We start from the raw sequence: 144,179 nt of genomic DNA on the forward strand, positions 1-144,179 counted from the left end.
AGACTAAATGAAATGTCTTCTTAGACAACATAAAAATTAGCAAAATTGGCAATATTTGTAAATATCTCAACCTGACTTAACATTAATGATTTCGCCATACTCTAATCATTTTGCTAATGTTATTAACAACAACAAAAAAATCAATGATGAAACAGAAAGATTGATCAGCTGCCTCGTACATGCCCTCTACTGGGGATCAAGCCTGCAACCCGGGCATGTGCCCTGACCAGGAATCTAACCTAGACTTCCTGGTTCATACATAAATACTTTTTCCTTTGCTTCTTTGGCTTCCTATAGGTTTGGCTTCCAGAGAAGTTTGCCAATAAATTCGTTTATGTGTATAGATCTGCATAGGTCTAAACATTGCTTTCTGAGGAACCCAGTCTGTGACAGTGCCTAACACCTGGTATTAAATACCATGGCTACATGTCTTTGCTATTATGTTGTAATTATGTGAAGGCATGCAGTATGTTTTTAACTTTTTACAACATATTCTTGTCATATGCCAAAATTACATGCAACAACTCAATACCTTGAAATGGATCTTATCTACTAGTCTTTCTGGTTTTTCCACTCATTGTCTCCATTTTACACTTTACTCACTTGAAAGACCATCTTATTCTCCTCTTTATCATCTTTTATATGATGTTCTTACTTCCACATTTATCTCCCGATTCCAGTTAAGCTTATTTCCAACTATCCCAAATACATTTTATTCTTCTGAGAATAAGTATAACATCTATACAAATTTGATACTTCCATTTAAATGATGTTTTAAAACAATGAATAATAAGCATAGTTTGAATATTGGGTCTCACAACAAAATTATTCCAAGATCAGCCTGTAAAAGCTTCTGTTTTTATTGTTGTTGTTGATTTCTAACTTTTGAAGGCTGTGAAGTGAGAACGGTAGATTGGAGACAAAGGATAAAACGTAATAAAAAAGGAAAAAATTATTTTGTATTTTTCTATTTTGATTAAGTATTGATAATAGCACTCATGTTGATAATACATCTCCAATATTTATATTAGAGGTATTCGGGGCTGAAAAGCTACTTACTCAGTAGTCTTGCTTTTGTTCATCCTTCACTGTTCAGACTTCATCTTTTGTTTTTATCCAATCTCCTACATTCTTAAGTTTTTCCCAATAATTTCCCCATGTACCCTGCAAAGAGCAGAAATAAGAAGGAATAAAGAGAAACAAATATGAGGAATAAGGAGAATAAGTCCCTTGGCTAATCTTTTGTCATTATATTCATTAGGGATTCCTATGACATGTCTGTAGGACATTTAAACCAAATTTTTTTTCAAACTTTGACATCCTTTCAGACTGCTTTGGACACTCATTTTTAGGTCACTATTGCCTTTCATGGAAATTTTAAGAAAGGTACGGCATTCCCAAGTTGCTACAATTAACAAAATAGTTTCCACTAAAAAGCCTTGGCAAGGAAAAATCATATAGTAAATTTCAAGTATTTGAATGTTGACAAGTATAGAACAAAGCAAAAAACAGAACAAAGTAAAAACAAATGAAAAAAAATTTAGTTTTGATTCCATTGTCATTTATCTCTTAACTTGCTTGCTCTTTATTATTCTGGAAAATCAGAAATTATGTTTTCTTTATGCAATTGTAAAGTATGTACGCATGTGTATTTTCTTACAAAAGTATAAATAGAAACTGTTTTCAAGTAAAATATATATTGTTTGTGGAGTTTCCCTTACAAAGTATATTTACCTCTGGCCTTAGTAGAAGACACTAATGACCTGGCATACTGACTTGTGCACATTGAAAGAAAATTAATTAGAAGGTGGCCTTTGTGGCAAGATGGGCCAGACACGCCCTAGAACCAACCTCCCACAGTCCGCCCTGGTGTCTGAGGAGTGAGTGTGGTCTCTCTTGCAGGTGGGGTCCTTCAGCCTGGCCCGAGGGGATTGGGCCAAAACTGGCTCTGTGGCATCCCGAGGGATCCTGGAGTATGACAGGGCACTCTGCAAAGTTGCTGTTGCACAGGGTGTGGGATGCAAATGTGCAGTAAACCAGATTCAGGGCCGACAGTGCCCCAACAACATAACCCATGGCCGAAGGTGGGATCACTCGGCCCCACAAGGAATCGGGCTCCCTCCTCTCTGGGTTCATGGTGCGCCACCCGAGAACCATGGTTGCCATGTCACTGCGGCTCAGCAGCTACTGAACTGAGCAATCAGTCTCCTGGTGGTCAGTGCCTGTCACAGTGACCAGTCAGACGGGAGAAGGGACACTTAGCATATTAGCCCTTTATATATATATATATATGAATAAGATACCATTGGAAACATCGAGTTTCCAAAAAAACGATTCTTCCTATTGTCTCCACTAACAATTTCAAGCTCAAAGAATGCATTCTATTCAAATTGTTTCAAATCTGAAGCACCCTGAATCAAATAGCATGCAAGGGAGATGAACAATAAATGATCAAAGTCTTTGCAAAGTTATTGCTATTGTAGTATCTAACTTAGATGGTCTTATTGGTTACATCTAAGCAATGAAACATAACCACAAGCAATCAGATGTATTTGAGTTGATAATTTACTTTGTAAGCTTCTGTTGCCTTTATAAAGTATTCGACTTTCTGAATTTTCTCCCTTATTTTAAGAGTCTAATATATTAAGACTTTATTTAAAACACTTTGATCAGTAAAGTGATATTTTAAGCAGTGGCTTATAATAAATATTATCCTGTACCTTTGCATATATACGAACAGTTTAAAATATATTCTAATAAAAAGCATATAGACATTAAATAATGTTGTACAGAGCATAGAGCATAGCATAACTGCAACATAACCCTTCAGATACTTATAATCACTTAAAAAATGAGGTTGAACTATTATGTATTATCTCCCAGCATATTTTTACAACCTCTTAATTATTTTTATTTTATTTTTTAGTTCTCTCTGCTCACATTCTTTTATCATAAGTAAAAATTCACATATCATACTCTTTTTTTTGCATTCAAGATATTTTTGCCTGCTCACTTTGTCAATTTTTTTTCTTAATCTATAAGATCAGTATGCAAGGCTATGCCATTTTTCTATTGCACATTAATAATCAAAGAGTAGTTTTTCATGCAGGAGGTGTGTCAGGGCAATTTGACAAACACTGCTCTGACGGATCATGACCTTGGAGGTCTCTAGCAAGCCAATCTTGAATTTAAAGATGCTGTCAAATTGAATTTCAATGAACAGTATATTAATGTCTATGATTAAGACTAGAGATGGCTGATGTAACAGTTTTTATATTTAAAAATGAGATTATAATTAGATAACAAGGTCCATACACAAGCAATTAGAATCAAATTGTCTAATGAAAGGCACATGGTGTGCAGAAGAGTATAATTTGTTCCTTTGTTCACATACGTGTTTTTATGTGAGTGTTGGAAAAGCTATAGATATGGTTCAGTTTTCACCCAGTTCAGTTTTACAAAATGACTAGAATACTTAATGAATATGTTATTCAAATCACAAACCTTGCCAAAGTAGAAGGTAAAGCTGTGTAACAGGAAAAGTTAAAGCTGAGAGTATTAGCTTAATTTATTGGGATCAGATCTAAGCAATCATAATTTCTTGGAGCAGAAGTGATAGTAAGATCAGTGTACAGTGAAGACATTGTGTTATAACTTATCCCCAGTTCACATGAACAATATTATTATAATTTATCAGTTTAAAGTAACTGCTAGAAAATCTCTTGGATTCCTTTAAAAATTATTAATTTTATTTGCAGAAAGATAGAAGAACTCTTTAGGCAAGCATGTCAAGACTTCCAAATATCAAAGCTTCAAAAAAAGTATGCTTATAGAGCATTTAAAATTATTTTGATGACAGACTGATAAAATAAATTTAATATTTATTATAAAGGCCATATTCCTACTGAAACATATCTACACACACACTTAAATGCACATATATAGTTTAAAGTCATAAGACCAATAATTGCTCCTATGTAGCTGATACCATAAATATTAATATTTGGAGAGCTAACTATCATTGCACAAGTTTGCATTTCACAAAAATATTTTTATTAAGAGTGAATAATTTATGGAAGCTATGTTTTAGAAAGTATTTCTCCTTGTATATGGAGTCATAACATTCATACATAACCAAACTGTTATTCAGGTAATTCAAACTGTTGTTCAGGTCCATAAAATCATGAAACAGAGGTTACATTAGCCCAGTTCCTAGTTCAATATTAATACATAAAACATTGAAGTTATATTAGTAAACTTAACAATCACAATGAGAACTAGGTTACCCTTCAACTGGTCATGAGAGCAGAGAAATACCATTTGGCAAGGACAGTAAAATAATTTGGTGTTCTATGACAGTCTTAAAAAGAAAGTACTATTCATGCATCTTAAAATGTCACTATTCCTTTTTACTCTAAATCTCTATTATCAATGGCATTTTTGGTTAAATCTCTAAGTGATGTCTTTATTTATATATGAACTCATTTAATTTCTCACTATACAGGAATACCCACTCAATAGACAGCCTTAGAGTGGAGTTTATTCATATATACATCATCTAAAGTATTTATTAGGTTTGTAGTATGGCAGGATCTTTGCAATGCAGTGAGGACAGAGCCCCAAATAGTTGAATCAATATCCATGGCTTCTTGGAGCTTTCAACACACTGGAGAAAACAAGTGCTACGTAACTGTAATTTCAGTATGATGCATTGCACAAGAGGAAAAAAAGGAAGTGTTTGATGAAAATAGAGAGATGGAGTGTGCAGGTAGAGATTATTTCTCTAAGGAATAGCCATTGTCACTGAGATATGAAGCAATGGATATAAAAGAGGAAAATGATTGTAGGCACAAGAAATGTCATATACTCCATCAGAAGTTTGGGAAATTGGCTAAGTCAAGGATGCTACTTTGGTTGGAATGTTCTACATGAGAATAAAAAAAGTCAAAGGAGGAGGGGGAAATAATGTATGCAGAGCAACAGAAGCAGCTGGAAAATATTTGAATTTTATTCCAAGGGCAATGGGAAACAATGAAAAATTCTTAAAGTAGGGAGATATAATTATATTTTACATCTTAATTCATGAAAATTGAATTTGGTAATTTGTAAATACTTTCAAGTGCCATGATGCTAAGATTTAAATCAGTAAATTGGGCATTTTGGATTAAAATGGAAAATTTACAAGATAAATGGTAGAATCATAATGAATATATCTTTATAGCATTCCACAATATAAAAATATTCAAAACTGAAATATTTTGAAAGCCATGTTCAAAGAAAGCATAGGAGAGTATTAAAATATATTGATATTGGGGATGAGCTGGTTACATTTTGGGGTATGAGTAGTAAGGGAAGTTAATTATTGTAGTGTTTTCCCCCTCTGTTTTCACATACTGAACATTATTTTTTACTTCTTCATCCTCAGCTGCTGACCTCACTTTGCAATTAAAAGGCTTAAAGAGCCAACAAGTGGTAATTTCCTCAAGTTTCTAACACAACAGTACAAACAAATAATATTTGTATCTACCTTTAATTTATCCTCCATTGTTTAACACAGAAAAAGCACTCCCTCCTTTCAAAGGTCAATTATCTCACTTATATTCTGGATCTTTTCCAGGATGTTTATTTCTTGTTTTTTCTTGAATATTAAATGTACCCACTCTACTGGATCATTGTCACCAATATTCAAACATGCCCTGGGCAATCCACTATTTAAATAAAGCTGAGCATTCAAAACCAATTCTTTTGCATCTCAACATATTCTCCATGTATCACTCTTCCTTATTTTATACACACAAACATTCCCTTCAACCCACTCCAATTTTGCATCTATCTCCAACATATCACCAATAATCCTGATGACTTTCATATTGTTAATTTCAATAATCATATTTTGTAACGCTATAATTCTATCTTATTAGTTTTCAAAACCAAAAAACAGTTTCAAAACCTTTTACTTGCATTGATGTATATGCTTCTTTTTCCTACATTTTTTTTTTTAGAAGAGTCTGTTTTTGTAGCACAGCATCATACTATATCCTAATGTGTCTAAATATATAATGTATCTGGATATCCTATATAATAAAGAGCTATATGCTAATTAGACCAAACAGCTGAACAATCTTCTGGACGTCCTTCTGGATAACCTTCCGATGAAGCCGGGTTTGTGAGGGTTGGCCGATGCTGTGAGGACCTGCAAGGGCCAAGCCCCTTGCACAAATTTCATGCATTGGACCTCTAGTATAATATAAATACTGTATAGTGTTTTATTAATTCATAGTTGCCAGAATTTCACTTATGTATTCATTTTGTTAAAACTTTCATTTTGTTTTATGCAAAACTGATTTCCTGAAGTATAAGTTTTATAGGAATATTTGATCTTTTCATACTTATATTTTCTACTTCCAAAGATGTCTCTTTTTATACCAGTACACAACTGTGATTTGTAGCTACTCCAAACCTTTCCATAATATTTTAAGATGCTTTATTTGCTCAAATGCATTCATATTTCCAATAATACTTTATAAAAATATATTATTTGATGTTTTAGATTATTTTTACTTAATAAGAGAGGTCTACATTTGTTAAATTGACATGTTTACCCAATTTAAATCTGGATGGCATGTAATCCTATTACAAGTTTGTCCCTAAATTTATACAGGTTGATTACTATGTCCCAAGAATCATAAACTATTTTACTTATAAGCATAAATGCCATTCAACAAAGATTTACTTAAGTTAATGCTAGTATATTTTAAATAATGTAATGTGTAAAATTAATACTATTAATATGGTATTTAATGATTACAGGCTTTTAAGTTGTTTTTTTTTTTTTTTTTTTTACTATTGTGAACTCCATTTTTATTGAACTCTTCAAGTACATCAAAAGTACATATTTCTTTGCCAAAATAGCTTCTAGTTGATAACAGTTGTAAAGGGGAGCATGATAAAGGCAAGAATATGAAATGTTGGATCAAAATATATGCAAAAGAGTGATTATCCTGTTTAATTTACTTACCAGCAGTATACATTTGGGCAGCTCTCCTAAATTTCCAAACCTTAAAACTTTTATCTTTCAAATATGAAATCGTGGAGTTTGGAGCAATGGGAAATTTCATAGGTAGTTGCCCTGAGCAAACCACTGTTAGACAGAAGAGATTTCTTTCTGTAGTGCCTGCCTTTCTTAGGTATTCATTAATTGTAAGAACCATGAAAATAACACATTGCTATACATGTGTTGCATAGTATAAAACTCTTTATCAACAAGACAATAATTCACATACTGATCTATTATTTACCACAGACCCCCTTGCTTAAATTGCAAAACTTCACAGTGTGGTTAAGATACAATATGTAAATTGCCAAAGATGTTTGGCAGAAAATAAATGTTCCATATCTATACATTGCATTCTTTTTTAAGAAAAATGCACATTGCTACCAGATGATTAATAGCATACAACAACCGCATAGATCATTTAAGGATTTTCTCTTTCAATTCTCCCTAAAGACCACGAGGAACACACCTACAACAGAATAAAGCTAGTTGCTGTCTCTCTGCAACAAGTGAAATGGCTGACAATGTGTATATTCAGTGTTTCAGTGAAAGAGCATATAAGAGAATAGTTAGAAGATTTTGACTTGCATTATATGATTTTGGGGAGAGTACAAGAAAGTATAGTGTTGCTCTGCATAGAGTTTGGCAGAGTCTCTTAACAATTATTTCCTAAAAGGTAAAAGGAATGAAGTGAGGCTAAATTGTACACGGTAAAGAAGCAACAGTTACATTAGCAGGGATGGTGTAGAGTGGAAATTAGATCATGTGTATGATTTGGACAGTTTCAGTTTTCCTTTGTGCTCAGTCATTGTTATAGAATGGTCTTGTATCTGTCTCACTCCATCATGATCACAGAATGACCTTGGATGCTTTTGGTATTCTGTGGAATTGTTTATGGATAAAAGAGTGCCCTGTCACCTAGCGATTTAAGCCACTATAGCTCAGCTGACTGTGGTCAGGGCCTCCTTTTTGTATTTGTCATATATCTTGCCATTTCATTCATTCATTCATTTATATTAAAATGGGTTGCTTTTTAGGGAGAGAGGAAGGGAGAGGGAGAGAGAGAGATAGAAACATTGATGACAGAGAAACATCATCTATCGACTGCCTTCTGTACATCCCTTACTGGGGATCAAGCCTGCAACATAGTCATGAGCCCTGATATGGAATCAAACCAGCAAACTCTTGGTGCATGGGTGAAGGGCTAACACTCAGCCACTGAGCAACACTAGCCAGGCTAAGAATATTTTAAAAGTATAAGAAGTTATGCTATGTTAAAACAAACATAGAAATTTTAAAATCACCTATGTTTTATAACTAATGGATATGCAACACATATAGCAAGTACAATGATTCAATTAATGCATGGTCTATCAGAAAATAAAATAAGATCAAATTATTTTAAGGATGAATATAAATATACAAATACATATTATTAGTTATGTAATTATAAATACATATAAAATATACTTATTCTGAATTCAACTATATATATATTCACCATTGTAAGATAGCATGTAAAGTTAGAAATACACAAATGACACATTCAAATATATCTAAAAAAAAGCACTCTGACTTTCGAGAAAAATTATAAACATTTAACAATTTTTGACATATTAAAACTTAATTTTTTTCCTATGGGCAACCAACATTTGAAATCTGTCCTATTCAATTGTTGCCTTCCTTTTTCACCCTGTTTCCACAGAATTAAAGATCAGTTGGGTTAGTATATATTTTTTTAAAGGCAGTGTTTCAAATTCTTGCTTTCTGCTACTGAACAGCCAGTAGTATCTACTTTCTCAGAAAGAAAATCAAAATTAAACTGAAAAATGCCCCCTATGTTTCTGCAATACTTAAAGATTTCTATAAAAGCCAACCTTGTGGGGTATATAAAAAGGATGCCTTTAATATAAAAGCAAAAGGAAGATCGGTTTGTTCTGTACTTATGGGTATAAAATTTTCAGTCTTCCCAATTATGGGAGGAAAAAAATATTGTTGAGTGAATGTATGATATCATCAATGTGTTCAGTGAGAAATGTGATTGTGTTTTCCCCCCAAACCTGGAGTAATTGTTTAAGTCATTATCTACTTTATAATTAGACTACTTCTTAATTATTTACTTCAATAATTTAGAAGATAAATGCATTATTTTTTGAGAGTTGGCAGTAGAGGAAAATCTGTTTTTAATACTAAATAATTTTCATTAGAGATACAGAAGAATTATCAACAGTGTTATAACTAGTTAGTTGAAAACCACAGGGAAGGATATAGGATAAAGAGAAGAAGTAGTCCATGCTTTCTTGAAGATTCCTCTTAAAGGTGATGGGTAATATTAGTTATAAGCATTTTATTAAAATTAACTGACATCACTTAACTGTAAATGTTTATAAGAGAGGAGGTCAGGATTAACAAATAATAATTATAGCTGAAACCGATTTGGCTCAGTGGATAGAGCATCAGTCTGCAGACTAAAAGGTCCCAGGTTCGATTCTGGTCAAGGGCATGTACTTTGGCTGTGGGCACATCCCTGGTGGGGGGTATGCAGGAGGCAGCTGGTTGATGATTCTCTCTCATTGACATTTCTAGCTCTCTGTCCCTCTCTCTTCCTCTCTGTAAAAAAATCAATAAAATATATTTTAAAAAACCACAAATAATAATTATAGCAGTAATAACATCTAAAATGCACTGCATTGCTATAGGCATAAAAGTAAACTAAACACTATAGTCATTGCTCTCATAGCAATAATACAGGGTCATCAAATAGGATCCAGAGGAGGTGTTCGTTCTGCTGAACATGGTGTATCCTCTACCTTAATTATGCACTATATTTGCATTACTGAGAGCACAATTGCTGCCAAGAGCTGTAATGATGTCACTGCAAACACTGATATTTTGTTGTTTCAGCATTATTCAAATGCAAGATCCATACTATGCAAAATTTTATCAAAAAGGCAATTATATATATATAGATAGATAGATAGATATAGATAGATAGATAGATATCTGTATTTATGCACATATATATCACGCTTATCTAAATTATATTTGAAATAAATTAAATGTGTGCACTTAAAGTTTGCTAAAATATTTAAATAGCTTTATAAGCTTGGCAGAGAGGTAATATACATGCAGATTTTCTGTACTGAAATATTTAGTTTGAAACATATGAAATTGATAATATTCAACATGTAACTACATAAATGGCAAATTCATACAATTCAACCTATTAAAAATGACTACCCTATTGCTTATGTCCTTATAAATACCATATTAGGAGCTGACATATATGTTTATTGAATTTGATACCATTTATTAAAAAATACAACAAAATGTATATTCTTAAGAAGATCCCAAATTTATATGTATTCCTTAAGTCTTTCAAGTTTATACATAGCATAGTGCTGTGCTACCCATATAAAACATTTGCCTTGCCACAAAGCTAAATAATAATTTAACTCATTGATACATTCAAATCACTTTACTAAATGCTTCCTATATTCAGAAACTGTATTAAGTAATATAAGTACAAATGAAGGGACAAAAAAAATGTCTCATTGATAAAACTGCAAGGTAGATAATAAGACAAATATATAAATTGCTATATCATTATTAAAGTATTTTCAAAAGCAGTAATATTGATAAAAATTAGGTATACTAGTATTTATGGAGAAATTAAAATAAATAGGGTAAGCTTAATTGATATGATGATATTTGAACAGTTTTTTAAAGAATGATAGAAATTGATCAGGTAAGAAATTTAAGGCATATATTAAGAGGGGAAAATAATATTTAAAAGGAGGGAGTTATAAGTCAGGCTAGTAAGTTATACAGTTAATAAATCACTGTAGGAAGACTTTCATCTACACTGGTAATAAAAAGAATGAAGTAGAAGGGACATAAAGGAGTTACAGGTGAAAGGTGGGATGGAAGCTTATATTTATGTAACTTTTATGTCCATTTAAGACATTTCAACCTTATATTGTTGCCATGGTTCCATGAGAGCCTTGAAAGCCAAGGAGTCTATGACCATTCCACACAGGATACTTTTTGTACCGGAAAAAGACTGAACAATCTGTATAATGACTAGTCATAATATTTCTGCTCCTTCTGTTAAATGAGGACAAGGAAAATAGTGCCCACTTGTATTTGGAAGTGGCAAGGAAAGTACTATCTGAAGAGGCACATCGTTCATACTGGAGGTTAGAATAGCAAAGCTATTCCCTATCTCCTCTTTCTATTTCTGATCTTTAGGTCTTGGTATTTCTAAGGATCCTGCCTCCATGTCCCCTTCCTTCTCCATCAACATTCTCTCTAGCTGTGTGTTTTATCATATTGCAGCCTGAAAACAAGAACAAAATGAGAATTGAATTAAAAATATCAGTGAAGCCCTGGCCAGTTTGGCTCCATGGGTAAAACATTGACATGCGGACTGAGAGGTCCCAGGTTCAATTCCGGCCAAGGGCACATGCCCAGGTTGTGGGCTCAATCCCTAGTAGGGGGAATGCAGGAGGCAGCCAATCAATGATTCTCTCTCATAATTGATGTTTCTCTCTCTATCCCCCTCTACCTTCCTTTCTGAAATCAATCAAGAAATATATATTTATAAAAAGAGCATTTAAAAAAAAATCAGTGAACCTCATGCATAGAAAGTGCATGAGATAAAGTTATTTGATAATTGAACTAGGATAGCTTTATGCTTATTTCTAAGAATACCCGAAATTGTGTACTAACTCTAGGCAAGATCAGAATGAGTGTTAAAGGTGGAAATTCCTTGAAAAGCATCCAGGACAAGCTTATTTACATTATTCAGCAATACACAAATGGATAGCTTTCACTTGCTTGACTTCTTGTACAATCTGTCTTGGGAATGTGGCAGTGAAGTATAAGAGCTGCCTGAGAATGGAAACTATTTCCTGAGCTCCTTTAAGACGAAGATTCCCTGTGCATGTCTTGGTGGTTCATAAACCAAAGATGAACTGCATCCTGCGTAGCTTTGAGAGGACGCTGGGGAGCTGTGCTGAGAAATCTCTCAGGCCACCGATAATTGTCTGTAATGCTTCTTCCTATTGCACTGCATGTTTTAACTTTATTAAAGCTTTAATGAGTATCCAAACTATAAAGTCTTGTGAGTTCTTTCAAATATTCAACTCTGCATAATCAATGCAAATGATTTTGTGAAAAGTTTATTTCAGCATTTTTACATGAATATGGGTTAAGAAGTAAAATGCTTTTTACATTGCGGATTAAAAATAAAAAACTTGACAAGGAATTGCTTTAGATCTTTGTATCTAGTCCTATGATTTTAAGTACCATTTAATATGTGGTGATTCCCACATGTACAGCTCTAACTGCTTCCTAAGTTCTAATTTACATAGTGCCCTGCTCATTTGACATTGGATAGATATTAGTATTCTCAACTATGATATTTCCTATAGTAAACTTCGGAATTCCTCTATCAACTCTTTTTCCTTCTGTTTTCCCCATATTACTACATGGCATCATCACTTATTCAATTGTCCAGGAATAAGATGCAAAACTAGAAATCACCCTTGCCTCTTTACCCATTTTCCCAAATCTTTCGGAAAATTAGTTAAAATTTGGTTTAAAATGTTCCTAGTTAGGCTTCTGGAAGCCAGAGAGGGAAAATTGTGTAGAAGGAATTATTAGTTCCAAAAGAAAACTCAGTAAAGGAGACAGAAAGTAAGAGCAGAATGAGAAGCAGTCAAGCCAAGAAATAATATCAGAGAGGGCACCCCATGGTTCATTTGTGCAAGAGCACTTCGGAAATGGTACAGGTCATAGCTCGGCATTGTCCAATCAGCAGAAAGCGATCTGAAGTGTTAATAATGTTCCCTCATCTCTCAGGCTTTAGTTATAATCCGCCACTTGTGACATAAATTCCCGTTCACATGTGTGAAACACAGAAACACAATGGATACTGGCAGCCTGAGGGCATCTCTTCAATACAAAGACAGGGAGGGACAAACCCAAAGTGAAAGGAGAAAAGACATGAGTATATGGGTGGCATCCTCTATAATGGCAGGTGAGATAGAAGATTAAAGAGACATAAAAAGCCACTTTTTTTTAATTTTAACTAAACTGACAAATTCAATTCAAAGCCTATCAAAAAATGACATTGTGGATATAAAATTTTAAAATGAAACAATACTGATAAACATAGTTCAGATACATATAGCAATTTTATTCATGATAAAGGTGGTGATGAATCAGTTGGAGGAAAAGGTTTTCTTTAATAGATGTGATTAGAAATAATGAATATCCATATAGAACAAAGATGAACTTGGATCGCACGTGAGTAGCATTTACATGACCTCTATTGGACCATTAGATATATGGACCTGTTTCTAAAACGCAGGAAAATATTATTTCAAGAAGAGCAAAGATAAAATATCTATAATAATAAAAGCGTAATATGCTAATGAGACCGTACAACTGGATGACCAGACGAAGCCAGGGCTGTGAAGGCCGAGTCATGCTAATGTCAGTGTAGAAGTAGAAAATACAAAGAAATGACCACCTGAGATTGTAGTGCCTTTATTACACATATCACAAAAATAGAAACTATATATATATATTGGAAATGAAACATTGCATTATAAGTAATTTATATAAAATTATAACCAAAACAACAAATTACAGCGATGACAAATTAATATATTATAGTTGAAGGCATCTCACTGAGACACTTAAAGGTTCATTAGTACAATACAAATTATTTATATCTAACTTAACAGAGCTTTATCTTCATTTCATTGGGGAAATAAGAAGAGTCAACATTTGACATAGTTCATTTTGTTTTCTTTTAGGAGATTTTGAAAGACAGCAAATTAAGTTTTCACTAGTGTTCGTTATAAAAAAGAAGGAAATTTCATGGCCTGTTCAAAAGATGCCACAAATGGCATCTGTTTCCCTTCCTAAAAATACCTTTCCCCCAGTGTTTTCCTATTTTCTAGATTGCAGATGCACATTGTAAGTCAAGCCTTTATATATGCATCACTGTAAATAAATTAAAAATTAAGATGCCATAGAGGAATAGTTAAAGGCAATGAAAAAATATTGATTAAAAAGGAGGGGCCTATGGGACAAAATAATTATATGCAAATATCTAAAGGCTAGAAATGTTGAGAAGGCAATTGTCTTGCTCTAGGTGTCACAGAGAATTGTGCTAATTGATAGAAAATAAATTACAAGCAAATGAATTTTTAAAAAGTATTTCCATTACAAAAGTAGAGGTAATTACTTTTCATATATGATCTCTCTCCTTTTATAACAGCTATGGATTATTATTTCATATCTATTGTCAAAACTGTACTAATAAAAAATAAATATTATATGGATAGCTACATAGTAATAGCTCATTGCTCTCATATCCTCATAATCATGTTACTTTTGTATTAATAAAGGACTTTTAGTTTTCTGAAATGTATAACCAAACATTTTTCCTTATTATATCTATGAAAACTTAGCATTGGACTGATAGTAAGTTTCAAGCAATTATTAAATTCTGTTCACATCTTTTTCAAAGCCATACCCAGAGAAAGAAGCCTCAACATTTGTATAGTAATATGCTAAATAAGATCAGAAAGAAAACCACAATTTTAGAAATACATAGCATCCCAATCCCATGACGCTTTATATCTCTGCTGATAAAAAATATTTTCATGTTTGAATGGAAAAATAAAAACACCCAACAACAACAAAATTGGGTACATAACAAAGCAAAACAAACCCCAAAGGAAAATTAAGAGAATTACTTTAAATTAGGAAAGGATATGTGTTCATTACAAAATAATGATGACCAAAAAGGAGCAATTCCACATGTAACTTTGAAAATGTAACAAATGTTAAATAAATAGAAAAACAAACAAGACAGAAAATAGTTCACAACGTATCTAACCCATACAAATTTCTATCCTTGGATCTCATTAATGCAGACAAATCAATACTTAGGGAAGGTGGAGAGGATTTAAGAATAGCTTTATTCAGGACAAATTTTGTAAATAAATATATATTTAAAAAGCAATACAAGTTTGATATAGTAAAATATTACTGGGATTTATTTGTATACCTTCATCAATATTATTCCTGTTTCACAAGCCTAGATATTCTATTGTTTATAATAAAAAATACTGGCACAAACAAAATTGCTGTAAAGGAAGATATTTCAAGGAGTAACATTTTATAAAATGCTTTGGGAACATTCACTCTCTGACTCATTCTCTACTTTAGTGATATACTACCCAATGAAGCCAAGAGCACATCAATATATAACTTTAATTAGAATATAGATGCATGAGTATGCATCTGAGAAATGCTGGGAGTCTGGAGGAAAATAAAGTACCAAGTGCTGCAATGAAAAACAAAGAAGCAGCAAAAAATGATAAATCTTATGGATAACAAGGGATGTGACCAAAAATGCACAGCCTGCATGAAAAGACAAAAGAGAGTAGGTTGAAAGGGACAACCCTGATGAGTACAAAGGCTGAACTCAGAAATTGTCATTTGTACCAGGCAAGATTAGGGAGTGACCTAAACTTGAGTCTGAGAAAAAAGAGATGGCAGGGATAGGAAGTGGGGTGATTAAACATGAATTAAACAGTAAAAATAAAATGTCATTTAATAAAGTAAAAGTAAAGGATGTTATTAAGTAAAATCGTGGTAAATTTAAGCTATTCTTCAATGCACTTGATGATGAAAAGATATTATCATGCCTGATCATACGTGGGTAGCATTTCCATGACCTATATTGTACAGACAGGCAAACAAACCTGTGTCTAAATCACAGGACAGGTATCAAGTTATTGTATAGCTCTTCTAATTGAAAAAAGTGCTTCTAGGTAAAAACGTTTCTTATGTAAAATTTAAAAAAATAAAAGGATATAAAACCTGACGAATGCTTTATCAGTAATCTAGTTATACAAGCACAGCAAAAAAGGCTCTTAAGTATTAATTCTAATGAAATTCTATCCCATTACTTGAAGTAGTATCATAGATGGCAATCAGTTTCCCATAATATTGCAAATGCATGCATGCATTATTTCAATTTAAAAACATCTAAAAACAATGTCTCTTAATGATAACTAAGCCCCAAAGAATTTCTACTTATTTCAGCCAAAGAGTAGTGTTGGAAATAGATTATTTGCAATTATAAATTTGCTTACATTTATCAGATAGCAAATTAAGTTTATTCCTTCTTTATATATAAGACTAGTAGTCGCCGAAACCGGTTTGGCTCAATGGATAGAGCATCGGCTTGGGGACTGAAGGGTCCCGGGTTCGATTCCAGTCAAGGGCATGTACCTTGGTTGCGGGCATATCCCCAGTGGGGGGTGTGCAAGAGGCAGCTGATCGATGACTCTCTCATCGATGTTTCTAACTCTCTATCTCTCTCCCTTCCTCTCTGTACAAAATCAATAAAATATATTTAAAAAAAAAAAAAAAAAAAAAAAAGACTAGTAGCCCTGCACATGAATCCATGTGCCAGTAACTCTCTGCAGGGCCTGCCACTCCTCACCTGCTGCCCAGAGGCTTCCTGCAGTTCAGAGGCCCATCCGTGGCCAGGAGAGGAATGCCTGCTCTCAGCAGCTGCCCCCTGACTGGGGGACACTGGCAGGGCTGAGAGGACTGGGCACAACCATCTTGTGGCTATGGGCGCTGCCATATTTGTGATGGAGTAATAGTTAATTTGCATATTATCCTTTTATAAGATAGGATTATCATGCTTGTATATGATTTTTTTTGTTCTTAAAAATCTTTTTGTTAATCCTCACCTTAGGATGAGAATATTTTTCCATTGATTTTTAGAGGGAGTGAAAGGGAGAGGGAGAGACAGACAGAGAAATATCTAAGTGTCAAGACACTGTTTGCCTCCTGCCTTCACCCCGACTAGGGGACCAGGGGAGGAGCCTGTAACTGAGGTATGTGCTCTTGACTGTAATAGAGTTTGGGACACTTCAGTGTGTTGGCTGATGCTCTATCCACTGAGCCAAATTGGCTAGGACTATCTATGTTTTGATGTTGTCAGAATTACTTCATTTCACTCAGTTATTATCTTTATAAATATTACTTCAAATTTTATGTGATCAATTCTGTTATAAGATTTTAAGATAAAATTGTTATGTGCTTTACAAATGCTTTGTAGCTGCCTATATTATAAAAATATTTTTGCTTCATTTACTGATATTTAAAATAATAAGATTGCCTCTTCCTAAACCAGCCTTATTATATTGAAATTAATAACAGAAGAGAATATTGTTTACATGCTAAAAGTTGCATTGGAAATCAATTTGTAGAATTAATTACTTAATTTAGTTCAGTTGTGCTTAGGAGAAAAGCAGAACTTTAAATACTAATACTAATAAAGACAATTATTAAGTAGACAATCCATTATGCTAGTAAAAGAATAAAGCAGAAGAAATAAGGAAAAGAAAAATATTAAACAGGATAGTTTAACTAATAAAACATTGATTATTTAAAAAATAAACAAATGTTATATAACAAAACCTGTGAGTATTAGAAGGACAAATCTGCTGCTGCAAAAAATTAAAGATTGTAAATGCAAAATTCTCATAGAAACACAGGGAATTAAAATACTTTATGAGACTACTATTTGCAATACTTTAAACAATAAAATAAAAATTTAAAAAAGAAATAAAATACCTTATGAGAGGCTGAAATGACTATGCAAATAAATGTATTAGTAATTTGAAATAGTCTATTTAATTAAGCATAAAAATAGGATAAAATGATTAATTTTCCCAGAAATATAATTTTCCATTAGAAACAGAAAAGCCTAAATGACACATTTATATTTTAATAAAGTGTCTGACTTCATTTTTTTATGCTTGACTGCTTCTGTCTATAACATTACACCCCACTTTTGGTTTTTATTTTTTCATGAATAGGTAATTTCTTTCTGAGTCATCACTTTCCCCAATTATCATAATTATCAACATTTAAAAATGTGATTCTTTGACTTTGCCATCTAACATCCACAGACATTTTGTATATGAAAGAATCAGTAGATACTCAGTAGATATTCAGTACTCTTTCCCTCACTTTCTTATTCTAACCCACATCTAGGTATGCTGATAAGAAACCCCTGGCCTTACCCCCTAATCATAATAAAAAACTCAAGCAAGCCTACTTTTCCTGGTTGCAGGTTATCCTACTTTCTCCAAAAAGCCTCATTATGTTATAAACCAGTGACAAAATATTTTTACTGAGTTTTAGTTCATGTATGGTGTCATAAATCTGGACATCTAAAATACATATTGGGTGGGAATTCATCTGGTTTTTGTAGGTGGCTCCATACACAGCACATACATGCATTTGAATGTGTGTATATGTATGATACATATCATATTGTCCCAACTATAATCTTTTTTAATAGAGAGATATCAAAGAGCTATAGTTAATGTCAAAAACAAACATGTATATCTGCTAAAAATATTGCCACTATTATTAGTAATTAGCTAAACTGGTAAAATATTTACTAGTTCATTAAGAAAAAAAACTTTATAAGTATTTAAAGAATTTTGTATTATAGACTTGGAATAAGGGAAATGTTAACTATGACATGCATTTACATGGCAATTAAAGAAAACCTATAATTTTTTTTAAATGCATGTAAAATACATTGATAAATACTAGTAAATACAAGTTTATTTTCAAAAATGACAAACAGGAAAGATAATTGCTTTCATGTCACACAAAGGTGTTATAAACTACTCCTAAAACTTTAGAAGGGTCAAAACCAGAAAAATAGCAACAAAAAAAGGAAAACTACCATGGACCGAATGGTTGTGTTACTCTTCCCTCACAACACAATATATTAAAGCCTAACCCCAAATATTTAGCATTCAAATTTACAAGGCAGGGTTAAAGGGATAAGTCCAAGATGGACATACAAATTTGGAAGTTTTCATCATATAGAACATTTAAGTTTATGAATTGGATAAAATCATGAAGGGATTATGTTTAGAAGAGGTCTAAGTGTTGAGCTCTGGGAAGCAATGAGAAACAGAGTAGGCAACTGGACAGGAATGAGCAGAGCAGAGATGATAGGAACAGAATGTCACCAAGGTGGAAAATCTTGTGTGCCTAGCAAAAGGCAAAACTGGGGAGAAAATTATTATAGGCTAGATACAGGGGTCCTCAAACTTTTTAAAGTGGGGGCCAGATCACAGTCCCTCAGAGAGCTGGAGGGCCGGACTATATGAACTACTAATTCCTACTGTAACACCTCGGCTGCGCTCACTGCCCAAAAAACCTGGCGGGCCGGATCAGACTCCACTGCGGGCCGCATGTGGCCCGCGGGCTGTAGTTTGAAGACCCCTGGCTAGAACATTACCCCCAAGGTAACATTTCCTCCCCCAGCATGTAGTTATTCATGCAGTTTAGACCCCCTTAGAAGAGGAACAAGGGGGCTGGAGAACAGCCTCAGAGGATTTTCATATAAGCCCTTGCATGAACACTCTTAATCGTTACATTCTCAGAACAGTGAGATTCTGACCTGCATCAAACAATCTTAGAACAAAACCAAAGAGACAGAGTTTGGGTCAAACTAGAGCTAACATTTAGGTCTCAGTTGCGTTTCAGCTCTAATCTCTGTAAAGAAGCAAAACTAGACAAAGAGATTCCATGGATGACATCAGAACCAGATGCAAGGAATAATGACCCCCCCCCCCCATCCTAGCATTGATCAATCAGTAGAGATCATGACCTCAAAAGGACATATCTGGAAAAAAATGATGAGTATTCTACTGAGATCATCCCCTGAGCCCTCCCATGAAATTCTTGTCATTAGAAAACTCTTAAGGCAAGGAACCCAGAGAATGCTCTATCAGTCCCCCACCCCATCTCTCAAGCATGCCACACCTTTCTCAGACTTGTACTTTTATTTCTTTCTCCTAAACACTTAAGGATTCTTATCTTGGCTCTGTAACTATTTTTTAAGTCCGTAAGGCCCAGCTAACTCTTCTACCTCTGTGACATTCTAAATAAACTTCTTGTGTTAGAGTTCCTGGGTCTGAATTCTTTCTTAGCTGAACTCATGAACTGAGGTCCAATATTGCAGTTAACAAAACAAGTAAAGGTAATTCGGACAGATTGGTTAATGAAGTAGAAAGCAGATATTGAATACAGTGTTCTAAAAATCAAGTGAAGTATCTTTAAAAGAGGAAGGATGAATTGCATCATTTGAGATGAAACAAAGATTGAGGATGATTCTGAATTCATTTTTGATTCTAGCAATGTGAATTTATTGATAACCTTAGGTTATTTTCTGATGGACTAGCAGTAATAAAGTTGAGTAGATAATATGGGAGAATATATTTTTTTCAGTAAGTTTTACTAAAATAGGGAGCAGAATAATGGAATTACAAAAAGACATAAAATGTGAGCAATTCTTTTAAATGGTAGATATTATGCATTAATCTTTACTGGTAGGAATAATTCAATGGAGAAAAAGAACATTAAAGTCAAAGGCTAGAAGGCAAAATTAGTTAAATCAAATCTATCAGCTAATGAGGGAATAGAATTTAGTATACAAGTGGGAGAGTTGGTTTTATATATACCAAGTAGAGTTCACCAGATAAAAAATAGGAATTCAAGCACTGCATAAAAATATAAACTCAGGCATGTAAGTAGGGGTGGAAATTGTGTGTCTATTCTCAATTGATTTATATTTCTCAAAAGGTAAAAAACAGAGTCATTATGAATGAGGAGGGAAGAAAAGACACTATATATGTGAGACTAGAGGGGAAAGAAGAAATATTCATCTAAGACAGGAGAATCCGAGTGAACTGGAAATTGTCCGGCAGTAACAAACATCAAATGGGTCATTTCACTAATTGATATCTTGGCATATCAATGAACAAATATGTTCTTCAGTTTCCTTATCAGAATAGTAAGTGATCTTTAAAATGTATTCCACATTTGAGCTTATCATGCTGAGACTGAAAGGAGTCTGAGACTTTACTATACTTGCAAATTCACATAAGACCTTGCACAATTTCATATATGCTGACAGAAGATGTGAGATTTGTAGATCAAAAACAAAAGACTCTATTACTCACGGCACTGCAGGCAATGTAAGCAATAGGTTTATGTACCTTTTTGTTGCCTTTTTAAGTTCCATGGAAGATATTTGGAACAGCCCAGGAGGATACTACATGTACAGTGGATACATGTTGAGACGAGTGACCTTGATTTTAGGAATCTCCTAATCTTCTAAAGAAGTTACTGGAAAACCCACCCAAATTTTATTTCAGAAAATACATTACCTGTAATTTCCTATTCAGGAAACAAATTTGTCTCCTGACCCTGAGGGAGATACTACCTCTATTTTTCTTGAAAAGGTAGTCTGGAATAAATACTGACATGTCATGCAGAAACAACATGGGGACTTTTATATTAACATGTTATTATTGGAAATTCTAATTGAAAATAAAGGTGACTTCAATGTCAAGTATTATATGTTCCTTCTATTGCCAATTTGTTGAGGGTTTTTATCATGAAATTATGTATTTTGAGATGATACTATGATGTTTACCTTTTATTTTATGCATGTGGTATCCCACATATATTGATTTGTTTATGTCAAAGCATCCTTGCTTCCCAGGGATAAATTGTACTTGAACATGGTGTATGATTCATTTAATGTGTCATTGAATTTGGCTTGCTAATATTTTGCTGAGTATTTTTGCATCAATATTCATGAAGGATATTGGTCTCAGTTTTCTTTTCTTATAGTGTACTTATCTGGCTTTGGTATCAGGATAATTCTAACCTTGCCAACAACAAAATATTTTTAAAAATAAAGAAAATTATCCCATTCACTATAGTATCATAAGCAGTAAAATACTTAGGAATAAATTTAAGCAAGGAAGTGAAAGATCTGTACAATGAAAACTAAAAAGCATTGATAACAGAAGAAAAAGACAAAAGGAAAAGATATCCTGTATTAATGGATCAGAAATAATGTTAATAAATATTCCATTCTACCCAAAGCATTCTAGAGATTTAATGCAATCCCTATTAAAATTTCCATTGGTATTTTTCACATAAATAGAAAAAAAATATTATACCATAAAATATGTGAATTATAAAAAATAAATTCAATATAACAATATGTTTTAATATTATGGAGTTACTCAACTGTTCTTATATCAGATTTTGATATTCATAAAATCCTACAGATATAGGTACTTTTGTTCATATAATACATTGTGTACAGCTCTTCAAAATCAGACTCACATTTTAATCTACCACATTTAGTTTTTGAATAGTTTGATTAGCATGTATGATAAACTTTATAGTTCTTATGGAGATAAAGACACATTTAAATGCATATTTTAGCAAAGTTAATGTCACATCAAATACTATATTACATTTTAATCTTTGTTATTTCTACAACCAACTTTTAATCAATTAACTAAATAAATATGTGGCTCTTCTTTTTTATTAGTTACAAGCTTTAAAATAGAGAACATGGAAACCATGTGATTCAATTTATTGACTGTGCAGTTTATAGATTCCACTGTTATTCATAACCATTTTTACTCAACTCAATGTTATTTAATACATGAAATATACTAGATCTCTTTGTCTAAAAGGGCTTCTCAACAATAAATGATTTTTTTTCATAATAAAATTATGGTATATTCATTCATATGTAATAAACTATGCTTTGAATTCAATTTATCTAATGTTAATGAATTTCTACTCATCCATCTAAAATTCTGCATATTCTTTCTTTTATGACCAAAGCTAAGTGTTAATTGGCTACCTGCACATTGTGTTGCTGTTGATATCAGAATCAAGCAGTTTTCTATTCAAAGCAAATTTATAACAGTCCTTTCAATACAAAGAACTGGAAACAGAGAAAGAGATAGATGTATATAAACATTTCAATATAATAAAGTAAGTAGTATCATTGAGAACAATCAGAAAAATACAGAGAAAGAGGATATTTAATTTTAAAGGAGCAAGCTAAAAATATTTATGGATATAATGGAATTAAGCTTGGACCTTAAAGTTTGGTTCACATTCCAATAGGTAGAAATAGAATATTGATTGAGAAATTCTTGGTTTTTGGAAAGAGGTCATGTAAATGTCAAACTTTGCAAAAAATGGGCAGTCCTATATAGATGTGAACTTATATTCTTATGAGCAATATTCCTTATGCCGCCTTTCCCCCTCCCATTGACCTCTTCTAACCCCCTTCCAACCAACACCATAGGCCTTCACCACCCTACTGTCGGGGTACATGGGTTATGTATATATGCATCCAAGTTCTCTGATTAATCTCTTCTGAAAGTTCATAATTTCTAACATCACAAATTGTAATAACTAGAGAAACTGATTTATAGTTAAATCTTGAAAAAAGGTGGCAATCACATTTTGAGCTTTTAATTAATTAATAGAAACAAGTCTAGGGAAGTATAGATACTTCTAGGAATTTTTATAATCAATGGGAAAAGGAATTATAATGTGGCAACTATACCATAAGGAAAATAAATTAAAGAAGATATATATTTAGGTTTTAAGATTCTCATAAATTTATATTAGTAATGGTGGATCAATATAGCAAAAAAGAAATATTGAATAAAAGGCATAAATTGGAATAATTAAAATTGTGACAAAAATAAAGAAAGAGTAGTTTCAGACAATAATGAAGCCATTACAGAGAAGTGATACCTATGGCAAGAATACTAGCAGGAACATTTTGTTTTGTTTGGTTTTTTGAGGGGGAAAGAAATAGTCATGTGTAATAAATAATAGATAAAATATGAGCAAACATTGGGAAGCCAATGCCTAGACATTTTTTTTTTTTTTAGGTTTCCATACCAATACTTAGATTATTCAATTCTTCCCTCCTTCGTTACAACACAAGCCTATATTTTACTATATTTTATGCAATGGGTATCACAAGTATCTGGCTTGTTTTCTAATTTATTCACAAAGTTTAATATTATTGCAAAAACAATATAACAATTTATGTTTTTATTTTCTTTCCAGCTATTTTAATTTTACCAGAATACTATGCATAGGATTGGTACTGAGTATAAACTTTGTTTTATGGGTCATTCAACAGCAATAGAAACTAATTTTCTGCAGTTGTCAATTCCCTTAAAAATTACCATATTTTCTGCATTAGAGCATTGTTCATATTAAGAATGCCTCATAGCAAAAGCATCAAAGACTGTCTTAAAAGAATTATAGGAATATGCAAAATTAATGAGACTTGAAAATATCTAAGAGATTTTGCATTCTACGTAACTTTAATTATTTTAATATTTTTCGGTTATGCATTAAGACTTAGGATATATAATTAAAGGAGAAGCTATTAAGACTTCATGACACTTATTTCTGTGATTTACATCTACTAATATTTCATGCTGTTGTTAGGCAAATTAGCTTGGTTAAACTGAGTATCCTGAAACACATCTTTTAATTACTTTCTACATCAGGAGATGATAACTAGTGATACTGGTTGGGGTTTCAAAAAATAAAATGATGATAAATATTTATGGAGAGTTTTGTCTATTATATAAAACTAGAGGCCCATGCCGAAACCGGTTTGGCTCAGTGGATAGAGCGTCGGCCTGCAGACTGAAAGGTCCCGGGTTTGATTCCGGGCAAGGGCACATACCTTGATTGCGGCCACATCCCCAGTAGGGGGTGTGCAAGAGGCAGCTGATTGATGATTCTCTCTCATTGATGTTTCTAACTCTCTATCCCTCTTTCTTCCTCTCTGTAAAAAATCAATAAAATATAAAATAAAAAAAATAAGTAAAATAAATAAAAAAAACTAGAGGCCCAATGCACGACATTAGTGCACTCAGGAGGAAGGGGTCCCTCAGCCTGGCTTGCACAATTTTGCTGTCTGGGAGCCCTTGAAGGATGTCCGACTGATGGCTTAGGCTTGTTCCTCAGGAAGAGGGATGAGGCCTAAGCCATCAGTTGGATATCCTTAAGTGCTGCCACAAAGCCAGGAGAGGGTCCTGCCACTGCAGCTGGCTCACTGACCTTCAGCCTGACTTCTGGCTGAGTGGCGCTCCCCTTGTGGGAGCACATTGAGTGTCTGCCCCCTGGTGGTCAGTGAGCATCATATGACCAGTAGTTCTGCTGTTCAGTCAATTTGCATATTACCCTTTCATTATATAAGATTTTGTACAACAATTTGGATTCAACTATAAAAGAGTGTCTGAGATGATTTAGTCATAGTAATTACATATGCCAAATAGATTTTCTGTATTCCAGAGATACAATCACTGAAAGTTACTTATTACTTAGATAAATTGGAACTCAAAGTAATATAAGGTAAATTACATTAAAAGATAAAAATTCAATTGATCATACATAAATATATCATATAAGTGAAAATAAAACTCTATTAAATGTAAGATTACATAACGGAAACTTATGTAAATAAATTGACCATAAAATCTGTATTAGATTGTTGTAAAGGAAAACTATTTATTCAAAATGACACTGTTTCTAAGCTACATGACTTAAATGCGGAACTCTGCCAAAAACACTGTGAAAAGCTATATGGAGGTTGTAAATGTTATATTCATGTCTTTGTGCTATACTTTTTCTCTCTGTTTTCAGTATGCCCTGGAAATTACCCATTATTTACCAAAAATTACATCATTTTGTTCACTTTTTTTTTACCCAGAAAAAAAAGAATATATATATATATATTTTTTTTTCATATATAAATGATTTTGTAATGATACTGTTTTTAATTTTAGATAGTTCAATTCTAAAAATTTGAAGCAACAATGCATTTTCTATATGAATATATGAAAAGCTAAGGTTTATAATGTTACCTCAATTCTTCTAATATGATATATAAAGCTAATTGTATGTCTTTAGCTTTTGGAAACAATGTCATTTCCTGTTAATTTAAAGGTGGGGAGAAAAATTAGCATATTCACTAATTAGATTTTATTTGCAATATTACTGTCAAGCACCATGTCTATACCTTCTAAGTTTTCAAAGAGACACTCTCACTACTCTCATAACACTTTTGGCTACAGGAGTGTGTTTGAAGTTCCAGATATATTTACATTTTCCGAATCTTCCCTTTCATGGTGTACATGAGACTAGTTAACATATTCTTGTGCTTTATATTCAAAATAAGATGTAACATGAGTTTTCATTATAATTTTTCATTGCAGTTTATTCTTTGCTATAAACCTACCATGATTAATATTTTGTTTACTGGTAGCTATATTTCCCCCTACTGGTTTGAAATACACATCTTGGTTACTAATAACAGAGAGGAGTTTTCTCAGATTATCCTTTTAACCACTCACTCTGGCAGTGTAAGGAAGAGTCTAAGACCAGAGGAAGCACTGACTCGCCCTGTTCTATCTTCTCCGTGGACCGGCACACCAGTAGAAGGTTTGGTAAATCAGTGCAGAAGTCAGGATCCTCTCACAAATGAGGAGGCCCTGAACAAATGGCGATGGCAGTTTTAATGACTGAGATTGGAGCGTGATGCAGAGTAAGGCTAGGAGTGGAGATGTACTAAGTACGGAGTTAGAGTGAGGAAAAGTGTCTTTAAGGCTTTCTCTTCCTCCTCACATAATGAGGTCTCAGAAAAGGTGCCTGGAGCTCGCATATAAAGAGATGCAGGAAAAGAGGCAGAGGCCTAGGATAGTCAGCACATGAAGAGCATGGCGGGTCCAGTGGGGCCTGAGTCCTTGCACATGTTAGAGGCTCTCGCAATGGCTGTATACTGAGTCTGGTGTAGAAAGAACAGTTTTCTCCACGTGATCTGTCAGGCAAAGCCTTTCTAATTGCCTATGGTGAGGCCTAAAAAAGCACACGTAGATTTTAAAATAGGAATGGGACTCTTTAACTAAAAACTAAGGCAATCTTAATATAGTACAACCATTAGTCAATAATTACAAATCAATATTTGTTCATTAATGATACCGTACAAACTTAAGATGCTAATAAGAGCAAAACTGGGTTGGGGTATATTGAAAATCACTATACTATCTCTACAACTTTTCTGTAAATGTAAAATTATTCCAAAATTAAAATATAGTAAATGTCTAAAAATTTTCCAGAGAAAACACATGTAGTAGGTAAAAATATTTATTTCAAATGAAAAAAAAAATCTAAGTCATAGAGATAATTATTGTTACTTCATTTAATCCAAGAGCAAAATATTTCACTCAATATTTTCTTTTTGGTTAAACAAGACAATGTGGTAGAAAGTTTTTCATGTGAAAAGATGCTCTATATTCTGAAGTATTATCCATGTTCAAGGCCCTGCTTCCCCTATAATATGTTAGATGTAAATAGAAAATGAAATTTGTTGGGGTGGTTATTAGGTTACTATCTTCAAAAGAGAACATAATGATGTGTTGGGCTTTCTAGGGCACCCTTTGGCATCCTAGAGAAGGATGTCCTTGAAGAAAGATGTTAAAACTTTCAATGACTTTTTCAAAGCTGCATACTGAAGTCGCCCCTCTGAGTGACAGCTGCACACAAATTTCTGACTACTAGAAGAGGAGTCATATTCACAGTACATAAATATTCACAGAGATAGTATCTTTAAATATAACTTGCAAATAGTCTGAGAGTAAAATGTATTTTTATGCTCCCAAGTGGAATTATGGTGAACTTTTTTTCTTTCCATTTTCTTTTGGTTAATTTTTTAAAAAGATTTTCCAATTATACTTCTAATATGTTGGCTTTTACATTTTCAAAGAAATTGCTTGTTAGTTTCAATCGGTTTTATGTTGGTCTTTACCAGGTAGATGAAATATGTAATTTAAATAAGAATATATATTTTCTTTGCTTTTTACATTACACACACACACACACACACACACACACTGGAATATATATATTCCAGTGACATTGGTTAAGTATGGTTAAGTAGTGATTTATAAAAATATTAACTATAATAGTATCTGGAATACTAGAACATCACTGATATGGTAAGCGTGCATCATTATCAACAGTTTTGCTATGTTATATTCCTTATGAATATGAAGAATCTGAAACAGCGGGTGCCTCAAAATTTAGTTCTTAATATTACAAATAAAGAGACTTTTACTTCAGGCAAGTATAGAATAAGAGAGATGAGATTTATCCTCCTAGAAATTACTGAATATACTGGCAAAATATTAAAAATAAAACATCTTAAGTTTTCATACATTAGGTAGTAGAGAATACAGGGACTGATTCATAATCAGGAGGGAATGAATGGAACTGGTCCTATGATTCTCTAGCACACAGCCCTGGTATGAGTTTCTAGCCTGCAGCACAGGGAAAGGGAACCAACGTGGAACTCAGGAATCTTACTAGTTCAGACGATAAAGCTGAGTCTGGAAAATCCAAGGCATGTAGATTTTGCAGGCAATCATATTGGGAAAAAGTAAGTTATAGAAAACAAAGCGAGCAAGCAGCCCATCTCAAGATGTAGCTAAGGGCTGATCAACATCTGAGTGAGAAAAAAAACTATGCAAGACTAGGAAAATAATCACGTAAAAAAAACAGAAGAAACAATCCCAGATGCTAACAAAAAGTGGAGAGGATTTACTGTTTTTATTACTTGTAGTGGAAAACTACAAATCACAGGACATCAGATAGAGTACTCAGAAGGATACTGACTCAGTCATGGCAAAAATGAGCAACAAACTGATTGCTGCCTGGGTCCCAAAAGGAGCTTAAAAACAAGCCTTGAAAGAAACAAACTGTCTCCAAGAAATTTAGTGTGTCTCAGAACCAAACTCAATTATAATTCAGGGAATACACAAACATCTAGCGGCCAGTAGGGTAAAATTCAAAAAATCACAATATCTAACCCTTAATCAAAACGAGCCAGGTATTCACAAAGCAGAGAAATATAAACCTTAATGAGAAGATTAAGTAGAATTACACCTAGAAATAACATTGTAGAGTTAGTCAACAGAGACATTCAAATATTTATTATAATTAAACACCTTATGCTCAACAAGATAGATAAAATTTTAAGCATATTAATAAATATAAAAAATATTAAAGTCCAATAAAAGTAAATTTTTAAAGATAAATTTGCAAGAGCTGAGAAGCACACTGTGAAATAAACAGTGGCCTAGTAACTGCAGGAAACAAAACACAGCAATATTAGTGAACTTGAAATCAAGCCAAAGCAATAATGAAATACAGAGAGAAAGGAGGCTGAACATAAATAAACAGACTATTGGTGAGCTGTGGGACAACTTAAAAACCAAATATATGGCCAAAACCGGTTTGGCTCAGTGGGTAGAGCGTCGGCCTGCGGACTGAAAGGTCCCAGGTTCAATTCCGGTTAAGGGCATGTACCTTGGTTGCGGGTACATCCCCAGTGCGGGGTGTGCAAGAGGCAGCTGATCGATGTCTCTCTCTCATCGATGTTTCTAACTCTCTATCCCTCTCCCTTTCTCTCTGTAAAAAATCAATAAAATATATTTGAAAAAAAAACCAAAAATAAAACAAATATATGTATAATTTGGATTTCTAAGAGATAAAACAAAAAAGTAAAAAAAAAAAAAATTACATGGAAATTAATTTCCTTAAAAGGCACTCATAAATTGAAAATGTTAAAAGCAACTAGAAGAAAAATGAGTATTGTATAGAGAAACAAACAAAAGGAATTAAAGCAGACATTTTTTGGAATCAATATAAGAAGTCAGTAGACTGACATATTTCAATTACTAAATAATAAAACTGTCAAACTCCATTGCTTTATTCAGGAAACATACTCTTAAAAGTAGTGGGAAGACTTTTTTCTATATACAAATGCTGAAAGAAATAATAAACTATAGACCAGGACTATGTAAAATCCTTCAGGAAAACCCAAGATACAGTATGGAAATCTCTATTTGTTCAAAGAATGACTCACTGGAAATGGTAAATCTCTGTGCAATTATAAAATATTATATTACCTAAAAGCGCTTAAAATAATTGGTTAATACATGAATAATGACAATATAAAGACTGGGAGCACAGAAAGAATTTTATATAATATTGATGTTTATAAAGTGCTTTTGATATCCCTTGGTGTTGGTAGACATGCAAATTGTACTAGGCAAACGGAGAACTAGGGGCGTCAACATTGTTTTATTACATAAGGCAAAATCTAATTTCCTCTAATGTATGCTAAATGAATAATTAGAAATATTTCACTGTATGTGTGTGTAGAGGGTGTGTGTGTGGGTGTGTATACATGTACAAGCTTGCTCCTATACTTACATTGTTTATTACACGGAATAATAAAAGCTTCTTAAATGCAAATTGTATGAGATCTTAATATATGTGTTGTCAAAATTAACTATAGTGGAAAACTTTCTAGTTTAAACCTTATTAAAAACAAAACAAAACAAAAAACCTAAATGCAGCCCTAGCCTGAGCAGGGTCACAGTTTTTATTCTGGTCAAGGGCATGTACCTGGGTTGCAGGATCCTTCTGGGTGTATGCAGGAGGCAAACAATCAATGCCTCTTTCTTACAGTGATGTTTCTCTCCATCTCTCTCCCCGCCCCACTCCTCCTTCCCTTCCACTCCCGCTAAAAATCAATGGGGAAAAAATATCTTCCAATGAGGATTAACTAAAACGCAGACACACATATAAAACAACCAAAGAAAACTAGATGCAAATTATAGAGGGGACAGTCTTTCAATTTGTTTTATATTTTACACATAAAACCATGGATACAGATGATGACATCAATACAAATACCAATCATAAGAAGTAAATAATGTGTGCGTATCACTTGTCCCTGCATTTTCAGGTGCATATTTCTCATGGGTTAGTATTATTTGTACCTCAACATTTCTGTATATCCCTTTTTCCTAATTACATAATGATTAAGTACTTCCAAATAAAATAATGAATAAAATATAAGCTCCTCAGAGGATATAATCACAAATTTGTCAGGTCACTTATGCAAGGACTTTGCATCACAGCAATAGTCCTATCTCTCTAAATTCCTTTCTCTTTCTATAATGAATACTCATCTTTTTTTTTTTTTTCAGTCATTTTGGGATCCTTACTGTTTGTTCAAAATCTAGGCTCTGCATAGCCTTCCTCTGGGCCTTTGCTCACTTTTTCTTTTACTTTTTACATCCTTTCTCCATTTACCTACATGGATCACTTACTCACTCCCTGCTCAAATGTCACCTCATGAAGGGATTACTCCCAGATCTCATTAAAATGGCAGCTCCCTACCTTGACATTCACTATCCCTCTTTTATTTTTGCCCACATCATTTATCATTGCATTAAAAAAAAAAAAAATCTCTGGTTTAGTTTTTTAGCTGAAATATAAGTCCATGAAGGCAAGGTGAGAAGCACGTCTGTTTAAATTCTTACAATACTACTTTGAACACATAGACAGTGCCATGTGTATGTATCTCCAGTGCTTGACAAATAGCTGTTGAAACTATTCGGAGAATGGGACATAATGAAGGCCATGTATTCACACACATGTTCTCCTAGAACTGAATGCCTTAGTAAATAATATTCATTCTCTCTGCTCTTTAAAACACTTTCATGATAAACAGTTTGCAGATAAAAATAATGAATTTTGGCTACTGATTTCAGAACTCTTTCTCTGAGTTGATTTAAGTACAACAGTGCTCCAGAAGGCAGAACACACTGCTTTGATCTGCTAACCATTTGCACAAAAGGGTCTTCAGGTTACAGCTACTGAACCATATTAAATTTAACCGCCAACTAGGAAGGAGCGTGAAGTATAACTTGAGTTTCCCTTAGAGATGGAAACTGTACCATTGGTTTAATGTGTCCTCAAGAGGAGAAGACTTGATATTCCAGGTACAAAATGTGAAGGACAATTAGCTTTCCAACATATTTCACCGTGATTGTTTTCTCTAAAAATACATTTGCATTCCTATTATGTTTTCTCTCTTTCAAACTAAGAGCTCTACGAGGACCAAAAATGTTGTCTTAAAAATTCTGCCAAAATTATAGCAATTACCTAAAAAAGACTTGGCAAAACTTTACAGCCAAGAATTTGAAAGGTAGATTAAAAAAAAAGGCACATTGTAATTTACAGTAATTATTTATATTTGTATAAGTATTTCATAGCATGTACATATATACATATATATTTATACTCTAATATAGATATACATATATATTATTTTTATATTTATAAAAACTCATGATGCAAAATTGGATAACTTAGAGGCAAACCAAAATATGTTATGATCTGAATGAGAAGGATCTAGACATGCAACATTCTGATGGGCAAGGATTACAGGTAGAGCTAACAATAAGAATAAACACCATAGTCAGCTATCCAAAGGAAACTTACTATAATAGTGAAGGCCAAAGCCATTGTCTATTTTACCAGTAGGGGCTTACTGGTAAAAGAGAAAAATTTAAGCTATTATCAAGCTATTAAGTAAGACAACAGAAAGAGAAATGGAAACAAAGATACCTGTTATTCTGAAATCTTAGATATCTTAAGTCTCTTATGAAACAAGATTTTTGGATGACATTCCTTTTCGTACCCCCTTCCCCATACCACCACCATTTTAAGGCATGCAACCTAATTAACAAGCAGATCCAGATGGATATATGAGGGTATGTGCCTTTCTCTAATAAAGGATGCAGTTATAAGAGTGTGTTCTGGCTGCTTCTGTGGAATGTTGGAAGGTATTGTAGAAAGCCACTTCTCCACAACCCCCATACAGGACCCCATTGAGCATGAGAACAGCTACATTAAATGACCTGACCAGCTGCTCTCTCTGCTTTGGAAGTGGCTCTGACATTCTTCTCTCAATTTTCATTCCCCAAGTGATCAGTTTATCCATCTGTTGTACCCTGGAATCATAATTAATTTTACTTATCATCAGTTTCTCATTTGCAAAAATAATATGATGATAAAAAACACATGTGGATAGTATCAGTATGGAATGAGTTAAGTAAATGAGGACACTAAAACTTTATTTTTAATGTTCAAAAGAGAGATTATACAACATGAGAAAACAATGTGTGTGTATGACTTACTTTTCTACACTGTATAATATCAATATGAGCTATGTGGTAGACAGGATACACATGCCTCCTCAACCCCTACATGATACTCATAGTTTTGTAATTTCCTTCCTTAAGTATAGGAAGACATAATCTGATGGGATATTACTCTTATGATTAGGTTAAATGTAGAAAAAGGATTTGGGGAATGTAATTTAGATTATTAATAAACTCACTTGAGTTATTTAAAAGGGAGATTATATTATATATATTAGGTGGAACTGACCTAATCTCATCAGCTCTGCAAATCTTGTTCTGGAAGTCACAGGTAGAGGAAGAAAACAGAACAAGAAGAATTTGACTTCTCATTGCTGGTTTTGAAGACATAGGGAGCTACATGTCAGGAACAGCAGATAGCTTTTAGGACCTGAGATAGACCCTCAGCAGAGTGGATTCTGCCAACAACATGAATGAGCTTGAAGTGGATTCTTCCCCAGAGCCTCCAGATAAATGCCCCGCTCAGCACTCTCCTTGAGTATAGGACCTTTAGCAGAGAATCCAGTTTAACCACACCTGGATTTGTAACATGCAGAAATATAAAATCATAAATGGGCATTGGTTTGCTTGGCCAGTGTGACTCAGTGGTTGATCATTGACCTATGAACCTGGAGGTCACCATTCCATTCCTGGTCAGGGCAGATGCCCAGGTTGCAGGCTCAATGCCCAGTGAGGGTGGGTGGATGCAGGAGGCAGCAAATGATCGATTCTTTTTCATCAATGATGTTTCTCTCTCCCTCCCTCTCCCTTCTTCTTTAAAATAAATAAAAATATATTTTTTAAAAATAAGATAAACGGGTGTTGGTATAAGTCTGCAGTATTTTTAAATTTAAATTATTTATTATTTAAAGAATTACATATGTCTCCTTTTTCCCATTGACTTCTTCCCGGTCATTCCCACCCCCCTGCACATGCCCTCACCCCACGACTCGACTCTCTGTGTCCATATGTCATGTGCATGTGAATGCATGCAAGTCCTTTGGTTGATCTCTTACCCCATCCCTTTTCTGCCTTCCCTCTGAGATTGCACAGTCTGTTCAATGTTTCTATGTCTCTGGATCTATTTTTGTTCATCAGTTTATGCTGTTCATTATATTCTACAAATGAGTTAGATCATGTGGTATTTACTTTTCTTTATGTAATACTACAAAAATAATCAAAATGACATCTTAAGGACCAAATTGGGCTACCTCCTGCATGCCCAAACTCCATGACACAGTTACAAAGGTTAATGTTTATCCATAACTCAAGGTGTGATTGTTATGTATCTATAACAGTGCTATGCAAAATAAATAAAATATTAAGTAAAAATTTAAGATACACGTAACTTTAGTTTTTCTAATAACATTAAATTAGTGAAAAAATTATGACAAAATCTTATTAACTTAATATATCATATCAAAAATATAACACAATAAACACAAACCTTAATGAGTTATTGTACATTTTGCCAGTCTTTTGTATTGTCCTCAAAATCCAGTAGGCATGTTGCTTTTCGATGGCATCACAACTTGACCTAACTACATTTCAAGTGTTCAACAATAGCCCTCAAGTGGCTAGTAGCTACCTTATCAGGTGGCACCAATCTAAAACCTAAGGGAATCTTAGGTTGTGGATTCTGCCAACAATATAAATGAGCTTGAAGTAGATTCTTTTCCAGAGCATCCAGATGAAGTTTCTCTTTATAAAGTTTCTCTTCTTCTCTACACCCCTACACAGCAGTAAAAGACAATCTTACACATGCCAGCATATGTTTGATTTTTAGGAACATAAACACATTATGAAATAACTAGAGGCCCAGTGCACAAATTCGTGCAAAGGTAGGGTCACTCACTAGCGACTGCTGGCTGGGGCCTCCCTTCCTGGCTGCCGGCTGGGCCTTTCTTCATTCTGTGCCGCCCCCTGGTGGTCAGCACATGTCATAGCGAGGGATCAAACTCTCAGTGGGTCGAATTTCCTAGGGGACACTTTCCATATTAGGCTTTTAAATATATAGATGAGAAGGCTTGGTACAGTAGGAGTACACTTGGGAGAGGTGTGAAAGGTTCAATTGCTCACACAACTTAGCAGTCCAAATAGAGAATAATGAAGAGTTTGTATGTATGTGTATCTGTTTGATTACTTTATTTTTTTAATCTAGTAAGGTATATGAAAAGGGTTCCAGAAATTTTTTAACTTTAATGATCAGATAGCTATTATTTTGGGATGTTCAATGTGATTCAGAGACTAATTATATAAGATCCATTTGGTAATATAAGATTCGTAACTCTTAGAATTATGAAGTGGAGATTTGCATATGACAACTTTCATTTTCCTAGTGATTTTGACTAGGAAAAATAGAGTACTACCGGTATCATATAGTAATCAATTATAAAGAATTTTTAAGTTAGAAATAAAGATATGTGAGATAAACAGATGAGAAGTTGATAGATATTGAATGCTGTGTTAACACAAAAGGTGGGTATGTCAAGTCAAAGAACACATCACAGATGCATTAAATTCCCCTAAGACTCAAAGTCAGAGGGATGATATCTTCTTTAAGTGCTTAAATCCATCAGATGCAGCTTCCTACAAAACATCATTTTTGGTCTCTGCATAAGGATAAATTTGGGGTTATGTTTAATGGAATTTATCCTAGTTTTCAGTTATCTTTTTAAAGTATCTACTATATAACAGATGTTTCACGTGTGTAGTTTTGCAAACTCAGAATAAACACAAAAGTCTCAGGGAAGTTTATTATTATGCTCAAGATTACTGAGAAAATAGTGATAGAAGATCTGGATCCATATCATCTGCCAAAAAGACAGTTTATTAAATGGAGCAATTTTGGATTAAATACTGTTCCATTATATACACTGTTGATTACCAACTAGAACATGTATATGTGGCTACCCACTATTCTTTAACCACCAGGGCCACTCAAATATTTGAATTTTAGTTCTTTTACCATAACCAATTTAATCTAAGTGGGGATAATCCTGTGATATTATTTTATAGATACTAGTAAATGCCATTAACAGGTGTTTTTAAAAAATATATTTTTAATTGACTTTAGAGAGAGAGGAAGAGGGGGAGAGAAACATCAATTGGCTGCCTCCTGCATGCCCCCTACTGCAGAAAATGAACCACTGACCTTCTGGTGCATGAGAAAATGCCCAACCGACTCAGCCACAGTGGTCAGAATACCCATTCACAAAGAGGTTTATTTAAAGACAATTTCATGGGGGTTTAGTTAAGGTCATTTACTCAGCTAGCCACCCACCAATCAGTGTTTGAGTGAGTTGCTTGTTAATTAACTCTTACCCTTTCCTTAACTCCATCATTCTTAGATATTACAATCCAATTTTTTGCAGTAGTTAATATATTTTTGTGGAGGTTTAAGTACCGTATTTTTCAGCATATAAGACGACTCCCTAATTTTACAATTAAAACATAGGTTTAGGCCTATATTCGCTGTATAAGACTACACCCACTCCAAAGAAAAGACTTACTTTGCCGTCAAGATCTGCAGGTAATTTTTGTGCAATTTTGGTCTTTTGCCCCTGATTTTTGGTTGACTTTTTTTTTGTTTCAAAAGTCGTCTTATATGCCAGAAAATACGGTATATGTAGATAAGTTATAAATCTAAACAAAAATTGTGCTATTGAAATTAACAACAGCCAAAATAATTAATAATTTGGAAACTGAATATAATAATTTTTATATAATTGAAAATTTATATAATTTTATATGATATAATTTTATATGATATGGTATGAACCTCACACTATGCATTTACAGATATTTCCTCATTAGATATTCACAGAAACTATATAAATGAGAGTTTTTTTATCTCTAATTTATAGATGAAGAATAGGAGGCTCAGAGTTATTAAGTGACCTATACATAGTTGCAAATAGAGTGAATGGAAATATTGATATTTAAACTGAGTTTTATCTTGCTCTAGTATTATTTACAATGTATGTGTGTATGAGAGAAAGGCAAGAGAGAGACAAAATAGAGAAACGGCAATGAGAGAAAATATAAATAATAAGCAAAAATTAATGAGTTGCCTGTCGAGTGTGGTTTAATTCCCATTAGGGCATATGTCAGAGTTTCAGACTTGATCCCTAGGGTTGGGCATGCAGGAGGTAGCCAATCAATGATTCTCTCTCATTAATTGATATTTCTCTCTCTCTCTCTTCTGCACCCTTCCTCTCTAAAATGAATGAAAATATATTTTTTAAAAATTAATGAGCTAGCACACTGCAAACAACTGCTTCAAATATCAGCTATAGAATTTTGTAGGCAAACCACATACAACTATTAGTTTCTATAAAACATGTGTTTTGTTCACCTGAGAGAAAAATAAATCAAATTGATGCCATCCATTTCCTAACTATCTGAATGTTAATGTTGTGTATGACAGAATTATATAAGAAAAGTCAGGTGGCAGACATGAGCAGGGAATTTTAATGGCAAAGAGAAAACCAAACTGGCTCAGAGCCATAGTTTGTTTTACTTATTTATATGTGATCAAAATACGATTTAAAAAATAGAACTAGCTAGGGCCTCTATTATATTACTATGACAAGCTTAAAATATAAGGAATACAAGGTTTGGGCTCACAAATGTCTACCTAATTAAATTTAATAGTCTTGAAATAGAATTTTATAAAATTTTACATTGGTGGGTACTGTAAAAAAAAATGGATACTGAAAAAAAAGAAAAAAAAAAAGAATGCCAAATAAGATTCATATCTGTTGGCTTATTTGATTCTGAGTAACTAAACATCTGAAGTTTAGTTGTTGTCCTAAAAAAAATGCTAAAATTGATGTATAAAAAGATACAAGGAGAAATCAATATCAAAACATCTACAGTAGCCATTTAACTATGAAAATAAATACAATGTATATGCTATTGACTAACGGGTACTTATTACTTACACTCTGAAAATTGTTGGAACTATTGTAGAACTGAATATTCCCCATGTATCCATCCATTTATTATAATGAAAGCAGATGTATAGGTAGGTATAATACTGATGTGGAGATATTTATATCAAAATAAAAAACAATCACATTGCAATAATTATAATTATGTAATAATCAAATTTCTTTGTAAATATGCATTTGTTAAATATAAAAGTATTTTACATTTATAGGACAAAGAGGGAATGTTTCTTTTCTATTAAAATAGAAAATTTTCTACACAGAATATCAGCCAACACAAAATTAATTTATGACAGAACATGGGTTATATTGGTTAAATTTTAATGAAATAATCATGGGGAATTTAAGGATATGAACAAACTAGCCAAAACAAACCTCCCCAACCATGAGTAAAAACATTTTAAAATGCATTGGATTCATGTAAAATTTCCCTTTATTTAGTTTGTTGTACTTAAATTTTATATATCTAAAAAATTCAATTATATTTGCTTTGACTCAATACATTAAAAATGTAGTTTGGAAAAGGGATGTTAATATTAGTACCACTATAAGTTTTACAAGCTTTCTATTTTCCCCCTTTTTTAAAGGAAGTTAATTTACATAAGCATTAAGCACAAAATAGTTGGAATTTATGCTAATACTGCATTCTTGAAACTAACCTTAAGGTACAATTCCTGGTACAATTTTAAACACACACACACACACACACACACACTAGATTTATGTTTCAGTGCTCACTGAGCACTCAGCGGTTAAAAGCTCCTGATCAGACCACATGAGATCAGAATCCATCTCTGCATTTTATAGCTGTGTAGTCAAGGGCACCTTATTTCACCTCACTATCTGAACAGGTTTGTTGTTGGGATTTAATGAGATCATATAAAGCACTTAAAAACTACCTGGCACTTTGTCAAGATTTAATACATATTTGGTTGTTATTACCTTTTAACAGTCTTTTTACATAGTGGCACAACCTTTCATAAAACTCATACTGCTTCTAGATAGTACTATAAAATTAAATTGGTTAAATTCAAATACGAACAGAGTAGAAAAGTAATTTATAATAAATAGCAGACATTGTGATGGAAGCCCATTTAATTTTCAAAAGAAAACTTCTGAAGTGAATTATTTTTCTAATTCCCATATAATACTGAGGTCTAGTAAGTTTAAACAAATTAGCTAGTCACACAGCTAATGTATGATGTTGACAAAATTTCACATTGAAGTATAGGAGGAAGGAATGGGCCAATGATAAATAAGGATTAAAAAATATACGAACATTTTACATTTTATTTTGTTATATAAAGCATTCAGTAGCCCATGGCATATATTCAGTGCCTTATTAGTTTTTCGTGTTTTTTGTTTGTTTGTTTGTTTGTTTGTTTTTGGGGGGGTGTTTAATCTTTTCACTGATCCTCTGTCAATTTCTTTGACTACTTCTTTTCTCACTAAGGAAGTATTTACTTCATATTTTCATCAATCTACAAGAAATTGCACACATTAATCTAAAATGCTACTATGTCAGAAATTAAAGACACTACAATGGATTAATAAGTAGAATAAGTAATGTTACATATTGGCCCATATTGTCACTCTGATATTTTGGAGGATGTGAATCATACCTTTGTCTTATTACCTACCTGTCTGTTATTTACTCATTAGCCCTCTTGGTTATCAGATCAACTGTCACCATATCACAGTTCTTGTGTTCAGGTCACCTTATAGTAGCCTAACACTGTGTTACAATAATTACATCAATCACCTCACTCCACCCATCACATAGGCACTGTATCACCTCACATCCTCATAAGAAGACAGGTGAGTAAAATACAATTACATATCAATAGAGAGAGACCACATTCACATAACTTTCATCATAGTATATTATTGTAATTGTTCTATTTTATGATTGTTAATCTTTCACCACACCTAATTTGTAAATTAAACTTTATCATAAGAAAACATATACAAAAAAATATAGTATACATTAGGTATCATCTGTGGTGTCTAGGACCCACTAGGGGTCTTGGAGCATACCCTATAATGCAATTGTACAATAGAGGAACTAGTTTGCCTACAGGACTCTAAAATTAATAATAATAACAACGGTAACTTTTATTAAGCATTTCTCAAGCTAGGCACCATATTATTTTATATGTATTATCTCACCAATTTTTTTCCTATTTTATATATGATTAAAATGAACCTTAGAGAAATTAATAGTTAAATAATATTAAATAAGAGTAGCCAGAACAATGGCACAAGATTGCTTCTGTTTGGGAGCAGCATTATACTGATACAGAATGTAGCAAGCCAAGAGAACTCTGATTGACTATAATATTCAGGTAGAGACAGAGTTGTAAGAAGCAGTAATGTAGATACCTGGCTAGTATGGTAAATCAGTAGTTAGCAGTTTCCCCCCCCAAAAAAAAAATTATTAGAAGAAAAATTAAGTGTGGTAGGAAGAACAATGGCTCCTCAAAGATGTCCACATTCCAATCTCTGGAATCTGTGAATATGTTACTTGCAAAACAACAAAAGGGACTTAGTAAGTGTGATTAAATTAATAATTTAAAAAATGTTTTTATTAAACCTAGTTGGGTAGCATTGGTTAATTGGGTCAATATAGGTTTCAAGTGTACATTTCTTTAAGAAATGATCTATATATTGCATGGTGTGCCGACCACCCAGTGAAATCATTTTCTGCCACCATATATTAAGCTCCTTCACTCCTCAACCTCCCACCATCTTTCCTCATGACTCCAGTCCCTTTCCAAACACTGCTCTTTGTGTTCATGAGTTTCAGTTTTATATCTCACATATGAGTGAAATCGTATGGTTCTTAGCTTTTCCTAACTTATTAATTTCACTTAGCATATTCTCAAGGACCATCCATATTGGTCAATGGCAGTATTTTGTCTTTTCCTATGGCTTAGTAGTATTCTATTGTGTTTCTTGCACCACATCTTCTTTACCGAATCCTCTGTCAAAGGAAACCTTGGTTCTCTCCATGTCTTGGCCACCGTGTATAATGCTACAAAGAACATAGGGGTGCATATATCTTTTTTTGTTTTTAATTTCTTTTTTGATTATGGTATCAAATTGTCCTCATCCCCCCATTCCCATCCTAAACCCCTCCTCACATATGTTCACCTCCCACCCCCACCCCCCGCCCCAGGAGGATGTAAATATCTTTGCAAATACATGTTTTCTAGGTTTTTGGGTAGGAGATTACTCAGAATAATTCAGATGGACCGAATGTAATTACACGGGTCCTTATAACCGATAGAAGTTAAAAGGGTCAGAGACAGTGAGAAATTTGAAGATGCTTGGTTAAAGACAGAGGACTCGAGTCCTGAGGCAAGAAATGTAAGTGGTCTCCGTTAGCAGGACAAGGTAAGAAAATATATTCCCTTCTAGGATTTTCAGAAAGGAATGCAACCATGCTGACACATTGACATTAGCTCAATAAAAGTAATTTTGTACATCTGACCTCCAGGGGGAAAAAATTATGCTGTTTAAAGCCACAAATTTGTGGTAATACATTGTAACAATAATAGACAATAAAACCAATTTCTATAAATATTAAAATATAAAATAATATATAGCATTTGTAAAAAATAAATATCGAGGGCAAGTGCTGACAAACAATGATAATGACAACCACAATTTATTGATTATATACTATGGGCAAGATGTTCATGTTCACACCTCCTCATTGATGAGAGCACCATTAATAACGCTAATAATCTAATAATTCAAATGCTTATAGGAAGGAGAGAGATATATAAAGGCTTCATATTCAGATATGTAACTCTTGATTGAAGATATGATATTAACTTATAATTGTAAGCTTTTCACAGCATACCATTTCCAAATCTCTTCATATGCTGTCTACACTTTTTAAACAAAACTTACTTCCATGCAATAGATGAGTGAAATAAACATGGGGGCTATGATATGAAGGTTGTCTTCTTCACATCCTTAATTTTACTTATTCATTTGGTTTTTTTACAATTTTGCACAGTAATTAAGTTTCACTAACTTTGTAATACAGTTTGAAATGGCTCTCAGAAAAAATTATTTGGAGATTAATAAAACGAAGAAGAAAATGGAGCTACTCATGCAAGTCAATGTGGTAGCCCATTTGGATCTAAGATTTTCAGGCTTTCAAGGCTGCTTTGTGATGCTCAGATGCAGATGTCCGCAGCATGAGGTCTGGCTTGCTATGATTTTCACCAAAAAACTAATGACTTGAAAAGATGAGAATGGTTTTATGTTAGAGAGGTTTCTGAGGCCTCTGCCAGCTGGTGAAGCAAAACCATTTAAAAATAGATACTAGAAAGGCTTTTCTTTTAGGAAAGCTGTCAGATTTTAGCATTATACAGCTATATAATCAGTTTATTCTGAATTGCATACTAGAAAAAGATAGTTGGAAATTAATGTGTGACTCCAATTGCTTAGTTTCTCTGGTTGTGGGCAGCTCTGTCAAATCTAGGCTGTATCCTCCCTGTTCATTCATTAGAAAAGATAAGATTTCTATACATTTTATCTACTCTCATCACTTGAACATCTTTTTGTATTACAGTGTTTTAAGCAGAATGACTTCTCCCAGTTTATCTGTTAGTACTCCTAATTTCATTCAAATTTGTGTAATCATTTTCCCAGGTATGCCACATGCACACCTGCTTCCTTTATTGTCATGCTGTTTTATTCTTTGGAACACTTTTTACTTATTCTCTGAATATTTTTTTCCGTGGCACCCAGTCGCCTTAACTTCTGAAAATCCTTAACTTAGTCCAGCTTAAGTTCCTCTACTAAGCTCTTATGGTGCTTTCTTCCCACCTTTCTTCGATCACTGTCATTGCCACTGAGCAGTTATACAACAAACATTATATAAAGAAAGTAATAGAGTATTATTAAATTGATGCCAAGTATTTCTACAAGAGGGGAGAGAGAGAGAGAGACTCAGACATAGGACATATAGGAAAAAATACATATATAGGTTACAAAAAGTATCCAAGTTATTCAAAGATAGAAAATTTACTTCAGTCTGAATCATTTACCAATAGCACAATAGCAAAAGCTAGCTTATCTATGAAATTATTTTAAATGTATGCATATATTTTTCTTTATTAAATTATCTCCCTAATACAAGGGAATGTTGTCTATCTACTGCCTATCTATAATTTCTAGATAATTTTCTACAGAGTCAACCAAAGCGTATTATATATATACTATAAGCAAAGCTATTCTAAGCAATTTCACAAATATTATTTTATATTTATTAAAGTATTGTTGCCTACAATATTATATTAGTTTCAGCTGTACAACATAATAATTTGACACTTATGTAACTGATGATGTGATCACCACATTAAGTTTAGTATTATTTGTCATTATGCAAATACTACTAGAGGCCCGATGCACGGATTCCTGCACCAGTGGGGTCCCTAGGCCTGTCCTGTGGGGATCGTGGACTTTCTGCAGCAGCGCAGCCCGGCCCTCCCCACCAGTTTGTCAGAGGGGAGGGGTGTGCAGGGGGAGTATCTGTGGGAGAGGCTTGCCCAGACACAGCCATGAGCCTGGCTGCTGATGCCAGTTGATAAGCTGAGCGATGCTTTCACTGTGGGAGAGCACTGACCACCAGGGGGCAGCTCCTGTGTTGAGAGTCTTCCCCCTGGGAGTCAGTGCACATCATTGCTACCGCGTTTTATATATATATAGACAGATTATTCACTACATTTCCCTTCACCTTTTTCACCTATCCATCTACCCACTACTTCTCTGGCTCAAGTACTCAACAAATAGATTATTACAATACTTCCATTTCCTTCAGATTTTGTAGAGAAATTGATAAGCTAATTTTCAGTTTATACAGGGAATTTTTATGTCTTTTGTAAAATGGACTTGTGGTCATTATCTTCTATGCTTCTCCAATGTATTTAAACAAGTATACATGTAAAAATATCATTTAAAAATTAATTCTTGACAAAAATTATTCACAGAAAAATGCACTTATTTTCTGAGACTGCATGTCATAAGAGGGAATTCTGAATAACACAAAAGTAAAATAAAGAGTTAGACTTGGATTTTAAATTTTCTAATCTATCAAAAAGCCTAATGATACATAATTTCTCAATTCTTATTAGAGTGATTTGCTTTGTTTTAAACTTTAATCACTTAATTTTAGATTATTAAACTTTCCCATGTTCATTTAAAATTAGAGGGTATAACTTGTTAAAATTTTATTATAATGACTAAGTATTAAATTGAATATTGTGATATAATAAATATTATAATTCTAAAGTTACACCCATAAACTGTGGTATAGTTAGTTCTAAACAATAAGAAAATTATTGAAGCATGTTGAGATTTAATTTTAACTTTACTGAAATATTTCTACTCTCTAAGGATCGTATGCTCTTAAAAGATCCTCTGATGGAAAAATAAACTTTATTTGACCTTACCTGTAATAAGAAAAATTTTGTCTCTTCTTTGTCCTCAATAACTAAAAGATGTCTCTTTTTAATATATGAGAATAGTGTTCTTTTTTATTTATTTCAGAGAAGCAATGATAATGAATGTTTAACATCCATGCTACTACTCATCAGAGCCCTTAGTAATATGGCCATTGAGACAAAATTATTAACATTAGGTGAATCTGAGGAATCTAGTGCCCTAACCAGCCATCATCATCTATTTAGAGACAATGAGATCATTGATTATTAATATTCTCACTAGACTAACTTATTGAAAATCCTTACATCTCTAAAAATGTAGTCAAAATCTTAAGAAGTGTCTAAAATTGGTAAATCTATAATATAATAATAAAAGCATAATATTTATAGTTTCAACCAGATTCACATTAAGTTTAATTGAGAAATCTATATTGGAGAGTCTAACCCCTTGCTTAGTATCATTTAAAACCTTATAATAGAATAAGAATATATCGTCTTTAGGTTCATTTTCTCAAATTTATGAATAAAAGGAGAAATGCTCAGACCATGCCATCTATTTACTTTATTTATTTTCAAATAGTACTAACTTTTCACACATTACTGTTTGGAAAATTATTATGTATTGGTTTTATTTCTTAAGAATTATCTGCTGGTAACCACATTTAGAATTAATATAAATTTTAGCTTTATTTCAGTTAAAGAAGAGTGAGTTATGGTGTAATCGGAGACACAATGGTTGAGACAAGTTTGATAGCTTTAATGAAATCATTTTCTTTTCTAGTGACCTTGAGGGTGTCTTAAATTACTCTTCTTGATGGCGAAAGTCAATAGGAATAAGAGCAATAGTTGTGCTTGACTGTCCATTTTCCTTGTAGCTTCAACAAGGATTTACCGTAAGATTTGAAGGTCTTTCTATTACCCTAAGTGAAATCAATAAACAAATTAATCCTTTTTCTTTGTATCTTCATTCACTTTCAGAAGTAGGTTGTACTTGCTGAATAAAGATTTCCCTGAGCAAAGTGTCAGCTAACAAAATAGCATCTGAAAAGTGTTAAGCATAGTGCCTAATATATATTAGTTACTCCATAAGCATCTTTTTCTTTTCATTAATTTCTATTTCTTTTTCCCCAATGAGCAAAGGGATGTAAGTCAATTATATTTATAGCCTGTCTCTGAGAAAGAAACACATAGTTATCCACAAAATGAGTAATACAGACTCTTAACTCAGAGTGTTTAATACAGAGTGTAAAATTTCCATGTACTTTCTGTGGAACTTCTTAGTGAACTCTGCTAGAATTGGAGTAAAGGTTAGAAATGGAGAAGATAAAGAGTAGATTTTAAACAGCAGGTTCTGTTTTTTTGTTTGTCTTTACAATCACATATAGCTGCTTAAAAAAAAAAAAAAAAGCGAGGCATCATTCAATTGTCAATAAATGTATAATTGAAGATCCTGGCAGGAAACAGAAGGGGATAAAACATGGTGACTGAGGAAAATTTAATTAAGTTTAATTCTGCAAAGATGTGAGCAGTGTTAATGAAAATTACTAATCTGAGATCATGAGGGCCCCAGGGCTAATCATAGTTAGAAGGCATTACTATCAATATGCCAAAATTTGCAAGAGAACAGTGGTGATTAGAAAATAGAACTAACCGTTGCTGTTTGGAGAAAGCAACCTGTTAAGTGCTGGTTGCTTTTGATCAGGAAGATAGCCACTGGAGAGTGGCACAATGGGAAAAGATCTCTGCAGAAAATATGCAGCTTTGCTCCTTTTAAAACTATTATCCATATATTTTTATACACTATTAAATTACACACTATTAAAAGGATAAAAATGAAGAATATCCTTAGTAAACCTTAATCGGACATACGTTATGAAAATGTAGATTTTCGAGCCATCTGATTTAAACATACAGTATATTGCAATGAGCACACAAAATACTTTCTAGTCACCCTAAAAGAAAGAAACTGTGTCAAAGCCAGTTTGGCTCAGTGGATAGAGCATCAGCCTTCGGAATGAAGGGTCCCGGATTTGATTCAGCTTGTTAAAATGGTCATTCCCCCCCCCCTTTTTTTTTTTTTGGTGTGTGTGTGTGTGTGTGTGTGTGTGTGTGTGTGTGTGAGTTAAGTAAGATAGAAGCTAAATGGCTAAACTTTGGGGATCTTCAACGTGTCACCGAAGACTCTGCTCTCAAAGTGCCATGATAGCTCTATGACTATATCCTATTTTGGTAATAACATTTCATAACTTTTTATTGATATACATTTTTGAGTGTTTTCCTGGACTATATATGGAAGGAAATAGCTTTAACCTGGTGAGACAGGATCTTAGAATTTCAGATTTACCAGGTAAACTGTAAAACAAAGCCTCATACATTATGGATTAAGTAGGACAAGGACTAAGTAAAAATGACTATTATGACAGCAAGATTTAATGCACTGTTCAAACATTACTGGTCATTGTTATATACTTTGTAAAGCAAATCCCTTTTTAAAAAAATTAAAGTTCTTAGTAGGAATCTCTAATTACTAATTTGATACTTCCCCCAATAATGGAAGATTTGATAACATGAAGACTATCATAAAATTGTATGTATATGTACCCTTAATAAAGTTAGTTTTGTCAGGCAAAACACCCTCACTAGTTCATGATTCTTCACATTAAGTATAAGCATATGATACTTCACATTATTTTTAGAGTATTTCTTCAGGGTATTTCTTGTATTCACTTATTCTAAACATATTATTCATGTATTTATTTATTCTGTATATAAATATTTAGCATCTCACATGGGCCTAGCACTGTAGCTATAAATAGAAACTGCCCATGCTATGTATAAGAATGGGAGAGACGAGGAGAGATAGCTAAGTATATAATCAGAATACAAGGCAGTAATATCAATACCTAAGTTGTGAATATATTATGTTGGCATACAGAAAAAAATAAAGTAAATCCTAAATATATTTATACTTGAACACTATATCTTCCAAGATATCTCTCTCTCTCTCTCTCTCTCTCTCTCTCTCTCTCTCTCTCTCTATATATATATATATATATATATATATATATATATATTTACCAAATTTTAGCTCCCTTGAAGGATACAGGAGAAAACAATAACAGTTGTCAGCTAAGTTACTGTATGTAATGACATACAGCACATGCACTTCCATAGTGGAAGAGAGAAAGAGATGTTGAAAATTATAAAAAGTCCTTTTACTATAATATTTTAAGTACAGGTGATCTCTTATATGATACATATCTATTTATTTTGTCTGTCCATCTACCTACTTTTTATCTTTCTATCATCTATCTGATATCTACTACAAAGCCTGTCTTTGTAAAACAAACAAACAAACAAACAAACAAACAAACAAAAAAAACAACCAATGAGTATTTAGAAAAGAATTGTTATTTTAAACTAGAATTATTGCAATTGACTACATTCCTTGGCAACAGCATGGTTCATAGGACTGGGGAAATCAACAGTATGAATAAAAATCAAAGACATGGAAAGGTCCCTTCTTCAGAAACCATTGGCATTAATGGGGTTTATACTACATTGATCTCACCGTTTTTCACTGTACCCAAGCCTTTTTATGTTCTCATCTCTTATTTTCCAAGCTTAAGTTTTGTAATAAGCCATCATAATTATTTACTGGCATTTACCCTCAAGAATTTTAATTCTCTCTTATGTAACTGTGCTCCTTAAAATAAACAAACAGTAAACCCCAAACTCCTGCCAAACGTAGCCTTCAGTTTAGTCTATGTCTGCATTAGGATTATAGAATAGGGCTTAAATGAAACCTTCAACAATATTGACAGTTCTCACTCTTCTCTCTTTACCTAGCCAACTTCTTACTTTTGTACTGAATTGTCTTCATGAAATTGCTCCAACTAAGTCTGCCCTTCATATCATTTTTCTCCTCTCTCCTAGATGACTGCCATCAGTGTAGAGCCATGCTCTATTTCTTGTGCACTTTAATAAAAGACAGACTAACTGAAAGAAACATCTTCAATCCATGGATCTTTCCAACTACAACTGTGCTATTATCTGTAACTCTCTTTTCCTTTACAGAAGCTTTTCTTAAAATAACTGTGTATGCTGCTTTTAATTCTCTTCTCTACATTCTCTATTGAACTTGTTCTTATTAGGATTCATCCTATTATTCCACTGAAACTTTTTTTTAGGAAGGTCACCAAAAACCAATAACACATTGCTAAATAAAATTATCAAACCTAAATTCTCACCTGTTTTGACATAGAAATATCACTTGAGAAAACTCATCATTTTCTCTATATTCTTTATTGAACTTGTTCTTATTAGGATTCATCCTATTATTCCACTGAAACTTTTTTTTAGGAAGGTCACCAAAAACCAATAACACATTGCTAAATAAAATTATCAAACCTAAATTCTCACCTGTTTTGACATAGAAATATCACTTGAGAAAACTCATCATTTTCTTATCCATGAAACAAGTTATTCATGAAAGATGGTTGGATTATACTATTAGATGGGACAACCACATGTATAAGGTGTTAGTTGACATTAAATTATATGATGTTAATTGTCCTCTAATTAACTGATCATTAATCTATGAATTCAATATAATTCCCAATAAAATCCTGTTTTTTATATTTATTTACAACTTTTAAACTAATTTTAGACTTATAGAAAAGTTGCAACAATAGAACAGAGTTTACCTCATTCTTTTCCACACTTCCCAATGTTAAAATTTTACATAACTATGAGACCATATCAAGAACAGAAAGTTATATTAAATTTCAGTAATAGATGTTGAAAAGACTCACCATTTGATACTAAAATTAGTGGCTAAAAGTTTGAGGAGAAAGAAGAATTTTATAGTTTCAAGTTATCTCCGACAAGATACTTATCAACTAGAAAAAGAAAGATAATACATATAGTAGAGAAATTTGGCAGACAATAACTTAACCAAATGATCAGATCAAGGTAAACATTACCAGTAATAACAACACTCAATATCAGAACCTATTAGTATGATGCACTAAAAAATACAATAATAACTAGGTATTCTTGCCAAAAATGCAGAATCTAACTTCAATTATGAGAAAACATTAGACCAAGCCAATTGAAGTACACTTTACAAAATAACTAGTCAGTACTCTTTCAAAGAATATCAAGTTTGTGAAAAATAAGCAAAGAGAGAATAGCTGACTGTATAATGTTTGAGAAATTCTATAAACTTACTTTAAAATTTATATAAAGAATTTAATGCCCTAGCTGTTTGACTCAGTGGATGGAGTGTTGGCCTGAAGGATCCCGAGTTCGATTCTAGTTAAAGGCACCTGCCTGGATTACGGGCTTGATCCCCAGTAGAGGGCATGCATGAAGCAGCCAATCTATGATTCTCTCTCATCATTGAGGTTTCTATCTCTCTCTCCTTCTCTCTTCCTCTCTGAAATAAAAAAAAATGCATTAAAAAAAAAAAGAATTTAGGGTCACAAAATAGCCAAGTCTACCTTAAAAAATTAAATGAAGAGAAGCTGTATGCTGTACTAGACATTATGATATAGAAACATATTATATTACAAATATGGAATTAGAGCAGGAAAAATAACTTAACTTGAAAAAGCGTAGTGAGCTAAAAACAAAAGCACAAAAATCCAGTAACCTGATATATAATAAAACACAAAATAAAAATAATAGATAATCCTAAATTTTGTATAAGAAGGTAAGTCAGAAATATAACACACTGAATCCATTCACTCTCTGTGCACAATTTCTGTCAAATAATTTAAATTCTCTTCACTTATGTGCTCGCTTATAAAATGGTTGATTGGTTTAAATGAATAGTAAGATCCTACCTAAGGGGCAGTTTTATTTCTTAAATTTTATTTTACTGCATTCTTCTCTTTAACCATATAGTGGGAATGTATGTCAAATATACTTCCTTAGGACATTGCAGAAACCAGCTAACTATTAATTTTGACACATGAGATTTCTTTAGGCACAAAGAAAACTAGCAAACATTCTTTTGAAAATTACAGACAAGTATTTTTTTTCAATATGTGGTTACATCAAGCTGTTGCTAAAAGAGAAGTTAATTCAGCTTGGTTTTACATATCCATAAGAGGGTGCAGAGTCAATATCTAAAAAAGGAACCTATTAAAAACACATATAAAGGAAAATTGCAGTCAAGCAGCTACACCATCTGGGTCATATGAAAATGAGAAGTAGTGATGAGTGTCTGCATGCTGATGGGGCTGCAGACCTAATCAACTCACCGGCTCTCCGAGCAGTCATGTGTACAGATTAATGAAGAGAGGTGACAGAACAGAACTTCCCGCTGACTTGCTGTGCATAAGCTATTTTGCTCCATCATTGCCTCAGCTTTGCTTACAGGATAGTAGATTCAGTCTAGCATGTGCTTTTCTACTAATCGTTTTGACTAAATGAACCAAAGCTCCCTGGTACAAGGTGCCAACAACATCTGGTAGCTCTAAATCAGAATCACTGTAGATAAACACATCCATGTTGCCTTCTAATCAGTGATGATCATAAATCAGCATGCTGCCGCTGACCCAACACGATATGACCCTGTGTTACTACCTTATCAGGCAGAAGATAGATTTCTCTCAGCTTTAAATATTGATTTATTTTGTCCTATTTTCAGGATAGTTTCTAAAGTAATGGAACCTTTTTTTTTCTTTTTTTCTTTATCCAGTAGATTGCTTTATAGCCCTAACCACTTGGCTGTCTCAAATTTGCCCGGATAATTTTATTTTCTAACAGTTACCTCTTATACCCAAGGCATGTTAAGAATTAAACCCATTACATACCTTTTAAAGCTTTGTTAACATGTTTTGCTTAGAAATGTCTGCGTTTATTTGAAAATTATCAGAACTTATTATCCTTAAATTAAAAATTAAGTCAATATTTAAAATTTTCGGATAAAGGAAACTAGGGACAACAAACTGCCAGTTACATAATAACTCACAGGGATGCAATGAACATGCCTATATAGGGAATACAGTCAATAATATGGTAATAGTTGTATGGTGTAGCAGACTTGCGGTGATGACTTTGTAAGGTACAATAGATAAATGTATAATCACTATGTTGTACACCAGAGAATCATATAATATTGGATGCTAATTATAATTAAACATAATTTTTTTAAATGTTCAGGCAATGGAATCCCAGTTCCTTGCTAGAACTTATATCTTTATAGCTTAACAACAATTAGACATTTTGATAAAAAGAATAGCTTCCATATAAATAAAAAATATTTAGTACTCAAAAATCATAGTAAATTGTTGGGAATGGATCAACAATGTCTGAATAAATACTCTGCTATTCTAAGCTATGTATTGAATGTAATTGGGCTTTGTAAGGTTGGTATTCAATATAGCCTAGTTCCATAATATTTTCCTTACTATAACTTCCACTGAGATAGAACCCACCATTACTATCAGTTTACTATTATTGATTCCTGAATATGCCAAGGAATTATTGTGCAAAGTGCAAAAAGACATAAATTATATAACACATGAATTACAGGCCTCACGGTTTCCTCCAGAGTTAGGGCATAGTTTTCAGCAAATTAATCTCAGGCAAGAAATCATTTCCAGCCTATTGAGTCTTTGTACAGTGCATAGCCTGCAAAAGTGTAGATGGAAGGTTCCCTGGTACAATTTTATAAGGTTTGTAAAAATCTGCGGAAAAGAAAAATTAGAGGCTTACAGACAATAACTAAGACTTTAAAATATTTTGTGTATTTACATACAGATAGGTAGGGAGGGAGGAAGATGATAGATAGACAGACAGATAGGTAGATAAAAATATACAAAGAAAAGTATTGTTTTAACTTCTTCCTTGGCCAATGAAGCATCAAAAAATGTACAGATTTTATTACATAATGAGGATGTTGAATAAGACAGAGTATTAAAGCTTATTAGAAAATAGTGTGCAAATACAAATAATATTGGGAGTAAATAAAAATATAATATTTCAATATTATTGTTCTTATAAACTCATATTCACTTTAGAGAAACTTTGTACAATGCAAATTTCAGTGTGCTGAAAATGTCATTTAATAAGCGCCTAGTCTGTTTTGTCTTCTGAACAGAAAGTACAGTGTCAGATACCAGTGACTGACTGGGCGCTTAACCTGTTAAAAAATCAATGCTAGCCCAGGTGGCATAGCTCAGTGGTTGAACATCAACCTATGAACCTGGAGGTCACAGGTTGACTCCCAGTCAGGGCACATGCCTGGGTTGTGGGCTGGATCCCCGGTGTGGGGTATGCAGGAGGCGGCCAATCTATGATTCTCTTTCATCATTGATGTTTCTATCTCTTTCTCCCTCTTCCTTCCTCTCTGAAATCAATAAAATAAGATTATTCATTCACAGACTACTAAATTGAACTAAAATTTATCTGATTCAGTTCATCTGAGTTTGCTTACCTTGGGAGTTGCAAAGGCTCAAAGTAGCTCAAATTTATAGGAAATAATACTTTATTAACCACGGAAGTTAGCAGCTGTATCAACATTTCTCTGTAATTGTGTACATGCTGATAAAGTCCACATAAAATTTTATTGTTTTAATTGAATCCAGCTAATTCAAAGAAAAAACTACATCTGAATTATAATAATTCAGAGGACATTTAAAGTTCACAGATAGTTCAGAACATCTCCAATATGTGACGATACAAGATTAAGTGATTTCATAAAAACTGATCCAGTGTCCATTTAATATTATAGCTGGAACCCAGTGGTCTCTTTCTCCGAGAACTGAGCTTTGGAAAGTGGTTCCTAAAATAAACAACTTTTCCACAGCAAATGCGTTGTGTTGCTTGGATAATGGGTGATTTAAGAAATTCTGGGACTATCCTTTTCACATTATATATCCTAGGGACCCCTGTCAAAATCAGTTGACTGAAGGTTCATGGATTTATTTCTATTTATTCTACTCTGTTCCATTGGTTTATATATTAATGTTTACTCCAGTATAGTACTGTTTTTGGTACTATAGCTTTGTGATGTAACTTGAAATAAAGATGTCTTGAGCTTTGTTCTCCTATTTCAAGATCACTTTGGCTCTTCAGTATTTTTTATTGTTTCATAAATTTTTTTTTCCTATTTCTGTGAAAAACACCATTGGGATTTTGATAGACCTTGCATTGCATCTATAGATTATTTTGGGTAATATGGACATTGCATCAATATTAATTCTTCCAATCCATGAATACAAAATATCTTTCTATTTATGTGACACATAGGTGAACCTGGAAGGCATTATGCTAATTAAGATACTAAAGACAAATACTACATGATTTTATTTATATGCAGAATCTGAAACAGTCAAGTAGTCTCTCTCATAAAAGTAGAGGGGAGGGGAATTTAGGAGGTAATAGTTAAAGAATATGAAGTTTCAGTTTTATAAGATGAATAATTATGGAGATCTACTATATAGCATAGTTTTTATACATAACAATATGCATTATATTCTTAAAACTGCTAAGAGGGCAGATGTATGTTAAGTATTCTTACCACAAAAAATAATAATACTAATAAAGGGGGCAGTAGGAAACTTTGGAAGGTGATATATACATTTATGACCCTGAGGTTGGTGGGTAATGTTTTTATGGGTATATACCGATCTCCAAACTCATCAAATTGTATACATGAAATATGTACAGCTTTTAAAACAATAAAAAAAGAAAAACTAAGAAATAATTACTTTAAAATTTACACATTTTTCTCAACTCTTTTCAATACTTTAACACTGTATGTAAATTCTGATATGGAACTTTGAGCTTCTTTTCCCATTATATTATCTCTCTCTCTCTCTCTCTCTCTCTCTCTCTCAAACCAAAAGTTTGTTACCACCTGAAGTAGATTTTAAAGCAGCAATCTAGAGAGAACATAATATGCATAATAGCACATTTACAGTTTACTTGGACTAGATTATAATGAATATAATTTAAGGAAATGACTCTAGTGTTGAGAAAGCCATCACAATTTTAATCAGATCTGCACAATTAAAGAAAAATGCAGAGCTGTGCTCAAATAGACTAGTTGCATCTATGTATGCCAAACTGTTTTCTATCATATGTCCTCAGTAATGTGCAATAGTCAACTACAATAGATCCACTAGACATTATCATTTACAACGTAAGTTTTCTATTTGCAAAAATCAGCTTAACTATATGAATCAAACTTACTAGTGTATTTTGACATATATTAATTTAGTACTAATTTCAAAATATAAAAATAAAATAACTTAAAAAAGAGAAAATTTAAAAATTACCTTTCTAACAGAATAATCTCAAATTAGGAATAAACAAAATATTTTAAATAAAAAGATATTATTTAATGATACAGACATGTGCCCAGTTGGTAGTTATGACAGAATATTGGACAATATTTTATTGGATTAAAACATATTACATTTTATATATATATTTAAAGAAATTTAACAGTACAATTGTTGAATAAATAATTTCTAAGTAATTGATATGAATTTTATTTTAACATTTTTAATAATGATAAGTTATAAATAAAATAACTACTAATAAAATTATTATATTATTTAGTATTATTTAGGTTATTATAATAAGCATTGATATATAAAAGATTGAATACATTCATTTTAACTTGGGTAATAAATACACAAGTCATTATTGTGATTGTTTTACTTGCAGAATTGATAACAGTATAGAAGCAATATTAGAGAAACAACATTGAGTACTTTCTGTGTTCTTATTATTCATCATGTCACATTATCTTCTTTCACCACTACTATTTACAAATATATTAAAATGAGAATTAAATTAAATTACTTGAGATGAAATAACTTGCCTAAGGCCCCCAAATTAAACAGTTACAGAGCTGAGATGTATAAGGAACCTAGCTGAATCCTGCACCCAGATGCATTATTTCTACTCTAAAAACAATGGCCACTTACATACATACTCAATGTTACATCTGTTTCTTGTGATTAAATTTACCTCTTATTTACTTCTTCAACTATGTGTTTGTCTCTTAAAAGTAATTTTTAACAACCTTATATGAATTGCTCCCTTGAGAATGGAATAGTTATGTTAAGTTGAATTAATAATTCATGAGATGGCCCTTTGGTCTACTTAAACACAGCTTCATTTTTCAGATTTAATGTGTAATATTAAATCTAATCTTTCTGTATATTCAATCTAGTCTTTCTGTGTACAGTGTGGAGGTTTGATATTCCCCAGAGTCTTTTCAGTTTTCCAGGGACCACGGGTCTGTAATTTATAGGGGTTGCCACTAGATGGTGATCTTGTCATTATTCCCAATGGATAATATTCAGATACATTGAAAGAAATGTCAAAGAACAAAACTCCTTATCATTACAATGTTTTATTGCAAAACGTATTTTATACAAAAACAAGTTTTTTGCTATTTTATGTTACTTGGAATTACTGAAAACATGAAACAGAATATATAATAATCTATCCTTTTATGGAGTGCTGTTTGCCTCTGCTAATTGCTTAAATGTAATCTCTTATTAATCTTCTGAAATAAATATGAGGTGAGTACTAATATCAGCAAATAAATGTGGGGTCTACTGCAAGTTATAAAGCCAGAATAATAATATGAACTTTCCAATTCAAAGCACAGATAGATGTAAGTAGCTTTCCTTGTTTCTATACATATTAGGGGTTTTTAAAAAACATTTTTATGACAAATATAAAGATGTTATTTGGCAATGGATTTATATTTCTTTTGTAAATGTCCTCCATTATATGACAAACTTTACAAAAAGTAAATTTTATTTTTAATGATTCCTTTGACAGTGAAATGCCTGAAAACCTGTAGGAGCTGCTGATTATTTTAATATTTTTTTCTAAAACACAGACCTTGAAAATATTAAAATATGTGGAATATACACCTTTACTAACTGCATTAACTATACTTAATAGTAGCCCACTGTAGAAAAGACTTGAAATTTTCTAAAATAATACATCTCAAGTGTTCTTACCACATGTTCAAAAAATTGTGAGGTGATAGACATGTTAATTAGCTTGACTGGGGTATTAATTTCACAAACAGATGTACATCAAAGCATAAGCTTGTACATTTTCAATATATATAATTTTTGTTAATCATTCCTTAATAAAGTTATGGAAAAGATGTGGATAAAAATTGTGCCTTGCCAGCAAGGCCAAGGGTGACCCTGTGTGGGGGCGGTGAAAGGCTTAGAAAAGACAGACAGGAGAATGAAAGCTGGGTCTCGGTGGGACGCTGCTTCTCTGAGAGACAGTGATGATGCCCACAAGCCATGGGCAGATGCCACAAGGCAAAGTAAGGGCGTGGTCAAGATGTTTACAACATTCTTGTGGGTTTCAATCCTACTAAACTACATGCACCTAAACTCTGTCACTCAGGCACGTGGAGCCACATGTTTGGACCATAGGTTCAAGCTTAAAACTACAACTGTTGGCTATAATTGTGCTGTAAGGGTCCTGCCCTCCAAGCTGGGACTTGTACGTGGCAAATAGGACTGTGCCCTCTCATCAGTCCAAAGATTGAACATGTCCAAAACCCTTTATCTGCTCCCCACCAAAAATTATTTAGGAATTTGAAATTTTGTCTTTATTTAGTTATGCTACTGGGTCTCAAATTTTATTTGACACCCTTTATAGTCCTGTATTCAATGGCTGCCTCCAACCACTAAGTGAGAATTTACAGTCAGGAAAGAGTCCTCTTATAGATAAGTGTTTGCATATTTAATTTCAATATCTAAGAATGGAAAATAAATATTGCATGTAAAAATATTTAACCAATTCTAATGGGTCTCAAAAGATACAAAATAGCACGTATAAAATATCATCTATAATAATAAAAGCGTAATATGCAAATCCATCAGACAGCAGAATAGCAGAGTGACCATCCAGAAGACCACACTATGAAATGCACTGGCACCAGGCCAACCACGATTGGTGCTATGCGATTGGTTGTGGGGGGGATGCCATCATCCCACAATCACCCCAAAGAGGGAAGCCCAGGCAACCCTCTGCGAGGTGATTGATTGGGGGGCTCTGTGATTGATCGTCCCAAAGAGGGAGGCCCAAGCTACTGACCAAGTAGGCTAGGGTGGATGGGCTGGGCCTCCCTCTGCAGGGCGATCAATCACAGGCTCCTGGAATACAAGAGGGCACAGGCCAGGCTGAGGGACACAGCCCTCCCCAAGTGCCTCTAGTTGTGTTACAGTATAAATGGAAACTTTTTTTTTCTTTCTCAGTGTTTGGTAAAATAACAGTGTATGTTATAATCATTGACATCCTCAGTCAGTAAACTATGTCCTGCCATAACAGAAATAAACCCAGGTGACAAGTTAAATTTTGACTCTCTTTGAATTCAGAGAATAGGGGAAATCTCAATGAGGAAGAAACAGTCTTCCAAAGACCTTTATAAAAAGAAAGGACTAGTTATGCAAAAGCTGATATATAAGTGCAAAGGCCCTATACTGTTACAGTTGAGGAAGAAAAAACAGCTCAAGAACTTTAAAAAAATGTATCTTGCAGAAACCGGTTTGGCTCAGTGGACAGAGCGTCGGCCTGCGGACTGAAGGGTCCCAGGTTTGATTCCGGTCAAGGGCATGTACCTTGGTTTCAGGCACATCCCCAGTGGGGGAGTGTGCAGGAGGCAGTTGATCAATGGTTCTCTCACATGGATGTTTCCAACTCTCTATCCCTCTCTCTTCCTCTCTGTAAAAAAATCAATAATAATAATAATATATTTTTTAAAATAAAAAATGCATCTTTATTGTTGAGAAAGTATTATATGACAGATGTTCTCTTTGTCTGTTTGTTTGTTTGTTTGTTTGTTTTTCCCATTGACCCACTCCACCATACACCCACCCATCGCAGGCCTTTGTCACTATTCTCTGTGTCCATGAGCTATGCATATATGCATATAAGTTCCTGGTTAATCACTCCCCACCTCACTGCCACCTTCCCTCTATGATTCATCATTCTCTTCCATGTTTCTATGTCTCTGGAATCATTTTGTTCATCAGTTTATTTTGCTCATTAGATTCCACATATTAGTGAGATCATATGATACTTATCTTTCTCTGAATATGGAAGGAGGAATGATGTATAACTTGAAGTCTGGGAAGCAGACAGAGGCCAGATCAATTTGACCACTAAAGGCTATGTTAAGGATTTCTTTCTATTAATATAGAAAAACCTTGAAGTTTTTAAAAATCCAAACACCATAAAAGTATGGATGCCATTTTCAGAGTTTACTTCCCTTACAAAACTTGTGTTCCGTTAAAAAAAATTGCATCAAAGGAGAAGTACATGAATAATGTAAAAGAAAATCTTTTTAATCATCCTTCTCAAGCAAAATTAGCTTCATATTTCATTTTCATTCAGATCCAGTAATAACTCATCTTGTTTTCTTAAAGAATTTTTGATAAGATACTTTATAAAAACACATCAAAACAAATGGAACTAAATTTAATATCATGGTTTTCATTATTTTAAAGATAAGAAATTACAGTAGTTATTACTCATGAGAAAAATGTAGAATTTGCTAACAGGTGTCTTAAACATCTTCCTATTTGCTTAAAGTTTTCCCAGTACTTTTGTTTCTTTTCTTTTTTTTTTTTAGGTTTCCACAACTAATAGATCCGCTTCATCTACCAGATACATATTCATTACTTTGGGAATAAAAGTACAACTTGTTCCAACTTCTCTTAAAATAAAAATCAAAACAAAGTTTACTTTGTACTGAGCTACAAAATCTGCTTCAGATTTTGGCCATAGAGTTATGACATTGGGGGAAAATAGTTTGGTTTAAAATCAAAGCTAATGAAGTGTGACCCGTGAATGTATCTACTTTGGAGGCTCGGAAACAGAAGTACAGGAGGTGCATGCTTTTTCTATATTTTTTTCTTGCTCTCCAGGTGTGGTAAAGTGAACTTCCTACAAAGCCTTTAGAAGTTCTAAACACTATGATATTATGAAACTGAAACAAAATATCTGGCATTGTAAAACATAGAAAATCTAATACTACAATGGGATTCAAAATTTTGAAAGAACTGTGGAAAACTAGCCCATTTTGAAGCCAGGCAGGAATATATATGCAGAACCTTTTAGCAATCCCTGGCTGATCCCGCCTCACCTCTCCTCACAGGGAAGATACTGTGACTCACAAGAGGTCTGTTCCTAGTGCTCAGGGCAGGGATACCCCGTCCCTGTAAAACAGTGTTTTTCAACCTTTTTTGGGCAAAGGCACACTTGTTTCATGAAAAAAATCACGAGGCACACCACCATTAGAAAATGTTAAAAAATTTAACTCTGTGCCTATATTGACTATATATAAAGTAATTCTCTTGAATAGGAATCAAATAAACACAAAGAAAGTATTTTATAATTACTTTATTATGAAATATTAAGTAAACAAAATAGTGAAAAATTATAAAATTCTTGTCTTGTCTGCATCTACGGCACACCAGGCAACATCTCGCGGCACACTAGTGTGCCGCGGAACAGCGGTTGAAAAACGCTGCTGTAAAAGTCACTCCAACCTAGCAAATGCTTCAGTGGATATCAAAACACCAAAGAGCACAGCAGGGTCAGAACTGCCTGACCCCTGCCTGAATGTGCCTACCCCCTTGCAAAAAGTTGGAAAATGCGCATATGACTTATGTAACTTCTTCACTCTCTGGACCCTCTTCTTTCCATTTCCCATAATCCGCTGAGTGAGAAAAAAAAAAAAAAGTAGATAATAATAATCATTATTTTTATTATTTATTTAAATGTCTTCTTTTCTTTTGAGAAAGAGAAAAGCAGACCCTCACATCCAGAAACGTGTCCGTTTTCATATCGTTAGGAGTAGTTTAGAAAAGTGGTTAAGAGGAAAGATTATGGGACTAGCCTGTCTGGGTTCATACTTGTTCTTCCCTAATTGTTTGTATGGTTACAGGCAAGCAATCTAACTCCACTTTGCCTCAGTCTCCACTTCTTTAAAGTAAGGAAAATAATGCCACATCTTATATTGCTACTATGAGAATTAAAAATGATTAATATAAATATGTTGTATAATATAAGTAAAGTACTCAGGAAACTTCTAAGAATAAAGTAAGCACTTAGAGGTGGTAGGTATGATTATTGTCAGATCCTTTAAAATATATATTAAGAATCTCAATAGACAGAACTTTAAATAGTTCTACTTCCAGCTTGAACCAGATTACCACTCTAATAAACTCATATGCTTTTTTAATATGATAAATTTAGATATAATAAAGCAAAATTCTTAATATAATTGTTATGCTCATCATTTTATACTTCTCTACATCAAAAATATTTATGTAAAAATGAACCTATTTTAAAAATATTCTGCCACTATAAAAATCTAAATATTAACATTTTCTTCTGGATTGAGTATTCATTACACATATTAGTATTACATCATTGATCAAGACAGCACCAATATGTAATTTAATTAATGTTATAAGAAATAAACATTTAATTATAAATATGTACTCTAATGGGTTAGATGGGTCTGCTTTTTTTATTTTACATCATTATAATTCCACAGATGGTTTTAGTATCATTAGATTGAAATGGGTTTTCTATTTCTTCCTCTGTTGTAGTTAATATTGAGGAAATCCTTATATAAATTAATATACAAGAATGGAATAAGGATTCTTAAAGAAATATCATTTGATATTTTGAGCTTATCCCAAATTTTATTTTTAAATTTACAGAATGTTTGTCATCAAAATACATTTCCTTATCACTGCCTTTTTCCTTCTTAAATACAACTGAACATAAATTATTGGAAATTGCCTTATATTAAAATATTTTATTGTTAACAATAAGTGACAATATAGGCAACGATCCTTATAATTGTCGCATTTTTCTTGGCAACAGGGACATTTTTACAAGCTGGGCCATGTACTAGAGTAATATACCTATGGGTGACATATGATTATGCCTCTCTCTCTTAAAATTGGAGAAGAAAAAATAACCACAGGCATATTCTCTGGCAAATCTATTTCAGCATATGATAGAGAGAGATTTTTATAAACCTAAGTATTGATTAACTTAAAATTATTTAAGAAAAATTTGGAGTACCTCTGTACCATGAATAAGCCAGTTTGAAGGTCAATAACTTAGAGCACTATCAAAGTAGAAACAGCAGCCATTATTTATATCTCTACCTCATCATGTAGCTTCCCAATTTCTCTCTACATCCAATCAATCTGACATGGATTTTATCCCATCAACATTATATTTAAAATGTTTGCCTTTTAATATACATGGAGGAATAGATAGGTAGTTACATACCATACATTCATTCATACATAGATGCATACATTCAGGTACAGGGAAGACGTAGAGGGAGACAGGGAGAAAGAGAAAATATAAATCTAAAAGTAAATAAGTACCATTTCACCAGGTAAGTATAATTTAAGCAAAACACCATAGCTTCCTATTTACTAGTACATGTTTATTTCAGCAAGAATGCTTATATATTATTGCCTAAGGTCTCAATTACTCTTTCTAAACACCGAAATAAATGCTTCATTGTCTTTTTGCATATGTAGAAATGTCTTACTCCATTATATAGTTATAATTCTTATATTATTTTTATTTCTAATGAATAGAAAGCAAATCATTAATATCTTAATTTATATCACAATGAGCTTGCAATTTCAATATAAATGTATAATAATAAAATAATTTTAATACATCTACTTACAATAAATGCAAAATGATCTGCAGCATAAGACAAAGTATAAATAAATGGTTATAATGAGTGGTTTCATTGAAAACAACACATCTGGATTCATATTTGTTAATATATATTTTCTTTACAAACAGCTGTTATATAGATTTTGCTTTTATGATCAATTATTTAAAAATAGTCACTTGTATCAGCATTTACTGAAGAAACAAAATATATCCTCCATATACCAAGCTTAAAAGAGAGGTTTGGAACAGGTTTTCCAAACAAATAAAATGCCATTGTAACATAATGATCAATCAATATGATGCACAGAGAGCCAGAGTATGTACTGTGAATGTACTATGAAAGAATTGTCTTCAAGTTGATTATAAAACCAGAGAAAACTATTATTTAGCAATAAACATGAATACTGTTTTCACAAGCAAAATGCATTGCTTCTGAAAAAAAAATCTTAAAATATCATTACAGCATTATTGAGAGGAGATATCTCACATGCAATCTGATAAATGTAAAGTGAGTGGAATGGAGAGTTAGTGGCAGTGACATTTATCATAGTATTTAAAAGATGAATTATTTGAATGCAAAGAAACCCAAGCAAACGTCTTACTCAGGTTAATGATCAGTGATGCACTACTTTGAAAAACACAGGGAAAATGCTGACACAGGCCATGCATGGTCCAGAAATGCCTTGCAAGTGAAAGTCACAAATATCCTCAAACATAAATGCTAATGGGAAATGCTCTGGGCTCGAACCTCTACCCTTGACTTATTCAATTGTAAGTGGCATTTTGGCAAAAGTGATTTTTATACATGAAATTCTTGTTTATACTGGAGCAGTTCATAGAAAATAACACAAATCCAAGTGGGAAGGATGAGAGTTGTTGGAGAACTTTAGGTTTTTATTTCCCAGAAAGATAGAATTTGTTTTTTCTCTGTGCTAAATTTTCCCTCCATTAATCATTCCTTCCTTTCTCTCCTCCCAGTCCTTTCCCCCCCTCTCCCCTTCCCTCTCCTTTCTTCCTTTCTCCCCTCACACTCCTCTCTCCTCCCTCCCTTCACCTCCTCTTCCCTCTCCTTTCTTCCCCTCTCTCCCATCCCTTCCTTCCTTCTTCCCTCCATCGTTTCTTCCTTCCTTCTTTCTTCCTTTATTCCCTCTTTTCTTTTCACTTTTTCCTCCTCCACCTAAGTGCTACATGGCTTTAGCCATGTGCATGTAACAATAACCTTAGAAGATGTTAACATTAGTTCCATTAAGCAAACATTTACTGAGTATAATTATGGAAAAAAATGTGAAATCTGGCAGTGAAATTATGAATAGAACTGTCTTCAGTGTGCAGGAAGCTGACAGGCTAGAATTTTGTATTGAATGAGAAATTTTAAAAAATTGTTAAAGGCACTAGTAAATGTGGCCTTAGGGTCCAATCCTAGAACAATATCTGCTGAAGTCTGATTGTCTTTATTTCACATTTATTTTTAAAGATATTTTTGTGTGGTTTAACTATACTGTGAAGATTCTTCTTTCCTTTCTTACTTTAAAATGTGGCTCCCCTGTCTCTTGGATTATATTGTGTCTGTCCAGAAGTTTGCTGCCAACATCATATTAGAATCTATGCAATGCGCCTTTTTTTCTCTGGCTGCTTTTAATATTGGTTTTGAGTATTTTAATTACAGTGAAAATTATGTAATTTTCTTTGTGTTTCTTGTGAGGTTTGTTGGCCTTCCTGGATATAGTTTTAATTAAGTTTTAAAAATTCTCAGCCTTATAAAAGTAATAATATTATATCCTCCTCCTCCTCACCTTCAGGGACGTCAACTATATGAAAATTAGGCGGACATATATTCCATAGCTGATGATAATCTGTTCGTCCTTTTTTCTCCTATTTTTTTTTTTGTTGTTGTTGTTGTTGTTTGTTTATCCTCACCTGAGGATATTTTTTCCATTGACTTTTAGAGAGAGTAGAACAGGAAGGGAGAGACACAAAGAAAGAGAAATATAGATGTAAGAAAGACACATCAATTGGTTGCCTCCCTCATGTGCCTCTGCTACAACAAAGTATGTGCCCTGAGCAGAACTGAACCTATAGCCCTTCAGTCTGTGGGCCTACACTCTATCCACTGAGCCAAAGTGGCGAGGGCCTCACATGGTTTACTTTGAATTGTTTCTGCTGTTGCCTCAAGTTCACTGTCTTCTCTCCCACAGTATGTAATGTGCTATTTCTTTCAGACTTTTTATCCTAGGTATTGTAAATGTATTCTCTAGAAGCTTAATTTGGATATGTGTTTTATATCCTTGTTCCTCCACTAATCATACTAATTTTCCCACTACTCACATAAAACAATTATAATAAGATAGTTATTATTATTAGTCTTAATCATTATATTATTATATCTCAACCCATTTAGAACTAAGTATCTTAACTTCTGTGGAAAGTAAGTGGAAGTTCTATGTGCAGCAAAAAGGAGGATTTCTTTTTATGTTCTAATTACTTCTTATACAGATCTTAGAAAAAGCTCTATTTGAGCTGTAATTCACTGAGCTTCCTTAAGACAATTATTTTTTGTTTCTTTAAAAGAATTATTGAATTTATTGGGGTGACCTTGGTTAAGACAATTATATAGGTTTCAGGTGGACAATTGTATGTCATCTGTATATTGTGTTGTGTGCTTACCACCCAAAGTCAAATCTCCTTCCATCGCCATTTATCCCCTTTTCACCTTTTATCTTCCCCCAACCTCCTTTCCCTCTGCTAATCACCATATCTTTGTCTGTGTCTATGAGTTTTTGGGTGGTTTTGGTTTGTTTTAGTGTTTTTTGCTTAATCCCTTCACCTTTTTTACCCAGTCCCACAAACACCCTCCTCTCTGACAGCTGTCAGTCTGTTCTCTGTTTCTAATAGTCTATTTCTATTTTGTTTAATTTTTTTTTCATCAGATTTCATTTATAAGTGAAATCATATAGTACATCTCTTCCTCTGACTGGCTTATTTCACTTAGCAAAATACTCTTCAGGCACAACCATGCTGTTGCAAAGGTAAAATTTCCTTTTTTTTTTTTAATTTTTTTTTTTTTATGGCTTAGTATACTATTGTGTAAATGTACTGCAGCTTTTTATTTTTATTTATTTATTTTTTATTCATCTACTGATGGGCACTTGGGCTGCTTCCATATCTTGGCTCTTATAACACCTTCTCCCAGTCTTGCAGAGCTGAATTAGCCACAGTAACGCACCCACTCATTTCCCCTAGGGCGGTGCACCTACAGGGTAGGACTTTGGATGTATGTTCCATTCCTCCTGCTCCCTCCTAGGAGCAAAGTTGCAGGATTGTGTCTTCTCCCCATCTTGCAATGCCATGCGAGCCACAGCAAATTGCCTGTTCTTTTCCCCCCAAGGACAGTGTACTGAAACCAGGAAACTGGAGAGCATTACGCTAAGCAAAATAAGCCGGTCAGAGAAAGATAAGTATCACATGATCTGACTCACATGTGGAATACAATGAACAACATAAACTGATGAAGAAAGTAGAAACAGAGGCATGGATACATAGAATAGACTGACAACTGTCGGAGGGGAGGAGAAGGACACACACAGACACAGACAACAGTGCAGTGATGGCCAGAGGGGAGGGGAAGCGCGGGTCAGGTGGAGGTGGGCAATGGCAAGGGGCGGGGAGCGAGGGGGATATCTGTAATAGTGCCAACAATAAAAGTAAAATTTTAAAAAAAAAGTTTAGTTGATTAAATTGTATTCAATTTAATTTAATAAAATCACAATAATTATGATTAGGGCAGGCAGGCAGAAATGCAGTCAGAATCATTTGTGGTGCTTCTATCTATTGAATTTTTCTTAGGCTATATAATAGTTTTTGAACAGAAAAAAATAATAAAACAATTTTATGAGAAAACATTTCACAAATTTTAAATATATGACAAATTATAACATGTAGTGAAATGACATGATTCCCTTACTAAATATCATGGTAAAACTTACTCATTATATGAATAAAAAATGTTACTTTTTAACTGCTAACATTTAATGAGCATAGTATTTTTTTTTTTTTAATATTAGACTAGAGGTCTGGTGCACAAATTCCCTTGGCCTGGCCTGTGGGATAAGGCTGAAACTGGCTCTCTAAGATCCCCCAAGTGTTCCAGGATTGCGAGAGGGTATAGGCCAGGCTGAGGGACCCCACCAGTCTCAATCGGTGCCATAGAGGGTCACAGAAGGTTAGCCAGCTAGGAAGGACTGTGGGAGGGTTCCAGGGAGTGTCCAGCCCATCTTCCTTAGTCCCTATTGGCCGGACCCCAGCAGCAAGCTAACCAACCACTTAGAGCACCTGCCTCCTGGTGGTAAGTGCATGTCATAAAGAACAGTTGAGTGGCCTTAGCATATCATTAGCATATTACCCTTTGATTGGTTGAATAGATGACCAGACACTTAGCATATTAGGCTATTATTATATCAGATATTGGATCACATTTTTCTATTTTTGCTATGTCTTTTGTATTTTAAGTTTTTTTTATTTTCATACCTGAGCTATAAAATTAAGTCAATGCTTTAGAAATTATTATTAGGGGCTAAAATAATGATGGGAAAAAAAATAAAACATCATTCAAGATGATATTATTAAATCAATGAGAAAACCAAACTTTAATATAAAACATTTTTTTCTTGAATGGGGAGCTAAGAGAATTTGTGAGTGAGATTGTTTTGAACAAGTAACTGAAACAAAGCAAAAGAAGTGAGAGTTGGAAGTATGCTGATGAATATATGAAATATGAAATTTATTGAACAAATATTATTCTATTTCCCAATAGGTTGTCTTTTATGAAACTTCAAATAGCATCATGAAACATCAACAATGTGAATCTTTTCATTTTTTAAAATAAAGCAAAGAATGCTTCAGGAAATTCTGTTTTCCAGAATAAACCCAAAATAATGTTCACCCATACAACATTGATTAATTTTGTTGCTAAAGGCAAGAATGTGCCCCAGAACAGAAACATCATTCAAAGTTGTCCCAACTGTAGCAAAAACATGCCCAAGTCAAACTTCTCTTAAAGAGTAAGCAAAATCAGATATAATATTAATGAGAATATTATCCTCACAGAGAAAGCAGAAAAGGCTTTCGGCAAAATTCCTCCCAATGACAGTTAGACTTCATGTAAAATTAATGCATCAAATGGGGAAAAGCAATGATTATTATATATGCAAGCTAGAAGATTTTTAATTTGTATTTGGACAGAATCCCTGATTTAGAGACTATATATTAGTTCTTGTCATATGAGTAGTTCATATTAGAAGAAAATGGGCTTTTTTTTCTTTTCCCAAATTCAATGCTAGTCATAAGATTTTAATTAATAGTTATTTTGTACACTACAATTTAGACTAGAAAAAGATTGATAAGTCTTTATGAAGTACAATATCTATGTATAGCAAGGGGTGGGCATTCCTAAAATGCTAATATATATTTTCTTAGACACAGAAAAAGTGTGCTGCCAACAATGTTCTGTTATTTATTCAATATGGGGGGGGGGGGAGAAAGAATATGAGCAACGTTATTGAGTTTCAATATACTTTCCAAAGAAATAAGATGAGTAAAAGCCCTGCTTTGATATAACAAATATTAATTGTTAAGTAGATTGTTACTCAGATGATTGGCTGAAATGAGAAATTAAAAGTATATTTATGATACTGATAATGCCAGGATAGACTTTTTAATTGGGAGTAATTTTTTCTAAGCTCTATATTATTAGAATCCTTAATGAATTGACCTTTTTATTTCATGACACAAATATGATTATTTTAATCTAATATATGATGATTACAGCAAACAGCTTCACTGATGGAAGTTTGAATGTTAAGTAACACTTGATGTTTACTTGTTTTTATTTGTCAGATAAAGGAAATAAGTACAGGTTATTTGGTATATTTTACATAATGTTGAAATATTACCAAAAATTGCAAAGTTTTGTTTTCCAGGGCAAAATGCACCCAGAGATAAAAGAATAAAACACTTATTTCAATATCTAGCAAAAAAATTTAACCTATCAGTAATGGAGTGTAATATATTAGAACATAGAAAATACATACATCCATTTTGGAAAAGTATCATTTGCACATTTTTTCATTGGAACCAAAAGAGACCCTTAATAGACACAATAATCTTGAGAAAGAACAAAGTTGGAGGAATCACAATACCAGATATCAAGTTATACGGTACTAGGAAGCCACTGTCTTCAAAATAGCTTGCTACTGGCACAAGAATAGGCAAATAAATCAATGGAACAGAACAGAGAACCCAGAATCAACCCAAGCCATTATGCCCAATTCTGATTTGACAAAGGAGGCAAGAGCATACACTGGAATAAAAACAGTCTCTTCAATAAATGATTCTAGGAAAATTGGACAGGTACATGCAAAAAATAAAATAAAAATAAAACTAGGCCACCAACTTACACTCCCCACAAAAATAAACTCAAAATGAATAAAAGATTTAAATGTAAGCCGTGAAGCCATAAAAATCCTAGAAGAAACCATAAGCAACAAAATCTCAGACATTTTTCATAGCAATGTGTTTATTGATACATCTCCTAGGGCATGGAAACTAAAGAGAAAATAAACAAATGGGACTACATTAAAATAAAAAGCTTCTACCCAGCAAAAGAAACCATCAACAAAATGAAAAAGTTCTGCCTTTAAATATTTGCCAGTGATATATCTGATAAGGGGTTAATTTCCAAAGTCCTTAGTTTTTTATCATTATAAGCTATTTTAGTTAATTTACACAGCACCTTATTATCAGGTTCTTGTGCCACTGATTACTTGTGTCTCTAATTATTTGTGCAATGTCCTTTGTTCCTTATTATCTTGAAAAACCTTCACTTTGCAAATGGAGATTTTGATATGCTATTTTGAAATGTATATTAAAAAGCAAACGAGGGACTATTTAAGACAAAATAAAACAAAATGAATAAACAAACAAGACAAGGAGTGCAGATTTTACTGTGGCAGTGCTTTCAAATTTTAGAATGCACTGGAATTACAGGGCAGGTGACAGGAAGGGATGTGTTACAATCAGATTGCCTGTCAGGAATCTCAGAGTGTCTGATTCAGTAGGACTGGCTTGGGGCACAAACATTTGTACTAGTATGTCTACTAAAGGTCTCATATGATGCTAATGCTGTTATAGGAGGTTTCTGGTTTAAAAACCACTAACCTAACACACACACACACACACACACACACACACACACACACACATTTTTTAAAATAGTATGCACATTGCAGTATCTTAGAACAGATATTTAAAATCACTTATATTTTAATATGTATTATTTTTAATATTCTAATATTTCTAGCTTCAGTAAAATAAAATAGTCTAAGTTTTCTTGGTTTTGAACTCGTCCCTCCTCTCAGAATACAAGTTAGATCTGTGGTTTATTATTTTGTGGTAACAGAATGACAGTCTTTAACTTCAATATCTCTGTCTCCAAACCACCATTATCTCCCAACTGGATAACTGCAGCAACTTTTTAAAAGTCCAACTTCCCCCACCCCAGTGATCCTCCTGAAAATAGAAATGTGCATGCAATTTTGTTCATAGAAAGCCTTACATGAAATTTGATATCAAAGTTGAAATAAAAATCTGGACAATTTAATGTAGCTTGCAAAACCCTACTTAAGCGGTTCCTTTACATTATTTTTCCTAAAGCTTTGTAATTTCCCTTCCCTATCCACTACTGAAAATTTATTCTGTTGGTATTCTGAAATGACTTGTTCACAGTACTACTTATATGACACTAAAGCCTTAGTGACTGCTATCACAATTGATTTTTTTCTAAATATATATGTTTATTGATTTCAAGAGAAAAGGAGGAGGGAGAGATAGAAACATCAATAATGAAAGAGAATCATTGAGTGGCAGCCACCTGCATGCTCACCACTGGGGATACCTGGCATGTACCCTGACCAAGAATGATACTGTGACCTCCTGGTTCATAGGTGAACACTCAACCACTGAGCCACACTGGCCAGGCCACATTGATTTTAATTCCTTAATTCCAAAATAGCAAGTGCCTTGGTGTTGCTTACCTCACACTTAACTTTTTTAAAGTTTGAATTGATATCAACGATGCTATCTCAGAATCAATTATTGATGATATTGATAAACTATACTGATTAGTGATGACTTTAAATTTGTGGTCCTTTTATTTAAAAGTGAGAATGTGAGGTTCACAGTAGACTTGTTTTACAATATCTGTTAATTCTAGTCCCCTTCCTCTGCCTTTCTCTTCTTCTCTCCCTCCACCTCTTTCTCTTCCCTCTCTTCTTCCTCTCTTATTTTTATACTATCTTTCATTACTTCTTATCACAATTTAAAAATTTTCAAGAATATCAAATATTAACATATTCAATTATAACTCATTCTATTTTCTCATACCGATAAGTACATTTTATAAACATCTATTTAGATATAAATTATTAGAAAATCACATATTATTCAAGATCCATAGTCTAATTATTATAGTTAAAAATGATAATTTGATATAAAGATAACTATTACATACTTTCCAGAATATTAACTTCTATTAAGGATCAGATATAAATTATATGTAATTTATACCTAGGTTTTTTAGATATTAAAATATCTACCAAGCAGTTTATTTTAAGAATTAAAATGATTATACAATCATTTGTCATTTAGTGCCCCCTATTATTCCATTTATTAATGAATTTAATATTTAGTGATAATTCACTATTATGACTACTATATGTGATAGAGAAATATCCCAGTAGTGAGAATCAAACTATATAAATCAATGAAACAAAAATAAATTCTAATAGATATGAGTACTATGCAAGGTCTATTCTAGACCAATTAGTCAGGCTGGCCTCTCTGAGGAGGTAATATTGGGTTTTAGTTCTGAATTATTAGGAGAAGCAGTTATGTTAAGTCCTTTGGGAAGAAGGTTTCAGGCAGGGCTTTGGGATAAAAATTAATGGAAATTGGTGAAAGAAGCTAGGGAACAGAGAGAATATCAAGGGAGCTAAAACCTCTTGAAAGGAAGAGAAGATGAAGTTAAGTACATACATGGGCATGCATTAGAGCCTGATGGAAATTTCTTTATCATGATAAAGGATTAAGATTTGAAAGCTACGGAGTGTTTTAAGTAGAGAAATGGCATGAAGTGATTTAAGATTATTTTTCTTTTAAGTTCTTTCCAGCTGCTATAAATTGAGAATAGACTATGAAAAGGAGAGACAAAGTAAAATGGAAGCTGGGATACCCTGTGAAATTCTGTTATATGCATGCAGAAGAGAATGGATATTGCATTACAGGTAAATTTATCAGACTATTTCCTTTTCTTCGTTATGTAAACATTAGGGTAATACTTATGATAAAGTATAGTGAGTTGTATTAGTAATCTGGTATGACAATATCAAAAGAATATACAAAAGTGTATAGTTACAAACTATATGCAAAACAAGATTATTAGCATGACTTCTTTCATACAGACTGAAGAATCTTAAACTCTATGGGTCTTTCAGTCTTACTAAGGAATTAGGTAATACCATATAACTTGGAATTTACCTGATGCATTCCAGGTAATTAACTAACCCCGATAAACATGTTAATAATGTTAGTAATCAACACCTATATTTGAAAAAGAGACTTATAATTCTATTCCATTTTGGAAAGTGAGTCTCCAGGCCTTTAAATGGCATGAAAAGAGGTATATTGGATGATAGATTAGTAAATGATACACATATATTCAAAAATTTGAGTAAGATCTCATTTTAAATTTTCTACCATAGATTTTGCACACACACGTTCATATATATTATCACAGGTAAACAAATACTTTTTAATATGTAATGAAGAAAAATATGGACGTATTATTATTATAACATAGCATCATATCTCTCTTGTAATCAAACTCTCCCTTCTACTACTCTTCCCTATATAATAAAAGGGTAATATGCAAATCGATTGAATGGCAGAACATGCTATGACATGCATTGACCATTAGGGGGGGGCGCTGCTCAGCCACAAGCCAGGCTAATGGATGACAAATGCAGCTGCGTTGAGGAGAGCCTCTCTCACCTCTGTGGCAGTGCTAAGGATGCCTGACTGCAGCATGAGCCCACTCTCTCTCACTCCCCATGGGGAGTGGACCTATGCCATCAGTCAGACATATCCCAAGGGCTCCCAGACGGCTAAAGGGCATAGGCCTGGCTGAGAGGACCCACCCCCAGTGCATGAATGTTGTGCACCAGGCTTCTAGTTTCTTCCATAATTGTCCCTGGTATTTATCCATTTCTCTCCTTGGCTATTTCAGGTCCTTGTCACCTGATGCCTGGATAAAATAACTTCTCCTTTATATTCTCTGACCTCAGTCTTGTATTTCTCCAAATCATCCTGCATACCTTTGGCAGATTAATTTTCTTAAAACACTCTTTGCCAGACTTTTGGCCAAAAGCAATCAAATAAGTCAATATAAAATAACATTTTCATTATTTAACTTTCCAAAAACCTCTCATGCAATTTAACTGCCATGAGGGTTATTTCCCAAATCTTTTGGTTAATACTCAAAATGTTTAATGAGTTGGACTCAATTTGCTTAAACATTATTGTCTTGCAATATAGTGGAAAGAACACAATTATGAGTGAGAACACTGAAATTCTAGTATTGATTATGTTCCCCTCTAGCTTTGTGACCTTAGTCAAATTATATAAACCCTCAGTAAATAAATATTCATGCACACAATAAGGCAAAATAGGTGATATTTATCTTGACCACAATGCATGGAAGAGGAAAAGTACAGGGTTTGATGTCAGCAGATTCGAGTTGGGATTCTAATATATAATTAAGATTATTTACAATCCATGACTGTCATCAGTTACCCAACCTCTGTAATTTTATGTTCTTCATCTCTAAAATGTGCTATAAAAATTCCCATCTCAGAAAATTTCTGTAAGTATTAACTAAAGCAATAGATGGGAATAGATCTTTTTAAGTATTAAAATGTGTTTCAATTGTTAGTTACTGTTTTGTATGATAAACATTCTGAACATAAATCGGTGAGCAAAAGTAAAAAAAAAAAAAAAGATTATTTTACGTGTCTGAATTTAAGAATTCCAAAAGTACATCCTGGGTCAAAAATATAAGTGCAAGTAGTTTATTTTGAATTCAATCCCAGGAAACGTTGCTAGGGAATAGGAATTTAAGAGGAAAAAACAAAAAAGAGATGAAGAAGATTCAAAAAGGTGTACCTTTAAAGAAGTGACTACTATTGACACCTGGGCATTAGTCTTGTTGTGGAACCCTGGGAAATGATGTGGAACAAATTTGTTACTGGTTTCCCATAAATATATTAGGAGGAGGCTTTATAAAATATATACCGATTCCTTTACTCATTAGTTGACGGCTGCTTGCTGCTCTGGAGTGTTAATGCTCTGGCACTTCCTGCCCATACTGCACACTTGTTTAACAAATTTGGAAAGGCAAAAAATATTCTCAAGCAAACAGATGAAGTTTTGACAGTCCCATCAGCACATTCTCAAATGGTAATAAAAAGTCCCCCCGCTAATTCTCATAGCCTAATGTGTATGTAAATTTATAAGGCAAAAGACATTTTGCAAATGTAATGTATTTATGAAGATTAAAATAGAAATTATTTTGGATTATCTATTTGGGTCCAATATTATCACATGAACTCTATCCAAGCATCGAATGTTTTCAGGCTGGGGCCAAGATGGAAGGTCAGAGAGATTCAAGTGTGAAACACAATCCACCATTGATACTTACAAAGATGCCTGGAACCATAAGCCAAGAAATGCAGGAGACATCAAGGGGATCAGAGGGGCTCTTAGACAACAGTTAGCGAGGAAGTGGGACCCCAGCCCTAGGACAGAAGCTGGATTCCGCCAGTAACCTAAAAACACACTGGGAAGGAGATTCTCTCCCAGAGCATCCAGATGAGACCCCAGGCAGCCAATGCTTTGATTTTGGCCTTGAAAGACATGAAGCAGAAAAATCATTTGTACCCACCTAGATTTATTGGGAAGCAGTGAGAAAATTCCTGTTATTTTAAGATGCTAAATGTATGATAATCTGCTTTGGATGAAATAGAAAACTAATACAAAGGGACACATAAGTAACTCAATTAAAATCAGTTGTATGTCTTAAATTTTTCATCCTACTTACCATACCCACTTCCTTCCTTTTCAACATTCAAACTTCAGAGCCTGTTCAAAAATGCTCTTAAATTTCAATGTTGAAATTATTCCTCTCTTAACTCAAACTGCATTTACAATAAGAGCTAGACCATTTAGAATTTGATCATGTTCTCTATTGAATATTTCTGAGCTTCTGTACTGAAAAGTTGTCTTTCCCAGTAAGAATATGCATTCCTCCTGAGCATGGACACCCTCAATGTACTAGGCTTTCTCTTTTATATACCTCAGAAAGATACAAAAGCATAAATATTGAGGAAGACTTAATACTAATTACTGGGATAATGGTACTGGTGTATATCCACAATTCACTTGGTACCATTTTCCCAGCTATGATCATAAAAAGTAGCCTCAAGGACATATACCATGTGATTTCACTTACTAATGAAATGTAAAAGACAAAATAAATTAATAAACAAAACAGAAACAGACTCATAAATACAAGAGTACATTTTGATGACTGCCAGATGGGAAGATGAAGGATAGGGAAATGAATTGATGCTAATTGGTTGAGCATCAACCCATGAACCAATAGTTCACCTATTCAATTCCAAGTCAAGACACATATCCAGCTTGTGGGCTCAGTCCCCAGTAGGGGTGGTGCAGGAGGCAGCCTATCTATGTCTCTCTCTCATCATTGTTTCTATCTCCCTCCTACTCTCTCTAAAATAAATCTAAAACATATAAAATCCTCTATGAAGATACACAAATTTCCAGTTATAAAAATAGACACCGGGATATAAAGTATGGCATAGGGTAGTAGTTGGCAAACTCATGAGTCAACAAAGCCAAATATCAACAGAACAACAATTGAAATTTCTTTTGAGGGCTAAAATTTTTAAACTTAAACTTCTTCTAATACCACTTCTTCAAAATAGACTCACCCAGGCCATGGTATTTTGTGGAAGATCCACAATCAAGGGGCCAAATAGCCGCATGTAGCTCGTGAGCCGTAGTTTGCCAACTACGGGCATAGGGGATATAGTCAATAATGTCATAATAACTTTATATAGTGTCAGATTGATACTAGACTTAACAGGTTGATTACATCATAAATTATATAAATGTCTAATCACTATACTTTAGAGACTAATCTGTCAATGTGTAATTGAAAGAAAAAAAAAAAACGCAAAATATTTTTTTAAAAGAGTAGTCTCTACATGAAGAAACTTGAAATTACTCTCCTGAAACTTCCTCCCTTATACCAAGACTTTAGTTCTCATTTTGCTTTGTGATTTGCTAAAGGGCAACCCGGTTTAATTTAGTCAATCCTGACTAAGAACATTTTCTCTTCTTATACTATGGAATCACCAAATCCCTTCCCAGCCCCCTGCTCCTGTTCACACGGTTTTGTTTTTGTTTTTGTTTTGTTTTTTTTACATCAGGCATGATTTTTTGCTTTGATACCACACCAAGAATAGTTGCCTCTGCTTTTTATTTAAAAACAATGAATAAACCCAAAAAGAGACAGATTTTTTCTGACGCACATATTTTAAGTCAAATGTTGGCTTAAAAAATAATTATTTGGAGCTGTGTGCTCTAGAAAGACTTCTGATTATAGTTCTTTAGCTTGCTGTTTATATTTGTGGATGTAAGCCATTACTGTGATAAAGGAAGTAGCAGAGAGAAGAATGAATAATAAAAGGATGCAACTAAAAAACAATTTTAAAAATCAAATACAGCCTAATAATTGATAAAAGTGTATATGAAAGTATTGTTATAAAATATTTATTACTCACACTAAATAGCAACAAAGATAATTTTTAACTAATAAATAAGTTTTTATTAGTTTGCATATTACCTAAGGGTTTTTATATATTAAAAAAAAAGCCACAGTTAATTCTTTCCAAAGTTCTCTGAATTATAAATGAATGCCATATTTTTTTCTTTTTAATGTAATACTTTTTTTTTCATTCCCTTACTTGCCATATCTATTGTTGTAATACATCAAACCATCTATTGATCTAAACTGATTTTAATACAATTACTTTCCTTGAAAATTCTTATAGATATAAAAGTAATACTATATAAAGCAATTCTTTTTTATAAAAACATGAAAAGTAACTCAATTCTAAGATAAATGACGTGATTAAAGTATTTCTGTCCTTAGCTACATTGACCCTGTGAGATATTTGTGATGTATCAAAAAAGTATAGAAACAAATGATGTATGCTAAATTAGAACATGTGACAACTCTACAGACTTAACACTCACATGTATTTTTATTTTATAAAATGACTCAGATATAATCTGTAAGATAATAGCAGTATTGGAAAATAATCTTTACAAAGTGAGCTGAAAGATCATTCTAATATGATCCTGTCCTCAAAGTGAAAGACAGGCAGGCAGACAGACATTGCCAGTGCAATAATTGGTAAGAACATAGTCCTACCAATGTGGTATTACATAAGTCTTTATATACTACCCACAGTAATAGTAATGATGAGCATTATCCTCCATGTCAGAGGTCATTACCCTGAAAGTTAAGACCAAACTATGCATTTGAGCTGCCACTAGAAGAATAATTTTTGAGGTCTATAATGTAGAACTTCCTCCTCTGTCAATAACTGACATGTAAGCCAACTAAACCACAAGGCACATAATAGTGTTTGTTTCAGCTTTCATAGATCGTTTCCAAAACTAAATTCATGTTCATAATTATGCCACAGTTTTCTTTAAAATAGACATGAAAATCAAATACACACACACAAACAGAAAGACCCCAAATGACTTTACTTTTTAAATTCAAAAAAGAAATTGAGGCATTTGAAATGTAAGTCAATCACAATCCCATAATTTACAAATAGATTGACATATTTCCCTTAGATCGCTTTTTATAGAACGAGCCTTTCCCAGTAATGTTAAATTATGCTTAGAAAGAAATAATTTGTTTTAAAAATAGAATCTGATAACATCCAACAGAATTGAGAAAACAGAAAAAGAAACAAGGCACATAATGCAATATTTGGTTGAGACATATCAAGCCTCTTTATCCATCTAAAAGGAGAAAATTTACTTCATACAGGACACAGGAACTTAACCGAAAAAAGGAACAAATCACTCACTGTGATGCATGGCACGGCATAAAGCAAACATCCTGGCAGGGAAATAGATTAGGAGGACAGTTTTTCTACCTTTACTTTCTATCAGAAAAATCGTATAGTTTGTCGTTTTTTTCCAGTATGGGTATTGCATTTTCAAGTAGCCACTGGTGATGTGTACCCTCTTTGCTATCAGAACTACACATATAACAGGATAAAGAATAGAATAGAGCATAATGATATCTGGTATAGAATGAATCTTGGTTTGGCACAAAAGTAGAGGTAAGGGAATAACAATAAAATATTTCACATAGGTAGTAAAATCCCCATAATTAAAACACAAACAGAAATTAGGAAAGAGTCTAAGAGTAAACTAGAGATTGCAATGCTTTATGTTCTCCATTTTTTTCAATTACAAAATCTAGCAGTAATATTAGAAGATGTCTTCATCTTCAGAATCAAGCAAAATAAATTCAGGCATCAAACACTGGGTTAACAACTATAGACACTGACACTATTCAGGCAAGAGGAGGAATCAACTTGTGCTCAGAGCACAGAGCAGGGCCAAAGGATGTGACTGCCTGGCTACCAGCAGTCCTTAAAATACAAACAAAATACTGTAGAATGCCAGGAAGGAAAATTTGCACTACAATTTCAAATTTATAGCAGATAGCCTTACAGTTTTTCTCAAAGTAAATAGAAGAAAAGTTTATGGAGCTACTTAGTGACATATATAGTTTTAAAACTGAAGTAGAATGGAACAGAAAAGATAAAAGGGAGCAGTGAATAGGAAGTACTACAGTTAAAAATCAAATGACAAATTTGATTTAAAAAAAGGATTGAAAGAGAACTTATAAAAAAATAACTAGAGTCCCAAGGCAGGAAATTCGTGCAAGGGGCTTGATCCTCACAGCCGCAGCAGCTGCCTAGGCCTTCACAGCCCTGGCTTCATCCAGAAGAACTTTGGAAGGATATCTAGAAGGTAATTTGGTTGTTGGCCTAATAAGCATATTAACCTTTATTATTATAGATTACATATTTTAAATATATAATAAAGAAAATAAAAAAGAGAAAAGTGTTATTGTTTTTTTTAAATAGTGTTGTGTGAATCAAATTTAATAGAATGTGCTAAATTGTAGAATGGAACAGAGAAGTCACAAAGAAAGTGAAAAAGTTGAGAGATCTGAAGGATGGAGAATGGGTATTGAAAATTATGTTGTTCTGAATAAATATATTTCAGAAATTGGGATATCAATTATATTCAAAACAATGATCAGAAAAATTATCTAAACATAAAGTATGAATACATTTAAAGGTTTACCACATTCCAAAAGAAGTAAATTAAAATTCATTCATTCATAATAATAATTAATTCAGAGAATGCCTGGAAGAATTTATAAGTTAATTCTTACTTGTACAACCGTTTGTCTGGATATAGTATACAATAAATATTATCTTGCTTTACTTTATTATTTATAAATTTAGAGACAAAATATAATTCAAACTTACATAGAGAATATTTTAAGCTTTAAATAAGCATTTAGAAGACCATTATTTTTTTTCCTGACAATGAATGGCACAAGATTCAATTTTTGAAAAAAAGCACAACTAAAGGAAATATACTAATTCAAGTTTTATAGTTCATATAAAGGTAATAGGTTTATATAGAGTATACTTGAAGAGACTAGATGAATTACTTTTGAAAAACATGATTAAAGGTGTAGTGCAGTCAGTAGAAATGAATCATACTTTACAATATAGATTTGTAAAATACGGATTTTAAAAAATGAGAGTCAAGCTGCACAGCAGGAAAGCTGGCATCCATGGGCCTGGACCATGAAGCGGCAGCACAGCGAGCAGCTACCCAAGAAGGACATTCAAGTTTTTACAGGGCCATGGTTTCTTGCAGAACCGTAGTTATTAAGAAACATTAAAAATGTGGCCAAGATAGCTAACGGGGACCATTTGGTTATAGCCTATAACCATCTTTTTGAAAATGTATCAAGGATATTGCAAGTATAAGTAGTGACCGAGCAGATGAAAAATATGAAGTTTAACGAAGATTAACCAAAGAAACCAAGTCTGAAGAGCCACTGGATGAGGGTCCACCAACATACAAAATCTGTTCTTAAAAGGGGGGTGGAGTTTAAGCTAACTTCCTCAAAAAAGAAAGAGGTTGCTCACTTCTGGGATACAGAGATATTGCAAGATGGCGCAGTTTTTGAAACCAATATTCAAATGAGTTCAAAGAGGAATGCCAAGCCTTTAAGCTCTACGGTTGGAATATAGGCAGTCATCAGAGGATCGGATGAAGTGCTCATGACTCTGAGTAAAGGAGAAAAGGCTCAACTGGAAATTGAACCAGAATGGACTTATGGAGAGAAAGGTCAGCCTGATGCCAAAATTCCACTAAATGCAAAACTCATTTTTGAAGTGGAATTAGTGGATATTGATTGAAATAGCAACGCTTCGGTTCTAAAGACATCTGCAAAGGCCTTGAAGAAACTTATGTAACTAATGACAGCTAGGCACTATTGTAAGGGAAGAGTCAACGGAAAGTTCAGAAATCATGGTAGAACTTGTTTACTTTCTCCCCAAGCTTTTAAGAAATGTAATCCGTTATAAATTTCTGAAGTTTAAAATACTTTACTACAGCTGTGTAAAAGATGGGTCAGGGAAAGCTCACTTTCCTTTTATCTCATATTGTAAATAAAAGGCTCAATAAAAATTTACCCAATGTCTTTTAAAAAATAAAGTAAAATAAAAAATAGTGAGCATTAAAATCAGTTAGATATTATATACTAGAGGCCCAGTGCACGAAAATTAGTGCACTTGGTGGGAGGGTCCCTCAGCCCAGCCTGCACCCTATCACAATTCAGGACCCCTTGGGTAGGCTCTGTAGGCCTGGCCTGAGATCAGGGCCTATTGGGGCTTTCCTTCCCCTGGCTGCAGGCAGCTGGTCCCACCCCCCGCCAATGCCACTGCTTGTCATCTGTGGCCTCCCTCTGCAGGCAACAGGCAGGGGTGCGATAGCTTGGCTGGCCTGAACTTCTCTCTTTCTTTGCTGGAGGATGGGGCCAGCCCAGTGAGGGTCTGTCTGCATACCTAATCACCCCTAACCAGTGGTCTGCCTACCTGATTGTCCCTAACTACTTGCTTGAGCATGAAGCCAGCCCAGCAAGGGGCCATCTGCCTATCTGATCTCCCCTAACCTCTGGCCTGCCTACTTGATCACCCTAACCACTTGCCTGCCTACTTGATCACCCCTAACTGCTTGTTTGTCTACCTGATCTCCCCTAACTGCTGGCCTGCTTACCTGGTCACCCCTAACCAATTCCCTGCCTACCTGATCATCCCTAACAGCTGATCTGCCTACCTGATCACCCCTAACCACTCTGCCTGCCTGCCTGCCTGATTGCCCCTAACTGCTTGGTTGGGGGCTGGGCCACCCCAGGAGGGGCTATGGTGGTCTGGTCTCTGGTCATTTTAGTTGTGACACCTCTGGCCTTTTATTATATAGGATCATAAACATAATTGGCTAAAAATTATTAAAATAATATAATCTAAAATAACTCAGGAATTGCAAGCCAAAGAAAGAAAATAAACAGTTTCTATTAAAGGTATTTCAAAATAGAAGAATTCTCCAGAGAGATATAGTAGTATATAATTTTTTCCTGATTTGCAAAGCACAAGATCAAAACATAGTGTTTTAATTCCTAATCTATCACATAAAAGTCTTAAAGAATATTTATTTGCCATTTATTTTATGAAGGGTAATAATATTTAAAATGTTAAAAACATAGATGGAATATGAAAAAATGTAAAATTATTATGCCTTAACTCTATGTATTTCCCACTCCCGGACATCAAGGAGAGGTTACCATCACTGACAGTGATTCTGAGTGCGCATTTCTTAGTACTGTGTGTTAGAGAAGACAGGAAACCCAACTCTAATTGATCAAAACAGAAAACTTTTTAATGTAACGGAAAGAATTAAGATACTATTCTGGAACTTCAGGTGAGGTGTGATTTAAGTGCCTCAAAAAAAAAAACATTAGAAACAATTTGATTTATTTGTCTCTATGGTCTGCCACAGCATCAACAAAATTCAGGAAAGACACAGCTGTAGGTTTTTTTTTCTTAGTGCTCTCAAAATAACTCAGGGAATCCAAACTTCCTGTTGCCATATATATGGGAAAATGTCTATTCTAGGTTCAGAGAAGAAAGTAGATTTTTTTTTTTTTTTAATCTCACCTGAGGATACGTTTATCGATTTTAAAGGGAGGGAGGGAGGGAGGGAAGAAGGGAGGAAGAGAGAGAGAGAGAGAGAGAGAGAGAGAGAGAGAGAGAGAGAGAGAGAGAGAGAGAGAGAGAGAAACACCAATTGCCTCCCATAACCTCCCAGGCCAGGATAAAATCCTGAATATAGGTAAGTGTCCTAACCCAGAATCGAACCCACAACCATTTGATGTACAGGACAATGCTCCTACAAAAGTTTTGTTTTTGTAATTGACTCTTTTTAGATTAGCTGCATGTATCCAAACAAACGATGGAGAAAGAATAGAATTCACTGACTGGCATAAATTATAGAGATCGTCTATGACGAATGGCTGGAACAGTAGTGAGGTTTGCTGGGAGAGATACGGTTTGTGATTTTTATTATACATAATTATTAATAGTGTGCCCAACTCACTCTGAAACATATCCAAGTTTGGATCATAAATTACACAGTTGTTTGACTTACATCATAAAAGGCTCACCCTTGGAACAAAAAAACCAACCATTTCTAAAACATATGACTGGAGAGTTTAGAAGACTGACAGTCAGCCAACCAGCACACAGTACAATGTGCCCTTAGAGTCTACTTCCTTATGAATTTAGGAATAGATATACATACACACCTTAAAAGCAAATGGCACCCTGTTATGTACTGCCTTATAATTATTACTAAATTTTAACATTTTCAAGATTTTCTATATCAATACATTTGAGTTGATTTATCTTAACAGCTGCACAGTGCTGCATAATATAGTTATATTAAATTTATTGAACCCTTCACCTTTGGTTATAGTTGTTCCCTTATTTTTAAAAGAATGAAGCAAAGCTTCAAAAATTATATATATGCATTTTAATGCTCATACATATGTATTTTTGCAAAATAGATTCATGGAAATATAAATGATGACTTAAAGGACATACAAATGTAGTGCTGATATATAATACATTGCTTTATCAAATTGATTAACAAATTTGTACGTCTACAAATCAGGATGAAAGTATATGTTATTTCACATCCTCACTAACATTTGATATTATCAGTCAATTTAATAGTTCTAATTGCTGGGTAAAAATCCATATTTATTAAAAATGTTTATTTTATTTTATTTTAAATACATTTTTATTGATTTTATAGAGGGAGATAGAGGGAGAGAGAAGGAGAGAGAGACATCAATGATGAGAAAGAATCATTGATTGGCTGCCTCCTACACACCCCCTACTGGGGATCAATCCCACACCCCAGGCATTTGCTCTTACCAGAATGGAATCCGGGACCCTTCAGTCCATAGGCTGATGCTCTATCCACTGAGCCAAACCAGCTAGGGCATGCTTATTTATTAGTGAGTAGTAAAACTAATCACTTTTAAATACTATAAACTGCCAATTTATGTCTTTTGTCTCATTCTATTTTTTAGTTTGTCTTTTCCTTATTCCTTTGGGGAGGTTTTTATTCTTGATACAAACATTTGAACTAATGCTTATGCTGCAGACATATTCCTGAATCTTCCACTTGCCTTATGGAGTTTCAGTTTATTTTGTAATACAGATCTCTTTTTAAGGTAAAATATCTCAGCCATTTTCTTTATAGCTCCTGCATATTTTATCCTGCTATTTAGAATTATAAAATCAATTATTCTTTTCTTAAGATTATAAAAAATTTCTCTACCTTAAATTCTTGGTTAATGCAGTGTAAAGTAGGAATATACTTCTTTCAAATATATAATAGTTTTCACCAACACAATTTTTTTGAAGAGATCACCATTACTCTTACATGTGAACTTGTCATTTTATTCATTAAATTCTCTAATGATTTCTTTTGCATTTTGATTCCAATTGTGTGAAATATATAGATTATATTTGTTAGAATTGTCATTTTAAAATACTAAATTTTCCCATTCGCTAACATGAAATTATACCCAATGTTATATATTAATATTTACATATAATAAATTATAAATATCTTTCTAAATACATTTTTTCATATCTTTAACAGTACATGGAATGACATAAAGCATATTTTTTTGCTAACTGATGATCCCACATCACTTATATAAATTTCTTATATATATTTTGTGTTTAAAAATAGTATCATTGTATCTAGCTTTTATTAAGAAGATAAAGATAACTGAATTTGGAGTAACATGGACTTGGGTTTTTGTTTGGCTCTATCATTTTGTAGCCATTTGCTTTTGGACAAAAGACTTAACAATTCAAAGTCCTGAGGATCCTAGGACTTCAAAATGTTAAGTCTTTTGTCCAATAAGACTTAACAAATGGAGGTGGATATGACATGCTTCAGAGGAATTCTATGAGGACTAAACGAAGTAGAAAACCAAGTGCCTGACAGTTTGGCCTGTGTGGCTCAGTGGTTGAGTGCAGTCCTATGCACTAGGAGGTTGCTGATTTGATTCCTGATCCTGGTTTCTAGGTCAATGCACATGCCCAGGTTGTGGGCTCTATCCCCAGTTGGGGGAATGCAGGAGGCAGCTGATCTATGATGTTTCTTTCTCTCATGGATGTTTCATCTCTCTATCCCTCTCCCTTCCTCTCTCTAAAATCAATGAAGGAAAAAAAGTTTAAAAGCAAAAACAAAAAAAAGAGCCTGGCACTCATTAGAAGCTGGTATATTATTTTTGTTATATGTATTATTACATTTATAGTTATTATTATTATTATTGAGCTTCCATTGTGGGTTTTTTTTTAAGAAAAATGCTCATCTTTGTTGATTTTCCCCCACCCCCTTGCCCATCACGCAACTGAATTAAGTAACTTTAAATATTAAGTCTTCCACAAAAGAAGAATTTCTATTCTCTAATTAGTAATAAAATGAAAACAAGCCTTCACCTAACGTTTTGTCATTTTGCTCACTGCAGTGTAGTGAGTGTCAGACCTTTGGCTGAGTATCTTAAAGGGAGGCAAATTTGGCACTATGATTTATGAACATTTCCATACTTCAGACTTTTTTTGAGCAAGATCAAAATCAGATTTACATATACCTCATTTACTGTCACCCAACACGGAGGCATTTTAAAGCTACTCTTTCCCCAAATAACTCCAGTATATTAGTATTCAGGTTTTGTTTCCATTCTCCATATTATTGTGTCCTCAGAGGCAATGAGAGCTAGCAGGCCAGAATGTATGGCAGCTGACAAGAGAGCTCAAGGGCTGGAATCTTTCATATGCAAATGCTCCCAGTCAATGCACTGTCCTGAGTTGACTGCATAATGTTTACTTTACTACAGCTTCTCTATCCGCCATTTCACTGGGACTGGGATAGTAGGAGCCACACTTCCAAATAGGGGCAAATGTGGTATCACTGGAGCTTCCACACAAACACAGGGAAGCATCATGCTGCTGGCTAAGGTGCAAGGTTTCTGCCCTGTCAGGACACCCACAGGGGAACAGGTCTAGCACTGTGGGGATAAGCATCAGCTGACTATTAGGGATTAATTGAAGGTCATAAGAAACACCAAAGTCACCTGAGAGGACTGAAATGTATATAATGAGCAGCTGAGAGAAACAACTGCCAGACGCTCACTGTGGCTTTAGAGACATTGCAGAGGAATATCCAAATCACCTCCCTGGGGACAATGTGTAAATTATGTAAGTTCTGGTAATAAAGGCCCTGATATAAGGAAGCAATATTCCAGCTCTGAACCAAGATCGAGAAAAGAATTACACAGCAAATGCAGAAAGAAAATCCTGAGAATCTTGAAGGAAAAGAAAAATAGCAGCTTGTAGCTCTAACCAATACAGCCATACTTTCATCTTAGTCATCATCTGTTGTAACGTTTTCAACATTTTCCTTAGGGAGGACAGAAATGCAAAAGCATGTCAGAAACCCCTAATATATCTTCTGTTTAACATAATTATGTTAAAATGTCTGTATAGGTCAATAATACATTTATATTTAGAATTATAGGTTCAGTCATTTTCAATGAGACATTCCTTTGTCTTTATAACATCTCCATTTAAACAACACCTTGAAATTTCATTGTAAATAAATATCTGATGATCAGGCCTGTGGTCCAGAAGAGAGAAACGGTAAGCACTAGTCACCTACGTTCACCATTCAGAAAGTTTCTTCAACAAGGTTTCTTTTTCATTTAAGTGCATCGCCTGGTACATGTCATAACAGTTTAATGGAATTGTAGGAAATCTCCCTTTATCTTCAATTCTGGATACCTCAACATTTCCAAGATATAGAATTTTTTATTTCCCAGCTCCTGCTTCATGTACGCCAGACCTGAATCCATTTTTTTTTTTTTAATGTCCACACAGTGGGTTGTTTTGTATGGAAAACCTATGGATCCCACTTCCATAAACATGTGCCTGCTGAAACCTACTATGTAATATCTCTGTAATATTTAAACTGAAAGACAAAATAAATAGCATTCCTTAAAGGGGCATTTTTTATCAAACTATAGAGAGAGTTGAAAGTAAGTAATATCAGTGTTGGGACTGGCGCAGAAGAGGGAGGGATGGATTGGTGGAGTACAGCAGATTTTTAGGGAAGCAAAGCTATTTCTGTAAAACAATGATTGATAAATGGCAAAATTCATAGATCTGCATAACACTGGAAGTGATTCTAACATAAACTGTGGACTTTAGTCAATAGTTATCAATATTGTTTCATCAATAGTAACAAACGTACCATAGCAATCAGATGTCAATAATAAAGAAATTGTGAAGAGGGGTGGGACAGATTGTGCATAAGAACTCTGTATTTTCTTTTCAATGTTTCTGTAAACCTTAAGTTGCTCCATAAGATACAGTCTATTAATTTTTAAAAGGGGAGGATGGCCTTTTTCCCACCGGTAATGGACTATTCCTTCAGTAAGGAATTCTAGTCATAAAAACCTGCAGATGTGATTTAAGCACAGCCTAGAAACATGAAATGAAGGGGCTCACTCCCTCTAGGAAGTGACTAATTTTCTTTCTCACATATCTGATCATATGCACTTCATTTCCCCCCTTTCCTCATTAGTATTGTGCATATACTTAAGCTTCTGGAAAATTCCCTTTGAACTAAGTAGTGCAGCAAGATTTAACTCAATGTGTGACCTTCTTTCCAACATACACTTCTCTTAGGCTATGTAAATGTGCTCTTTCTCAAAATTTCTCTAAGGTGGAATTGTGAAAGTGCTTATGTTGCAAAAACGATGCTTTGCATTCCGAAATAAATAGATGTTATCAGAGAAAGGTATTAACAAAGCAAGTACTTAAGTGGATAGGTGCTAATGTTTTGTATTTAGGAATCAAATTTTGCATTTGATGAATGTGGTACTGTTGAATCATAAAAATATAGTAATATCAGTTGAAAAGTGCAGGGTTCTGAATATTGCACCTTAAGTTCATATTCTGTCATTAAACCTCTTATTTTGCCATTCACTAAAAATAAAAAAATAAAAAAATAAAAATCAGGAAGAAACAGTCACAACTGTAATGTGAATGATCTCTCTTAGGATGACATCATCTCTCAGTCACTTGCCTAGTCTTGGTACCCTTAGAATAACCTGGTCATTAAATAACAGAAAAGAAAGAGGGGAAGGCCAAATAAAATGGGCATGCCATTGGCACATCTTTGCTAGAAAGCTTCAAGTTTACCGCTCTCTAGGTCTATTTCCCACAGATCAGTGGGGGAAGGGACTGGACAGCAGACACATGCCCAGTAATGTTTGGATATCTGGGAAGATGCCTCCTTGTCAGTCACACCTGGGAGGGAGTCAGTGGCCAGAGTAGGCGTGGCCACTGCAAACTGGGAAAGATTTTATATGTAAACCCCCCGAACAAAGGAGCTTTCTCTCTTGCTGTTTGCTCCTGACTCCTGGCATTCAGGCCTCATATGCTCTGTAAAGACCCACCTGTCCCACCCAGGGCCATGTGGGACCAACACAATGGACCAACGTACTTTAGCCTGATGCTTTATCAGACCCAGCTTCACCATGGGAAGAAAACTCTGGACACTGGCCCTGCTTTTACCCCTACTAAACCTATGGGTCCCACTTCCATAAACAAGCAGCACATTTTTCAGGACTGGTTTAAAGACAATGGGACTCTGCAAACTGAGGGATGTAACTCCAAAAAAATAAAACCTTTTACCAAATCTCATCCTCTTGGGGGGTCTCCAGAAACTCTTATGCTAGCGGTACTCCAAGAACCCCACTCCCACTAGCAATGGAGGAATTGCTAATCCTCCGGCAACAGTCTGGCTATGCTATGCTATGTTATTTTATTTATTTATTTTCAAATGTCTAAGTTCAGCTCCATCCAAAAACCTGTTCTCATCCTCAGCAGTGCTTAGTCACTTAGGAAAGAGAATTATCACCTCCTTCAGGCCTCCAAGGAACAATATATTTTCTTTGTTCATATCAAAATCTACTACTGTTCATTTATTATTTTAATTACATCTCAATCTTGCCCAGATTCAATAAAATCATAAACTTTAAAGCTTATATTTCAGCAATTATTCAAACTTGAATATAACTTTCAGTTAAAAGTTAAAGAAAAGCAATCAATTATTTTAAAAGTTCTAATAATATAGAGGACAAACTGATATGGATTTAGATGAGTCCAAAAGTACTGGTCTCATTTTATTAGATTCTAATTCAGTGAGATCATAAAGAAGCCTATAGCATGCTTTACTTTTAAAATGAAATATATATATATATGTGTGTGTGTCAATTTTTCTCTTGCAGTTTCCTAGGAAATATGGCAGTGAAATTTATTTAAAATAAGGATGTTATAATTGAGTACCAATACATAAAAAATAGAAGTGTAATCCTATATAATAAAAGGATAATATGAAAATTGACTGGACGGCAAAATGACCGGTCACTATGATGTGCACTAACCAACAGGGGGCAGACGCTCAACACAGGAGCTGCCCCCCCAGCCTGCAAGCCCCAATCGGGCAATGGAGGCCTGCCGGCCAACCTCTCAGTTCCTTCCCCCTCTGCCAGCAGGCTCTGATTACTGGATGGCGAAAAGGGAACTGGGGGTGGGTGGCAGCAGGGGGCCCTGATTGCAGGCCAGGCCTAGGGACTGTACATGCACACAAAGTTCATGTGCCGGGCCTCTAATATTTAGCAATCTGCAATTATAAGATTAGGGCATCTATATTCTCATAAAATGTAAAATTTAATTTTCAAAGTCATGGTAGTTTGAAATTACTATTATGTGCTTTCTTCAGTTTTCATTATTTAAATTGCCAGTTTATATTAGTTTTAATTATCACTTTCACCTTTCAAACTATGATGTATAAAATCTTGCATTAATAAAAAATTTACAAATATCCATGTACTTAGTAAGAAAATATCAGTTAAATACATTTTTCTTATAAATATCTGATAAATTTTCATAGGTTTCTAAAGCTAAGCAAGATGCTAGATCTCAGGTGGCAATTACGCTCAGGAACATGAATGTGCATTCTGTGTGAAGGGCTGTGATGGAGGAGGTTTGCAAGGATTAAAAATGTGTTATAAGCTTGGGAACTGGAACATTTTCCTATGTTGCCTTGTAATACATACAGTTTTTAATCCACTAATATTTATTTTAAGATGTAAGGAAAAAACTACTTAACATTTTTTCTCATGTGTTTAGCAACATCATACATATATATGTGTGTGTGTTGTGTGTGTGTGTGTATTATTTGTAAATGTATATTAACTATGTAAAATTACATTATAATATATAACAAAATAAAATGATCCTGATTAACCCATTCTTATAAATTATTAACTATCAAAAATTAAGGAAACATTCCTTAATGTAGGACTTACCAATGCAATGAAAAGGAGGAAAATACCAGGTTTTCTTCAAAGCAGCTGAAAAACTGCAAGGAAATGGAACAATATTTGTCAGACTTTGAGAGAATAATGAGAGCCAGAAAATTATACCTAGTCAAATTGTCATTCAAGTATAATACAACTTCAAGACATTTTCAAAAATCATAGCAGTCCCACAATATAGCCACATAGAACACTTTTAAAAGAACTACTTAGTTCTAATATCCAACCAAGCAAGGGATGGATTAAAACAAAACAAAAATCTGCCACAGCTATAGTAAAATTATGTCACAGTTAATTATGGTAAGCAAATAAGTTCCTATTGAAATTTGATTAAAAAAAAAAAAAAAAAAAAAAAAAAAAAAAAAAAAAAACCTTGGTAAACTAGAGAAGTATGAATTCGTACAATAAAGATAATCTCATTAATAATTGAGTACTGGGCCGAAACTGGTTTGGCTCAATGGATAGAGAGTCAGCTTGTGGATTGAAAGGTCCCAGGCTTGATTCTGGACAAGGGCATGTACCTTGGTTGTGGGGACATCCCCAGTAGGGGGTGTGCAAGAGGCAGCTGATCAATGATTCTCTCTCATTGATGTTTCTAACTCTATCCATCCCTCTTTTACTCTCTGTAAAAAATCAATAAAATATATTTAAAAAAAAATAATAATTGAATATTGGGAGTTTCTATTAAAGGAACACGTTATTACAAAAATAAAGCAGTGTAATAATTACAATACCCCACACTAATTCTAAATGAATCTTTAATACTAACATAATTTTTATAAACACTTTCATTTTAATTTCAGTAAATTAAAGTTTTACTTTCACATTTTTCTTGAGAAAAAATAAATTCAATATTTCTTTAAAATAGCATGTGTAACATAATTTGTAATCTTATAATAAAATTGATTTTCTTATTATTTATTTACTGATCCTATCCCATATTTTGTAATGGAAAATGTTCACTAAATTGTAAAACCAGTAATTTTTACATGGTGAAATTTGATTGACTTGTAGAATTTAAAAAAATTTTTTATATTGCTTTTAATTTTGACATTAATAATATAAAAGTTAAAATTTTAACTAAGAGACTTCTGTCAAAAAAAATAAAAAAATGAAAGCTGGATTTAATAAGTCTTGCACTCTTATAATCTCCAACACTTGAGTAGTAGAATATGAAATGAACTCTAATAATTTGAAAAAAGCTTCCAAGAAGTATTTTGGAGAAAATATTTTGTTTTGCAACTTTGGGATTTCCCTGATGGAATTGGAAAGTGGGCCCCACATATAAAGGGCAAGGAGAGGGATAAGAAAGAATAAGGCCACTCCAGATTGGTAAGTGGCAGTTCTAATAGGTACCTCTGGATGAAGGTACACACTATCACTATGGACTACTCTTGCCAAGTAGTAAATACTATGTTGATGAAGCTTCCTGATTATAGGTAATACAAGGGGGAAATTATGTTAAAGGACACTAAATTAAACAGAAACCAGATTTAAGAAAATGCTATTAAAAAATAACCTATAGATTTTCAACAAATAAAAGAACCAGCAACATCATTTTTAAAGAAGAAAATACAATCTATTATTTAAAAGAGACTCATTTTATAATTAGATCTTGATTCAAAGCATAAAGGCAATTGTGAGAGTATTGGAAACATTTATCACTTGATGCTTGATAAATTATATAAATTATATTAGGTAAATAATTATATTAGACTAGAGGCCCAGTGCACAAATTCGTGCACTGGTGGGGTCTGGCCAGCCCATCTGATGGGGGCCAATTAGGCCAGGTCGACCAGGAGGTTGGCCAACTGGTTCTGCCCCAACCAGGATGTGTGTGGGGGGAGACTGGGGGTGGAGCTGGCAGGGGAAAGGGGTCGTGGGCAGTTGGTGAGACAGCCTCACACCCTTGTTGAACTCTGGTTGTACTCCCGATTGAGGGGACAATTTACATATTACCCTTTTATTATATAGGATAATTACTGCTGATTTTTAAAATGTGTTAATGTTGCAATGTTTAAAAACCTTATCATTTCTAGATATAAACAAATATGTATGCATGGAATAATATGATATTTGGAATTTCCTTAAAGATAATAAAGACACTTGGGAAAGCCCTTGGTGGAATAATTTTTTTTAAATCAATTTTGAGGACTTAGAGGTAAACTGTACTATAATATATTCTTAAATATGAATTACTTTAAAATTTTTCCATAATAAAAAGTACAAAGGAAAGAAAAGGCAGACTAATAGATGAAGATAGATAAACATCTGTAAAGTTCTTGGTGTAAGGGTTTACATAGCAGCCACAGAGAAATTAAGAGGTAAATCAACTAATTTGTAATTATTAAACAACAGAAAATATAATTTGTGAAAATTAACTTTTGTCATTTTTATGATTTTCTATGTGACTTGGTATTTTATATATTTATTAGAGGCCTGATGCAAGGATTCAGCCCAATCCCTGCAGGCCCAGCTGAGGGACCCCACCAGTTTACCAATCTATGTACCAGGCCTCTAGTACATACAATATATAAGATCTTTGGTTAATCTCTTCTGACCCTCCCCTCCCTCCCCTTCCCTTCCCTCTGAGATTCATCAGTCTGTTCCATGTTTCCATGCCTGTGCATAGAGCAGTGTTTTTTAACCTTTTTTGGGCAAAGGCACACTTGTTTCATGAAAAAAATCACGAGGCACACCACCATTAGAAAATGTTAAAAAATTTAACTCTGTGCCTACATTGACTGTATATAAAGTAATTCTCTTGAATAGGAATCAAATAAACACAAAGAAAGTATTTTATAATTACTTTATTATGAAATATTAAGTAAACAAAATAGTGAAAAATTATAAAATTCTTGTCTTGTCTGCACCTACGGCACACCAGGCAACATCTCGCGGCACACTAGTGTGCCGCGGAACAGCGGTTGAAAAACGCTGGCATAGAGCATCTGCCCCCTGGTGGTCAGTATGCATCATAGCTACTGGTTGAATGGTTGCACAGTCACATGGTCACTTAGGCTTTTATATATATATATATATATATATAAATTATAAGCCCCTTAAAATGTTAAAAAGCAACTTTCTATGCCACTTAAAAATATATTATGCTGTTGTTTTAGCTTTTATTAAAATCCAGCTTATTTATTTATTTATTTATTGGTTGCTATCACTCTTTTATATTAGATATCAGGCTTTGTGAAGGCCATTTAGATTTTACGCACCATTTTCTCAGTGCAAAGCCTAGTGTTAGGTGATGATGCTTTATAAATGTTTTAAGAATGGATGATTTTTAAGACAAAGTGCTCTAGAAAAGACATTAACTGGCAAAATGTTCTTAGAAGGCAGTTATTTTCTCATTGAGAGGATTGAGTTTTTATAGATTTTGTAATCCTTCTAAATTTTAAGTACATAGTTTATAAATTCCAACAATAGTTTCCATTCAAGAAAATTAAGATAACATCAAGCAGTTCAATAAATAAACTCATCCAGTTTTGGGGTATGGTAATGAGGTTTAAGGGTACACAAGATTCATTTAAATCAAGTAATCATGTATAATGGAAAGACCATAAGAATGTATCAAGAAAACACACAAACAAAAATACCAGTTGCAGAATAAGAAATAAGTAAATAGGACTACACAAAGGGGAGAAAAATAAGAAGCATTAGATAATTAATATATGTGTATGTCTGTGCATCTATATGTATCTTTGTGTGTTGAAAAGTATCCTGTAAGATTGTGTAGGAAATGTTTGAGCCCAAGAACCTGGGGTAAAGGAGGTAGTATATATTTATAACAGTATTTAACTCAGGGGGTTCAGCAGTGATAGATAAAGCATAATTCATAAAAGCATAAATCAATAATTTGAAGAACATTTTAAGTATCAAAAGTATGATCTACTATTTCAAAGGAGCAAGTAATTAATTTGGTTATACACACACACACACAAATAATTTTATTGGACGACTGCTGAGTCGTTTTCTTCCTCTATTACTTGTCATAAAAACTGTCCTCCCATCCCACTCACACAAATCTACATGGACACAAGGTGGATATGGTGAAAAGTCTACCACTGTATTTGCTTAATTGCCAGGCTACTTTTGGTGTTCCAGATTTGACTATTGACCCAACATGGCCAATAAAGGTCTAATTGTAAGCAATTGAGAGTTAAAGTTATTTTCGGTTGTAGGTAGATCCCTTTAAAAGAGGAGGTACATTTTTCTAACAAGTGAACTATGGAGTATAGAAACCTGGTCCTCAGAAAGAGAAGAATGAAGCAGACAGCAGAGAGAAATGTATGGAAGGGAGAGCAAATCCCATCAGCTTTCTACTGTCTATTTAAAGAATTTTAATGAGCATTGGCCATTTTTCAGCTACTACAATCCTTGAAACACCTATCAAGCCTGAAAATAAATCTACTGATTTTACTTAAGTTTAAATTGTTTCTCTTCCTCCCTCTCTCTCTCTCTCTCTCTCTCTCTCTCTCTCTGTTGTTGTTGTTGCTTGCAACACAGAGTTTAAATTAAAACAAATGTGTTTCAAAAACAAAACTAAACATATTCTTTAATTATGGCTGTGGTGAGCCATAATTATAAAATAAGAAATACGGATTTATTTTTCACTAGAGGTCCGATGCATGGAATCTGTGCAAGAGTAGGCCTTCCTTCCCTCAGCTGCAGGCACCAGCTTCTCTCTGGCACCCGGGACCCGGCTTCCCTGGCATCCCCAGCTTCATCCAGAAGGACGTCCAGTCTAATTAGCATATTAAACTTTTATTATTATAAAATAAAATAATAATAATATTATGCTGTTGTTATGTTTCTAGCTTTCCACTGCTTGATAGCACAGTGGCTGATGCTTAGTGGGTTGGGAAAATTACAGTTTGAGTATTGACAGATCATTTTCCATAGCACTTACTAGAAAAGAGTATTTCACAAATGCAGACTGCATTATTTTTGTAGGCATGCCATAACAACAAATGCTTATATTCTCACATTTCCCAGATCAAGGGTTGGTTTCTTTTAAGATATTTCTGGGCATATAGATGGCCATCTTCCTCCTTTATCTTCACATAGTCCTTTACTCTATGTCCTAAATTTCCCTTCCCATAGGACATCGATCATATGAAATAGGCCCACACATTTTTCCTCATTTTACCTTAATTCCCTCTATAAGAGTCCTATCTCGCTGAAACTAGTTTGGTTCAGTGGCTAGAATGTCGGCCTGCGGACTGAAAGGTCCCAGGTTTGATTCTGGTCAAGGGCATGTACATTGGTTGCGGGCACATCCCCAGTAGGAGGTGTGCAGGAGGCCAGCTGATCGATGTCTCTCTCTCATCGATGTTTCTAACTCTCTATCCCTCTACCTTTCTCTCTGTAAAAAAATCAATACAAATATATTTTTTTTTTTAAAAAAAGAGTCCTATCTCCAAATATGGTCACATTCTGAGTTACTGGAAATTAAGACTTCACTATATGAATTCAGGGGGTCACAATTCAGCTCATAACAAGGGCTGGATAAGTATCCTACTTACTTAGCTAAGTACAAAAGTTTTCATGAAGAAATGCCAACAAAAACACTGAAATTATAGACTGCCTTATATTTTTGTGTTAGAATTCTTTTAAAAATAAATGTTTATTCATTTCAGAGAGGAAGGGAGGAGAGAAAGACATCAGTGGTGAGAGAGAACCATTGATCAGCTGCCTCCTGCATGCCCCGCACTGGGGACCAAGCCCCTAACCAGGCATGTGCCCTGATGGGGAATTCAACTGTGACCTCTGGATTCACAGGTCAACACTCAACAGTGCGCCACACCGGCTGGGCTTAATGACCAATTTTACACCCTTAGGTGCTCTCTTAGGCTTTTCTGATATCTCAGGACACATCTTGCTAACGAAGGCACAAAATAAATGGGGATAAAACACAGATGCTCGCAGACACAGTGCAAAGCTATAGCGGCTGACACTGATGTGCTGAGCGTAGCTCTTCCGAAAGGAGCTTGGCAGGGCCCCTGGATCCTGGGGTTGTGCTGCCTCTGCAACAGCGCCTTGCAATGCAAAGGCTGAAGGCTGTTTTCGTGTTTCTTCATAAAAGTGATAAAAGTGAAACATTCTCTCTGGATTTCTTCCCGGTTGTGAAAACAGGTACCTAATGCTGGTCTCTCCCGCAAAAGCGAAGTGGCACAAAGTGAACTTCCCCAAAGTGGGGATACCCATACTTGGGGCGCCAATATTCAACAAATTCCAAACAATACTTACTTTAGGCTCTGAGCTCTTGAACTTTAACCTTTCACCTTTCCAGTCTTTGCTTCTTGGTTCTTCCAAGGATTAGTGGGGTGGAGATGGGGGGTAGGATTTGGTGGCCCTGGGGGACCCCAATGGCTGGACCACAGGACACAGGTGAGCTGTTATCCTCCCGCCAAGAGGCGCTCAGCGCTAACCCACGGCCCGGCCACTTCCTCTGGCCCCTCTCTCTGCGTCCATCACTACTTCTGGTCACATTCAATCTCTGCCTCCGTCCTCCCTCCTCCCCAGCGTCCGCATCTTCATGGCTGTCTGCCTTCGCCTCGTTCTCTCCATTGTCCTCCATTTCTTCCTCCCTATCTTCTTGGCTCTGCGCCGCCCTCCTCCTCCACCCCAGCCTCCCGCCTGCCTTCCCCTGGACTGGGGGGCCCAGGCGTGGGCGGCCCGGAGGCACTGGGCCCGGCGGTGCCCCGGACATCTGGCTGCGGCAGGGGCAGGGCCAGGGGCAGGAGCAGGGGCAGGGGCAGGGCAAGGGGCAGGGCCAGGGCCAGGGGCAGGGGCAGGGGCAGGGCCAGGGCCAGAGCCAGTGGCAGGAGCAGGGGCAAGGGCAGGGGCAGAGCCAGGGGCAGGGCCAGGGCCAGAGCCATGGGCAGGAGCAGGGGCAAGGGCAGGGGCAGGGCCAGGGGCAGGGCCAGGGCCAGAGCCAGGGGCAGGGCCAGGGCCAGAGCCAGGGGCAGGGGCAGGGGCCGCCGCTCAGGATACCTCGTGGGCCCGGGGCCTCATGACTGGTCCCACCTGCAGTCCTTGGCAGCTCCTCCGAGGCCGCCCCCTCCACAGGCCCAGGGAGGAGAGGACAGGCCTGGGGCCCTGAGCTGGCCTCCTGGATTCCTGGCCTCCACGTACCCCTCCCATTAGGTCCGGCCCCTAGAGGCGCTGCCCGTTTGAACCATGGAGAGGGGTCCTGGAGCGGCTTCCAGCAGCCCCTGCGCCCTGGAGCCCCTGCGCCTGGCAGCCCCTGCTCCCAGGAGCCCCTGCGCAGTTCTAGAATTCCTTGAACCAATAATATCTAATTCTTCGATACATTTCTTCCTTCACAGATTTGGTGCATTATCCTTAGCTAGGCAACAAGTCCTGTTCCAGGAGTTTATCAGAAAGGTGATCCTTATAAATCAGTTTTCTCTGTGTAAGGGTATTATACATGTGACTAAAAGAATGTGGATATGTCCTGGATGCTTCTATAGCAGGGGTTCTTCAAAGCTTTCGGGGTCTGAATAATTTGATGGAAGCTATGAGCCATCGTCTCAGAAATAAAAGGGTTACACACTATCCCATAGCATTGAAAAGACTTTAACTACCTTACCATGAGTCACTGTACCTTAGGTTAAAAACTCAAATTCTACTGTGTATCATCAATATATGTTGCAACCTTTTTATTAACCAGAAAATAAATAGGAATGGGGAAAGGACAGATTGTTAAAGTAACTCAATTCATAAACTGGAGGGATCTTATTTATTTTTCCGAATAGACAGGCATGTGCAAAATTAATTAAGATAGAAGCAATCTATCCTATAGAACTAGTTAGGCAAGGTGTGCCTAACTATTTTCTGAAAGGAAAATAAGTTGAGCTAAAAGTATTTTATTTTACAAGTTTAAGGAATAAATTAGATCGCTAAGAATAGCTTATTGCCTATGTTAGTCTGATATCTCTTTAGGCAATTTCTACATTTTCAAAGACAGTACCAAAGAAAAATGAACCTAAAAACACAGTCTAAGAACTAAGGGGTATGATGTAAACACCTAGTAGTAATTTGCATATTACATTAAGTAATACAACATTTTAGAGACTGAATTCTTGATTTTTTTTTATGTACTCTATGCATATATTTAGTATTTTATTTCTTAGATAAACTTCTTCCTTCACAGATTTGGTGCATTTATCCTTAGCTAGGCAAGAAGTCCTGTTCCAGGAGTTTATCAGAAAGGTGATCCTTATGCTTCTTCTCTGTTATTCTCTCCTATCATCCTAAATAAACAAGCCCATTTCATAGCAGTTTAAAAGGATTTTCTTTGAAAATAATCTCCCAAAGATTTAGAACCTATGGAGTGACCACCTCCACACTTTACTGGTCACAAGTAATTTTAAAGCAACTAAATCCTCTGAAAGCCAATCTGATAGGCATGTCCTCTCTGTGTGATCCCCAGGGAGAATGGGGAAGTTAGTCACAGAGGCTGGCGAAAGAACTGCCTGCCAGACAGCTGCCACAGATAAATAGGCCCCAAAGGACTTTGGGGAAGAGGAAAGTCAGTCTATATATTACAGAAAGAAGCACATTTTGCCTCCCAATCACTACATATTTTATACACTTTGGAGTTTTCTGTTCATTTAATAATTATATATGTACTTGCGTGAGCACTTCTCTTGTTTTAAAAAATACATATTTTACCTTTTAACACTCTTCCAACATTTGTTTAAAGCTTTTCTAATGACAATCTGTCAAAGAAAAAAAGTACCTTGTCTCCCCTGCTTATAGAATCAACTACAGCAGAAGTCAGAGAAGCTAGAAACATCAGTAATGAAATGTGACTGACAGATGAACACAGCAGAAGATAGCAAAATCCATGAGATTGCTGGGATTTGCTGGGCAATCATATGTTTGAGAAGGAAGGTAGGTCTCACACAGTCAGTAGAATACATGGATCTTGGCAGGCTGTGCCAAAAACCCAGTTAGTTCAAGACATGAATGGCATTTTCAGTCACACTGTCACTTTCCTTTTACCTCGGTGACTCATCCATCCACCACTCCAGGCATTAAAAAGGAAAATCATGTGTCTTTCACAATTCTCCCTCGTCATACAGTTTGATGTGGCATGGCATTTTTTTTTTTTTTAAGTTCTTGAACTTCTCAAGACAAATAAAGAAGCGGGATGAGAGAGAGGAAGGAGGGTAACATTTCTGGGGAAAATAATTATCAAAGAAAGCATTCTGCACTTATATTCTTTCTTTGATAATTATTGAAATTGTTGGAAACATTAATGGTGTGTTTTGACGTCTTCTGACAACGCAGTTGGCTAATCATCTTAATCAGAGTATGCAGAGCAGAACTCACATTTCTCTTCTGAGGCGGCCTTCCTGAGACTATCAATTAGCACACTGCAGGAGGAGAATATGCCTTAAAGGACTATTAAGAGGTGGGGTCCTTCTTGCCCTGATCTAAACGGTGCCAGATGGCTGTCTAATTAGTTTCTCTGCTGTATCTACATTCCACGTCAGAGCTGCTGTCTCGTTTGCAGAATTTCAGCAAAGAGACGCCACTCGTTATCTTCCACATTTATCGGACCCGGTGTTTTTACAGTCTTCAAGAAACAAAATTACAAAATTGATTACACGTGAGGTTTAATTATTTTGATTCATGAAAATCGCTGGTCCTAAAGTCTCCCCCAATGTGTAAAATGTTACATAAATATGACGTGTTTGCATGTATCTGTGTGTGCCTGTACCCATAGCCTTATTTGTGCCCATGAGAAATTGAAGGTTGGTGTTTTCAGAGTTTAAATTTGGAATCCTGGGACATGAATGAATATTTTTTAATGTATATATATATCTAGGCATTTTATATCGGATTTGTAGTATATAGCCCACTCTTAGCTGCATTACATGTTTTCAAGATTCTGCTACTTGCCGGGACCGGTTTGGCTCAGTGGATAGAGCGTCAGCCTGTGGACTCAAGGGTCCCAGGTTTGATTCCGGTCAGGGGCATGTGCCTTGGTTGTGGGCACATTCCCAGTGGGGGGGTGTGCAGGAGGCAGGTGATAGATGTTTCTGACTCTCTATCCCTCTCTTTTCCTCTCTGTAGAAAATCAATAAAATATATTTTTAAAAAAGATACTGCTACTTAATAAAATCATTCAACTATATTCATTGCCTATGTTACACTATGATGTTGCTTCTGTGAGTTTTAACAAAATGAGACATGTGCAGTGTATACCAATTCCAATAGAGTACGGTACCTTCCCTAGCAATGATAGCCATGTTGAAACAACTACTTCTTATATTTTTAAATAAAATTTCTTAAGATGAATTAGTAGTAGTGTGTGTTTTTTTCTAACTAACATAATATGACTTTTACATATGGTAAGGATCTCACCCTCATAATTTTATAAAGAAAAATATCAAACTCCCAATAGGAATAGAAATAAAAAGGAATAGTAAAATTCCCATGAGAGGTAATACAGTTAGGTTTACCAGAAACATTCTGCTCAGATAATGATTAAAATATATACTGTATGAAACCACTAAATGCATAATATATATTAATAAAAACAAGGACAACGTGGCTGAAATATCTATACTTAAAATGTGGTGGTTTCAGTGTAACTGAAAAGCCATTTGATAAGATACATTAATCAATTCTCTTTCACCTGACCTATTGCTTCATTCTTAAGGCACAGTAATAGGCTTAATTTTAGTAACTTTACATATACAATATACACTGAGTGGCCAGATTATTATGATCTCAGTGTACTTCTCTTGAGAACCTCATCTATTTGATATCAAAGATACTATAAATTGTGCACCTGATCAGTTTTCCCCTTTGCACTGGCTGATAGAAAGCTCAGGGCAAATAGGTGGTTGATCTCCAGCAAAAGTCTAGAATACTTTTGGTACCCATTGGAGATATAAATTCAATGCGTTCAGAGGGGTCACGCTTCCTGGAGATCAATTTGGAGATAAAGATTCATGCACAGAAATTGTATTATGGCAACACTTACTAACAATACCTTTAAGAGTGTGTGAGAAACAGGATGGAGTGGACAGAGAAACTGAACAGTTATTACACTGCAAAATCCAGTCCCACAGACAGCTTTGTAGCCAGGATGACCTTTCAGAGCTGGCTCTAATTCAGGTGTTAAAGGGCCAGGCTTTTTTACTCCAATGTCGCCTGCCCTGGTCCTCCTATTTAAAATTAATTGAATTTGGGTGACCCCTGATGAGAGGCACATTCTTCAGATGGCTTCCTCGGTTACAGCTGAGTTACTAAAAAAAACAAAACAAATTTTCTGTATTTTGTCTCAGAAATACAGTGCACTATAAAGCAAGTTTATAATTATATATTTTTTTCTAAAATAATGGAACTAACTTTGAACCAATTTGTGGATTTTTAGTTTACTTTAAATATATTTTTATTTTACTTTTATATACTTTTCTATGAGCATGTGCTATATAAAAATGATTATTATAAAGTACAAAAAAATGCAAAGCAATAGTCATGCTTTTGAATAGATAATAGAAAAGATGATTTTCCAAATAACTGTAATGCATTGTACTGTTAATTATTTCAGAGTTGTAAATTAAATTCTTGTGTATCTTAAAGAGAAAGATATCTATAGGGCTTCAAAAAACTTTGATATAATTTAGCATTTATTTGACTTCTCAAGGAATTGATAAAGTTCTGTTGTTTTTTAATGTTCTTAAGTGATTTTAGAAAGACAGAGGAAGAGAGAGAGAGAGAGATAGAGAGAGAGAGAGAGAGAGAGAGAGAGAGAGAGAGAGAGAGAGAGAGAGAGAGAGAGAACATTTTTGAGATAGGGAAACACTGATTGGTTGCCTCCTGCAGCCCTGTGCTGGGGATTAAGCCTGAAACCTGGGCATATGCCCTGATCTGGAATTGAACCTGCAACTTCAAGGTGCATGGGACAACGCCCAGCCAACTGAGCCACACCAGCCAGGAATGACAGAATTTTAAGAAGCATGTCAATTTTAAGAGATGAATGCCAAGATCATTCTAGGCAGAGTGAAGTGCATTAGAAAGCAATAGAAATGCCAAAGTCTTGACTGTGACCTGCAAGGCCTGACAGGATTTGATTTCTACCTATGATGATCTTAATTTGATGAAACATGAGGCATATGATCAGAAATAATCCTAGCTTGTTAAAAAGCTAAATTGTTCTGCTGCTCAGATGTCAGGCTGATTCTGTACTTCTCTTGGATGTCAAAGGGAAAGTGAGGCTATAGTAACACCATTGAGAAACCACTATGTTCCGGTTCTTACTTTCAGGCTCCCCAGCAAGCTAACCATTCATGCTGTGCCTTCTAGCTCCAAAATATATTTCAAGCCTGACGAGGATCCCTTTTCTTACTACAGCTCTAAGTCCGGCCCTCATCTTCTGTCATCTGGACTGAGGCAGTAACTCTCCAATAGGACTCATTAGCTTAGCTCTTGCATTTATCTAATCCATTCTCCAGACAGCAGGCAAAACCATCCTTCAAAAATATAAATCAGGCCGTTTCACTCCTTACTCAGAAGGCTTCCAGTGACTTTCCAGGACCTCAGGATCATTTGCCAAAGTCTTGACCGTGACCTGCAAGGCCTGACAGGATTTGTTTTCTACCTACTGCTACTGTCTTCTCTCTTAAAATCTTGTCTCTTGCTCACTCATCTTCCTTGGTGTCTTACACTTTCCAAATTTGTTATATTTGGGGCTTTTGCTATTTTTTTCTTTCTTTTTTTTTTCTTCTTTTTTTCCTGAGCCCTAATGGTAACATAGCTGCTACCTTTTCATAACTTAAATTTTGCCTGAAGCATTATCTCCACAAAGAAACCTTTGCTAAGTGAGCATCTGATGAACATTCTTATGAACATCCTCAAATTGCTTCTCTATGGCATTTTCATGCTATTTATTTGTTTACATTTATATTTCACCTTCCCTCGATAGAATTTAAGTTTCACGAAATAGGCCTTATTTACTTTTACCCCACTGTTTAAATAGCATCGATAACAGTAGATGAATTCTACCAGGAGGCCACAGATTATTAGGAAGTAATATTAATATAATTAATTACAAAATATAAATTTTGAGTTTGTCACTGAGTTTAAGAAATTGGAAAAATAATTTCGGTAAGTCTCATGATAAATAGTCTTCTCAGAATATTAATCTCTACAGTATTCTACAAATTATTTTCTAAAATTCACAAACATTTACTAATCACAAGGATTGCATGAAAATTAAACCTTTTAACAAAAAGTATGCATTTTTTAGACAGTCTTTCCTGAAGGACTTAGTAATGTTGTAAGTAAGGTAAGTGTTAGAAAGTGGGGGAGGGGGAAGGAAATAAAGAACGAAACAAATCAAATTGATTAAATTCACTGTTAATGCAAACCATCTTAAACGGAGAAAATTGCTAGTAGGCCTTAAAGGACTTAAATATCATTGGACAATGTGTCAATTTACATATAGAATTTACATAACAGAGAAATACCACTTACATAAGCACAAAAACAGAAAACACAGGAAATAATATTAGCAGGGCCCCTCCAAGTTCTGACAAGAATATATTATGACTTAGTAGATCTGCAGGTAGAGGCAGCCAAAACACACCTCCAAGAATATCCTTGAAATTATTTAAATCTTGATCTTTGGTTTGTAATGATAAATGCTGACTAACAGTTTTCATCTTTAATCTATGCTAACCAATCAAATTTAGGAATATCTCTCTCCCATATTGGAATAACTGGGCTACTCATGCAAACAAATATTCCAGCTCTTCTGACACATATTTCATTGTAAACTAATATATTGACATTAGACTTGCATGCTCATTTTTTGTAAATCCATTTCTGACTGATGAATTAATTCGTTATGTGCTGACGAAATCAGTTTTTAAATCAGAGGGCAAGATACAAGTCTCTGGCAAATCTACCAAGGTAATGAAGGCCTCTTTGTGATTTTTTTTTTTTTTTTTTTTTGTGTGTGTGTGTGTGTGTGTGAGATAATCTGAAGGTCTTTGCCTTAGAGACCAAAGAGCATTGCATTTTGCTGAGTGTACCATGGCATTCTCTTATTTTAATCTCTATACTGTCTCTCCTAAATAAGAGAGGGGAAAAGAGAAAGAAAGAGAGAACAGGAGGAGGAGGAGGGAAAGACTGCCTTTTAATGACAGAAAAAAGAAATACAATTTAAGTAATCTATTCAGTTTTGAGTGCATTTTCACAGCATTATGTATAAAAATAAAAGCATAATATGCAAATCCACCAAACAGCCAAACAGTGGAATGACCATTCGGATGACCACACTATGACACCCACTGACACCAGGCCAGCCAAGGCAGGTGCGAATTGTTCAGGCCTCCCCCCGCCCCCCACCCACCCCCCACCATCACCCTGCAGAGGAATGCCCAGGCCACCGGCCAGTGGAGTGATCAGTTGTGGGGGCTCCATGATTGCCCCAAAGAGGGATGCTCAGGCTAAACAGCAGCAGCACTACAGTGGTGTTTTCTTTGATTATAAAATCCACGTTATTAACCGGTATACCTAGTACATCCAGAAAGTGTGTGTGAATTCCAGTATTTTAATATCCAAATCATGGCTATAGAAGTGAGAGCTTGGAGAGTTTATTTTGCTGGACCAAATTTTCCACTGGATGAACTGATAACTCCTCCAAGGCAATCATTCTGTCTCCTTCCATTTTCCCAGTCAGTGCTATCTGCACAATGCAATATCATGAGATGGGAACTTTAAATGTCAGCATCACCTACTGTTTCTCTGACAAGGATCGGAAATGAACCGACTTTTAGAGCTATGGCTACTCATCCAGATTAATGTACCTGCCACCGAATAAATATTACATGGAATAAAAGGTGGAAGGTATGAAATAGATTGTATTTGTAACACTCGTCCACATCAACTGTTTCTCAGCTGGCATAACTTTTGTGAGAATTCAGCAGTCATAAAAGAGAATCTCTTTCTACCCTTCGCTGTGTGTGTGTGTGTGTGTGTGTGTGTGTGTGTGTGTGTTTGTCACTTTCTTTCATGTAGAATAGAACAAAGTAGGTTTCTACTTATTTTCCAACTGGTCTTCTGTCTTGGTGGAGAGAAAATAAATAAAGCCAAACATCCACGTTTGTGATTGGGATGCTGAAGGGATTTGGGTAACTCTATGTCATGGCAACGTGAAGCATCCCTGAGCCTGGGGGAGAAGAAAAGTGTTGAAACAGGAGGTGATATTTCCTCCAGAATATAAGGAGACATAACCGATGAATGCCTGATAAGCTATTCTAACCTAAACCTGACTAAGATGGATTCAAACCATCTTTATCGGGTTCCTCTCCAAGGTATCTCCCTGCTGATACAGGGAAAACAAGATATGTTTTGGGGACTTCTGGTACTGTGCCACACTCAGTGAACTGTTAATATTCAAATCATTTTCATAATGACAATAACTGAGTAATAATTTTAGCATTCTAATACAAAGCATCTCTCTAAAACAAACTCTAATTATCATTTATCATGTATATAAGTGTTATATTTTGCAAACCATTGGAATTGCCACCAAAAAATGTGCCCCCCAAAATGCTGATTTAATGGTAATAAAGTTACAATTTTAAATAATTCCAGGATTTGTTGTTACCTTATCTTTATTTATGTCTTTGCAACTGTCAGCCATCTAAGGGGTGTAACTGCACCATGCAGATATGGCTGCAACTACATTGCAGCCCAGCATCATAGGTTTTTAATGGACAATAAACCTGATTTATTAAACAAACTCTATTAATGTTACTTCAGGGATAAAATAATTATGAAGCCCTTTTATTGTAAGAATTTATCATTGTAATTTCTTCCTTTAAAAGAAGCCATCTCTTACTAAAATAGACACTAGGCCCTGACATGCTGGGCTCTATAAAACTGATAATGAGTTGAAAATGAAGACCGTCAGCAATATGCTCTTCAAAATGTAATACGAGCCATTTGAATCAAAACAAAAATAAAACAATCCTTCTTTATTCCAGTTATTATTTAAGTGTTTAAAATACAGTATATTCCTAGAGCTAGTGTAAACCAATAGAAGCATATGGATTTTTAAACTTGAGGTTTAAAAGAAGTGCCTAAAATAAGTGTCAAGGATTTAAAGATCAATATACTAGTACTAGACATTAAAAAAATTAACAATGCAGAAGATGATAAGAAATATTTTTTTATAACCATGGAAATCCAAAATCTTGCATTTATAGCTCATCACATTAATTTTTAGGGAATCGGTTAAGAAAAGATCAGAGAAATATTGTGTATGATTGAAATAGTTTAAAAGAAATATACACTTAAATATAATATTTATAAGCTTTATTCTTTTGCAGATTTCCTGGGAAAACACAACAAAAGACACTATTAGTTTGTCCATCAGTGCATTTTTGAATTTGAATTAGCTCACCCTATTTGTTCTTTTGCATACTCAGATAAAATGTTTACTAAGAAAACCAAGTTTTTTCCCTGGTGGTGACAAAAGAAATCTTCCTTCCTTGACATACATTTTATTTGATGGGATTTGCTGATCCTCCTATCCTTTCTTATCCACTGGGTTGGGTCCATGGCTAATGGCTAGGAAACATTTACTCCATCCTGCTCGTGATATTGGTTATGTGATTGTTGGGTATTACCCAAAATGAGCCAATTAACATTCTCCTCTAAATGACTTGGTCAGTGATATCAGGAGGATGACTCTCAATTCACTGCTATGATAGAATGAACATTCAGCCAAAATGCTGCATTCCTCCCACATCAAAACTCTTTCTGCATTGTCATGAATATATTAGACCATCTTGAGATGGGGCTTAGCCATTCTCATCCAAAGCCTTAAGTGATATTGTGTATTGCCCTTTGTACTCCTATATTTCTGCAATTTTCATTAAATGACTATGCTACAGTCAGTGCACAGATCTCAGGAGAAAGATGAGAGCACATGATGCAGAGCTATGGAGCTGAGCCCTCCTGATCACCAATGACGACCAGCCAACACAGCTTAGAGGAGAATTACACCAACCAACTAGTATATTGATAAGAACAAATATTTATTGTGTAAGCTACTGAAGTTTTATGGTTGTGGTTGACATCTAAGCCACCACTATCAGTTAACAACATAGTGGTGGCTTAGATGAAGATGCTAACAGTGGTAGTGAAAAACGTGGTCAAATTTTGGATATGTTATCAAAACTTAACATAACATATATGGGAAGTATAATACAAGTAAGGAGCATAACTCCAAAACCTTTGCCTTGAATAATCAAAATGAAGGAGTTACAGCTTACTGAACTAGCAACTAAAAGTTAACTGTGGCCCTAGCTGGTTTGGTTCAGTGGAGCGAGCATCAGCCTGCAGACTGAAGGGTCCTGGGTTCAGTTCTGGTCATGGGCACATGCCTAAGTGGCAGGCTAGATCCCAAGTAGGGGGTATGCAGGGGGCAACCAATCAATGATACTTTCTCATCATTGATGTTTCTATCTCTCCCTCCCTTCCTCTCTCTGAAATCAATAAAAAATATACATTTTTTAAAAGGTAATTATGGAGCATATTTTGAACAAAAACATCATGAGTAAAGTTTTTATAAGTTACATTATATGAGCCTGTAATACAGATTAGTGGTCTAATGCCCAATATACATTTAAAAAAATTATTCAGGGAATGAATAGTTAGTAGTATTATACAATAGTAATACAGATGAGATCACCAAAGAAGTAATTGTGAGAAAGTAGGGAAAACCAAAGTCTTTAAAATGAACAGTTTTAAACTAGAAAATGTAAAGAATCAAAAGAGCAACCAATAAACCATGTGAGACTACGATTGGAAGAGGAAATGCAGTCTGAATGGGGACCAGTGGCGCATGAACGCCTCTGAAATATACTTGAGAACATCTAAACTACCCTGATTCAGAAACACTGTTTACAAAGCACTAATGAGGATGCATATAACCAATACTGGCAGTTTTTTGTTTCTGTTTTTGATTTAGTTAACATTGATGAATCTCTCACTTGAAACTCATCATTTCATAAAAATCACTTGGATCTTCCTCTCCTGATTGTTACTACTGTTTTTCACATTGAGCCAAGTAATGTCTATTATAACCTTAAAGGGAACAAATGTTTCAAGAAGTTAAACAAATTCATGCATCCGGGTGTCCCTCAGCCCAGCCTGTACCCTCTCACAGTCTGGGAGCCCTCAGGAGATGTCTGACTGATGGCTTAGGCCTGCTCCTAAGCAGTTAGTTGGACATCCTTAGTGCTGCCACGGAGGCGGGAGAGGCTCTCATCACCGCCACTGCACTCATCAGCTGTGAAACCAGCTTTTGGTTGAGCAGTGTACCCCAGTGGGAGCGCACTGATCGCCGGAGTCTGCCCCCTGGTGGTCAGTGTGCATCATAGTGACTGATTGTTCTGCTGTTCCATGGATTTGCATATTAGTCTTTTATTACTATATAGAATTAGTCAATAGACAGGGGAAAGATGAAAAACTTGCAAGTATATTGCTTATTTTCCAATTATTTGAGTATCATATTGTTTTCTAATTATCTCCTTACTTCTATGTCCACCACATTTAACTGTAAGCTCTTTCTCATACAAAAAATTTTGTTTTCTGTTTCTTTTATATTCTTAGCACTTCATATTAAATCTGACAAAATCTGGACTTAATAAAAATATACTGAAATAATTAAACACATCAAAGTACCATCTCAGTAAAATGCCATAAGAGGAACTAGAGAATCTGTAAAATTAAAAAGATTGTGAGATTAGAAAATAAACAATTATCTGTGTTATGAACAGGACAGAAAATATTAAGCTTCTGGTACAAGTAAATATATTAGCTAGAAAAAAAATAAAAATAAAAATATCCACATTTTGCTATCCAATCTAGTTTATCAATGTTTTTATATAGAACTTGATAAGCTGTTAGGAGTTCAGAATTAAAAGGATCTTGCTAAGGCAAAAATGAAGAAAGCTTACCAATGTATTTTATCTAGCAGTGTCAGCTTGGTTCATTTTTTTTTTCAGGCATTTTAATGCTAATTTGTTAGAGAACAGTCTAGTATTCAAAGGACTGCAATAATTTTAATTATGTTTGGCCTGCAGCACATAGCTGCACAGTGAGTGGGAGTAAGCACTTCTAAAGTTTTCCAATGAGTATTGTCTGAAAACTGTATTGCAAAAAAATACCTGTGAAAATCTGAAATTTACCAATTTACCAATACAAAAATGAAATGCTCAAAAGAACATGTTTCAGAGACATAAAGAATAAAGAAGAAATGATTTGTGGTCAAAGTGGGAGGGAAAAGTTACACAGGCAAGAGATAAGTTTAGAAGTTGATAAAAAAAAAAAAAAAAAGAAAAGTACAGATTTCTGGGACTACTGCTATAAAATCATAGGGATGAACTCTGATTTAATTGTGTATTGAAATAAAATAGTAGACATGTAACAGCATGGGTGAAACTAGCAAGTATTATGCTAAGTGAAGTAAGTTAGACAGGGAAAATACCACATTATTTCATTTATATGTAGAATCTAAAAAAACAAATCAGACTCATAGAAACAGAGACAAAGGAATAGTTACTGAAGGGGAAGGTTGTGAAAAAGATCAAGGGGGAATATATAGTCAATAATATTATAAAAACTTTGCATGGTGAATGATGGATAATTACCAGACTGAGTGTGGTATATACTTCACATCATAAGGTATATAAATGGTGAATTGCTATATTATGCACCTGAAACTAGTAAAATATTGTATACCAACGATACTTAAATAAATAAAAATAATAATTTAATAGACAAGATTTCTACTGTCTATACTTTAGGCCTTAAAAAGTTTGTACTGTTACACTTAAAATGGAAAAATATAAGCACGTTTTATTCTATTCAATCCGGGCTACTTGGGAAAGAAAAGTCTTGAAAATATCAACTTGTGTATTAAGATAAATTATTTCATATTCATTGATCACTTGTGATCATTCATCCTACAAGATTCTACCAGATTGGAAATAAATACTGTTCTATCTCTAATGATAGCAATAAGAACATTATGCCTTATTTATTAGGTGCAAATGAGAAGTAATTTAGCTCAAAGACAAACAAAGTAAAATAATCAACATGTTGAGGTTTCAGATTTTGAGTGCTCCACTATAGATTGCCCTTTTTTGTTGTGCACTTATTTCGTGATATAATGTCTTTTTTAACCCTTGTCCAAATGTTTAATTAAAACAATTATTTTTCCTGGAATTAGATGGCACAGTCATAATCTCATAATAGATATTTTAAATTCTTTTTGCAGGATAAATAGTTTAAATTTTTGTTGTTGTCTATGAGAAAACTTATGAATAGTGTATGACTAATATTTTTTCTCCACTAATTGTACCACGGAGTATTGTTCAATTTTAATATTTCGACACCCAGGGAAAGTTAATTCTTGTTAATCCCACACAATATTTTAATAAATTTTATTGATAACAGTTTTCTATTTACAGAAAAATTGTGAAGGTAGTGCAGAGAATTCTCATATATACCACTCACAGTTTCCCTTATTATTAATATTAACATTTTATTAGTATGGTACATTTTTCACAGTTAACGAACCAACATTGATATGTTGGTCTTAGCTAAAGCCCATATCTTACTCAGATTTAATTAATTTTTCCTCCTTTTCTTTGTTCCAGAACCCCATTCAGGATACATTTTATCTGGTCTTCATGTGCCATTAGGTTTCCCTTGACTGTGACATTTACTCATACGTTCCTGTTTTTGATAACCTTCACAATGGACAGGCTTCCAGAAACAGCTGAAGCCAAGCCTCTAGGCAAGGGGCAAGAGCTCTCATTTGGAAGGCAGACAGGATACCATGGGTCAGAGCTAGCTGAAGGGAGAAAGTACAAGGGGAAGCTAAATAAGAGTCAGGAGAACAGGCTAATCTATGAGAGCAAATAGGCATGTGGAGTTTAAAAAGACTTAACCAGCTTCCTCACTAAAGTCTGAAATTTAAAAAAGACATGACTTTGAGGAAAAAGCTGCTAGAGGTGGAGACCTGAGAATCAAGAAGATAAAGTGTGAGAACATACAAATGTTTCCTTGAATAATTACACATTAACTGTGCTTGCTTAGGATTTGGCATTTACAAAAACATTTTTTGAAGCATTCAATTTTGTTTCTGAAATGAATTGTACACAGTTAATTTTCCACTAACTTTTGCAGGCACAGTAGACAAATCTGCGAAAACCAGGAAGAGCTTAGGGGGACCCCTCTAGGAACAGACGTTCAAATAACCTGGCTGCATTTTGATGCTCTGATGCCAACAAATGTCTCTCCTATGACTCCTTGGACACGGTCACATCAGTGATATCAGAGTGTCTGAAATATTAATGTTTAGAGAGTCAACGGATTGAATAGTTCTTTTTGTTAAAGGGGAAATAACTCTGGAAGGTTTAAGAGTTTAAAATCCTTTCTGCTGTTAGCATGAATTAATTTCAGGCATATAGCTTTCAAATTCATGATCTGCCTAGGGGAAATGATGTTTTTGTTCTGAGAGGGACATGAGGAGCATAATTTGGAGACTGGAGCACTCTGGAGTATATAGTAGTAGGCTTTTTATTGTAGTAGAGGGGCCACTGCCAGAGCCTTGCTTTATTGACAGCTTGACCAAAGGTACCATAAGAAGTATAACAGGGTTAACCTAGGAGAGGAGAACAAGTCAAAGACTAGAGTCATATTAATAACAACAATAGCAAGAGGAGGAAGAAGGAAAAAGGAGGAGCAGAAAATGAAGTTTGCCAGGGTGGATGTTGGTTTAAAGAGGGGTGAGGAAGAAGAAGCAGAAATCCCCTCCATCTTTCCCTGTCTTTTCTATGACACTGGTACAGAAACCAAAACTGAGATTAACACAATTATTTAGTGTTATAAGACCATTGACTACAGTGGTCATTGAGATACAGTTTTGAAAAATAAAAATATATATTTACAATGTTATTCTTATGGGACTAAACCTAAATAAACTCCTTAGTAGGCCAGATCAAATAAAGATTAACTTAAATAATTATTTAGCACAATATACTTACTAATACTTTTAATCCTATATATAAAGGTACAATGGCCTAATGATTGAAATATTTGTTCACAAATGACTGGACTAACCTCACCAATTTCATCCACTGTGCTAGGTGCTGCAACTGTGTTCTCCCATTAAATCTGACACTATCACAATGTTCCAGGATTAATAATGGTGATGAAGAAATATGTGGCTTAGAGAAGTTAAGGGGCAAAGCTAAAACTTAAACTTAAATCAGTTTGATTCCAAAGCTTGAGGTTTTATCCTCCATAATGAATCAATATTACATTTAAGAAGTACCAGATATAGTATCACAAATAAAATGTAACAGATATCCAATTATTTTTGCTAAAATGGCCATCATTTTGAATGTTTAAACTTTGTAATAGGGATGTACATTTAATCAAACCTTTTTTTTAAGTGACCAAATAGTCTAATCATTCCTCTTTTTTATTAATGTAGCATTCCTCTTTTTACTAATCCCAAAAACCATCTTACCAATTATAAATTAAATGACTAAAGTAGATATTCTCTAATTATGTGATGAAATTATATTTTATATTTTATGAGGGAAAAATGACTTAAGTTCATCCTTCTATAAAAAAACAAATTACATGAAGTGAGCTCCTTGTCAGCTGGATGGTTCTATCTGCTCCCATTGCTTCCCAGCCTGCTAAGAGTCCTTAGAATCCAGAGCCTTCAAGACTGTCAGAGCCAAATGCTCACCACAGGGAACTCATGCTGCTGTCACTGAAGCAATCTCCTACATGAGGAGCTCAGCTTACCTTCACATTCATGACATCAAGATAAGATGATACTTTTAATATTACCAGAATATTTCAACTTGAAGCAAAAAAAAAAAAAGGCAACATGGCAACCCTTAACCTGAAAACACATTATGTTCAGAATGAACCATTTAACATTGAAGGACTACTTTGCTTAACAGGGAGAAATAAATATAAATAATCTTACTTGTACCTTTTTAATTTTGACAAAGCATTTGTATTAAAGGTGAATTGTCTTCTATCTCATTTTCAATAAAATTATACATTTCTTAATGACAATTACAAGTCAATAGATCCTAATTGTGCATGTTTTGTTTCACTTTATCTTCATGTGCAAATGTTTACAAACAGAACTATAGTGGCTTTGCAAATTTTTTGAGACAAATGTTATAATTTGTGCAGATAAATAACAATCTAATATTAAATATCAGTAATTTAAAATGTTTTTTACTATAGAAATTAATCTATAAAATTTCCCAGACAAATGGATTAATGCCACGTCTATGGGTGACCTGAAAGTTGTTCCTTAGCAGAAACAATGAGTATAGTCTACTGTAAGGGTCCTTAATATTTTATAAAATCCTTGCAAAATATAGTTGGCAACAACAAATGGGTAAGTGAAATATAGTATATGAATCTCAGGACTAAAATAGTCTTTAGAAATACATTTGACCCAGTTCTTATCCTTATACTATATGACAAGACTTTTATTTTTTTAATTTTTTTTTAAACTCGTATTTTGTCCCTTTTATCTTTTTTAAAATATATTTTATTGATTTTGTACAAAGAGGAAGGGAGAGAGATAGAGAGTTAGAAACAACAATGAGAGAGAGTCATTGATCAGCTGCCTCTTGCACACCCCCTACTAGGGATGTGCCCGCAACCAAGGTACATGCCCTTTTTCAGGAATCGAACCCGGGACCCTTCAGTCTCCAAGCCGACGCTCTATCCATTGAGCCAAACAGGTTTCGGCATGTGACAAGACTTTTAAACAGACATTTTAGTGCAACCTATAAAAGTTAGAAACCCAAATACCATTACAGAACTGAAGTCTATGTGAATGAATGATGGGGAAGTGCTCTGTGACAAACAGGTTATCTAGTTTCTTGATAGAAAATAGGTCTGTTAGAATTTTCTGAGTTAGTTTTTTCTGCTTAATTTTGATTTGATGACAATTCCATTGGAATAATAGTGGTAGAAGGCAGAAATAATCCACTGAAAAAAAAACCCTACAAAACCCCCAAGGTGGTTCTAGGCTCACGTGTTTTCTTAATCTGTTAGAGTATCTCAGTATCCTTAGCTGGGAAAGAAATATTTCTACTGAAAACGGGAGCTTTATGAAAGAGAAAATATTTATGTCTGGGAATAAAAAAAAAAATAATGTAAGGGAGACAAATTTTGGGGGAAATAAACTGACAGACATCAGAAACATGGAAATTCTAAGAAACCTAGTTCCAGCCATGAGAAGAATGGGTAAAGAAGCAAAACTCTACATAAGGGCTGGATGAGGGAACCATCTGATAAGAGAGTATGTGCCATATACAACATACACCCAGGAATTGAGCTAGAAGAACTGTTAAAAATCTCTAAGAAACTATATATTAGAAAGAACTTAAAAAAAAAAATGGTTGTCCATCTTAGACCAGAGCATTTTCTTGTGAACAGAGTTGCCTCCATTCAGGCCTCCTACCTTGTATTCACCAGACTTCTACCTCTGCTTACAGAATCCCTTACCTTAGTTAACAAAATTTACTGAGCCATTCAAACAATAATCAGTTTAGAACTTACTGACATTTACAGTAAATATTCTTAAATTGTTTCTTCACATAGTTCTGTAGAGGATAGCCAACACAATTTAAGATAATAATTCAAAATCATGTTTTCTGCATCCTGACTATGCACCTTAGGCAAATTATATAATCTCCCTAAGACTCAATTCAATACATTTTTTATGACACTGAGTATCGCTAAATTGCTCATAAGAGTTGCTCTGGCATTTCAGCAGCAATTAATGAGCATTTCCTTTGCTCTGCTTTTTCACCAATATTTGTGTTTTCATGTTTCTAAACCTGAATGAGGGCAGCCTGATTATATGTTGTAGTACTGTTCTGTTTTTATATTTTATTGGTCTACTGGATTTCCTTTCATATTAGTTGCCCTTTACATACTAGGCTCTTTATTTTTTCTTGATATTTTTTAGGATATTTTTATGTTCTGGAGAATTCATTAGAAGTTAGGGGCATTGAAAATGTTTCATCTAAATGAATTTTTTTAAAAAATATATTGTCATGTTGAAAAGTAAATTTTAATTGTAATGTAGCAAAGTGCACCGATTTATTCAGTTTGCAAGCTTGTGTTTTAAGAAACCCTTTCCTGTGAAGATGATACTGATACTGCTTTATCTAATACTTTATAAGTTCTTCTAAGAATAATTATCACAGCTTTCTACTTTCTTTAAGTTTTAGATTGCCTCAGTGTCTCCAGGTTATCATCTCAGCCTCTTCCATCATATATACTGATACCATGTAATCTACACCAATAAAAGAGAAAAATGCTAATTGACCGTATCTTCGCTACACCCACAGCCAATCAAAACGAGTATGCAAATTAACCCTACAAAGATGGCAGTTAATTTGCATACACTGAGGGAGGGAGGAGTGAAGACAGCATAGAAGGAAGAAGGAAGGAAAATGGAAAGCAAGGCGGCTGTGGGAAGGAAAGTGCATGCGGTGCATGTGGCTCAGAGGTGGGCAGCTTGGCAGCAGTGGCCGTGGGCTCGCATTCGTGGTGGCAGTGCGCGTGGCTGAGGCGGCGGTGGGCAAGGTGGGTTGGAGTGTGTAGCGTGAGTGAGGCAGTGGAGGTGGAGGTGGTGGCAGTGGCCAGGGGCACAGTGGGGTGAGTGTGTGGGGCGGGGTGTGCCCCGCCTGCCACAGCGGGAGAGGTAGGGGGTGGGAGAGGTGGCGGTGGTGGGAGGGAAGCCCCCTGGAAGTCTTGCAGGAACCTTCCTGCAATGAGCTCCTAGTTATCTTAATAAAATCATGAAAAAACATTGTATTTTAATGTACACACACACACACACACACACACACACACACACACACACACATGTCTTTTTCTATCACCATTTTATCCCCCTACACCCTCCTCTATCTCTACCCACACCATTCCCCCTCCAAAATCACCACACTGTTGTCCCCGTCCATGAGTTCTTTCTCCCTCTTTTTATTTATTTCTTACTTGATAATCTTTCTTAATATACACTCTCACCATTTTCACATGTCTGAAAATACATTTATTTTCCTCTATCATTCTATAATGGCTTATTTTTTACATACTACATTCACGGTTATTTGCCTTAGAACTTTTTTACATATTCTATTACTTCCTTGTGCTCGAACTAGAATATAATATGTTCCATGAGGGCAGGATTTTCTGTCTCTTTGGTTTATAGCTTTCTCCAGGGCATGAATACCAATGTCAGGCACTGTAGAAACTTGATAAATATTTGAATATTAGATACATGAAACTTATTGCTAGTCATACATCTGCTTCAGTCTACTTTGCAGTTCTCTTGTAAATATTCTGCTTTAAGTAGTTCTTGGGATTTTCTTCATGTGTTTCTTTTCTGCTTATCTACGAATTGCGTTAGTGTGGATTTATATTCATTCTGTACTTGAAATTCATTCCTCTTTTTTTTAAATTCTGCTAAACTCTTGGTAATCATTTCTTTAAACATTGTAACAATGATGGTTCTTACATTCTTTAAAATTCTTATTTGAAAAATGCAGGCATTGTCCAGATTGTGTCTCTTGTGTTATCTTAAATACATTTGATCTTTATCTCTTTGTGAAATTTTTAGTTAATTACTAAATATTACATTTCAATTAAATTCAGAGGCAATCTAAATGAAAATATTTTTTTTTCTATTGAATATTGATTTACTTTTTTTATTCCTATCTGTTCTTCTTTCATATGTACTTGTATTGGTTTCGCCACTTACTTTCAATGATTTTAACAATCAATTTGAACTTCTGAAATATGTTCATTTTAAATATTTGTCAGGATGTTTTCTATAAATTAAAGTCATTTGAAATGAATTTGTCTCGTGTTGATTTTGAAGTTATATATGTAGTATTTTATTCGTTCATGTGCTATATAATTTTGGTTTGCAGACTCATTTTGAGCAGGAAGAGTTATTGTTCTGCTTTGCTTTTACTGTTATTATTTATTTGTGTTTTCTTTATTTCTTCCTGGTAGCTGTATTATATTTTTCTATCTAGCAAGTTCCCAATCTAGAATAAAGTCTTAAGTATTTGTAGCCATTGCAAATCATCCCTGCTTGTCCTATATTATTTTGTATTCACTGTTTTTGATAAAGTCAGATCCAAATGATGGCATGTCATTTTTCACCATTACTTATGAGTCCTCCTATTGCCATTGCCTAAAGCAGTGAGTCTGGATCCAGTATCTGTGTCTCAAGTGCAGTGTGTTCTGCATAATCTCACGGCCCCACTGCAGGTCTCTAGTTCAGAGTCTGAAGAGCATTGCACTCAGACCCATTCACTTCCTCTGGTTTTTCTTTTATTACTGGATCATGGAGATCTTTATCTTGCTTCGGACCATATAAATGTCTTTTTATTTTCTAGTTTTACATTTCTTAGACATTGCTTTGGTTTTGAGTACACAATATAATACAGTGGGGAGATGACAGATCTGCCTTGAACATAAATGCTATGGCTTACTAATTTATATTACCTTGAACTTTGAGTTTGAGACTCTGTAAATATTCATAAGAAAAACTAAGATTTTCTGAACATTTACTATATGTCTGGCATGTTTGAGCTATTGTACAGGTAGCAGATTCAATACCTAAAATAACTTTATGAAGAAGACATCAACAGTCCCATTTTTCTGAAGAGAGAATTGAATGGTACAGTAGTTAAAGAATCTTCCCAAGGTCACAAAATTATTGGTTTTATTTTTGGATTTTTTTTTTATTATTTTTTTTGCTTCTCAAGATCAGATCTAGGCATGATGCCAGAGCAATGTACTGAAATATTTTGCTAAATCAAACAATAAATGCTTTGGTAAACTATAAAATCTATGTTGACATTATAATTAACCAATCAAACACAGCTTTGAGATCAATAAGATGCGACTCTATTACATGACGTTTATATTTATGGTTCAAGATAGAGCATCACATCAGATGGCTATTGTTGTGTTGGCCATTGTCATTTTTATTTGACAATCTAAGGGAAAAGAGGTCCGTGCTCCTGACTAAATAGTCAGGTATTATATATTTTAAAAATCCATGTGACACACCAGTTGAAAATCATTGGTGTATGGCCCTGGCCAGGTAGCTCAGTTAATTAGAGTGTCATCCGATATGCCATGGTTGCAGGTTCAATCCCCGATCAGAGCACATATAAGAATCAACCAATGCATGCATAAATAAGTGAAAAAGCAAATTTATGTCTCTCTCTCTCTCTCTCTCTCTCTCTCTCTCTCTTCCCCCCCTCTCTATTTTTCTTTCTTTCTCACACCCCCTTTCTAAAAATCAATAAATAAGTAAAAAAAAAAAAAAAAGAAGATTGCTGATTTACACCATAGTTTATGCCATCATCTCTATGCCCCCATAACAGTTGATGAAATAAGGAAAAAGCAATTCTGCTAAGCCTAGAGGAGAATAATCTCTTTCTACCTTACTTCATCTCCTGATACACATTAGTTATGGGTTGGCTGAATATTAGAATGAACAAATTCTTCTTCCAGCTTTGTGAATCCATCTAAAGGATGCCTGAAGGTGAAGGTGAGTTATGCAGTATATTCCAAAAGCATAATACTTTGTATAACTGCATTTTTGACATACATTGGTTCGACAGCCTGAAAGTTCATGTATTAAACATGGAGATACAGCCTCCAGTCCTAGTAACTACTTGCTGGGTGAATGACAACTATAAACACATTGTCTATCACAGACTTTCATAAAGTTTATTATGAGTCGTTTTCAGGGTAGGTATCTCAGCCTAGATATGGTCTGTGAGCTTTATAAATCCTGGGGTTCATTCATTTAATAAGAATAGTTATTGTACTATCTAAGACTGCACTATAATATTAAACTTGTATCAAAAAAGAGAAAATCATGTAAATTCAGGAAAAATATTTTCCAATTTTAAATGTGCCTACTAATTAATTATTTGGATTTGGATGTATTACTAGGCCCCTTTTTATTTTTAAACTAGTAGCCTGGTACACAAATTTCTGCCCATCAAAAGGAAATTAATTAGAAAAAAATATTTTGCCGGGACCGGTTTAGCTCAGTGGATAGAGCGTCGGCTTGGGGACTGAAGGGACCCGGGGTCGATTCCGGTCAAGGGCATGTACCTTGGTTGCGGGCATATCCCCAGTAGGGGGTGTGCAAGAGGCAACTGATCGATGACTCTCTCTCATCGATGTTTCTAGCTCTCTATCTCTCTCCCTTCCTCTCTGTACAAAATCAATAAAATATATTTTTTTTTTAAAAAAGAAAAAAATATTTTAATATTGCTATTTGCCCTTTCTCTATAGTAGACGAGTCAACCAAATTCACGATCGACAATGACAGATGAAAACACACACAAGCCATTGGCACCAGCTTTATATGTATCATGCATGCGCAAGTCAACTTAGCCTTCTATAAATACAGAACAAACTTGTTCAATTAGACCTGCTTTCTGATTTAGCTAAACTTTATCCAGCCCAGTGAAGAATCTCAACTTCTCTTTCCAGGTACTTGTCAGCACCATAGCAGTAAATAGCAACAGGAAGCAGATTATTATTGTAAATCATGCAGGGAGAACAAAGGGTAAAATATGTAACTACAGCAGTGTTTGACTATATTCTGAGTAGTGAGAAAACCTGAAGTCATTTTCAAGGTCCACCATTTCTTACTTCTTTTCAGTCCAGTCAAGTTTCTAAACTTTCTAAATTTCCATTTTAAGCTAACGAAAAGAAAATAGGATTCCATCGAGTCTCCTATCTACTTACTCCAGGACTTCTGTGAGGAACAAATGAGATGAGGCATGGGAAAACACTTCATAGCCATTTGGTTACAGTGTAAAGTGTTTCCACCTAGCTATGTTACTGGGCTGAAGAAATTGCAAGCAGGCTAATCATTGCTCGGAAGAGGAAGCTGGGTGTTGCTACTTGATGTCATTAGCTGGAAGGACACTTAGCATATTATATTAGCCTTTTATGTATATAGATTATAGAGTTTTGAAATAGATCTCTTCCTGAAATACTTAGGCAAGAGTGTAATAAAAGCTCTACACTCAACAAACATAGACATTAAAGAGTAGATTAAGGTGTTCGCAGTTATAAAATTAAAAATTATTATACATTGTATTTCAGATTTTTATGGCAATGTTTAATAAATATCCAAGTCTACAATATGCAATAATATTGCCTTTATTATTTAAAATGTTGATTTATGGCTATAATCTCTAATCAATTCTAAGCTTTTGTTGAGCTTTAGAGAAAACTGGAAACTTATATGTATAGATAATCCATGTAGGAGTCCACACAATGGAAAATCTACATAGATACGTTATACTGATTAGCAATCTAAGAACATTATTAAAACTTACATTAACTTAATAAAATTCATTAAATTCCCTTTATGTCAGAGAAATGTATGCTAATATAATTCACCAATTCTCTGGGAAAATTATATATATATATATATATATATATATATATATATATATATATACACACACTAGTATATTTTCTGTACTCTCCAATAGAAATTGTAATTTCTTTATACATTTACATATATGGCTGTTGTTGAAATTTATTTTTTTATGATATTCAAAATATTATTATTTTTGTAGAGTATATGTTTATAGCAGTTTCAGACTAAATATGACTGATGAAAGACCTTGGAACTCATCTCTAGAAATCACTGATGAAGGGCTATTTGAGATTTCTTGCTTCTAGTTTCTAATCAATTCTAAGCTTTTGTAAAATTTAGAAGGAAAAAAAAAAGAGACGATTTAAGTGTGTTAATCCATGTAGGAGTCCACATGATGAAAATATAAAAGAAAAAAATTACTAGTAGTTGTGCAACAAAGATAAAGTGGTTGCACAACTACTAACCCAGAAATAGGTGTAGCTTTTATTATTTACAAAAAAAAAGTAGTAATTATTTATCTTCAAACAGGGGTAGTTTTACAATTTGGACCAAGCCACCTGCAGAAGTGAGACTCCTACCTTGTTACAGAAACTGGCACCTAGGGGTGTTCCCTTCATTAATGATTGTGTTTAAAAGAGATGGACCCTAGGTCGTTGGCAAAGGCATTCCTGGGTTGTAAAGCTGGCGAGAACGTTTTTAAAATGTTTGCATCTAAAAGGGGCAGTGACATAATTTACAGTTAAAGCTTTTCTAAAATAAGTGCACTAATGAAAGAGAAGTCATGGCCTAGAGTCAGGAAGAAGTCTGTTTAAATTTTAGTCTGGCTGAGTGAATAATTAAGACCTATTCAGTCAATTTAGCAATTTGTATCACAACTTTTTTTTTCTTTTTGCTAGCCATATTTCAGTTACTCAGAATTGGAAAATATAGACTGGAAGATCCCAGAAATAAGTAATTCATACATTTTAAATTGTGCACTATAATATCTCTGATTAAGGTGTTGAAACCTCCTGCCCTCCCACTTCTCCCCACCCTGACGTGAATGATCTGTTTTTCAAAGTGTCCGTGCTATGTAGAGCATCAAGTTAGTAGCTTTCTTAGTTGTCACAGTGTGTACAAGTAAACCCCCGATTTACCTAAAAATGGCCCCAAATAATAAGAGTAATGATGCTGGCCATTCGAATAGGCCAAAGAGATTCTGTAAAGTGCCGCCTTTAAGTGAAAAGCTGAAAGTTCTCAACTTAAGAAGGAAAGAAAAAATGATGTATGCTGAGATTCCTAAGATCTACTCTAAGGATGGATCCTCTGTTGGTGAAATTGTGAAGAAAGTCAAAAGACTTTTATGCTAGATTTGCACCTCAAACTGCAAATTATGGCCACAGTGAGTGACAAGTGCCTAGTTAAGATGGAAAAAGCATTAAACTTGTGGGTGTCAGACATGGACAGAAAATGCGTTCTGTTGACATATTTGATTGACAGCAACATGTTGTGCCAGAAAGCATTGGGCCTATACAAATACCTCAGTCCAGCAAGGATCCCCTGAAATGAGTGACACTAAGCCATTTACTACTAGTAATGGATTGTTACATAGGTTCAGGAATAGATTTGGATTAAAAAATATAAAAATTACTGAAGGGGGAGAGATTTTTACATAATTTTTATCACAGTACATTATTATAATAAATAATAGTATATATAGGGTTTCAGGCATTCACTGGGGGGGGGGGGGGTGTCTTGGAATGTGTTTGCTACCATAAGGGGGAGCTACTATACATATGAATTATTCTCATTTGCATAATGGAGGGAAGTTAAGGCAGAGAGAACATAAACAATTTGAAATGAACTCACTATGTTCTGTCACACCAATGTCTTGCTCTTCACTAAATCCACAATAGGCCTTCACTTTTGAACATACTGTGGCCTCTGAAAACCACCCTCACCTTGAATGCAAAGTGCACATGATGTTTATACTTTATAACCAAATGAATATATTTTCCCCTAAGCTTTCCATGTTCTTCCTATCAAGAGAACTTCAGCCTATTCTTCTTGCTTCAGTTAACACCCTTTACACAACTTTTATAAAGCCCATATTGCTTTATTTGGGCATAGCTGTTCTCTCTTAGGGGAGTACGAGTTTTTGAGAACATAAAATTTATTTCAGTTATCTCTATGTACTTTGGCTTTGAAGAGTTCTGGCATATAAATAGAATAGAATAGAATAGAATAGAATAGAATAGAATAGAATAGAATAGAATAGAAAAGAAATTAATATAATATAATATAAATTAATATTAGTGAAAATGGGTATATAATACTTGTGAACTAGGTTCACATTCAAATGGCCATTTCTGTTTGAGATGAGGGGATATAAACAGACTAATGTTTTCAGTTACCACTGAACAAGGCTGACATTTTTATGCAGGGAGAATTATAAATAACCTTACATTTAGAAATAAGTATTGTTATTATCTTTTCACCAAAGAGATCAGGTGTTAAAAGATTGCAATAACAGACAAAAAAAAAAAAAAAAGTAAAATTGAAATTAAAAAATACCATATGTCACTTGATACACTTCCTTATGACAAGCATAGTAGTTGATACTTATGATGGAGAGTAAATTAACTTGCCAACAATTTTATATTGAAAATGTGAGGTATAGCCGGGACCGGTTTGGCTCAATGGATAGAGCGTCGGCTTGGGGACTGAAGGGTCCCGGGTTCGATTCCGGTCAAGGGCATGTACCTTGGTTGCGGGCATATGCCCAGTAGGGGGTGTGCAAGAGGCAGCTGATCGATGACTCTCTCTCATCGATGTTTCTAACTCTCTATCTCCCTCCCTTCCGCTCTGTATAAAATCAATAAAATATATTTTAAAAAATTTTTTAAAAAAAGAAAAAAAAAAGAAAATGTGAGGTATATATTAATTAAATGCTTTACATTTTTAGGTATCTGAGGCTTTTAGTTTGAAACCTGCTATTCAATCTGACACTAGTGTTTGAGCTGTTTTGCGTTGGACTTAACAGGATCCTTTTCCTTTTATGCTTAAAAGAAACCCTGCTGCGAGCAAACTGCTCCACCTGATGTCAAGCCATTCCGCACCTTGCATTGCATTTTAGGGTCTTGCTAGTTGTGCGTCTGAGAAAAGTAGGTACATTGTGTGAGCTAGTCAATAAACCAAAGTTGAAACCTTCCAAAGAGTGAATAGACTTCATATTCTTGATTAATTATTTCTTCTCTGATAACTAGGACACTATTTAAATTTTAGGAATGCACCCCTGACCATGAGTCTCCCTTTGTTAGGACAAGCCTATGGGTGCAGTCATGTTGGATGTGCAGATAGGGGTGCAGGAGATAAGAGCAAGACATGATTGAGATCGAAGGGTCTTAGAATTTTTGACAATTCTTTGAAACCAGTTGGTTTGCAGCTTAAGCTTGCTAACCTTTGAATTAGAGTGCATACCGTCTCATGGTATTTCAGACCACTTTTTCTCGGAAAAAGCGAAAATCAGATTAATTATTTTTCAGGGATAGGTAAGACTGTGTCACTAGAAATGTGATATTCTCGTTTTGATTGGCAAATCACAGCTGAAGCCTAATGGCTCTTAACAGACAAGGCAGTGTATTAAGAGCAGGCTATTTGGACCATGGCTTTGAGATATTTCCATCAACTCTTTCTTCTGTCTCTTTCCTCTTTGGTCTGTTTAATCAGTCAATTGCTAATATTATAAAAAAGCAATCCCTTCAGATAAATACGGAACACAGTGGTATAATTCAAATGTCTTTGTTATATAACCCAAATTTATAGATTAGTGAAGCTTCTTGGTAATGACTTAAACTTCATGTCATTGTTTTGTGCTGTCAAACTCCCTGCAGAAGAAATAATCTGGGAATGGTCTTCTTGAATGAATAGATCAGGTGATGAACAGAATTAAGATGCCAAATATTTATAGCTAAGTATGCCACCTTTTTATAGATCCCTTTATAAGTAACTTTACTGTCTCAAAATCACCTGGAAAAGCACTGTTGAAAGTTCTTTTCAAAGATGGTGCATCTTTTTATGGTCATTTAATTATCATTTGAATCATGAAAATAAAATGACCATAAAATATTATCTTCGGGAGTAAAAGGAGGAAAGCCTATGTACACAGATATCTCCACTCTATTTATTTTCCACGTGTTGTTTGGACATGTCTTCTTTCTATATGTCAGAGCTCCGTAACTGTATGAGCAGATATATCTTACTTTATCCTTTTCACCTTGATTTTTTTTGAGAGGAAATGAAATGCTTTAAACTCTGCCGAGTGTTCAGTGGAAAATCCTAATCATCAACCAGGGCCACTTGAGAGACAATTTTTTAACACAGCTGCTGAATCATTTCACAAGAGCTGTGTGAATGAAGTGTGATTTATCTCAATCTCTCCTGAAGAATATACGCTTTGGCTCGGCTAGTGTGGCTCAGTGGTTCAACCCATGCACCAAGAGGCCACTAGTTTGATTCCTGGTCAAGCACATGCTTGTGGGATTGATCCCTGGTGGGGAGCATGCAGGAGGCAGCTGATCGATAATGTTTCTCTCTCATAGATATTTCTACTCTCACTCATTCTCCCTTCTTCTCTAAAAAAATCAATAAAAACATATTTTAAAAGAAGAATATATGCTTAGTGCTCTGTCTTTTGTTATCTTTGTGAATATTGTGGGAAATCTTCCAGTTTAATATAAAATACGTGAAAACAGCATTTAATAATAAATATATATCAGTTCTAATTAAGAAACATTCTATTTTTATTAATTTTTATATTGAAAATATTCCTAAATAGGTAAGATGAGTGAATATGCCAACTAGGTAGATTTCCATAAATGCTTTGTGATTTTCACAATTTAAATTGAAAGCATGTTAAGTATTAATTACCCACAAAATATTTTTCTTTAGTAAAACAAGCATGTGTAACCATGGAGGTGCTGTCTTTTAGCAGGGTAAAAATAATATGTTATAGTTTAAAACTGTATTTTGCTTTTATAAGTAAAACAAAAGCTTGTGTCTTATTTTTCAGAGTCACTTGAAAACTTGTTCTAAGGTGATATCACTGCATAGAACACAGAAAGAAAAGCTAAAGCTCTGGGGAATGAATGAATTTTATGTCCAACTTTCCTTTCTGTGAAAACAATAAACTCTTTTTTTTTTCCCCCTTTTCTATATCAGAGGGTATTATTAAGCATTTAAAATTAACTAAGCAGCTGTCTGTTGACATTTCATGCTTCGAATGTTCTTATTTTATGCCCAAATGGCAAAATGATTGCACATATTAGAAAACTGTGTAGTAGAAAAATGCCAAGTTATGGAATTGGAAGCTTGTTTTTGATTGGTTAATTATACAAGGTTTGTCATGATGTCTAAATAACACTGACTTAAATAAGATTAAATTAAAACCTATTTTAAATAAGAAACATGGACACACATATAGACATTACACTGTTTTCTGGTTGTTCGCACTTCTTGATAACCTTAGGAAGACCTTGACTTGATTCCCGGAAATTAATGTTTCCTCTTGGCAGGCTCTGGCATCCCCGGTGAGACTTTAGGGAAAGTGCAATGACACATTCGCTGACACCAGGAATAAAAACACCTCATAAAAATTAGAGATAGTTAACCTGTGGTAAAAGGGACTGTCAGGAAATTATTTCCTGATTTGGTACAATCAGTACTTTAGCATAAACTCCCTACACATTTGAAGAGACGACATTGTAATAACTTCAAAATCTTGTCCTACCTTTTAAAATGAATTTTAAAAAGCTATCAGCAGAAACAAATGGCACTATTTAGAATGACACTAATTGAATATCACTATTATTTTATTATCTAAAATGTACATAATTTTTTAAAATATATTTTATGGATTTTTAACAGAGAGAAAGGGAGAGGGATAGAGAGCTAGAAACGTCGATGAGAGAGAAACATCGACCAGCTGCCTCTTGCACACCTCCTACCAGGGATGTGCCCGCAACCAAGGTACATGCCCTTGACCGGAATTGAACCCGGGACCTTTCAGTCGGCAGGCCGACGATCTACCACTGAGCCAAACCGGCTTCGGCTGTACATAATTTTTGGAAATTATGTATCACTGATGCATGTGTTTTGGGCTCTATGTAACTAAAGAACATATTTATAAGGGTTTTCAAATATTGGTGTGAACCACTTTTTCTATGCTAACAACAACCCTAAGTTGTGGAATGGCTGCCTATCCTATGAGTCTACACTGAAAAGTCCTTTTTAATAAAGTAGACAGTTCTATAATTTGCTTTCTTTAGAGGGATCATGAGAAAATTACTTGAACTTATTTTTATATTATCATAATAGTAAAGATAATGATAATAATAATAATTAATAATAAACATCACCACAAAAATATATCTGTTAATTGAAGGACTTACTCAAATTCTAGGAGTCTGAAAACATAACTTAATATGAACATTATTATTTAATTTTCCCAGAAATCTCAGAGGTAGGTGACATAATTAGTTTCTCTTTGTAGAAAAGGAAGCAGAAGCATAGAATTATTAGGTATAAAGCTCAAAATCACAGAGATAAAAATTGAAAATCAGCACATAAAAAAGTAAATATGTTTGCTTGTGCTCTCCCATATATTATGCACATGAACATGCATCCACACACACATATATGCACATTATATATAAACATACATACATGAGTATATAATAATTTATCCAGATTATGCCAAGAAATTGGAAGAGTGATCATTTTTGAGAAGGGAAACTTAAGAGCAGGCATAAAAAGAAATGATCCATTTTTTTGTATAATTTACAATTGAATCTAGGAAAATATAAACATACCTACAAATATCTAAATATATTATATACTATACATATATATATTTAAGAACTACGCTAATCCTATCCTCTGTTTATAACATATACATTAATATTATAGATAAAATATAATTCTATATTAACATATAGAAGATAGTGTGTATCTGAGAGAGAGGAAGAAAACAAGAGGAAGAAATGTAGGAGGAAAGAGAGAAAACTACCTTACTAAAGGGACTAGAAGGTTATATGAGTTCATAGATATTAAAAACTTAAAACAGAGTCTCATAAACAGCCCACACTAAGTAAACATTAGCAGTTATTGTTATTACACAGATGATAGAAATCTATTCATGTCTTCATACTCAGATACGTAGTCTGGCTATAGTCTACTCATTTACACTGTATTTAAATAACTACCTTTTCCTTATATAAGATGTATTTTATCGGACTTTGTCACTCTTTTTAGAATTAACATGTTTACATTCCTAAAGAGTGATAAGCTGATTCATTGGAAAACTGTAGTACTCTTGGCCACTTAGACAGAAGTTGGTGTATACTGGTAAAGATCTGCCAGAGCTGGCAGCCCTTGAAGATATTCAGGAATCCTTTTAAGAGATTAACCACTAGATGGCAGTGTCCTCAGTGGACCATTTGATGTCAGAGAGTAAAGTGCCATAGTCATTCCTGCTTGACTTCCCCTGCTTAAAACAATCAAATAATTACATCAAGATGTGCTTCAGATCAGAAAGTGATGTAGAGAAGAATTTTCCATAAAAGCATATAATCTTTTCCTTAAAAGTAATCAAATGTAATGGGGAATATCTGGATTGATTATGTAGGGGGGAAAGGCTACTGGGAATTAAGAAGTAAAGGAACAGTAATACTGCAATGCAGAATAATTCCCACAGAGTGAAAGCAGAGAAAACATCATAACTTACTTATAATTTTTTTCTGGATGAGTAAAATAGTTAAAAGAGCCAATAATAGACACTAAAAAGATGACAGAATGGGCACAGTAGATAGACAATCTTTTAAGTAATGTATTACCCAAATTGCACAAACGCACATAATTGTCAAGTATTCAGATTCCATACATGTTTTAATTTTAAGTTAATAATTAAAACTGATAGTTCAACCCTAGCTGGTTTGGCTCAGGAATAGAGCATTGGCATGCAGACTAAAGGGTCTCAGCTTCGATTCCAGTCAAGGGCACATGCCTGGGTTGTGGGCTCAGTCCCTAGTAGGAGGCATGCAGCAAGCAGCCAATCAAAGATTCTCTCTCATCATTGATGTTTCTATCACTCTCTCCCTCTCCCTTCCTCTCTGAAATAAAAACACACACACATGCAAACTACTGGTGGCCTCTCTCCCAAGCCAGCCCTGCCCCCCAGCTTCATGGATGTGGCCTGCAGAGATATTAATGGATCAGGGATATGGCCTGCCTGCAAACCGCCCATAGCCCCTCACCCACGTTGGTCCAGCCTCCAGCGGAGACTCCTCGCCTTTATCTGGGGCCCCCTTCAAGGCAGGCCAGCTGGCCCCCACCCATGCACCAGGCCTCTATCCTACATAATAAAAGGGTAATATGCAAATTGACCCTAACAGCAGAATGACCAGAACAACCAGTGGACTAGTCATTCTGAGGCACACTGATCACTTCTTGATCCCTTCTCCCAGCCGTTAGGAACTGATCGCCCAATGGTGAATGGATAACTGGGGGTGGGTGGCGGTGGAAGGTGGGGCAGGCTGCGGGCAGCTGGGGAAGATGGTCCTGATTGAAGACCAGGCCTAGGGACTGTACCCTCGCATAAATTTCATGCACCGGGCCTCTAGTAGGATGATAATGGAGCTGAATTTCCTGTAAGAAAAGGAAGGACATGTGGTTCAGGAGGATATTTTTTTTTCTCTGATGGGAGCACTATCTGTGGGGCTTGGCAATAGACTGCCTCTCAGTCCTAGTACCTCAGATGACATCGCAGTCAGTCAGCTATTGACCTGTGGCAACAGAGAGGAGCCTGTCCCCTCGTCCTGCCTATTCAGAGGGCAATGCAGTCTCCCCAGGGCTAGCTTGATAATCCTCAGAGCACGTACAACTGCCCTCCTTTGCTGGCAATCCATGGCGGCCATCTTGTGACCACATGGGGGGTGGCTAAATTGTGGGAGGATGTGATGGCTCAATTTGCATATTACCTCTTTATTATATAGGAAGGATGTCAGCCCCATAAATTTAATTTAAAATAAAATAAACAAATAAAAACTCATAAACACGGAAAACAATTCTCTTGGGGAAACCTGACAGGAAAAGTAAGTGATCAGCCTTTTTTTTTCTGGAGTGGGCAGGGATTGGTGGGTGGAGGAGTATTTTCAGCTACAAATGAGCCTCTTATGGTTGGTAATTTTACTACCTAAGCAGAACCATTAAAGCAAACAGTATAAATGCCCCTATAAAGATTTTAGTTATTCAAAAGATAACACAGGAGCTATTGCGAATGGCATATCGATTTGTTCATGAGAATACTTTTAAATGCCTTATTTGATTGTGCATGCTTGCATAGATGTTTTATATAAATAACTGTAATTGAGATTCTTAAGTAGGGATAAGTGGTTAACAAGCAGTGCTTTCAAAAAGAAAAAAAATAAAATAAACTATTCAATTCTCTCAGGATGGTGATGCCAGCCCAGGATGACACAAGGCCAGATGAAAAGAAAGAAAGGGATCTTGGTCATTTTCAGATAATTAGAGGGATTCTGGGAGGCGTATAAGTACCATTCAAGATGATTCGCATTAGAAGCAAAAAGCCTGCCCTCACAGCAGAGCTGTTTTGTTTGCTTGTTTCGCCGGGTGAAGCGATAATGCAGGCGCCAATTTGTCTCCCTGGCTCCTGTCCCTGGCTTCAGGTGGGGGCCACCTTTGCTTATATCAGAAGTAGATGTTTGTGATAACAATGTATGCGAAAATCTGTGATGTTCCATTAAAGACTATTCGTGATGGAAGATACGTTAACAGTAACTTATCCAAACAAGGTTTTGGATTGTCCGCATTTCTGAAAGTTGGTACCAACACAGACTATGACATATCCCACTTCCCGCTTTAGTTTTAATAACATCGATAAGCCTCTTTAAGATACAAGATTCTGTGAAGTAGCCCCGATGCCGGTTGGGATCATCTATCTGCAGCTCTCTAGAGAAAGGAGTATCTCAGCCATTTCTTATTAAGTCAGATTTTTTATTATCTAGGATAGTCTCTGCCCCACTTATTAGAGATAAAAGGGCTCTTTCTAATGGAAGAAAAAAGTGACCTAATCTATATGATTCTTTCATTTTTTTTCTAAAATGTTACATAGTCTTTCAGTAAAACATTTTTTTAATTGACATTATTTAGTTAAAAATAGAGCTCATGGCAATGAAACATTTTAAGTCAGAAAGGAAAACTATTATAGAAGAAGTAATTTAATACTCTCAATCATATTAATAGAGATATCTTAAAGTGTCCTATTGTGTAAGTTGAGAATCCACAAATGGGGAATCTAATACAATTTGCACACTTTATGGGAACAGGAGTTTGGGTAACTTACTAAAAGTGGAAGGGCAATAAAATAAAAGCAAAGTGTAGGTATTTCTTTATTAGAAAGTTCCCTTCTGCCGAGGCCAGTTTCGCTCAGTGGATAGAGCATCAGCCTGCAGACTAAAAGGTCCCGGGTTCGATTCTGGTCCAGGGCATGTACCTTGGTTGCAGGCACATCCCAGTGGTGGTTGTGCAGGAGGCAGCTGATTGATGATTCTCTCTCATCGATGTTTCTAGTTCTCGTTCCCTCTCTCTTCCTCTCTGTAAAAAAAATCAATAAAATATTTTTTTAAAGAAAGTTCCCTTCTCCATTTGTTTCTTGCTTTACTTTAATCAGTAGAAAGTTATTGTAAAAATGATAGCATAAGAATGTTACTAGCACATTATTTATTCAGTTTTGAGGTTACCGATACTTGATTAAGGTTAAATCACTCATACAGATACTGAGATGACTGGTATTAAATCTTAATCAAATTTTAAGTGCTTGGAAGGAAATTAGCACTACTAGAAAAATTTAATGTTAAAAGTTTCATTAAACTGCAATTTGTGTGTGTGTGTGTGTGTGTGTGTGTGTCTTTGCTTAATTTTTTTTAAGTTAGTAAAAATGTAAATTGATAAACAGGGCAATTTGGTAAAATTATGAAAATTTTTCTTTAAGTGCATGTAATATATCTGTGTATGTTGTATGTGTGTGTGTGTGTGTGTGTGTGTGCATGTGTTTATAACAGCATTTTTATAATTCTTCATCTTCAAGTACTATCCTCATTTTAAAGAATTGTCCAAATTTCACAATATTTTTATTTACTTTGCTTTTAATCTATTTGCAACAAAGTGTTTTGTTGCATTACCTTTTTTATCCTAAAAATTCTGAAATCCTTGAATGATTAAAAGAATCGGTGAACAGTGAATGTTCAATAAAGAAAATTATTTGGAGTAAACTAAATTTTTACAAAGATGGTGAGAAGGCACATTTGGCTTTATGTGTATTCAGGGGAAAATAACTATTTAAAAATCCAAATCCTTTTGATTCATTTTATATATTATTTAATTACTTTTAAAAAACAATAACTTCTTTCTTACATAGAATTATAAAATTTAATTAAAAGAAAGTTTGTGAGAATCAATAATCCTACTCTTCCAGAAATTACTACATTGACATGCACATTTTAAAAATATATTTCCATAAGTAAACACTCATTTGTTATTTATTGTTATTAGACATTTAATACAAAGCATAAGAGAGTGAGAGCAAGCCAGACAGACAGATGTAATGAGATACATTCTTCAGATTGAATCAGAATTCCCTAGAAAAAATCTGACTCTATGAGTAAATATGACATTACTTTTAGATATTTTAATTCTCCATACCCGTGGACATCAAAGGGGAATTCCCACTGACATTGAAGGAAAGCCTACTGCTGCTGTCTCTCAGAAATGGATTATAGGTTTATACTGGTACTAGAGGCCCAGTGCACAAATCTGTCCCTTAGCCTGGCCTGTGCCATCTCACAATCCGGGACTCCTCAGGAGATGTCAGAGAACCAGTTTTGGCCCAATCCCCACAGGACAGGGCCTCTAATATGCATATAAGATATTGGTTAATCTCTCCCTCTCCCTCCTCCCTGCTTCCCTCTGAGATTCATCAATCTATTTCACGTTTCCATGCCTGTGGTTTTTGCTATTGCATTGAGGATCTGCTCCCTGGTGGTCAGTGTGCATCACAGCTAAGGACGGTCAGCTAGTCAGCCAGTCGACTAGTTGCTTAGGCTTTTATATATATAGACTAGAGGCCCAGTGCATGAAATTCATGCATTGGAGGGATCCCCTCAACCCAGCCTAAACCCTCTCCAATCTGGGACCCCTCAGGGGACATCCCTCTCACAATCTGGGACCACTGGCTCCTAACTGCTTACCTGCCTGCCTGCCTGCCTGATCACCCCTAACTGCACCTCCTGCTGGCCTAGTCATCCCCAACTGCCCCCCTCTGCTGACCTGGTCGTCCCTAACTGCCCCCCTCCCACCAGCCTGGTTGCCCCTTACTGCCCCCTACCCCCTGCTGGCCTGGTTGCCTCTCAAAGGGCTGCTCAGTCATTTGGTTGCCCCTCACTAACCCCCCTGCCGGCCTGGTTGCCCCATGCAGCCTGCTGTTCAGTCATGTGGTTGCCCCTCACTAAAGCCCCTGCCAGACTAGTCACCCCACACAGCCTGTTCAGTAGTCCATTTGGTTATGATAGTCGCTAAGGCTTTTATATATATAGATGAGTGTAATTATAACTTGTGTATCATGTACACACATTTTAGAAGCTCTGCGTGTTTTCACGTACTCCCTTTTTATGAAGAAACTAAAATTCTAACTTTCCATCATAAATAGCAAAAATTGAAAATATTAAAAGAATACAAAAATTATAGGCCAAAAATGTAAACAGAAATAATATTTTAAATGCACGAAAGTGACACATTTAACAAGAAACACTAAAATCAAAACAATGTAATTAGGCATCATTTTAACCCAATTTATTGACTAAATAATTATTTTAATAAAATATTTTATCTATCAATAATTTTAATACAAATTTCTTGCTATAAGAGTAATGTATAGCCCTAGCTGGTTTGGCTCAGGGGATAGTCACCCTGTGGACTGAAGGATCTCAGGTTCGATTCCAGCCAAGCGCACATGCCCGAATTGTGGGCTTGATCCCCAGTGGAGGGTGTGCAGGAGGCAGCCAATCAATGATTCTCTCTCATCATTGATGTTTCTCTCTCTCTCTCCCCATTCCTCTCTGAAATTAATAAAAGAAATATTTTTTTTAAAAGAGTAATGTATATTTAATAATGAAGAAACCTCAAATTGCAAAGGAAAAATGACAAAATGATCTCATAATAATTAAGTCAGATTAAACAAACTCAATATTAAATATTTCAAATATCAATTTTTCATGTATTTAGAAAAAAGACAAAAAGAGAGAAAAAAAAGGTAAGTTTGGTATTTGTCCTTGTGGTATATATTCTTTATAAATTACCCATATCATTTTCTCCCTGGGATATGTTATGAACTTTTTGTGAAATATCCCGACAGACTGAAAATTTCCAGTATAATGCATGGGTACCCTTATTCCCCCAAACTATTCTTACCCACCTTTAACCTTTTTTGCTAAATCCAAGTTGTAAAACAACAGCTGCTAAATTACAAGAACAATCTGTCCCTCTTCTGAACAATGATTATAGAAACTGGATGAACTTCAGCTGACCCACTGGGTTAAAGTCTACCTTTCTTCCCCAAGGTAGACCAATCTTTCTAGATTGTTGTCAGCCCATGGCATTCTTAATAAAGCTTATGCCTTGCGGTATTCTAGTTAATACTCTCCTATAGCTTTTCATGTGACTGGAAGGAGACTATCTGCTGCTTCTATACCTGCTGTTTTTCAAAACTAGAGTGCACAGGATATATACCCTCGGCAGTCATTCAATAAAACTCTCATTCATTGTCCAGCATCATTCATGTACAAAAGTTATGGTACCGCAGCTATTACTGGTTTTTTCTGACAATTTAGAATTTCAGTGGTCACTTTAGGGAATTTCACATCTTTATTTAAAAAGTTCAGAGACTAAATATTCCATGCACATTGTTATTTTTTTTTTTATATATGAAGAGGCTTCTAAAAGATAGGAAAATTCTAAAACGGCTTCCCCAAAAGACTCCTTATAAAAGGCTAATAAAAATACAAAAATCTGCCCAGCCAGTGTGGCTCAATGTTTGAGCATCAACCTATCAAACAGGAGTCACGGTTAGATTCTCGGTCCTGGCATATGCCCAGGTTGAGGGTTCAATCCCCAGTGTAGGGAATGCAGGCGCTACAGCAGGCAGCTGGTCAGTGATTCTCTGTCATCATTGATGTGGTGGGGGTTTTTTTCTCTCTCTCTCTCCCTTTCTCTTACTCTGAAATCAAGTAAAAATATATATTTAAAAACAATTTTTTCATTTATTTCTTTTGTACCTTGCCATGGCTCCTTTAAAGAACTTTAATATTCTCATTCTCTTATGCAATTCATCCCCAAAACCTCTTCCCTCCACATGATTGTCACAGTCTTCTCATAAAGAAGAGTTAAAGTTTATAGGAAAACATATCTGTTTGTAAAAAGATTGAACTGAATTAATCATTGTATAGAGACAGGACATTTTTTAAAAATGGCTAGTACAGGCAGGCTGGACTAAAATCCAAAATAATATCAAATACATGCTTCAAAATTTGACCAAAGGTAAATATAAAAAGAGTATAAAAGTAGGAGAAGACCTCTTAGTATCTGAATCTAAGATGTGTGTTGTCAATATTGATTGATCCATATTTAATGCTATAATTGTGGGGAAATGTAGCTCTCAGGTTACACAGGCCATCTCATTTCCATCCTCAGAGAATAGTTCAGGGAGAAATGATTACAACAGGCTTATCTACTTTCTTCGTTGATTGTCTTAATCCTGACAAGAGATTCCTGAAGTCCTTTCAAGATACTTTCATTTAGTAAGAAAGATATATTAAACTCTAATTTAGAGCTCTTCCGTGTAAGCCTTTAGATAAACTCATGTACAAGTACGAGTCTAAATTAGTATAGTCAAATACACCTGTAGTTATTGTAAAGAAATTGTCATTGAAAGAACAATTATCCTGCCTTATATTGAAAGACAAAGTAGACAAAGGACAAACTTTGTCTGACAAAATGACACCCCTCTGAGGAATTAGCTGTTCTGATCAACCTACAATTTCCCTTAATAGGGAGACATTTCTGTACAACGGCAGATACAAAATGTTCTATTTCTATCTGATGCTGTGTCTGTCCTCTCCACCATAAACCTATTACTCTTCCATCATTTGTCCTTAGCATAGAACACAGGTGTGGGTTTTAGAAGTAGGACCCTCAGACTCTGTATGTGTCTCAGCCACTTCCTGCCTCTTTGGGTTCAGAGGCCTTCACATGATGTAATCTTCTGCTGAATCTTTTAGAATAAGGCTATTTTTTGTAATGGTGTACTCCTATTAAATTTGGAACATCCAGGAAACAAAATCCCCGGACTATAATTTAATAATGTCACCGACTGTTATTTACTATCTGATGCTTCCCTACCAATATCTCAGAATTTAAATTTGACCACAATAGCATTAGAGCCAAAGTGGGGGGAAAGGCATGGGACATATAAGGGACAGTAAGCCCTTAAGGATTTCAACTAATCTATTTCTTTGTTGAACTTAACCTAATGTTCATTTAAGAAGGGACTACTGAATCCATTGACTAAGCCTCCCTCTGCCATACATATTATCTACTGGAGTGTTGTTGTTTTTTTTTTTTTCCAAAGTTTGAATGTTATTCTTGACTTTTCAAGGCTAATTACCAAAAGCTACCTTAGAGGATTGCTCTGTCTTAAAAACACTATTGACATTGGATTTCTAAATTTTTTGAGTTGGCTAGCTCTATATCTGATCTGACAAAAACTGTCACAACCAACTATTCGCCCTGTGCAGACTTATTAAAGATTGTAATCTGTATCACAAAATACTTCTTTTAAAAAACCTCTTCCCGTTGAACTTTCCCATTGTCATGAGTTTTTCTTCCTGCTTATACATAAAAGATCATAGTAAGATTTAGTGTTCTATCTCAACAGGACAACAAAAGTCAGAGATCATTGTTTATTGACCTAGTGGCAAAATTTACCCTCCTATTCATGCACAATTGCAGCAACTTCCCAATTAACAGATTAATTAAATTCCTGCCCATTGATTTCTTAAGATCTTCACATAATCTCTTAGTGTCTTATATCAAAACTGAACTCCTATGAATCATTGTTCTTTCCCTATACACATTTCCATCCATTGCTGTAAGATTCCGAACTTTACCAATCATTTTTCTCTCCTGGTGGGTGACACACCTGGGACAATCATGCACTTGTCAAGAAATTTTTTGTCTTCTAACCTCCTTGAAACTTCTTTATATACCCCAGATTTAGATTTTCTTTTTGATAGCTTCTAGTTGAAAGCTGAACAAAAAGGGTTTTAAGCCTGATTTGCAAGTACAACCCATTTAAACTATTCAAATCTAGCCTTCCAGAGGCCCCAACAAACTGTAGCTTTTACTATGACCATGACTTAGAGTGCAGAGAGCAAATGTCTATACAGACATCAGGCCTTACAAGTATATAATGATTTTGGTATGCTTTGGAAGCAGCCCAGCCTCTTAATTGCAGCTGATGCCCTTATTAAATATAGTACCACATAAAACCCTAGTAAATGCTTCCTCTGGCTGTAAGTGTGAGGCACACACTATACAGCATACTGAAGAAACAAAGGATATTTTTAGAGGATTATCAGGCTAAATAAGCTCCTTTAAAACAGACTTAGGCTATCCACAAAGTTCAAACATCAAAGCCAAAACTAACTCTTGATTATTGACATTAAGGCTTGAGTCAACTCTAATCTCAAACTCTTTTTTTTAATAATTTTTTATTTTATTTTATTGATTTTTTTTACAGAGAGAAAGGGAGAGGGATAGAGGGTTAGAAAGATCGATGAGAGAGAAGCATCGATCCGCTGCCTCCTGCACACTCCCTACTGGGTATGTTCCAGCAAACAAGGTACATGCCCTTGTCTGGAATCTAACCTGGGACCCTTGAGTCTGCAGGCCAGTGCTCTATCCACTGAGCCAAACCGGTTAATGCTAATTTCAAGCTCTTGATACTCAAGTACCACACAGGAAAAATATCTTTTTTTTTTTTTTTTTTTTTTTTTTTTTTTTATTGCTACAACCAGATGGTCTTTTGTGGCAATAAGACAACTGCTCATTTTACCCTAAGATGCTAACATGGTGTCTCTTAAAAATGGTACTTTCCTTTCCATCACAGAAAACAAACTTGTTAAACACGATGGAGCTACTCCAGGAAAAAGCACGTGAGCATTTACTTATAGTTATCATTTACATGCAGTTTTAGAGAGTTCACAGTCTTCTTGGTTAGTTCACATGTGGTATCAACAAGAATTTACTCTTATTTTGCCTAGAAGATCCCTCAAATTTTCTATCATGCCCCGCGCTTTCATTGTGCAGTTGTTTTACAAGCCTATTTAAAAAAAAAAATTCTGGATTGACAATAATGAATGGTTTAAGCAAGCAACACCAGGAAGTGCCCTATGTGTGTTCACTTCAAATGACTCAATTAATATTGCAATGAATATTTATTGATTCTCCCCAGAATTCATGGCACTATCACATAAAGGCTATTTGTTTTAGTATTCTCCTATGCACATTTGGGCAGAGATTGATGAGAGACTTTAGTTAATTCAAGCAAAGTTGTTGTTTTTTTAATATAAACCCTTCCTGCAAAAAATAGAAGTATGCACATTTAGAAGTCCACATTAACTAATTAAATCATTTAACAAGTTTGAGATAATCTAATGGATAATATTCCCAAACCTGCTTTTGAGATAAGGAAATATTTGAATAAGAGAAGTTCACACTGGTCCCCACTCACTTATCTTTATCACTTTTAATTGTCTTTACCATGCTGCTCCACTTTAACTATATCACTTATAAAAACTGGTACAAGAAAATAGTAAATCTAAAACAGAGGATGGTGCATTAGCAGCTACTGTTCTGCATATATGAAATGTATTTAGATTCCCAGTTTAAACCCAAACTGTATACTTAAGTTCTTATAATCCTATTTGCTGCTGTAATAGTGAGAAGGCCAGTATCTATAAGGATAAGGGCCTGGATAGACATTTAGGAGAAAACCATCATACAGGTAGAAAAATAGCACATGTATCTTAATTCAGTATGAATTTTGCATATGAGTAATAATCCATATCAAAGAATGGAAAAAAAAAATGAGTAGCATTTGAGAACCTCTTATTTGGGACATTATCCTCCTTATGATGTTCAATGACAATGGTCACTAGGGGAAAGGGCTCCTGCTTGTAGAAAAGCTCTTAGTAGATACTAGAGGCCCGGTGCGCGAATTCGTGCATGGGTGGGGTCCCTTGGCCTGGCTAGTGATCAGGGCTGATTGGGACTGGCTGGCTAGGGGGAGGGACCATGGGGAGGCTGGCTGGCTGCAGGAGGTTGGCTGTAAGAGTGCACTGACCAGCTCTTGCTTTAAGCATCTGCCCCATGGTGGTCAGTGCGTATCATAGCTACCAGCCGGTCAGCCGGTCATCGGTCATCTGGTCATAATGGTCACTTAGGCTTTTATATATACAGTTATATTACTTAGGTGTCTGTACCTAATACCATCTAATATGTAATAGCTACAAAATAAATATATGATGAGTAAATGACATAAGTCATTCATTAACTTTGTATTTAATGAATTGATGAATTAATCGCTCACTGAGGGTTTTCTTTTGAGGAAAATAAATTGGGAACTCTGCCATGATTTTTAAATGAGTGACTTTACTCATTTAGCATATATTTACATTGCAGCTCTTATAGATGAGGTAGTGTTAGTTACCGGTGAAGAAGTATTTTTTGTTGTTGTTACTTTGTTTTTATTTTTAAAGATGGGTAGGACTCTATTCTCTGGGAGACTACAATCTAGGATAGAGGCAGCTCTGATGGAAATGTAAAATTTACATCTTTAATTTACCTCTAGGATCATGATTCTGTATCCAAATAGAATATTACTAGAGGCCCGGTTCATGGATTTCTGCACTGGTGGGGTCCCTGGGCCTGGCCTGCAGGGATCAGTGGACTTCCATGCCACCACAGCCCGACCTTAACCGCTAGCTCGTCAGGCTCCAGCCCGCTGTCGTAGTGCACGAAGCAGCAGGCAGCTGGGGAGGAGCCTGAGCCTGGGCTGGACACTGCACTGCTCCCGTTCATCCCAGCCCCCTGCCACCACCACCACTCAGGTGTACAGGGGAAGTGTCCACAGGAAAGGCTCATGCTGCCACAGCAGCACCTGCCAGCCATCACCAGCCATCAATCCGGCATCAGACAGCCATCTGTCACCTGAGCAGCACTCCCGCTGTGGGAGCGCACTGACCACAGGGGGCAGCTCCTGGGTTGAGTGTCTTCCCCCTGGGTGGTCATTGTGTATCATAGCTACCGGCTGGTCATCTGGCCATCCGGTCACTTAGGCTTTTATATATATAGAAGATAATGGGTAGTAGTCCTTTCCTCCCATTGTAAATAACTAGAAAACTGTTTGCACATATTGGAGAGGAATCAGAAGATTTTAGTTCCTGGAATAAGGAAAATAAAGTAAGTGACAAATTTGCCATAGCTTGGGAGTCACAAGAACATAGAGAGAAAATCCAAGCAGAGTTCATGATTCTCTCTGAGCTGCTCACTGAGATGAGAAAACAGAGATCAAAGTGCAAATAGAAAAAAAAAATGAAAAAGTGGTGAATATTTTATTTTTAATGAATGGTTAAATTAATAACCCATTTCTCTTTCTATAGAAGAGAATACATTGAGAGCTCTGCTATGCTTTTTAAATAATGTACGATCCATTGAGGCATAAAATAGGAGAGTTTCAAGTGAGAGTTGACAAAAACTTTTATCTTTTGCCTTAGTATATGATCTGGAGTTATTTTAATTTTCCAGTTATTTTCCTCTGAATTCTATTATATTCCTCTCAAAACTTGGAAGCTCAGCATAAAATAGTGATTTAGTTCTGTAAAATCCAGATATGACAGAATGGTTTGTTCACAGCAGTTTCTGGATACATGTTTTCTGATATTAAAGGTTAACTACTCTTGGATTCAATTGCACCGTCTACTAGGATTCTCTGCAAATAGCTCTTTCCTTTAAATGTTTCTAACCTAACATTAAATAATATAAAATCTTAAAATATAACTTATAAAGAACTACATAAAATTAATATTACAGCAGTCTTCTCCAGTTTTCTTTTCCACAGTATTCACTTCTCTGCAGGCAAGCATGGTTTGAAAATATTAAATGGGGAAATTCCGAAATAATTCATAAGTTTTAATTCACATGTAGCTCCCAGTAGTGTGATGCTGTCTGACACCTTCTTCCTACATCCTGCCCTGGATGTGAGTCATCCATTTGTCCAACATAACCATGCTGTATACACTACCCGCTGGACAGTCACTTAGCAGCCCTGTCAGTTATCAGACTGACTATAGGGGTATGGCAGTGCTTGTGTTCAGGTAACCCTTATTTTACTTAGTAATGGCCCCAAAACACAAGAGTAGTGATGCTGGCAATTCAGAAATGCCAAAGCGAAGCTGTGAAGGGCTTCCTTTAAGTAAAAAGGTGTGCATGTATAGAGGAAAAAGCACAATATTTAAAGGGTTCAGTACCATCTATGATTTCAGATATCCACTGGTGGTCTTGAAACATATTTCCCAAGGATAAAGGAAGGACTAATGTACACATATTAATTCAGTTAACTGACAAAAAAACAAAAACAAAAACAAAAAAAACATGCAAAAAGAAAAAGTCCTGTTCTCTATGCACTTCAGTAGGGAGACAACAGAGTGATAAATGCATAATTATATTGATAATACTAGATAATTTTAATGATTTAAATTATAAATAAAATAAAATAATATACAAGTGGGAAATAACTGAAGGTCAGTCCTGTAAACTTGTATACCACACATACAGTGACACATTGCAACCGTCACTCAGATCCCAACATTATCAGTGCACCAGAGGCTGTCCTCTTGCCATTTTTTAGGAAATAGTTTTCTTCTGTTGTTGTTTTTTGCTTTATAAAAAGGGATTCATACAGATGAATAGTTTCTCATCTGATTCCATTTGTTCAACATTTTGTTTGGAAATTCATTGATGATTTTTAATGTAAATTTAGATCCTCCATTCTAATTATTGTATACTATTCCACTGTGTAAATATATTGATATTCATCTCAATTATAGATTAATGTTTGGGTTATTTATAGATTGTGACTATAATAAATAATATAACTATGGATATAGCATTTGGTGATGAGGATCAAATTTAAATAAACTGATCTGAAACTCTTTCAGAGGATGTGTTACAGAAATACAATTTATATGATGTATCTATCAGCAACTGTTGTGGCATAGACAAAGTACCTCAAAAAGTAATAGCTTAAACAATCAATTTTTATGCAAATGAATTTTGTGGAAAATTGAGATATGGCACAGTTGGATGGATTGCCCTCTGCTTCATGACATCTGAGACTTCAACGTGGAAGACTCAATGGTTGGAGATGACTTTTTGGCTGAGAGCTGCAATGGTTTAAACTTTAAAGGCTCATTTAGTCACATTAGTGGCATTCAGAATGGAATATCTTGAAAATCTCTACTGCTGATTACAACATATACATGCAGACCTGCCATGTGTCTTGGCTAACTCACACCAAGGCAACCTCACAGTAGCTGGAGTTCTTATATGACAGCATAAGAGCCAAACATAAGTCTCCCTGCCAGCAAGACATACGTTACATCTCAAATGTCAAACAGCGTAAGTTCTTACATACACTCTTGGTCAAATCTTCTCCTTGATGCCGAAGGCCAACACATAGATCTATCTGTGGAAGGAATGCTAAAGAAAAGGGGAGGGGTGTCATATTTTAAAACCTCCAAAGTCAGCCATAAGGAACTTATTAACAAAGAGGGAGGAATAAGTCTAAAATCTTTAAACAGGAAACAAGTTTTAACTTTATGACAAGTAGGAAAAGTTCAGATTGCATAAGTATAGTGGGATGAAGTGCAATAGGCATAGGTCATTATTATTTTTTTAAATAATAGCATAGGCTATTATTTGGGTCATAAAGCATTTGGATCCTATTTTAAGTTCCAGAAAGCTATTGGAAAATACATAGGATACGGGTATTGTCTTGTTTACGTTATAGCAATGTAGAGGAAATGGCAGCCATAGAGGAAATGGTTTGTAGAAAGGCAAGAGACTAAAAAGCTTTTTAAGTAATATAGGTGTCTGAAGATGTGGGCTAAGATAATGGCAGTAAAGATGGAAATGTAGAAAAGTGGATACTGCATTTGAATTGTTTTAGCTGACTCTTTTTTTTTTAATGTATTTTATTGATTATTTACAGAGAGGAAGAGAGAGGGATAAAGAGTTAGAAACATCAAAGAGAGAGAAATATCAATCAGCTGCCCCCTGCACACCCCCTACTGGGGATGTGCCCGCAACCCAGGTACATGCCCTTGACCAAAATCGAACCCATGACCCTTTAGTCGGCAGGCTGATGCTCTATCCACTGAGCCAAACCAGTTTTGACATTTTAGCTGACTCTTAACTTATTCAACCTTCAACTCTGTACCTATCTATCTATGTGAATATTTACACAATAAAGCATATGATCACTAAGAACAAGAGTTTGGTCTACCTAAATATGTATCCCTTGGGTCAAACACAGTAAGTAAGTAAAAATTTAGTCACTGGAAAAAAATCTATATTCTTCCAAAATGCTGAAACATGGTTCGATTTCTGATCAAGGCACATGTCTGGGTCGCAGGCTTGATTTCCAGAATGAGGCGGTCAGGAGGCAGCTGGTCAATGATTCTCTCTCATCATTAATGTTTCTATCTCTCCCTTTTCATTTCTGATTTCAAATATATATTGATATATATATATATATATACATATATATACACACACAATATATATATATATATATATATATATATATATATATATATATATATATTTTTTTTTTTTTTTTTTTTTTTTTTAAATATTAAGAAGGCATGAGAGCTGCTCTTCAGGGTCATTTGGAAAAGACAGAAACATAAATAAACCAGAGGCCCGGTACTCGACATTCATGCACTGGGGGAGGAAGGGGTTTCGGAGGGGAGTCCTCTTAGCCCAGTCTGTGCCATTTCGCAGTTGGACAACCTTTAGGCTGCCACAGAGGCAGAAGGGGCTCCTGCCATCTCTGCTGTGCTCGCCAGCCTTCAGCCTGGCTTGTGGCTGAGTGGAGATCCCCCTGTGGAAATGCAGGGACCACCAGGGGGCAGCTCCTGTGCTGAGCATCTGCCCTCTGGTGATCAATGCAAGTCTTAGCAGCCAGTCATTTAGTAGTTTGGTCATTCACATATTACCCTTTAATTATATAAGATAAGAATAATACAAACTGATGCCGACAAGATTCAAGATATATGCAAATATATTTTAAATTACAGAATAACTTTATAAAAGAGTTTGGAGTGACATTATAAAAGTGACAAATGAGATGGCTAGAATGATAAAAGACAACTCCAGGATGTTAATCAGAAAGTTCAAAAGCATAAATACATAGTTATGAAAGGATTGTATTTTAGAACCATCATAGATGTGAGGGGTTTATAGAAAAAAAAAGGTCAAACATTAAACTCTACATACCACTAGTTTAAAGTTTAGAAAGACAAAAGAAAAAGATTTTGAGAAGAAGAGGTGAGATAGAGAAGAGTAATATAGAGTGTAAATAATTTTTTAAAAGACTATGCTGGTATATTTTTCAGAGAACGTTTTTTAAATTTTGTCACTCTTTTCTCTAGGAAAAGAAGGAAAACAAACAGAAACAAAAACGAATGGTAGATCAGAAGACAAACCAGAATAATGGCCGTCAAATGCAAAATAAACCTTCTCATCAGGCCTTTCTGGTTCTTTCACAAACCATTGCTTAACTCCTTCGCCCCAAA

At 34.7% G+C, this 144,179-nt stretch overlaps 1 pseudogene across 1 annotated transcript; it reads left to right on the forward strand.

The window, feature by feature from the left end:
- Positions 1–79,365: 79,365 nt before the first annotated feature.
- On the forward strand, positions 79,366–79,986 carry LOC311611797 (peptidyl-prolyl cis-trans isomerase FKBP3-like; annotated as a pseudogene). Its single transcript has one exon. The product of its transcript is annotated as a peptidyl-prolyl cis-trans isomerase FKBP3-like (transcript).
- The last annotated feature ends 64,193 nt before the right edge of the window (positions 79,987–144,179 follow it).

The sequence above is a fragment of the Pipistrellus hanaki genome (assembly GCF_964339955.1).
Source record: "Pipistrellus hanaki genome assembly, chromosome: 17".
Classification (NCBI taxonomy): Eukaryota; Metazoa; Chordata; class Mammalia; order Chiroptera; family Vespertilionidae; genus Pipistrellus; species Pipistrellus hanaki.